The following is a 139,703-nucleotide window of genomic DNA, read 5'->3' as shown; positions in this document are numbered from 1 at the left end:
ACACATTTGGTGTCACAAAGGATTACTGATCTCTCCCAAGAAGTGCATTCCAAGGAGAAATTTCAAGCAGGGGGAACTGAAGGATGGCTGTGAATAAAAGGTGGCATTTTAAGAGAAGAGGCTGCTTCCAAACATGATTTGTTTTGTCCTTTGATGGTTTTTGTTCAGCTAGTTCCACTCCCCTTAAACTTAAACTTATACATGAAACCAGATTCAAATATTAGCTGCAATCTGCTTATAACAAATGTCATAGAATAACAGATTTCTATATTTTTACATAAAGAATAAAAAACTCTTATTGCATCTCCAGCCAAAATACTGGGCGCTTGGGGGAGGGAGGAGAGGGAAAGTAGAGACAAAGTCTGATAGGTTTTCTGAACTGAAATCCTGTAATCAGTTTTGTTCCCCTGAGGTACACAAATATGACTTCTCACTATGAGTCACTGTGTAGAAAAATGAACAGCAGCTTGCAAGCACTGAACATATACTTGCATTATGTAATTACATAATTGGTTTAAGCCATATTCCATGCATGAAGCAGCAACATGTACCTGCTTGCACATAACACCTGTATTTTGCAAAAACCGCCTTCATTACCTGCTCAGATGTGTGCAGAGTTTAGAGCTACTTTCTTTTCCAGAGGTAATGCCTGACAGTAACATTCTCCCCACTGAGGCTTCAAGACACCAGAGCAATGAGAGCACATGAATTCTGGTGGTTTTTTTTCCCCCATAATTCTCTTCTCCAAGCGATTATCTACTGATCTTGGGTCCAACCAGCACTCACAGGCAGTAGCACTGAGAGTGGCACGAAGCCAAAGGGGAATGCACCTGCACTGTTCTCTTATTCTACCATTTATGACAACACTGAAATGCCCCATCTGGAGCAAAGCCTTAGAGTGTTAGATCCCAAACAGGATGCAGTATGAACAAGGAATGCCTGACTGGAGAATATACATTTTAAGAAGGGAAAGCAGTATTGACAGAGATATTTTTGATCTATACCACAATAAATCTAAGGAAAGATGTGGCACTCTGAATTTAATTTTGTTGGTGCAAACAGTTACATGTCTTAGTAGTGGAACAATCACTAGATTTAAAATGGATTTTAGAGGGAACTTTGAACAAAGAAGACTTTGAGTAGTTATCACATAATGAAATATGTTCTAGTGCTGCCTAGAGATATTAAAAAGAAATAAAATGAAATGGTATAAAAAATGAAATGTTTTATGTAAGTTTTCACAAGATCCAGCCTAAAGTGCACAACCACAATTAATAGCCACAACAAGCCAGACTTACTACAAAGAGCCCATTAGATTAGGATAGATTAGGGCTAAAAAATTGTCTTTTTCCAGTCTGTTCCAAACTTTCATCATCAACATCTCTGGAGTATTACAGTTTCCTTTAAAGGAATCATAGCATTTTAAATATGATGCCCTAATTTAGTATGAAACCATTTGGGGAATTCATTAGAGCAAAGACTAAAATTCAGTGAGGACCTTGACCTCAATAGTTTTTCTATTTACATATGTGATGGCAGAAGTTTGTCTTGATAGAAACAGCAAGGACAGCTCCTAATTGATACTTTTTTCCACAATAATTTTTTTTAATTTAGATAGTAAAAAAAAAAAAAATCATGTTAACTCTCTTCCAATTTTTCATCTGAGCTCAATTTTTATAAAAATACAATACTCTATTTCAAAAAATAACACAAGTCCTAAGCATGTGTGTCTGTGGGCTGGCTGCCACTTCCACTGCATTTCCAAGGTACATGAAACAGGGAAGTACAAGCAATATTCTCTGTGATGTTCCCATGCATATAATTCTCACAGGGAGCAGTTGCATGTGCACATAATTCTCCAAATTTGTATTGTGAGAAGTACTGTTGGTAAGGTTAGAATGACTCAACTTATTGCTTATCTGTTTGTAGTCCTTCCTGTAAGTCTCAGGGGCAAATATGCATCAGTAGATTGCATGAAGGACAGACCTAATCTTGTGCCCAAACCATAGTTTGGTGCAGAAAGGAATACTTACTCATTTTACAGTAACTGGCTTCCTATGCAACAATTCATCTATTACACAAAGATTAAATGGTGTGTTTCTGTTGGGTTTTGCTATTTCATTTCTTAAAGCAAAGAATATAACAAATAGTCCTTAACACTGATGAACTATGAGCTCTTTTCTATACTTATTCACTTAAAATTACATCTAAGAGAAATTTCTGAAACTTATTTGGTAATAGATTGGCAATCTACTTATACAAGTTTTATGAAGTCATCTTGTTATTATGAACAGCCTTGTGTGTGATTTTTTTTAAACAATCTGTAAATGACTCTTGGAACATCTGTTTCCATGGTTGTAAATCCCTATAAGAATCAGTACAAACTAATCCTGCTTTCATCAGATATACTCTCTTTTTGTTTCAGAGATTGCTGTGCCCAGAGGGTAAAATGATGGAGCCTCAACACAAAACTCTAGCCCAAGGACACAAGTATTGTATATGCTTTAAAGCAAGCAGGTATCCTTCCCGTACTAAAATACTCTGCACATCCTGCCTCAATTACAGCAAGCTGCCAATCTGCCCTGACATGCTCCAGCAGTTCTGTCTCAGCCTGTTCCTGAACTTGCAAGGGAGCCCTTACAAGACAGTCTTGCAGCTTTCTGTCATGATTTACTGGACAGTGTACCTATAAGAAGCTCATTTACCCAGCTTGTCAAAAAAGTCAGGATTTTGACAGAATTCAGATTACATTCTTTTAATTCTACCTTTGCAGCAAATCTTTCAGTCATATCTTGTTTTTTCTAGCACAACCTCTTTCTTCAGAGGCTGGTTGATCACTGCACTGTTTGCCATCAGCCCAGCACAGTTACCTCAATAGCACTGTGGACCATTGAAAAAGGAACACAAATTCCAGGAGAGAAGTGTTATTTATGCACAGTTTGCAGTAGTGGCACAGACCCCTTCAGTAATTTTGCATTTTACACTAAACAGTGTAAGAAAAATATGATTCTTTTTTCTTGGTCACCTTTTTCAGATTGTTTAGAAGTCACCCACAAAACATTCCCCACATAAGCTTTTACCTCTCCTGTCCGCTTAGCTCTATAAAAGCTCTTGCTTACATGGACACAGATGCCAGAGTAACAAGTTCCTACATTCTTAATAGCATTTTCCAGTCAACAAGTCAACATTTCCTTTGCATAGCAACTTCATTGTCAAAATCTTTGCATCTAAATTGATCTGTTTCCATTCATAACCTTTGTGGTACACAGAACGTCTGCCCATGGAAAAGAACAGAAATGCCAGACAAAGATGGGAAGTGCTGCTTAACACTGTGTCTTTCAAAAAGATATTTGAAATTCTTAGCTTAAAAAGCTTCCTGTGAGATCAAGGATTTGACTCAGCACTCAGATCTGTAAAGTAAAAGCACTTTTAATGGAGAGTCCAGGTGAAATTCAGTCTGTAACACTGTGGTAAAGGTAACAAAACTATGACTCTTTTAAATGCTCACACTTGTGACATGGACTTCCCTTTTGCCATGAAAACAGAAGAGAATTCTACTTACACAATCAGTTTGTCATATCAGTGGCTGCTACCTACGGGTACATGTTGTTCCTCAGGTTTACAATTAACGTCATACAGGCAAGAAATATTAATAGAATATGCTTCATTTACACAATACCTCTAAGGACTATGCTTTTGTTTCTGTCAGTGGTTCTATTACAAGTTGATTCTTGGAGTCAGTTATTTAATTTATTCACATGACACTATATATGCAAATTGTTTGCAAAAATAATTGTTGTAGTAGTTGTAGAAGAAGTAAATGCGTGTGAATGAAGCTGAGTTCTGACAGCAAGTTCACAGGCACTGGGCTGGGAAGGGGAACTACTGGATTCTGAGCTGTTCTCTGCCCCTGCTCCTCTTGTATTCAGAACCCAAAACTGCCCGAAAGCAGACACCCCCCATATCTGCCATGGGATCTGGCTCCACAGGCCTGCCCAGGTATCAGTATTACACACAGCTGACAAACACCCCGATAACAGTTTCTTCTCGTTCAGATGAACAGTATTCCTTACCTGCCTATTTTCTTACCAGACAATGATAGTTAAGAAAGATGATGCTGGGGAGTTTCAGTTTTCAGTCAATGTTACCTAGATAATTTAACTCCTTCATTATTACACAATAGAAGCATCCTCACATAAAAGACTTGTAGCAGCTTGAGAAAATGAGAAGGCAGTGCAAAAATAGACAGGGTAACAAAAGGTACATTATACCCACTGAACAAACAGCCTGAGCAATTCCATGTCTTACCAAGTTTTAGAATATTATTTTCATTATTTCATCCAACCATATTACTGGGGCTGATGAGATGTCTCACTTATCTCCTCATTATCAAGGCTACAAACAGCAGAATGGCTATTTTTCCTTCAGGCATTATTGATCAGCACTGACAGTAACACCCTGCAGGAGAAAAGTTGGGAGTAGCCCAAATGTCAGTCCAGGACACTGGAGTGCAGCAGCAGTATCTTTCCTCTCCTCACAGCCCAAGTGTGGGTCAGTCCTGCCTGCAGAGGTTGCTCAGTGAACTGAACATCCCAAGAGCAGAACATGTAGTGGAGGAGCAGTGCTAGTTCTTGGAATTTAAGGGGTTGCTTAAAACAAAGCAGATATATTTCTGAGACGTGCTTTCACACTGGATTAATGTACTCTGTGGTAAGATCTGAGCTCCCAAAAGACCAGCTACATCTGTCTTGGGCTGGTATAGTAAGTTTATTCCTTCTTAGGAGCAAATTTCTCATATTAAAAAGTAAATTCTGTAATGTGGAGACAGCACAGAATAGAATACAGTTTCACTCTTTCCCCTCTTTATGTCTGCTATCTATCAAAGTGTGTTTTATACTGAGCATTTGACACAACACTGCAGTGACTAGAGAATTAAAAGCTATGTCCTTATTCAGTGTTATTCAGTTTCCCAGAAATGGCTGACCACAGGAGACAAGGCCTTTAGACTGAAATATTGCTGTGTAGAATAAACAAATACTCCACTGAACAGCAGATCTGGTGAAGCCTTCCACTTTTTTATAGATTTAAATCCCTAGTTCTTTTTCTTCCCTGGATTCCCTGTTTAATAGGGATGACCTCTCATTGCACAACTGGTGCTGTTAGTAGAAAAGATCGTTCAACATTATTTACCATTTCCATGCTAAACCATGTTGCCACGTGACCCTGCACATGCAAATCCTGTGTATCTGCAATTTTGACCCAATATCAAATTCTTATCAAAAAAGCAAATTTATAAGGTGAAACACCCTTTCCTCACAGAGTTTTTATAGTTCAGTCTTGGGTCTGTTCTAGTTAGTCTGTGAAAGCAGCTTTGTCCAATGTCTCAGGTGGGAATTTCAGGTGATAAAACACTGAAGCACCAACTTCTTGTTCAAGTTTACTCACAAAATTAGATTTATAATCAATACTACTGTTTCATCCTTTTCCCATCCTTAATAATTTCAAACATTAAATACTTTTATACTCCTTTACAAAGTGCTACAACAGCACTTGAGGCACATAGAGTACTTGCAGTGCTTAATGAGCTTCCATTGACTTCAGCAGCACAACTCTGTGCTTACTAAGAGGGAAGTGACTTAGATGACTGAAATATTATCAAATATTGTTAAATTAATCTCCAGTACGAACCCACTGACTTCTCTGGTGCTACACTGGGCACAAGGCTGGCTCATGTGCTATAGAAAGTGTTGGCACAAACATAACAGAGTTCAGGAAAAGTGTTAGAGGATTTGTGATGAATAGGAGGCTTAAACAGTTTTGAACCAACCACACGAGATTTAACTTTAGACTTATTATTTTTCTATGGTGTAACTTAATGGCAATTCCTCTTAATACTGGATTAAAAAGTTTAAAATAAGCAAGCCATATTCAATACCTCAGGAGGTCTACAGTAATAATACCAACTAAGCCTAATAACCTCCTAAGTCTGTGGGTCTAAGACATTGCCCTGGGTGTTAGGTGATAGCTCAGCCAAATGGGAAAAGTCACATTCAGGCTAATAAACAAATAGTTTTAGCAAATCAAGTTTTAAATGCCTGCCATTAACCAAAAGTAATTATAAATAAATGCTGTAAAGTTTTTATCTAATGATCAATATATTCCCAGAAGGATTCCTGCTTTTTCCCCCATAGGCCAGGTGAGGAAATTGAACAAGGATGTGAACAAGGATGTGTAATACTCAATAATAATGTCATGGGTTTTAGACCTGTCTGGAGACAGAAAGTGTGCAAATGCTGCAGCTGGTGAGAGGAATTGCTGAGAATTATCATTCATGACATTTCAAAGCAAACTACCCCATTTGCAAAGAAGATATGAACCTCTCCCCTCCCTTTTCCTAACACATTCCCCTTTTAAGGTTCAAGGAGGGAAGAATTAAGAGGAGAATGAAGAGGAGAGGGAAGAATTACATTTCAGGAATTAAATTTCAAGATCTGTTAGAGAATTTTGCATCTTCAGTTCTTCAAGCTTTTCACTACTATGCTCTACTCCTTGCAGTTTAGCTAAAGTATTTCAGATTATTCAGGCCATTCAACATCCGAAAATATACTGTGGGACCCTCTTGCTTCTGCTCACAGGCAGATGTATCGAGGTGGCTGTGGAGCAGTACTCAAGCAGGATTATCAAGAATTTGATTTACCATTTATTTTGACATTCTGTTGACACAGCTTACATCTACACCACGGGTTCTATCCCAAATTGCCAGTGAGTTGTGCTGCTCTCATACTTTACTGATTTTATTTTCAAGTGATCTTCCCCCTAACCACTCTGCCTTTGTAGTATGGCAGCGACCAGTAGCCCAGGTAATTTCCATTTCTTTGCTAAAAATCAGCTGCTTCCAAGAAGGGAAAGGACAGCTGTTTAATAGTGGTAACCACTAGAGTTCTGGAAGCCTGACTTTTCCTCCCAGGTACAAACTAGGCTAAAATCAAGCAGGACCAGGACTGCCACCTGCTGTGCAATTTTAATTCTTGTTCTCCATTACAAAAGCAAATAATTTTGTGATGAAAGGTTAACTGCAGAATGCAGAAGTCTAGCCTAATTTCCCTCTTAAAAAAACCCTCTAGAGAAGGAGTTTGACACATATGGCAATGGAGAAAATCCTGTCTTGAAGCAGAGGTGTGTTCACTGGTGCACACTCAGTGTCTCCATGTGAGATCAAAGGGGTAGGTGCCTCACCTGAGAAGGTCACACACATCTGCTCTGTGACATTAGTTCATGGGTGTACTGCCTACATGTCTACAACTCAATGTACTTCAATCTCTATAAAATAAATAGTCTCAAAATACCAACTACTGCTGACATTTTGACTGTTTCACACAGTGAATGTGTAAGAACTGTGTGTCACTCTACAGATAACACAGACTTTGGCTGAATGTTCACCATAATAAATTGCACTCGTCTGCTTAAGGTTTCATTCCTGTTGGTTTGGATTTTGGTTTTTTTGTTTTGTTTTTTCAAAGAAAAGAAGATTTTATATAGATACCAAGTATATTTTAAGTATCCTAGATTCCTTTACATAATTTGCAGATCACAGAATTTCACAGCATTACAGAAATAGGATTATTGTGAACATTTTAAAGAATCTTTTAATGAGAAAACTGTACCTTATTCTGCTCGTGTGGCTGAACCTCTAGAGTTTTCTTTGCTGATCTAGTGGGCATTTGTGCTCTTTGGACTTTATAAACAGCAGCAAACGGATCTGAAAAACAGGAATAACCTGAAATGTTTCAAGCTGGAATATAAGTATTTTTGTTATTTCTTTCCCCTTTTACTGGATAATTTTTTCATTGACATGCTCCTGAGCTATGTGCCCACACTACAGTTTCTGCTTATCCCTCTCTGTTTCTAGTGAAGAAGGCTTTAAGGAAAAAAATTTGGCTGCCTTTTTTCACAGTTAGTCAGAATTTCTTAGCAGAAAAATCTGCTACTGTGACTGTATGATCTGCTGGGTAACACACCTGCACTGAGTTCCATAGCCCTGACCCCCCATCTGGGCAAGAAAAGATTGTGTCAGGGTTGGGATTGTGGAAGAAATCTTCCCAGCAATCAGCCAGGGGAAAAAACAGAAAAGCACCTAGCACTGAAGCATGATGAATGCAATCAGCCAAGCTGTGAAAATGCTCACACGTACACAAGCCCTGAATCCTGATAAATATAGAGAGCTCTGTGGTAAATATTTTTAAGGTTTGCGAAAGAGGCCAAGAGGAGCTGAGCTATCTGGAAAACACAGACCTGAAAAATAAAAACTCTTTTGCCTCCCCCATTCTATTACTGGAAACTGTTAGCAAGCATCCACCGGTGTAGGATGAATAAAGGAACCATTGACTGCATGATTCATCTCATACCAAGATAAGAACATAAGACAAAATAATAAATCTTCATAAGATAGGTATTTTCTTGTTTCCTTCAAACATTGCATTATATTGGCCTACTAAAAAAACCCAACCTTCTTATATTTACACATCATCTCCTTTCCAAAAAATGCAATCCTTACATATTTCAAGAAAACTTAATTCAAGTTATTTATCACTAAATTTCAGTCCTGTGACTGCTGCAGTTTAGAGCTAGTTCGTTCCTACACCATTTCATCAGAGAACTACGAAACCTATTTCACTTTTTCAGATCTAACATGAGAGAACACAATTCCTGCCTTCCTTTCTGCAAATATTGACACCTTTTCCCAACATTTGTTCTATCAAAATGCTTGGTGTGCCTAGGTGTGCCTGAAAAGCCCTCAGTGACCACAAGGCCATCATCCCTTTTGCAGAAACAGGCCCATATTCTTGGTATTTAAAGTAAAACTCCCTTGTACAAGAGCATCACGTGTCATGAAGGTGTGTCATGTATCATTAGAATAGAAATAGTCCAAGTCATAGAATCAGAGAATGGCTTGGGTGGAATCTCGTTCAAACCCCCTGCCACGGGCAGGGACACCTTCCACTATCCCAAGTTGCTCCAAGCCCTATCCAACCTGGCATTGAACACTTCCAGGGATTGGGCATCCACAGCTTCTCTGCGCAACCTGTGACAGAGCCTCACCACCCTCAACAATACAGAATTTCTTCCCAAAATCTAATCTAAGCCAGGCCTCCGTCAGATTAAAGCCATTCCCTCTTGTCCTGTCACTCCATGCCCTTGTCAAGAGTCCGTCTCCAGCTCTCCTGTACCCCCCTTAGGTACTGGAAGGTTCTATAAGGTCTCCCTGGAGTCCTCTCTTCTCCAGTCTGAACAGCCCAAACTCTCAGCATGATAAATAGTAAGTTCTTACTATTTCATTTCTTATGTGTAGAAAAGCAGTCATAACAACATCCTCAAGAAATAAAACAACAAAAATCGTGCTGATACTGAAAACCAAGGGGGGGGGGTATTGTGTTAGTGTATAGAGCCTTAGAATGAGAATTTCAGAGGGTGACCAACCACTAGAGGGCTCGGAGCTCCTTACAGTCTGCTAAACAAAATGGTTAAATAAACCTTTCTCTAACAAAGAGCTTAAACATGACCTCTGTCTCGTGAGAGGCTCCTATTCTGTATGAAATGCATTAACTTGCACAGAAAACATGCGAATATACTCATTTCTCCTGAATAACTTCCTAAAATAATCTCCAAAGCCATGCCTAACCATGATCTTCACCAGGGGCTGCAGGGGAATCTCTGGTCCAGCACCTGGAGCAGTTCCTCCTTCCTCACTGACCTTGGTGTCTGCACAGTTGTTTCTCTCACATATTCTCACTCATTTCTTCTGCTGTGATTGCACGAGGGGTTTTTTTCCCCTTCTTAAATACGTTATCCCAGAGGTGCTGCCACTGTCACTGATGGGCTTGGCCTTGGCCAGCAGCAAGTCCATCCTAAAGCTGGCTGATCTTGGCTCTGTCAGACACAGGGGAAGTTTCTGGCAGCTCCTCACAGAAGCCACCCCTGTAGCCCCCCTGCTACCAAACCCTTGCCACGCAAACCCAGTACAAAGGTATAAGAGCAGCCTTTTGGTATTTTAAAGCATCTAATTTCATGGATTATATTCACAGAAATGCTAAAAGTGTGTGAGTGATATCTGTGCGTGCTAGCAAATGATAGGAGGGTCTAACAGCCCCCATGTTTGGCTCAGAAGTCTTTGTGAAAAATGTACACTGCCTGATCAATCACTGTAAAGCTGAGGTATTGAACACCTCCTCCCCAAATATCACAAGACATAAAAATACACAGTGATAACACAATAATATGAAATAATAGCCTGACCACATACTATTCCTCAATAGAATGAAATGATAGAAATTTCGTATAACTTAAAACAACCAGAGATTACATCATGTCATGGTTCTCTTTCCTACCTTTTGTGCTGTTTCTGATACTGGCATTAAATTTGTTTTACGTTGTGTTAAATATAGTGGTTCCCTGACTTTGAATACCAAATGTCACTGTGGTATTAATAACAAAGGCAAATTCCACACAGAAGGTTAGGGAAGACACAGTGTTCTGAATCTCTCAGGCTGAGGTTTATAGGTAGTGACAGAGCGTCTCATAACCTGAAGTTAGATTTTGGGGTTTAAAACAAAGAATTCAGTCATAACTAAAAGGGTTTTCAGTAAGTCATCATGGATGTCAATGTGCTCAATAAACTGTAGCAAAATAGAACAAAAATAGAAAGCACAGGTTCTTCTCCCTGCATATCTATGTAGCTTTAGAGAAGCACATACCTCCTACATATAGCAATCACAGCTAAAATCAGCTCTGACAAACAATCAGAGAGTGAGGAAAGCACTGTTAATGCTGAGCTTCCAAGAGAAAGGGTTTGGATGGTTCTTTGTGAAATGCCTTTTATTATACTTAGCAATAATATGGGGCTAGCACTGGATATGGAACAAAGCAAATGCCTTGAAAACTAAACAACACAGGACACAAATACAAAAGGGAGCACTCTAAGGCATAAAATGTTTGGCTACTGATGTGTGAAAAGAGCAGTCATCTTTCTGTTAGTTCTCAAGATACTTCAAGTTTTAGGAGAACATCTGGATGGGAATTTTAATTTTCTTAAGAACACATATGTTTTATAACAGATACATTTTTCACACTCAACAAAAATATTTTTCTCTAAGCTTCAAACAATTTCAGAGAATCCCTTTACTCATTTAACATAGGAACTTACGAAGAAATGTATCTTAATTTCTCAGATGCCTCCTCCACCTGTATTGCAGACTGACTGTACTGTTTGAACCTTTCATTTCAACAGAGATAAAGTAATCAATGTGCAGATGAGCTGTTAACTATGATTTTCTTTCTCTCAGAGTAAGCCTTGCTCATTTATAACACTTCTTCATTTTTCCCTGCTTTTACATCCAACTGGTTTTGTGTCTATTAATACTGCAGCATTTTATATAAGGCAAAAACTAAGTCAAATACTGCAAACATGACAGAAATGTGAATCAGTGAGAAGCTGGTTCACACAGTTGTCATCTAAGAAGTTTCTGTTTGTGCTTTATATAATTATTTTCAGTCCATCAGATTAAAAAACATGAAGATGTGATATGCTTCTTAAGCCTCTATTTTGAATGTTTCTAGTTGACATTTACTTATTTTTTCAGTATTGTCTAGCATATGTTCTAGCTAAATTAACTGACAGGGAGAGGGATGATAAATGCAACTGCCTTTCATCCTTCTCTCAAGAAAATTTCTTGAGAGGAAGTCAGCAATTACCTTACCACAAGCCTTTCTTTAAATTCATAAAAAATACATGTGAGCAACTGACTCAACAGAGGGAAGTCAGAAAAGTGATGGAAGAATCTCTGTGAACCTATGATTTGTAGCAAGAAGGAAAAAAATCAATAAAACAGCAAAATAAGTACAAAAAACCCCCTCACCCTGTCCTGAGTGGCTTTGCTATAAATATCTGTAGCCCTCTGAGACCATTGAGCTGCCCTGGGTGGCAGCTGCACAGTGATGATCTCCCCCTTGGGCAGGGACACCTCTCAAGGCTGAGAGAGCCCTTACCCAGCATCTCATACCTGCAGCAAGTACAGACATTTATGTCAGATCTAAAAGTGTGTTGTGTGCCAGTGCCAGGGGTATAAACCTGGCTATGGCTCCATCAGGAGAAGTGGAGCGAGCAGGAGAGTCCAAATTATTGCAGCCTATTTCCCATGTTCACGCTCAGTAAAACAAAGCAAGTAATCAGCCTCCAGCACAGCCAGCAAAGCATTGCTTGCAGTCCCACTGCCCTCCACATGATCCTGTGTTTGATTACTTCCTGAAAAGTGGATAAAAGGAGAAGAATTTTCCTAAGACTATAAAAATATTTCAGGAGTTGGTGGAGCTCAGCCTGGGGTATCACAGTCATCCTAACAGCAAAAACCACACTGAAAATAAGGAGAGAGGAAGCATGTACATGTATACACTTCTGAAGATTTAAGCACAGTAGGGGAGCAATTGTCCTACTTTGTGAAGGGAAAGTACATTTGATTTAATTCCCAGGCTACAAGGAATGAAACAAGAAGGCCAAGTGAAAAGCGGTAGGATGTCAGTAGAAATCCAAAGAGACTTAGGTTTCTATTTTGTACAGAAACAGGCCTTCTGGTTTACCAGTGCTGTTGCTTTCTGTGCACACTACTTGAATATATTCATGCCCATAGTCTGCAAGTGCTGCCCAGAGGCTGTTCCAAGTCTCATTCTGACAGCTCAAAGCGTTATTTCAGACTGCAATACTGTGCCCAGTGCTGTTCTTCAGACAAAAAATTACAAACAAGGAGTCTCAGTCCAGCTTCCATTTTAAACCTATGAGAGTGATACATTTGTTGCTAACTCTGACTCCATTTGTATCTCCAAAGATCAAAGATCCTGCATGTAATGTTCACGCTCTTTTATTAAAAAACGTTATAAATAAACAGCTGTTCTTTACTGGGCCGCCTAATCCCAACTCTTTGCAAAACTTTCCTGTCACCATTCCTGAATTTCCCTTCAGTCCAGGTGCCCTCTTTTCTTCCTATCTTGGGTAGGCAATTCTTACACAAGGCTTTCTTGTCTCTATCTAGAACAAGAACATAGAACTATGATAACTATGATTTTCAAGCCAAGGGACCAAAGCAAACTGTTGTCTCCACTGCAGTCAACCTTGCAAGGCTTATCCCTCCCGGCTGAGTAAGAAATGTCTCATACAGGTGGGAGAAGAAGAGAAGGAATGGGAGAGAGGATAAAATGGAAGAGTTACAGATGTAACGAGGTGGGAAGATTTTCTGGTTCAGTCCTGTCACAGCCTATGTGAAATTAGACAAGACACAATAAGCCTTGTTTCAGGTTTATTCCAAGAAACAGGAATAAAAGCCTTTTCCCTGTGCTTTGAAGAGATGCATCAGCTTCAAAAAGCAATCTGGTGTCAGAGGACAGTGTGGGAAATGTGCTCAGAGATCTGAAAATTGCAGCCAGCGCCAACCATTATCAAGCTGCCAGTCTCTCCCAAATTATTTTTTTAACTTTCCATTAGTACCCACAATATAGCAGAATTTTTTCCCTAAGGCTGTGGTCATCTGTTTTTGCATAATGCATTATGAGATCTAAATAAAGGATTATCATTCATCCTGACACTTCAAACAATCTTGTTTTCCATCAGCTAGAAGACTAATAAACTCCAAATAATTTGAATTTCTTTTATTACTTTGTGCATAAAAGCGCACAATAAATTACAGCTTCACAGTTAAAGTCATTCTGCTGATGTCTTCAACTATATCCACGAGTATTTTACTCACCAGAAACATTTCAGGACTTAAAATACTATTTACTTTGTTGCTGATTTAGCTTGTGGGTTTTTGTTGTTTGGTTGTTGTTTGTTGGGGTTTTTTTTAACAACTCCTATATAGCAAGGGCACAGAGTTTCTAATAAATCTACAGGTTTAACTACATACTGATGTGTACAATCACATTTCTAAAGTACAGCAGCAGAGCTGGATGGTGAGGAAATGTCTCAATTTACATAATTAAATCCAAAGCATTTAAGGACATGCTTAAGCTAAGCACGTGCTTAAATGCTTTTTAAATAAGAATTAAGGTTTTTTAGTCCTTCTGGTTTGAAGTCCAACTTCTGATGCTTGTTGGTGGCATCTACCACATACAAGACTTCAGGCCTTGCCTTTACTTCCAGGCTCACTTAAGATGGAATTTGCAAATGACACATTAGGGAGAGACAAGATGCAGAGTTTTGTTTTAGAGAGGGAGCACGAGCTGCCTTTAGATGTCATACCTTGTCAGGGAGCAGTGACAGAGGGGCAGTGAGGCAGCAAGTAAGGGGCCGAGAGTGACCACACAGGGACAGGGGCAGTGACCTGAACAACAAGGGCACAGTCCTACAGCACCCAGGGAACAGGGCTGGAATGGTGACAGGTGCTGTGAGAGCCCAGGGATCATTAGGGAAATGAGGGGTGACAGGCTGGGTCCAAGGTCAGTCTGGGAAGCCCAGTCAACAAGTGGGGAACAGGGAAGGACAGAGCTGGGAACAGAGGCACTGCCCAGCCTGGGGGAGGACTGGGGCTGCAGGACTACTGGTTGGTGCACTCAGGGCCTGGCATTTCTTCATGGATTAACATTAGATTTCACCATTTTTATATTTAAAGAAGCCACTGACAGAAAAATAAATCTCATGCTAGGTACAAGAGCAAGCCTCAGGCTCTTGTGCAAACATTTTAGTTGCAGGAATTTACTGCTTTCAGGGAGCCATTTCTATTGACATAGGAGATACTTATGTTTACAGTGGATCTTAGTAAGATCCTAAATTATTTAGAGAAAGGATGAGGAGAAATGGTTAATAAACAGAAAAGAGCAATGGCTTAGTGTTCAATCAATACTACAAAATTCTTATTTGCAGATGCTTTTCAATGAAGCTGAAGAAACTGAGGGAGAATGAAGGAACTGTGCCTAGGCCAGTTCAGCTCAAGATCAGAGAACCAGATCTTTTGGATTTGTATTGGATCATAATCTGAACACGAATTATCAATATTGTGCTGGTGCAGAGAAATATCAGTTGTACCAGGATATTCAGTTTTCTAACAACTATGTTCCTTTTACCTAATGAGTGGAAAATCACAGCACGACAAGAAATCAGCAGGTCACCTCACCATTGCCATGACTCAAAGTAGGAACAAATAGATCAACAAAGTGCTCCAGGTTACACCTGCCTCTGGAATCATAATTGTGATGTTAATCAGCTTCCTCATATAGTCAACAACAGAGCCTCAGAAAAACTTATGCTGGCATAAGACAGTGTGAGAGAAAATGAGAAGCAAGGGGAAGAGGAACAGCAGGGATGGTTTATACCAGGTGGCTTATACCAGTATAATGTGCTGAACTATTATGCAATTTGATCTTACTGCATGTCTTCTGTATTGTTGATTTAAAAGCATGTTTCTGAATGGTCAAAAATGTTTCAAAATGGAATTCTGTGTCACCCACCCCCAGCTTTGCATCACCTGCAAAATTAATAAGTGTGTTCTCTGTTCCATTATTTATATTGTTAACAACAAAAAGACCCAGACTGAAGACGGGCTCTAGAAAACCAGCAATATATTCTTTCCTTTTGACAGAAATCTACTGCATGTTATGAAATACTGCTTGCTGTGCAGTAAATTTTGTACATACCTTATAATATGTTTATCCAGGTCATATTTCTCTAACTTTTTAATGAAAATGTCATGTAAGTGTCATAAACATAATCAAACTGACAACAGGCTCTTTCCTATCCACAAGGCCTGTTCCCTACTGGAAGAGAACATCAAGTTATCTAGTGTGATTTATTTTTGACACAGCCAAGTTGGCTGCTATTGTTCCTTGGTTATCATCTAGGTGCTAATAATAGTTTGTGAGGTTACTTGTCCCAGGATTTTTCCATGGATTCAGTTAATTACACTTAAATCAAGCTGTATTTCTCTGGCTCCAACCCCACTTTGATAACAGCAATTTACAGTTACCTCTTCTGTTTTTTTCAGCTTCTCATTCACCTTCTTAATTCAGTCGTTCTTCAGCTGTCTTTTGATTATGATCGCTAGACTCAAACTATTTGAAAATATTCAGTTCATCTGAGTGCTCCTTATCTGTTCTTTACCTACTCTGGGCTGAGAAAATTTTGTTCTCAGTGTCACCAGTCCTAACTATCTGCTTGTACATGGTCTTTTTTGTAAGTCTGATACAACAGGTGCAACAATCCCTTTAGCTTTCTTTATAATTTGTTAACAGATTTTCTTCTCTATTGAGTAAAGGAATAATAATTTCTCTATCTCTTTCTTAGTATGAATATACTTAAGGATAGCTCTTGATAGTTCAATGGTTTTGCAGCACTACCTTTTTTAGTCTTTCTTTTTCTTAATAATTTGACCCATCTTCCTTTGTGTTTTCTTTGTGTGCTTAAAGGTCAAGGGAGACCTCATGATGTGGTCAAGCTAAGCTTACTGTTATTTCTATCTTACTCACAACTGGGATAAATGTGCCTTTCAAATTATTTTCTAAAGCATCATTCCTTTTCTTAACTCATTTCTTTAGACTTCCTTCCTATGAGGTCTTAAGTACTGATTGCTTAAGTCCTTATCTTTCATGACATCTGTTTTTATTTAGCTGTTCTTTTTCCTTCCTCTTCTATGGACAACAAGCTGTCATTTTGCAAATGCTTTTTTTTTGTGAGGAAAATGCTGCCCCGCTTTAACATTCTCATCCAGTTATTCTTCACTGGCAGTCTCCAAAAAAACCCCACAACAACCCCAAACCACCCAACCAAGCCATTATATTCTTGTGGCTAGGCCCTATTCTAAAGAAGTCACATCAGAGATACCAACACCTGACAACGTATTGCTGTTCTAATAAAAGGGGTTTTTCACTTCACCAAAGGAAAGCTCAGGAAAGAAGTCTGAGAAACAGACCACAGACACTGCCAAAGGTGAGAGACTGAATGAAATGCAGAAGTAAGATATAAAACTGCCTGGAATTGCTTCTAGCAGCAGAATGTCTTCTTGTATGTGAACGAGGGAGTAGAAGGAGACAGATCTGTTCCAGGTTGCACATGGCAGCAAATGATCAAATTGGCAGACCCCTGAGAGAAAATACTCTGTGCTTATCTTTGTGAGCAGTAATCCTGTGTTTTAGAAATAGAGGAAGAAAAGAACTGCCAAATATTGGTGACAGTGCTGAGTTGCTTGTTTTGAGTATTCAGGCCTCACAGGCAGATTGGGGCAGGAGGTGTGTGTATATGGCACGTGTGTGTGTATGTGTGTCCAGTTAATGGGGGAGATATTTGCAGGAGGTTTGTGCTGCAGGTTTAGGTGTTTTGATGAATCAGCAATGATTGAGAAAACAGCATTTTGTAGAATTCTTATCAAGCTCCTATTGTGGATAGGAGCCCTTGAAGACCTTGAAAAAGCCTGATGGGACACCTTATTTCCCAAAAAGAGACTAATTGCTTCCACAGCAGAATGGCATTCACATACTGCCTCCAGCTTTACAGACCAGGGGCTGCTGCCCCTCTTTCTACATGGAAATCCCTTTGAGTCAGCCAGTATTGATACCTGACCGTGTTTTTTTCAAACTTATTTCTGGAATTAAGCAAGCTTAACAGTTTGACCTGAAACAGAGCTGTCCTAGCGCTGTCCTGTGGAGAAGGGCAGCCCTGTTGTAATGGTCAGGATGGAAAGATGTGCTGCACACAGGTTATGTGAAATAAAATCTGAAGGACAAGACAGCTCTCAGGGGATGTCCATGGCTCCAATTGCCTCAACAACACCCCCTTAACCCACTACTCCAGCTAGATCTCCACGGACCTTTGCCTTTCAGATACATGTTTACAGTACAACTGCTTCACAAACCCACAAACTAGGAACCAAATCTGGCTTTTGCTCCACAGGGCTCGGTCTGGCACACGTGGAAGTAAATCGTGTAGTCACAAAGACCAGTGGGATCTGTGCTCTGTGTACGGCACGGGGCACACCTGGCTGCAGGTACCCGGGTATGGCACCGGGCACACCTGGCTGCAGGTACCCGGGTATGGCACCGGGCACACCTGGCTGCAGGTACCCGGGTATGGCACCGGGCACACTTGGCTGCACGTACCTGCTGGCGTCCAGACCGGGACTGGGCTGGAGCCCCACTCGGGTTTGGAGCTGGAGCCCCACTCGGATTTGTCCTTTCTTGCGCGGGCCACTGCCATTCCCTGGCCGACCTACACCAGCTGCAATGGCACTTGAAAAACTCGTTTATCGAGTTAAGGCCGCTGCCGAGCGGGTCGGCGAACGGGACCACGGTGACGGGCGTGCAGAGCTGTGCCCGGTCCTTCCCTTCTTCCCGAGGGGGCGAACCGCGGGCAGCTGCGTGGGGCTGACTGCGATAAGGGCGAGGAGGAGGAGGGAGGGGAGCAGCCAGACGAGAGCAGAGGCAACAGGCAGGAGGGAGCCGAGGACGGGGATCGCGCAGCCCGCCGAGGGAGCAGCGGCGGAGGGAGGCGATGGGGAGCGGCGGGAGGCGGGCGCAGCCGGGGCGGAGGGAGGAGCGGGCGGCCGGGCGCAGCCAATTCGGGGGGACACGTCCATTTTTCGGCGTGAGTCAGGCACGTCGGTGGGGTGATGCTGCGGCGCCGGGCAGGGGCCGGGCCAGCCGCGGGTTGCGGCCCGCCCGCTCGGGCCCGGAGTCTCGGCCGTGCCGGCGCTGCCGCCGAGCGGAGCGTTGCTTCCTCCTTCCCGTCCCTTCCCTTCGCCGGGGCCGGCGCCATGGCCGGGGGCGCTGGGCCTGCCGCTCCCTGACACCCGCCTGCCCGCGGAGGTACCGCGGCCGCGCCGCGCCGGGGGATGCGGGGACGGGGGGGACCGGGATTGGGACCGGGCGGAGGGAAGGAGGGAGGGAGGGGGCGGGCAGGTCACAGCGCTGACCGCGGGTAAGGGCAGCCCTGCACGGTGGGGAAGGGGAGAGCGGCGGGGGTGGGCGGTAGAGCCGGGTGGGAAGAGAAGGGGTCCCGGGGCGGGGGGTCTGGAGCTTCGAGGCTCCGGAGCTCACAGGCTCCGTGCAGCTGCGGCCTCTCCCTCCCCGCAGGCTGCTGCGAGCGGGGCTCCTCCGGGCATCGGAAGGGAGAGTGAAGAATTGCCCTTGCCCCGGGCGGAGCTGCCCCGTTCTCCTGGAGCCCGGGAAGGAAGGACTGCAAAGGGAACCTCTGGACATTTCATGTTTCGTCAGCCCGGCAGAATTTTGGCTTTGATTCCGTCTTGCTCGTACCTGTTCCTGGAGAAGAGGCACCGTCCCGCCATGTCTCGCTACAGCCTCCACAACCTCCTGGACTGGATGTATGGGGGGGTGGACCCCAGCTTTGCCGGCAATGGAGGGCCGGAATGCGCTGCCTTTCTCTCGGGGAAGCAGCGCTTGCTGGAGAGTTTGGTCTTCCTCAGCGTAGGCATCGTGGAGATCCTCCTGTCCTTGGGGAAGCTCAGGCATCTGCACCTCAGGGAGCTGGAGAATCTGCTGCAGCAGCCCCAGACTAAGCAGGAGAGCTTGGGCAAGAACGTGCTGCTGGTGCTGCTCTGCCTCATCTTTGGGCTGGAGGTGGGCTTCAAGTTTGCCACCAGGACTGTCATTTACCTCCTGAATCCCTGCCATGTGGTCACCATGATGCAGGTAAGGCTTGTGTAGGGTCACCTGGAAGTTGGCTTTTGTGGTGTACTTGCAAGGCAGTATTTTTCCCATAGTCTGTTTGTGGACCAAAAGTGCATAGCAAAAGTACAAATGCTAAGAATTGATATAAACATTTTAAACTCAATTTTTAGTCAGTTTAAGTGAAATCTCTCAAGTAACCTGAGTCAGATGAAAAGGTGAAATTGTAGCTATGATTAATGTCCTAATCTCCGGTTGAAAATGTAAATAATTAAGGTTTTCTCAGCACTTGCTTTCACCTGATCCTTGTTTCAAGACTAGAAGAGGCTGTTTCCGCTGACAGTAGTGCTCAAATTTGCACCAAACCTAATGAGAACAGGATAATTGCGAAAGCAGCTGTGTAATCTCTGTGCAACTTTTTCAAGCAAGTGACTTCTTTGGGTGTGAATGTATTTTGTGAAGGTGTTGAAGAAATAAATTATTCTTTGTTGGTTTACTTTTCTAATCTTAACACCTGAGGAAGCAGGTGTTACCTGTGTCTCAGACATGGAGTTGAACAAGGTAATATGGCCTAATACCTGTGGATAAATCATGTGTTTTAATGACTTGTTGTTGATGTGTAAAAATGTGCAACTTGTATAGATTTCAAAATAATGGATACATAGAAGGATACATAGATAAACAGTTACTGAACTGGGATATCTAAAGCCTAGAAGCTTGTTTGTTAATACTCCTATAGATGTACTTAACTGTCAGTCCCACTGAGCTTGGTAAGAAGGGTGGGAGACATAAAATTATTACTTTGTTTAATTTTGCTAATGTTGAATCCTCAGCTTAGAAGATTAGAAACAACTTAGAAGAGTGTCAAAAAGGCTTTCATAAAAGCTGGCGTGGTAACAACTGTCTAGGATCAGTAATATTGGATCAGTGCCATTCTTGGTCTCCTACTGCAGGATGCAAAGTGATCTGGGCTGAATCAGATCAAGCCAGCTGTTGGATTCACACCTGGAGAGCATGTCCTAACAGGACGGGAAACATCTTTTCTGGTTGTACCAGAGGTTTGAGGGAGATGGGTATTATTTCAAGAGTGGTACAGCAATATTCAAGACCTGTACAGCAATTAATTTACAGTTCCGGAACTTAATTAGTAGGTTATGTAAATTCCTAGGCCGTGATGCAATGTTTGCTCAGTAGTTTACAGCATAGGACACTTCCTTCCTGTGAAGGGGTAGTGATTGCTGTGCAATCAGTTAGTCAGTATTGGGACTGAAGTTATGGAATGACTATGTAGAAGTAATTAAAATGAAATCATACAGCCACATTCCATTTCTAGTCAATACTCAGTGATAACTGGGAAATTTTCCTAGTAATTCTCCAGAAAGGAGGTGGGGATATGTTAGCAGTAGGATTTGAAAGTTTAGTTGTCTTTATGATAGGATGTTATGATGTTCAGCAAAATGCTTACAGAGCCATGGGGGAGCAAGGATTGTTCACTTCTTTCAATAATGCCTTCCCCAAGGAGATGGAGACTTGAGCCCTGTAGTCAGGCATGGGCTGTTCTGAATCTCTTTTTGACCAATTGCGAAGCTTTTAAAAATAATCCTGTGCTAATTAGTCATTAGAAATGGTGTTCCAGCATTTGTGAAATTGAGAAGGTGGGTATGTCAGCAAAATGCAGAAGTTGGGCCCTTCATTTAGAAACAGGCTTGGGCTTAATGTAGAGGATAAAAATAATGGCAAAACCAACAGCTTTCCACAGAGACACCAGGTTAGACACAGGGATAGTCAATGACTTCCAGCAGCAGACAAGTAATAGATAGGTGTAATCTTGCAAGCATTGATTTTTGGCCTAAATATCTGAAGGGCAACAGGTTGGCAAGGTGAAATATATGACAATATAATTTATCTTTCACTTCTGTTCTTGCAGTAGTTTATACATAACCCTGCTGCCATGTCTAAATAATAGGATGAACAAAGTAGGAGGTGAAGAGATGAAAGGTACTACAACAATCAGGATCACTTCAAAGAGAAGCCAACAGTAGCTGTTGTTAAAGTGCTCTTCTTTCACTCCATTTCTCTTTTCATTTTCTTCAGCTGAGACTTCTTTCACCTCAACAACAAAGGCTCTGGGCTCTGAGCCAAAAATATTCGGAACTAGAAGTTATCCTTCAGATTTTCTCTGCATAAAAGCTAAAGTTCTGCTCTTAAAAGACCTAAGACTGAAATGAGATCAAAATAATATGGGATTTAGATGTGTGGTGCATTTGGGAAGACAAAACTGAGTAATATTAGGGCTACTGGGTTCTACAACTGAGTCTGTTTTGATCAGGTGTCTAATTTCTGCCTATCATGCCAACTTCTGTTCAAATCAAGTCTTTTCATAAGTGGAAAGAATTAGCTTAGATGTGTCATTGTAAGGAGGAAGTGTCAATGAAGTGAACATATTTAACTGCCTGAACAGTTGTTGTGGTTAATCAGCTTCAGAGAATTTGTTGCTGCCCTGTCACCTGGCTGAATTATCTACAAACAGTGATAATCATTTCCAGCCCTGCTCTGGGTTTTGGCTTCTTGCAGAGCTTCTGGAGGAAGAAGGGTGTTTCTTCACTAGTGTCATAAGTGCAGCATCATTGAGAGATAAATATTTCGACTCTTAAAAATACTATATGTATTTTAAAACAAAGATGAATGGAAACTTATTTGGTTTCTCTGCCAGCTGTTGGATGGGGATGGGCTTGGTTTGTGCAGTACAATGCTTAGCTAATGTTTGGTGCATCAAGGGGAGATGTCTATGAAGGAATTCATACTGAACTCTTTCTTCTTGTAAAGAATGGTCTTTGTGAAAATTATTTGAATACTTCTGTTTAAAAAAAAACCAAACCACAAACCACTTGCCTTTTAAGACTGGGGATATAACTGGAGCAAGTGCTGCTGCTGTAAACCTGGCATAAAAGGGTATCCTAAGAGGGAAACATTAAATCCTTAGGGTGTTGCAAACCTATTGGCCTTTGCATAGCAGGAAAAAATTCAGCGTATGTTTAAGGAACCAGGTTTATGTTTTGAAGACACTAATCCTTTCCAGTATTTTAGGGCACGGAATTGTGGTACTGAAATTGTCTGTGTGAAGGAAGTCTTAAATTTCTGATTCAGCAGTGGAAGAGGGAGGGTCCCCTCAAGAGCCAATCACAGCACTGTTGATTTCTTTGCAAGTTTTGTGAAGGAGACTTTTGGCAGCAGCCAGAATGTGCTTGTTGAGAAGTGTCTGCATAAGTGTTGTCTCCCTGTGTAAGAGCATCAGAACACCTACAGAATTGCTTTTGTGAGGTGAAAGGGTTTCATGCCTTGCAGTGTCAAAACCAATGATATCAAACCAATTTTCTTTATCTGTTCTGTATTCTTTAAGCTATAAATTTTTCTAACTCTTCAATCACAACCCTTGTGTTCATGTAGCAGTTCTTCATTTCACATTTAGGGAAGGAGCACTGAAAGCACCAGTGTTTCTCAGTTGCAAACCTCATTTCTTGCAAAAGAGGGCATTTTACCCCCAGGAAGGTGATGGCAGCCTCAGGGGCACAGATAGGAAGTGGCAGATCAGGAGACACTTCTTCACTTCCTTTATGCTGGGTCTGTGATGCTCCAGATTATGAGTGTGGCTTTCAGAGCACCAGGGCGTGCTCGGGTGGTTTAATCTGCCCCTGGTTCTGAGAACTGTCAGCCTTTTCTTAATTGTTACAATTTGGTTTTAAGCAATGATTTTGTTGGGTTTCAAAGACACTGTCAACTGAAGTTTAGAGGCTTTTACTGATACTGTAATTAATGTAGTAATTATTTGGTGAGCTGAGGAAAAGCTTTTCTGTGATAGTTTTAACATAGTATATACTTCGTTTCACCACTGTGTTTATTTTTAGTAAATCCCAGCATATAGTAGAGAAATGGAGAAGGAATGGCAAGGATTCCTATTCAGAAATAATAGACATTTTTAATTTAGTATAGAAAGGATAGCAAATATGTCTTAAGGCTGTGATTCACGGTTTTCTTTGTTTCAGAAGATTATGGTTCAGCCATTTTAATTTAAACAAGATTTGGCCTGTGATGGTTTATCCTGAGCTGAAAATGCGCCTTTTAGTCCAGGTGACAGGGACCACGGGAATGTGTCATGGTGCTGGTCAATGTTTGAGCTGAGGAATTGGAATCTAAAGCTCTTGGTTAAGCCTTTGCTTTGAAGTTGCTAGAATTTGGAAATGCCTCTGTGCTTGAGGGTAGGTAATTCTCTCCTTTATTCTGGATACTTTTAGGAGAAAAGAATATAACAAGCAGGGAACTGATACAGAGTAATCCTGCTCTCTAAACCGGAATAGGAACTGAATGGTTGGAAATTGTAGATGAAAAAGCTTAACTTTCTCCGACCCCAAATATTTACACTGAGGGTTATCATCTAAAGGCCACTAGATGAATGATTAAGTAACCAGATATTGGTTTGTTTTGATGAGATCATCATACATTTAAAGCAAATATAATTCAAAGGACCACATAAGTAGTTCGAGCAACATATTAGAGAGGGACAGACCTCTTTTCTTTTTTCCTCTTCTGTTTAGTTTCTTTTTTTTGAGAACAGAGCTATTTATATTGTTTCAGTGTGTTATAATGTATCACTGTTGGCTGCAATATATTTTTAGGAAGGATTTTTTTTTATCCTATTTGGCAGTTTCACCCACCATTTCATATAGGTTGTTTGCTGGTGACTTAAACTGATGTTTCAGGAGTAGCTGCCTGAAGCCTTTAGGAACCTCAGTGGGGTGGTGGACTAAAACAGCAGCAGTGACCATACTGGACACCTTATAAATTCCAAGGATTGGGATGTCTTTCACCTTCCAGTCTAAGAAACCCTTCTGTGCTGTCTCCTTGCCCTGCTGTAAATGTTTACACTGCCAGTCACAGATGATGAGTTTTACTGCAGGGGTTGTCCATTCCCTGCAGCAATTTGAACCTTGATGTTCACCTGAGCCATGATTTCGAAACCTGCAAAGGGTGTAATGGCACTCATGTTTCTGGTGACACTTCCTCAGGGCTTTAGATTGCTGTGGTGAGGGTTTATGTTTATTCAGATGGCCAAGTAATTAGTGTCAAGCCAATTTAATTGTTTGTACTGTGATACTTTGTTGGTTAGTGAAATGCCAACTTAAATTATCAGGAATGTGGTGTTGTATGCCTTAGTTTTTTGTGGATTGTGTTGCTGTTTCTGTTTCTTTGGCAAAAATCGGCTGTAGTAAGGCTATTAGATATTTATTATTCTGCTGGTTTTAAAGATCACAAATTTCTGTTGTAAAATCCAACAAATTGAGGGATTTTGAACTGCAACAGGAAAAAAGGTATTGGTGATTTGAGGCCGAGTAGAGCAGGACTTTGCTGTGATGATTTTACTTCTGTAGGAAACTGATGCAAAACATCTTGTTGGGGAGGAAGACGTAACAAAAGTGAATGTATATGAAAGTGCATGTAAAAATTTTATTGTGAACTCATGCAAGCTCCCGCAGTGTCACTGACAGATTTCAATGTAATTTAATTTAATTTACACTGAATTTAGATTTTCTTAAGAAATCGGACTTTTGCTTTTTTGATTGTCAGGTTTTGTTAAAGCACTGATTTTAAGAATGGGGAATGAAGTAACCCACTACTAGTGAAGGACTGGTGCATAAAGTGGTGAGGGGAAAAAGGAAAAGTAACTTCAGTGACCTCTGAAATACTAAGATGTGATAACTAAAGCTAATGCACGCATAGAAAGACCTGAGTCATGTTAATAATTAATCTTAAAATATGAGAAATCTAGAAATCTTTTACCTAAGACTCTAAAAGGAAAGAGGGTGAGTATAGGTTTATCAATTAAAAAACTAAGCCTGTGGAAGGGGAGATTAATCTAGAATATCTGTCCTAATGAACATATATAATTTACAATACATTAGATTATAGAGGATGGAAGCTGTTCAACTTGCTACACCTCATCCATCCCTGGGTAGAACTGGGAAGCTGGGAGGTGGAAAGCAGGGACAGGCAGCTTCCTGTGCTGCCAGAGTCTGGTTTATGTAACACAGAAGCTACTTTTATTGAAGTATTTCTTAATGCTCTGCCAGCAGTGTTGCTTTGAATCATGAGTATCCTTCACGTTAGGTTAGCAATTCCACAGGACACATTAATCCCTAAAGCTGTGTGACAGTGAGGCAGCTGTGGTTTTTATGCTAAAATATTAAATACATTCAACTTGCTGCTATTTAGCAACTGGAATGTAACATCTTTTTCAGATGTGGCAGTCTGAGCTTGTCAAACCACAGGTATGATTTTTATTTCAGTTACCTTTCAGAAAGCAAATGATGGCTTATAAGTGGTAGGGCTGAACTGATAGTTTATACAGAAAGAAATACCAAGTCAAAGCTATAAGGTGGAGCTGTTAAACTATTACTTCCTGATAAATGATAGAATGATTGTTTTGAACTTACTTTAACATTAAGTTTCGAGTTAATTAACCAAGACTTTAACATCTCTTAAATTGTCCCTCTGCTTAGATGTTCCTTGTCTTGTGTGGGAAAATGGATGGTTTTTATAAGTACAGTAAAGTACACTTAACCCTACCACTCTTGGGTAAGTATACTTTACTGTATCTTAGCCTTTTAAACATACCTTTTAATCTCTTCTGCTCTGGAGAGTACTTGGATACACCTAAGAGGGTGAAAAGTTTTATTTCAGTGCAGATTGACCAAAGCCTGTCCCTCTCTTGCTTTTTTTTCCTTTTGTTTTAAATTCATTCCAATTTTGGAATAATCTGGTTTCCCTGAATTTTTCACATTGCTCTGAATATTGCCAGTAGAAATTAAAGTCTAACCTCTTGAAGCTTTCATTCTGAAATAGTACACTAAACCAATCAATTTATGATCTGGTTAAGTGATCAGGACTGCAGTGTTTGAAAAGAAAGATGTGTTTCCAGACTGCTGCAAGGAGATACTAAATCAAACAGGCGGCTCAGGGACAGACAAGCTGCGGTTTTGAAAGGTGAATGAAATCCGTGCTGTGTGTGTGAGATGCAGGGGTTTTACTCGTCCTGTGCTTGGCTGTCTTCTGCCAGGAGCTACTCAGACATCTGTAAGTGTTCCCATTGATCCCAGGAGTGCTACTTCGTGTGATGCTGAATCTGGAATGGTTAGAATTCTGTGACTCGTTCTGTTCTTCCCCCCTACCTTTTGAATTGTCTTTTGTCTCTTTAGTTTGTTGATCAAACAAGATGATCTTTGTTATGCATGTTTCTGTCTCAGCAGGGCTAAGGCTGGTGGAAGAAAAGCTTTTCATGACAAGTTTTGACTTTGCTCTCTGCCGCAGTGTACTGACTGAAAATTAGTGCCATTAAAATACTTCTGAGGGGAGCTCTTATGTGTAGTATTTTGTAGAGATTTGGAACGTTCTGGAATAAAAGAAAAGCGGAAATCCAGCCAACTCATAGGACCAAACAAACAAAATCAGTGAGCTCTCCCTATTTAGCTCATGAAGTGAGGCAATAACATTCAATTAATAGGTATTTGAAGAGGTGTTTTTCTTTAGTTCAGAGGCAGTATTGCTGTTCCATTTTGAACAAAAGATTGTACATATCTTTTGAGAATAGCTCTTGAGATTTTTACTAGTCTTGATTTTTGAAATGTTGATTACTAAAACTGCTGGGGAAACGTGGCATGCTAACATGTCAAAGAAACTAGGAAATGTTAGACAAAGGAGAAAATTTGCAGCTGACAGCTGAAGCATTTGAAGATCTGTTCCATAATCCTGAGTTTTAACATAAACATTCTGGTTATGAATTTTCTGCTGTCGTAAAAAATGGAAGTCAGGCTTATTTTGTGAAAGATGCCCCCTAACAGAGGGATTTGCATGCTTAAAAGTGTTAAATATTTATTTTTCCCTCATCAGTTCCTAAAAATGTTTCTTTCAGTAGAGTTGAAGTAAAAATAAGCAGCTGTGAATCTTGTTCTCTCCTTTGCCTGTCTCCATGGTAGTGAAGTGTTTTAAATTGGTATGTCCATCTGAGACTTTGTAGCAGTGCCATCCTTTTTAAATGTGAGCTGGTTTTTACCCTCAGCACTGAGATTCAGTGTACAGACATGTATTGTAGCTTTTGCTCTACCATGGAGTAGTTGGAGCACTCTGCAGTGCATTAGAAAAAGAAATGTCTGGTGTGATTAAGACACATTTCTGGTTTGATTAATTTGTGCATATAAAGAAAAAGCTCAATCTGTAGTTTTCTAGTTTGTTTTTTTTTTTTAAGATGTAGGAAAGAGAAAGAAAAAAATTTATCTTGGAAGAGCAGAATTTGTTTCATGGCAGTATTAACTGTGCTTCAAAAGCAACATATGTCTTGTGTCAGTATATAAAAGGATGATGCTTGTCCTCTAAATTTAGATGGGGCATTTTAGCAAATCAACAGAACTTTATTACATAAAAATTTAGATCAGGTCCTATTTATGGTAGGAGTATGGCCTGAAAAGAAAAACAAACATGCTGCTCCCATTGTATTCAGTTACTTTTGGTGGCTAATAATTGGTGACATTTTTACAGTAGTTTCCAAATACTGAGTGTGACAATGGAAGCATTTAAAGGTGACTGCTAAGCTTACACATAGAGCAGATACTGTGGTAGCCTTATTTTGGGAAGTATTAGGAGGCTTTCAGAGACAGGCATCTTGTGTGGGACCCTCAAGAGCTGGATCTGGCACTGCTGAAGGGAAGGGCAGTGGTGTTGTTGTAAGTGCTGGTCTTTAGCACAGCAAGGACCTTATCAAGATTGGGGGTTGAGGGACCTGCTGTAGAAAATGATTGCTAATACAGTAATCTGCTTTTTGAGAGACCTTTTATAAAGCCAATAACAACAAGCTAGAATTTGACTTGTTTGTTTGGCACTGAACTCTTGGTGCTGCTCATACTGCTTAAATCCTTTTTATGTGGGTGAAGTGAGACCTTTTAATTCTTTTCAAGATTTTTAGTCTTTTCTAGCTCTGCTGTAAAACAGTTCTTCTGGTTAGCAATGATTTGTGACATACAGAACTGGGTAGGAAAGATTTAGAAAATGGAGTCTGAAAGAGGTCATGTCATTAATGTGAATTTATTTCTGACGTTTCAGATTTTTCTTCTCGCCTGTCCCCCATGTCGGACTGCAATGATTCTCTTCAGGTAATACCTCTTCCTTACTACATTTCTGTCTACTTTCATAATGTATTTTAGAAGTTAATCACTGCTTAAGTCATAAAATACTAAGTTTTGTGTCCAGTTGGAAATGCATATTGGTTGGATTGAAAAATGATACATTGAAGGGAGTCAGAGCTTAAAGGGTGAGTGTTGGGCCACATACCCTTGGTGCTTCTCTGTGGTGGGTTTGGCCTCACTTTTGAACATGAATTAGCTCAGTAATAGAGGAGTTAATGCAGATTAATGTATGAGCTGCTGTAATTTGTGTCATGGGCCTTGCACCTTTTTATTATCCTCAGTAAAAATTAGTAACTGGGCCTCATTGGAGGCCATGCATACAGTATGGGGCTAATTTTAAAATTGTGGATAGGAAAGGTCAAATAGTTAATGCAAATTCTTGCTGACCTGGGTATTTCTCAAATCCATGCAATCTTTCCTAAAATACTGCATGTTACTTTAGGAACCACAAGAGTTTCTAATGTGCAGGAGGCTCTAATGGGCTACGGCAGCAGAGTCCAGTGAGCAGCTAAAGGACTGAATTAGTTGTGTTGTGGGGAGGGTCAGGGGACTTCCCAGGCAGAATGGTAGTTGGGAATGGCTGTAATTGCCACCCTGACATTAAATTCAGCTCTTTCTTGTCTAATTGTGGACATTTACTGGAAAAATTATGCTGGGGGAATGCCTCCTACCTTCTCTCTGCAACTTTTCCCCGTTGTTCCTTATTTTTTATGCTGGATTATAGGGATCCTGTGTCAGCATCTCCATCTTGGAGAGTGTGAAGAGTATGTCTGGTGTCCAGGAAATCTTTGCTAAAGGTTATAGAGCAGAGGCCACAATATTTGTTTGTTTGTTTGTTTGTTTGTTTCAGATTGAGTATTTCTATTTTGACACCCTGACAGCATATAAATTATGTGTGAAAGACTGTTTTAAAATTGTAATACCTTCTCCCCCTCGTCCCCCCCTTCAAATTCCTTTTAAATTCCTAACAGTTTATGACAGGCAGTGGTTCAGTGGTTGGTGGCAGTTTATGCTTTACTTAGTATCCAAACTGTTTCAGTCTCCTTTATGTAAGATACAATTTTTCTGTTCCTGTGATGCAACAGTGGTTCAGAAAAAGATGGTTGAAAACTGAATAAAATGCAGTATTATAACACTACTGTCCTACCTCATGCTTTGTTTAGAACTTGTTGTTGCATTTTGATAAATGTAGTTCTTTTATTTAAGGGACTTCTTTCAGATTGCTGAAGCTTTTCTTTGAAGCTATACATTCGTAGGGTTAAGCAGGATAAAAACTGTTATCAAATATGCTATTTTAAGCTCTGGAAGACAAGTGAACAGCAGAATTCCAGCTATCTAGCAGCTTGCATCATGAACAGGATTATGGACTGTCCAGGCTTTCTAGGAATCCAAAGCTTATTATAGAAAGCAGTCCTACTTTAGGAAATTCTACAAATGTGTATTTAAATATATGTTTTTGTCCTGGTTATTGCATTTACCAGTATCTCATTAATTGCATTTAACAATGACTTTATTCAAATTCAAGCCAAAAGAATTTTATGTGTCTTGCTACCTTTTATTGAAGAGCACTTATTTTACTACATAAAATAAGTGAAAGCACTGCATTGGATTTCCATCTGTGAAAAGAGTATCCCATCTTTTTTCTAAGGTTGCAGATGCACATGCTGAACGGGGCCCTGTTGGCATTGCTGTTTCCTGTTGTTAATACCCGCCTGGTGAGTGTACTGTAGTTTTCTTCCTCCTTTTTAATTTATTTCTAAAAGATTTTCTTTGGAAAGATGTCAGAGCTTTGCTTTGTTTGGCCTTTTAAAGTTTATTTTACCAGGCTGTAGGTTCCCGGTACAGGTCATTACAGTGGAGCCAAAATACCAATCCTGGATTTTTGGGGTGTCTGTAACTCGGTGTGAAAAGCCAACACTGCTGCATTCCAAGCATCAGTTCCATCCTGGCCTTAAAGGAGAGGAAACTTTAATGGCTTTGAAAGAGGCTTTCACAGGTTAACCTGGTGGCATGTGGTCAAAATTCAGTTTCAGGCTTTTCAGACTCTGTGTAAATGTAAGATTCCTCTGACCTGGAAAATGCCAAATGTTTTTCTTGGCTGTCAACCCCTCTCTCCCAAGATTAGGCACAGCAGGTTTCTTTTTTCCCATCTAAGTTTTCAAATCTGCTATAAAACTCCAGTCTCCTGGACAAAAAGTTAACCTATTGTTGTGCCTAGTAAGATTCTTAAACCTATTGGCCATATGGCACGTGAATTAATATTATTAACAAAATTGTTGTGGACTTCAGACTCCATTGCAAATCTTGTTATTGGCTCTCCCTTTGCAGATATTAACTGTCTAAATAAGATTAGGTATAAACTTATGCTTATATGCAGTTTGCAATTGTTTTATTAAAACTTGATACTGCTGAAGGGCATCAAATGAATAAAACAAGTGGGATTTTTTCCCGATAAGGATAAATCTTTTTATTTTGTATTTAAAGCCATCTAGTTTTCAAGTAAATATAACCTTAAGCATGACAAAATTATTTTCCTGGGTAACCTTTGAAGGATAAAATGTTGCAGTATTTAATAACTCATTAGCTTTTGTTTTCTCTACCACAATCATAGATGTCACTCATATTAGGGCAGTGGTGATTAAATAAGAAAGATGCAGACTATTCACAAAATTGTCTCCATAATTAGGATTGGAGGAGCCAAAGGACAATGTCCAAGAGCAAATATTTTTGGAGTAAATACAACTTAGGATATTTTTGGCCTAACAGCTTTTCTCTTTTCAATGTTTCTTCTGGCACAAGATAATGTGGGTGATGTTGTAGAGTGCTGCTGTTTTGACCCAGATTCTCTCATGGCAGACAGACGTTCAGCTCCACAACTATCATTGTAGTTGTTTATGCTGACATTGTCCTGAAAGCAGGAAATGTCCTTAGTAGGAATTTCAAAAGAATCTCAATAATTTTGTCTGAGCTGTCTGCTCTGATTTATAGTATCTAAGTGAAAAACTTTTGGTTATCGAGAATTGTCGTGTCTCTATGCAGCAACTTCAGATTTCAGTTTTATGATATTTTATGTCATATTTTTGTGTGTTTCATACAAAAATGTTATATACTTAGATATTTCTGTAAATAGTTGTAATATATAGTGTGTGGCACAAAGAGCATGAAAAATTGGTCATCTAACCCAGCGTGGGGAGGGAGATGGTCTGGGGCAGAGAGAGTTCTGAGGTCAGTGGAGCTGGAGAGCAGGAGATTGGTGCCTCCCATCACTTTGAGGGGTTGTGTCAAATGGATGCATGGCCCTGAGTGCCAAAATGCCTCCCTGGTGCCTTTCAGAATGTAAAATGTGTTTTGTCTTTGTGAATTATTTGATATACAATTGGATGTTGTCTTGTGGTAGGTTTTTCGTTGTCCTCGGCTGACATTGTCCTAAAGCTCCCTCTTCCATGTGATTGTTTGGAATCTTGCAGGCAGCAAATAATGGTGCTGATCTGTAGTCTCTGTTTGGAGACACCTGCTAATTTAGCAAGTTCAGCAGGAGGCATGTGCATAATAGCTGGCAAGTTGTGTATCATTAGGGAGATGAACGCAGTGAGATGCAGGAAAAGATATTAGATGTGCAGTTTTATTTGTGCTTACCAATAATCTGAAAGGGGCAAAAGGCAGGAGATAGAGAATGGAAGAGGATCATTGCTTCACCAGCTGATGGATGATTTAGTGGATATCAGGGTTTTGCTTCCAAGTGTTAACCTGTTCAGTGTAATTTCCAGAACACCTCTTAAAACATTTTGTGGCACAGGCTGTTGGGTCACACGTTTTTGCTACCAATACATTACTGAATGCATTGTAAGTATTCTTTTTGTATAACTACTTCAACATTAAATTATCCTGAAAAATAAATTGGGTTAAGCTTCTGGCATAATTTCATGGTTTCCATTTTCTTGTCATGCATCTGTTAATTTTTTTTTTTTTTTTTAGAACCTCAGTCATTTCAAAATTATTCTTAGATAGTAGTCTATCGACAGTGGAAATGGAGAGTTGAGATATTCACTGTACCTACAGAAGAAAGTTTCTACCTTTTGTTGTTTTAATCTTTCAGTTAAACTGTGCTTGTCAAAAATCATGTTGGACTATAATGGGCACCTGGGATAGTGTTCCAAACAAATGTAGCCTGAAAGATGAGGTCAGTCTATTCTGTTCTTTCCAAGAAAATATTTTCCTGCCTTGGCATGATGTTGAGGTGTCAACAATTAACAGATGCAACCCATGCACCCACTTGTATTTATTTGGCATCTAAATACTCCAGTTATTTGCTACATTATTTATGATGTGCTGATGGAATTAAATTTTGTGCGTTGGAATAGACACTGGATAGAGATAAAACTGTTTCTTATTCAGTCAGCTTGTTCAGTTCTTAGTCAGAACTCGCAGTATTATTTTGTGAGTTCTTATCCTTTCAGAAATAAAGGGTATTTTAATTTTCCCTCATAATTTCATCCCTTTCTCATGATGTGATTAATTCTTGATCAGCATTAATTATTCACTCTAATCAAAGGGTAATCTTTTGTGACTCTTAAGTAAATAGAGAAGAAGATGCTAAGGGGATTGGCTTGTTAGGTTCCCAAGTAGGACCCTAGAAAGGTATAAGAGGATATACAGGAGTAGAATGACTTCTTTTTACTCTGTTTATATTACATGGAACACAGTGTAGGTCCTGATAACCAGGCTATGTGGGTAAATTCATTTAACTGGCACAAAGACTCCAAGTGTTTGGAAAGTAACTGGGTTTGTTTGAGCTTTCATATTGCATTAATCAAATTTTAAAGGAAACTCTTTCTACTGGTTTAAAAGTAGATTGTTGTGGTGTTTTTTTTTTTTTTTTTTTTTTTTTTTTTTTTTTTTTTTTTGCAAGCTGATGTCCTGAAAATGTTGATATAGATAAAGTAAAAAACAGGACATGTCCCAAAGGTGTTGGACTTGTTGTCTCTGCTCACATGGCTGAAATGGTGCAGTTTTAATGTTTCCAGAAGCTGCTATTTTCTATTATTAGAACTGTTTGGCCAGAGAGGTACACATTCAAAATCTGTGTTAGGGGCAGAATCATACTCTGAGCAGGACTTTGAGTATATTCCATGCACACTCCAATCATTGCCTGCTGATTGTTGAAGTAATTCAGTTTTCCTGAAGTGCCTGTGCCTGCCCAGCAAAGTGAACCAGGTCATGGTAGCTCATTAAGTCGTCTCTAAACTGGCTTTATCTAACTGGCACAAGGAAGAACAACGGGAACGGTTGGGGGCTACTGAGAGATTGTGCTTGGGTTGCTGGTAGGTGATAAAGCCAAGGCTGGTGCATCTCTGGGCAGTTGTACATGCTGTGTGCATTAAGTTGGTATGGGTGTGTTATTGATGGTAATGTCTAAGAGGGTGGCTGGTACAGTGCAACATTTGATGTTTGCTGGGCTGTGTGCTGGACGTGCTACAGGAAAGACCAGAACCTGGGAGTTGAATTCTTTCTGTTCCTTTTCTGCCATATTCTGCAGTGATTGTACAGAATGATGGAGGAACTGCTCTTGCACAGTATGGTGCTTGAGCCAAGATACAAATATTTAACAGAGGGAAGAGTACTACTTTCAGAAAACAGCAAAGTGTTAACCTGCTTGCCCACTGAAAACCAGCTGCTGGGTGATCCCCTGTGCTTATCTTCACTTACAGTTTCTCTTTGCATGTAGAAGGTGCCTCTCTGCTATCTGTGAGTGAATCTTTTATTGATAAAACAGTTTATAGACAAGGCATTTAGGTCCAGGTAAGCCAGTTGCTCAGTACAACTTTATAGTTCCTCTGGTGTGGTTTTTTTCATTTTCTGTTTGTTGTAGCCTGGCTGTGCAACTTGAGTGCTTGGTTGTACAGAAACTCTGCAGCTCTACAGCAGGAAATGCACTTGCATGATCAGCCAGGCTTCAGAACAATCCATCTCTTACAGTGGGGAAAAAAGATGTTTGTTTTACACACAAAAAAAATATTGTCAACACTTCTGCAGCATAAACAACTGTTCCTCTGTTCTCAGGAGTGTCCTGAGCGCAGTGTTTGTGTAAGGGACCCTCACAACTCCGAGAGTGGAAGCCCTTTTGGAACCACAGATAACCAGAGAATGCTCCTTGGCAGGAGTGCCTGCCTCACGTTATGGTGTTTATATTCAGGAGCAATTGTTTCTGAAGTGGGAGAGGTGCAGCTTTTTCTCCAATTAGGAAAACTACTTTAGCCCCTTCCCAAATTTTAATTCCCTCGCTTTGCTCTCTGTGCCCTTCGACAAGGGACAGCAGGAAAGGTTCAGGTTCAGGAAACCTCACAACTTCCATGAAGTTCTTGTTTTTGCATACCATTACCTTGCTTGGGTTTATGTTCTGATGCAGAATATTTGGAATAAAATAACCCAACAGATTGTATGGAAAGGTTTGTTAGCCTAGTCTCCCTGGAGCTGGCTGAACACCTTGGAGGTTGCCATCGGGGAACAGACATTCAGCTGGGGGATGCCAGGACTGGCAGAATCTGGCTGTTGGTTTTAGCATCTTTTACATTAAAAATAGGATATAAGAATTGTAGTTGAATTTAAAAGATCACTGTGTTAATTACCAGCTGTTCATTGACTGCTGTTTAGGAAGAAAACCAAACTATGTTTCAACCTCTCTTCTGTTAATGTAGAAATTTCTGTAATATATCTGTTTCAATGCTTCAGTGTCTCAGAACAGCGATAGAAAAGGAAAGCTTTTGTCCCCCTCTCTCCTTCCAACAGACAAGCCACAGTGGTAGGTCCCATGTCTGAATTCACTTTAGCCTGTAGAATGACAGGACAATTGAACCAAAGCTGATGGCTTTGTGTTATTCCTGTGAGATCTCATACCTGTGGTCTTGTTCGGTTTTCTCTTCAGAAAAATAACTGAGCTGAAAAGCCACACTGCTCCACAGTCAGCTGCAGCAAGAAGCTGAATTCTGGGTTTTGAGTGTTTTCTACTACTGTTCAATTTTAAATGTGTTGTTTTAGTGTGATAAACAGATATAGGCAAAGGTACTTAGAGGTGGGAATAACTTTCAAATACTAACTGATAAAGAGCTAGAATTGGTTGGGCCTGGTTTAAGGGGCTCAAACTCAATTATGGTTCAAGTTATTTTTAGCAGAGTATTATCTTAGCACAGCCTGACTTCTCTTCCAGGAAGTTACACTAATTCAACTAAACAAACAAATGACTAACTGTAACTTCCCAAAGTTGTCAGCAGGTGAGAAATACATGATTTACTACTAACTGGTAACTTGTTTATCCACATCTTTCTGCAGCTTCTCTTTAAAACCAATAAAATACTGGTTATTTTTTATTTTATATATGGTCAAGCTTAGCAGTTCCATGCATGCATGCAGATTGCTATAAATCAGGTCTTTTGAGGTTCTTTCTTTTGCAGGTAATTAATATATAAAAGTATAAAAAAATATATATGCAAGACCTCATTTATAGAGTTCTGTCACTCACAAGGTAGCAAGTATCTGTTCTTTCTGGAAAGACTTGTGTTGTATGGGGTGTGCAGAGTTTCTGGTTTGATTACTGGAGGGGTTTGCATTGTTATTGGTAATTTATGCAAGCAAAGAAAGGAAAAAGAACAATCTTATGCTATTCCTTTGGTGTTGTGCTTCTGGCTAACTTTGGGAATTGCCTACTGGAAGTGCTGCTTTCCATTTGTGGTAAGGGGAGTGGAATGGGTACAGTTTCAGGGTACTTTCAAGGCACTGACCATTAATGTCAGCTCTTTGTCAATATGCATAGGTGATAAAATAACTGAGCTCAATGCATTGTCATAGGTCCTAAGGAGAATGATTCCTTGTAACTTGGTTGTTAGTGATGAAAAATATTTACAAATATTTTCCTTTTTCCACAGCTCCCATTTGAAATGGAAATTTATTATATCCAGCATGTGATGCTTTACGTTGTGCCCATCTATCTGCTGCAGAAAGGAGGTATGTTAACAATTTACTCCATATGGACTGGATTGGTCCCATGCAATGAAGAAAATGTGCTTACTGGATACCACCAATTTCATTCTTACCCTTTTTTAAACCAGTTTTCCCTGTTGTTACTTAATAGTTTCTAATGTTCTAATGTTGGAGTTGTAATCCAGGTAACACCAACTTGTGTCAGGCAGTGAAATGGAAATTAAAAAAAATGGGTCTATTACCCAAAGGGATACCAAGGGTGTATTGGTATAATGTGCACTGTCTTTTTGAGTAGCATCTCTGCCACTTTGTAACACTCAAGTTGTTGGGGGGATGTATTTTTAAGACCTTTACCTTCTCAGTGCTGGAACTTAAAATGAGCTGAAAAAAAAAAATCATGATTACATCCCAGTAAATATTAGTTGTCTAGTCAGGCAGGTTACAGAAATTCTGAAGCTCTAATGAAATGCAGTGGCACATATTAGTGACATGAACTAGCTGGCTTGTTATCTCTTCTAACAAGATTTCCATCTTGCATTCACTTATGCCATAATAGTTCGGTAAGTCTGGGAATCCCAAATTGTTCCCCTGGCCAGTGATTTTTCCTCAGAAGGGACTGCAGTATGTATTCAGCTGGTGTGATGCTCTGCTCCCCTCTAGCGTTCACATGCCTTTGGCTGCATTTTCTAGCAGAGCTAAATTGTTTTATTTAGGCAATAAAAGGTAACTCATGGTCCAGGGGTTCAGTCGCCTCTAATGAAAACCCTGATTATGTGATGTGAACCAATGGGATACAGTTTAGAAAATGCTCAGAACAAGCAGAATCAACCTCTTACAACTGATTCAACAGAATGGATTTTATACCAGCAGTGACTTACAATCCTTCAATAACCTCTGTGTTATAGTGCCTGTATTGCATTGTAACCTGCTGAGTGAAACTAAACAAAAATGATTTAAAGGAAAAAGTGAAGTATCATACTAAGAAACTTCATTCTGCTTCTTTCTCTTACCAGAGAGCTATGACAGCCACATTTAATTTTAATCCATCCTTGGTATCCTAAAATTCTGGCAAATAATGCTAAAGTGCAGTGTGGTTGTAGAAGTGGTACAAAATCCCAGTCTTTGCAGGAGAAGTGTGGGGAGCAGGGGGGGAGAAAGTGTAATCAGCCATGGAGTACTCTGTAGGCAGTGACAAACCAAGCTCTTGGGATGTCAGTAAATCACTTGGTGGCCTTGAAGTTCCCATCTGACATCATTTTGACATGTATGTCCTCTGCCTTAAGGTTTGGCTTTGGATGTCACTTGATATGTTCATTTAAGTTTTGGGGTTTTTTTGGTTTGGCTTGGCTTTTTGTTTGTTTTGAAGTAGAGGGTCTTGGGAGGGTTTTTCAGGACCTGGGACTGACAGGACTGTATTTGCAGTTTGAAGCGTTGGGGATTGTCACCCTGGTTCAGTTTTCTAAACTCCTGCCCTGTATTAACTTACGGGTATTTGCTGCCATCTAATGTTGATGTGATGGCATTGAAAATGCCAGAGACCTTGGTTGGCTAAATCTGTCAATTGAGATTGCTCTAGGCTGTGTAACTAACAACTGTTCCATGTCTTATGCACTTGCCTTCTTGTCACCTGACTGACTGTAATTCATTAACATCCATCAACTTCTGCATTAGTTATGGTGCCACAGGTGACCTGATGAATGATTTTTGATGGAAAAAATACTTGGCCTGAAAACATTTGTTAGTGTTTTGTCATTTCACTAGCACCTCTGTTTAAAGTACCTTCTGGGTAGATCACACAGGCCTTTATCCTAAGTATATCTTGTGAAAATTGCTTTTTTTTTGTCACTGACATTGAGCAGCATGCAGCTCAATTTCTGTATTCTAAATAGAAATTTGCAACAGTGAATCTATGGACTGTGGCTGAGAGAAGTAACTGGAGGGTAGAAAACTAGAAAAATGACGAGGAATGGATTGCATATGGAAAAATGTACGACTTCACTTTTACTGGACATCTGGCCTTTATGGGGTCCAAACATTTCTCAGAGGCAGGGTGAGCAGAACACCTGAAGCAGAGTGGATTTGAGGCTCAGTCCGTGCAAAACTGCATGCCCACGTTTGCTGATGTGCTAATCAGGTATCACACCAGTCATGCACACGCATTCGACTCCCTGCTGAAACGTTTCCTTTTTGAAAGGAAATTGGGTGACAGCAAGCAAAGGCTGTCATGATTTATTTTCAGTGTCTTCCTGCTGTTCATTACTGTGGTGCAGACAGGTCATGATGCACTGGCAGCATCACCTTCATGTCCCTCCTGACCCCATAAGTGTGGGGGCTTTACCACACTTAGCAGCACATTGGTGAGAGAGACTTCTAGAACTCAGGCTTCAGTGTAGCACAGTGAACTCACTGAAGCTCAAGGGCATATTCCCTCTTGGGGATTAAGTCTTCTTTCTCTCTTTCTCTCCCCTCTGTACTGAGTGAATGTAAGTTTTCCTACTTCCCTTTCTTAACATATCTTCTTCCCAAGTGCTTATGTGTATACATACATACACATTTGTGCCAGACAAAATAAATGTTTATCCACAGTGGCTTATCTTTCTTGGCTGCACTAAGAGACTCTCATGCAAAATAGATGCAGTGTGGATGTAACAGGCCAGCACAGAAGATCCCTAACTCAAGACAGTTCTTACGTGAAATATGTCTGCAGTTGGCACTTTTATTTTTCTGGATGAATCTCACCTTGTGTCACCTGTGGCTGCTGCCCAAAATTGCAGGATGCATCTGGATAGGCCACAGCATTCCAGAAATAACTGGATGGGCTGAACAGTGACCTGCAGGTCACTGTTTTCACTTGTCCTTAGGAAGTGAGACCCTTGCTTCTCTGTCAAAAAAGTCCAAATGCTTTTGTAGTTTGTGTTGGTTCACTGTCATATCAGGTGAGTGTGGGCACTGGGAAAAGGGAGGTGCCGTGAATGGTCAAGGTGGGAGGCAGAAGACCAGAACCACAGCAGTGCAGATTTAGAGCATGGAACCAACACCTTCATCAAAAAGCTCCTCAGACTGCTTCCTTCTACAACTGAGCTGGTTTTCTGAAGCACATGAGTATGATCTGATAATTTTATTTTGGGGCACTGGGGTACAGACTGTAGAAGGCTGAGGAAGATGGCAGCTGAGGAAGTGTCATGTCTCAAACTGCCACAACTATTGCACCAGTGCATTAACCCGATCCTCTAAGATCCAGGTACTAGTTCAGGACAGCTTAGTTTTTTAACTGTATACTCTTTAGATAATGGAAAAAAAAATCAAATTTGCACTGCATCAGCTTTAGAGACTCTCAGTTCCTGACTGTCTTGGTCCTTAAGCTGGTTTGGTCAGGTTTTCAGATAGATTTGACAAGGTTAGGTGTGCACCTTATTTCAGAACTTCAAATCATATTGAGATTTAATCGAAGTGGAATTGTTATTTCCTTAGAGCAGTGAGCAAATGATGTTAGCCCACAACAGACTGAAATAAGGGTTAATTTATAACAGCTCCCTCTCAGTGGAGCTCAGAGATATTCTGTCTCGTGTTTCGAGATCGCCAGCGTTATTTAGTTGCCTTAGGGACTTCAGCAAGTGGAAGAGGATGTCGGTGTTGAGGTTTTCCAGGATTTTGTTCCCGAACAGCAGCACCTGGAGTTCCGGGATACCCCGGAGTGGTTGCGCTGTGGGGCCGCGGCCGCCAGGGGGAGCTGCGCGAGCCGGGAATTCCCGGTTCCAGCGGGTTTGTCCGCGAGGTGCGGGCCGGGAAGGGATTCGGTGGGGTCGTGGTTTTTTGGGGGGGGAGAAATCCTTTTTCTGGAGTTAAATCTGACAGTAATGGCCTTGCAGATTCTGGACAGTCCTGTGGTCCGGCCCTAAGTGTTTTAAGAGCTGATTTGCTGTGCACAAGTGGACAGACACAGACACCCCAAATAAATTGAGTTGTTTGCTGGGAGTAGAGTCAGAATTTTCTTCTCTTAAGGCAAGTGCTATAACTTTATAACCAACGAAGATCCAGTCTCTCTGATTCAAGTCCTACCGCCCTTTTCTTTGTTGATCTGAGTCTTCAAAAGTGGCATCAAAAGAGAGAAGTTCTTTGGCATTGTCAGAAAATCAGGAGAAGTCGATTTATTTTTTTTTCCTCTTTTTTTCCCCTCTCATGGAGAATGAATGCTTCAGTCACGCTTCAGAAGCTGGGCAGAAGCAGCTCTGTGGGGGCAGTGCAGCGTGTCTGACCTGAGGGGAAGCTGATGTAGAACACAGATACTAAGTACAGGCGAAAGGATCATTTTTCCTGGTGGCTGTAAACTAGGAAAGTGCAATTAAAGCAATGGGGGATCGAAATTTGCGCTCTCCATTGGCTGTTAGGACTTGCTAGAGTGGGGGATTACCATATTTAAAGATTATTTTTTTTTAGCTGTTGCACCCTTTGTTCAGCCACTTTTCTCCTTTGCGACACTCTACCTGTATTTATATATAAAAATATATAAAAATATATATATAAAAAGCTAAGGCTAGATCTACCCTTAGCTTTTTAAAGGAGTTGTAAAGCAGGCTTTATTATATACCTTAGTAGTAATCCAGGAAAAGTATCACTTTATACTTGGATATATTTAGGTAGTAATACATCTAGTTCATCTCCATCCTTGATAATGTAACAGCTCTTTCACTGAACCTCTTAACTGCTTGGAGATCTGTCGACTCTTATGTATTATTCCCCTACTCTCCTGCTGGCAGTTCCATGTTCCCATTCCAGCTTTTGTCTACCTGCTGCACCCCACGTATTAGACATAAATGTCTGGTTTGCTGTCCAGCTGCGCTTGTCCTGTGGCACTTTGAGCAGCAGGGTGGCTGTGTGCTGTCGCTCTGGCTGCAGGCTCAGTCTCCTTTGTAGCTTGATCATTCCAGGACAATCCTGTTTGATGATTTAAGAGACCTGGAGAGGAAGAGAAGGGGACATGTCTGTTCTGTGACCCTCTGAGCTTTATGCACTGGGCAGTTACAGTTCGTTTGAAAAATGAAATCTCTCTCTAGGAGAGGGAGAAATTTAGAGGGGCAGGTACCAGTATCTGGAAGAGCTGCTACTGCCTGAAGGAAGAAGAAGAACTCCTGCTGCTTCTTTATGGAGAATAAAAAGTGGTTCCTGAGTGGAGCAGGTAATATAAGATCCCTGTGTGAGCTGGTTGTGATGAGAGCAGCTGGCACTGAGGGGAAACAGAAACCTCCTGGCATAAGGTAGTATTTTGAAGTCTACACATGGAGTCTGAACAGCTGTAGGGGAAACAGTGGATTTCAGGATCACCCTCTTGAGAACATTTTTTTCCTGTTTTCCTCTGGATAGGAAGTTTGGTCTCTAGGCCAGCTCAATAGGCCAAACAATTAGAATTAACCCTTTGATCAAGGGAAATAAAATGAAAGTAAATTTGCCCTGACATTTTTGTAGGCTTGAAAATGAGAGAACTGTGAGTTTTGGTTTAAGCAGGTGGTCTTGTAATTGTGAGACTACTGAAGGAGAGTGTGCAGTGCTGGAAAACTCATAAAGCTCTATGAAATGTAGTGGGAATGGAAACCAAGACATTAAAGAGATTATTTAAAACCTTACTAAATTAAAAATTTGTACTATATCTAGGTTCTAATTCAAACAGAGGAGTAATTTTCTCCTTCATTATGCTTTCAGAGAATTACAAAGGGAATATCACTTTCTATTAAGTTGCGCTCAAATTTCTACAAGCCTATGTATTGAGAATTTTAGATAAAAATAATGGTTCATAAGAACACTTGAACTAGCACAAGACATTGTGGGGGCAGCAGTATATAAAAGAAATGGAGTCTTTGTTGATTTTTAGATTTTTAAAGCCATGCTTCCATTTCCTCGATGGCAAAGTAAACAACTTGGCATGTTCAAGGTCAACAAAATTTTGTTGCAGAAGCAGACAAAGAATGCCTAACTCTTTGATCTATGTGGAATCCTTCCTATCAATGCTATTGAAGTATTGAAGTTTAATTTAAACTGACATATCCCCTGCCATGCTATTTCAACACAGGAGCAAATATACAGCCTACCAAGATGACCCTGATTTGGAATGGTCTCAACTGTCTGGGCCATGACTCTTTTTGAGAATGAGATTAGTGCCAGACTGGCAGTTGGATTAAATTTTTTAAATGCTTAATGTGTAAGAATTGCCCATGATCCTTAGCAAATAGAGAGTGAAATTCTCTGCTATTACCTGTTAAAATTGATTTCCCACTCAAGCAGCAGAAGCTTTTGCCAAAGCCAACACAGGCCCTTGAAACAACCCCTCAGCTGGGTCTCAGTTTTCCTGTTTGTGTGTCTCTGTTAACAGACTGTGTACTATGGAAAGGAGACCATGCTCTCCATTAAACAGCCATCTGCTGAATAGGACTGTAGAGTAGTAAAATCTATAGTGGTTATTTATCTAATGAGAAAGGTACAGAAAATATCCCAGGTATGAATTTAAAATTAGTTTCCCAAAGCACACTTGGGAATGCAGAGCACTATGAGATGTTTTCCTGTGGAGGTCAGTGTTTCCATTTTGTCCCTTGATGGCCAAATAATGCTGCTGCTGAAAGTCACACCATTATTTTCAGGATTCCAAAGTCTAACAAGGGAGGATTTTTCTGTTACAAAGCAAGCCCAAAAATCTGTAGAGAGCAAGAGTTGCTGATGCATGTTTTGAAGTTTTGCAACAGAGAGAGAATGTAGCAGAGTGAAATTCTTGGCTGAGGGAACCTGAACAGCTCTCTTGAGGGGCCTCTGAAACATGATTCTCTGACTAGATTGAAGCTGGACATGAGAAGTCTGGGTTCAAAACCAAATTATGCCATGGATCCTGTTGTCATCTTGTGCAATTTCCTTGGTCTTTTAATGACTGCTGTCTCACTCCATTCTCACTTCATAGCTGGGTTCACTTGTCTGTTTTGGTGTTCATACCCTACCTGCACTGTAAATCACTTGGATATGGAGGTCTCTGTATTTTAGCTTTCCAACCACCAGGCTTTGTCAAATACTTCTGAAGTAGCACAGGCAAATGCCAACAGATGAGTTCACGTGAAACCTAATTTGGTTTAGTCTGTTCCCAAGAAGCTGCTTTGATACCTTATTTAAATTTTATGTTGTGTTATGTATCTAGGTTAAACATGCACCTAGGACTTCAAAGACAATATAAATAAATTTTGCAAGTCAAACAATGTTTTCTTTACAGCTGAGGAAGGAGCACAAAGAGTTTCTGTAAAGCTTGACCAGGTCACCTAAAGTTGGTACAGCCAAAAATAGAGCCATGATCTCCTGCATTCTGACAGCAAAGCTGGTTCCTCCTTCTCTTGCTCTCTGTAATGAAAAACCATATTCAAGGTGGTGTCACATAGCTGATGTTTTCAGGCCATGGAGTTTAATGAATATCATTGCTATTTAAGTAAAGACTCCTGTACCATTTTCTAAATAGGATGCCAGCTCTAAGCTCACACTTGCATTCCAAGAATTACTGTTGGGAATTTTTTCCCCTCTACCTGTAGAGCTTAAAGCTATTCATGGAGAGTTTGCTTTTACCTTTAGATTTTACAGTTCAGACACTTCTGAACTTCACCTTCCTGCTGGGTAAGCAATCTTACAAGCTGCTTTTTGCTTTCCAAGCAGCTTCTGTGCTCCTGTTTATCATGGATGCACCAAGTCCCAGCTTGCTCGGTGAAACACGGTGTGCAGCCGTACCTTGGCTAATTACAGTAATACAGACTCTCATTAAACCAGGGAGTGACGTGTGGGGTGCAGATGTGCTGCTGTCATTCAAACAGGCAATCAGTGTCTTGCTCTGGGGATTGGCAGCAGAGCACTTGTGTTCTTGTGCAGCTTTAGACAACAGCGTGTGGGTAACTTTGATTTTGTGCCATTCACAAAATGCTATTTAACCGAACTCGTTTCAGGCAGCTACTGCAAAATCAATCTGAACTGGCATGATGGGTACAAACTATGGAGGAAAACTGTGCAGAAAAGAATTTTAAAAGGGCAACAGATTGAGGAGGCATTCCTCTAGAGACTTTAAACATGAAAAGGGATGCACCATTATACGGGGATGTGGTAACAGCAGTTACTTGTATTTATCTACATACATAGGCATATTCACAGCAGCTGTGGTCTGGTGGGTTCTGTGGTCACTGAACTCTGCATGTGGAGTTATTTGAGTTCTCAGTAGCCTTGTACAGCATATGCTGAAGTCTGTAATTACTTCCTGGTAATTACTGAATGTGCCAGCGAAGGCTGGTATCAATATTGCACTCTGTGCTGTAAGCTGTCCTTTGAGTACTGGATACACATCCCAATGTTTAATAATATCTAATGGATCAGAGAGCAGATAAAGGCAGATAAAAATTGCCAGTGTATTTTTATAATCCTCTGGAACTCTTACAGCAGCTGAGCAGTATGACATTGTGCATCTTTCTTTTGTGTTCTGAGGTTGAAGTTATTAAAGTCATAAGGAAAATATTATTTTTTCCACATATCTTACACTAAAACTTTCATGGCTGCTAGTAAGAGTCTTAAGAACTCTCTAAACTGGTTTTGTTCTCGCTGTATGAAATTTGAATATTTAATTCCCAAAATAGTCATGTATCTGTGGGTACTTTTATTAGATCTGATTTCCTTGGTACATTCTAGATCAGGGAACATTGTCTTTTGTCAGTAAATAGACAAGACCTGCTTTCAGGAGGAGAGAGAAAGGTGGAAATAACATGGCATCTGCTATTTCCTTTGAAGGGAAAAAGTATTTTACAGTGTCTGTGATATCTACTGATTACAGTGTAGGTATACTACCACTGCTTGTAGTGTATATCTGAAAATATCTCCACAGCAGTTTTCATTTAAAAGCACAGCCTCTCATTGATGGATTGACTACTTTATACAGCTTTTCTCTTTCTTGGCATTATTGGTGCAAGTTCCTTTTTGATAGTTGTTAAACAACCATAAAATTAGGAAATGGCAATGCTGTGCTCTAATACAGTGCTGTGCAGGACCTGCTGCTGCCTAAATCAGTTCTGTGCACGCTGAAGGCATAGTCCCTGCAAGAAGCAGCTGTTTAAGTATAAATAACCTGATTTTTGAAGACTCATTGTACACTGTGTCTTAAAATCATATAGTACTTCTGTGGTAGAAGGAAGATTGAGGTAAAAATTAATGGTGTTGGTGAAAAATAGGTAAATGTAATGAGATAACATATTGCATATTTTTACTGCTGGACCAGAAGGAGGGAAGAAGCTGTTCAGGATGCTCCAGGTAAGAATTAAAGCTCTCAAATATTAATTACTGTGATGGTATTGAGTAGGTTATCAGCTCAAGCCAGATGCCCTGACATGCACAGAGCAGGAGAGAGAGGATTATTGTTGAGTGTTTGATGGACACAGCAATGCAGCTGAATACTAATGTGTTCCTTTCTTTTCAAGGTATCTACACTCCAGAGCCACTCTGCAACTTCTGGTGGGCTCTTTTATCCACGGGGTTTATGTTTGTGTATCACTTCAGCATCTTGCAGATTCTGGGACTGGTAAGTAAACACAGGTTAATAAATGGGTATTTGCAAGTACATCCAAAGTAACACCATTGACTACTTTGTTTCACAGTGTCCAGATCCACATGGATAAGAACTTGCAATGCAAATTTTTGATAAGGCTGCCTGTATGCAAATTGCATGTTCTAACAAGCATTTGTATCTTGCAAGTATTGGTAAAATATTTCATAGTTTGTTTATGTACCTGCATAAATTCATCTATTAAATGCACAATGAAATTTGGATCTGCTTTATTTCTGGAAGCTGCCCTATTTGTGTCGAGCAAAAGCGTCACCTAAACATTTTTCTGTTATTATGGTAATTTCAAAAATTACCAGTTTAGGTGTCTGAATCGGTGCAAAGCAAAAATATTGTTTAATTTATAAATTTGTTGTCACTTTCTCAGGTTACAGAAGTGAATTTGAACAACATGTTGTGCCCAGCGGTCTCAGATCCTTTTTACGGGCCCTGGTATCGAGTCTGGGCGTGTGGACATCAGACTGTCATGACCATGACCCATGGGAAGCTTGTAATCCTACTGTTTTACAGTGCTGTCCCCATCTTTAAATGTAGCATGGACTTGCTCAGACTCCCAGCTAAGAAAATAGACTGAAATTTCTCCCTGTGGAGTCGTGCAGGAAGCAGAGATACCTGTACTGGAAAACCAGGAGGAGGGATGAGAGGACAACGGCTTTATACTTCTCCCCACAGTTTATTGCCTCAGAAACACCTTTGTAATCAAGTGAGGGGTTTTTTTACCTGCTGTTTCTCACTGCCTATTGCCAATGGCAAAATTAGTGGCCTTATTCTGGGAAAGGTTTGTGTTTTATACATTTTGTATAGATTACAGTAGAATCTTGCTAAGCCACCATTTAAAGTTAGGCCAGGACCTGTCCACATTCCAGCAAAGAGAGTGGCAGTGCTACCTTGTTTTGACTAATTTTCCATTCAATATAAGTACAGTTATATCATGGGATAGGAAATGATGCTGCATTGCAACACTCCAGTGATGTGAACAAACACATGTTGAACCACATCATCCTGGCTTAACTCTTAGAACCTGAATGTTCCAAAACAGCCACAGGAAACAATGTTAATCTCCCAGTTGTAAGTGCAAAGGAGCGAGGTTCTACTGTACTTTTCTTTAAGCTGGTTGAAAATGTTGGGGAACAATAACTCATTCAAACAATGCTTTTTTTGATTTGTTTTTTAAATCAACTACTTAATTCTTAAGCTGCTGTGGATAAATATCCATCTAGTGAAATCCCACCATATCTTGATGCTTTGGAGATGCTTTTATTTGGGTGAATAGAAAAAAATCATGTTGAAATAATTTCAAAAGACCATGTTATGTATAAGCCATGATAAGATATTACATCCACTCTTCTGTCCAGATTTTGAACAAAATGTTTTTTCACTTAGCTTAGACCAGACGAGGAGTGGAGATACAAAATCAATTGTAAAGATCAGAGTTCTCTTTTTTTTTTACTTAGTAGCTTTTGAAACATTCCTGCTCTGTCTACACTGCTCCTCGCTGAGTAGACTGGTTAAAAAAGGAACAAACTGAAACTGTTCTCTCCCTACAGCTCTTTTACATTCTGTGTACTGATTTTAAAATGCAGGTACAAACAGGAATGTCAAATCAGTGCAGGCCTCTACTGAAAAGAACACGTTCCAGTTTACTGGTAAGAATAAATCTTCTGTCAACATGTCTTTTGGAGAACAGGATGTAGATGGGCAGAATGATAAACAGTGAAGTGTGTACCTGTTCAAATTTTGCAAGGCTAGAGGAGAAACTGTTGGGCAGAAAGATGGGAAATCCTGAGTGTGTTCGTCCAGAACTGTGAGTCTGTGTCACAGGCTGTTGGGTTTTGAGGCTGCAGGTTTTTGTTGCACAGAAGTTTGTTGCAATTTATAGATTCATTGTGTTATCAAAGCTGTGACTTGTAAGATAAACCAAAACCACCATACCTCCTTCAGCTGGATCACCTGAAGGGACGTTCTGAAGTTAGGGTACAGTCATTTATACCTCAGCAGGGAAAAGTAAGAACAAGAAGTGGTTGATTTTGGGCTTTTTGTCTGTTTGTTTTCCTTAAAAAAGAAAAATTTTCATTGGCGAAGGAAGAAGTGGCTACTTCAAATATGTTTATTCTGTATGATTAAAAAAAGTACACCTCAATCAGAAATATATTGTCCCACATTCTGATTTACAGACTAGTTTCTGGTTTTCTTCCCTGCCTTGCTCTGTGTGTTTGTATGTGTACATATATATACATATATATATATATACACACACATACAAGAGAATAGATACATGTATGCTTACAATTTGAGAACATGCAGCATATACCTGAACTATCCCTCAGGCCTATACAGCTGGTGTGAGTTACACAGACTATGTGGCTCCTCATGTTTTTAATTAGAATTCAACTCAGAAGATAAGCACCTGATTTAACACAGAGTTCACTGTCAGTCAGTGTTGGTACACGAGGAATTCCACTGTGCACTCTCCCTGCTGCCTCAGGAAAACTGGGAATATCTTCTGAAGCATTTGTGGAGCGGGGCCTAAAGAAAGAATGTGTTGGCATTGAAGGCCTGAATCCATCTGTGGAAGATCACTGGATGAGCTGCTGAAGGGATGGAAGTTCTTGCTGGTTGTTTCAGCAGATTCAGTCCTTTGTGATGGGCATTGCTGGGAGATGCCAATGCTGGATGTTAAAGCCTGTCCCTTATTAATATACTTCATCCCCTGTGCAGTGCTGAGCAAAATACTAATTCTTCCCAACCTGTAGCTACTGTCAACTACCAATCATGGTTTATTTATTTACTTAAGAATTCGGCAAAATGCCTTATGTTGGATTCAGTTCTGTTTAGAAGGAATATTTAGTATTACAATAGAATGATTTTAGCCAAATTTTGCCAAATACTATTTAGCATTATTATTTGCTTAACTTAAAGTTTTTTGTTTTTTAAAAAAAATCTTTCCTGTTTTTTAAAGAATCTTTCCTTTTTTTCCCCTCAGAATATTGTAGTTACTAGAAACATTTCTTTAGGTAGCAGTCTTTTTTTTTTTTTTTTTCTTTTTTAAACTATAGCATTTCCTATTTATAGTCATATGCTTCAGGGCATTCCAAACAAGTATAAAGCAGCTGCTGTTTGCCACCATTGACTGCCTCTGGTCAATTAAAACTGCAGGAGCATTTAAATGAGCTCAGGTGTCTCACTCAGTGCAGGCTCTTTGCTTGGAATGCAAAATTTGCGAGCTCTTCTGGCTTACTTAAAATTCAGTAGGAGGAATGGCAGAGCTGACATGAGGGAAATCCCTGGGCAGTTTGGCTGAAGGGATTCCTGGTGCAGTTGTACCTCTTGCACCACTGGCTGTGACAGCAGAGCCACTGAGTGGTCACTGCTGCCCTCCTTCCCACCCTGGATCAGAGCTGGCTGGTGGTCACTGGGCTGACTTGTGCTTTTCCCTGTTATGCTGGTCCAAAAAAACCTTTAAGATCATCAAGCCAACCATTAACCCAGCACTGCCAAGCCCACCACTAACCCATGTCCCCAAATGCCACATCTACCCATCTTTTAAATACCTCCAGAGATGGTGACTCCACCACTTCCCTCCGAAACCTATTCCAATGCCCGACAACCCTTTTGGTAAAGAAATTTTTCCTAATATCCAATCTAAACCTCCCCTGGTGCAACTCGAGGCTGTTTCCTCTTGTCATGTTGCTTATTTCCCAGGAGAAAAGACTGACCCCCACTTGGCTAGTGACAAAGTCCACCTTGAGCCTCCTCTTCTCCAGGCTGAGCCCACTCAGCTCCCACTCATCAGACTTGTGCTCCAGACCCTTCAGCAGCTCTGTTGCTTTGTTTTGGACGTGCTCCAGAGCCCCAATGTCTTTCCTGTAGTGACAGGCCCAAAAGTCACAATTATTCCCTCCCTCCCTGTGCCCCTTTTTGAAGGCTTTTAAAACTTAATATTTCATGTTTGGTAATGGTGAGCCACCACAAGGAACTGCATCCACAGTTCCTTGAGAGAGAAGGGAGAGCGACGGTGAGGCTCCACTGAAGGGAGGGGCAGGTCAGAATGGGAACAGAAAGGGAAGATGTTTTCTTCTTTTTGAAGAAACCATCATGGAACTTCACATCCTTTACCCTTTATTCCTCATCTATCTCTGGTATCTGTTGGGAATGTGCATCAGCCAGAGCTTGTTTCATGTGCATGCAAGATATGGGGAAGAACGGGAAAGCTTCATCTCTGTAGCAGGTATTTGTTGTTTTCCCTCACAGAGGCTGATTTTTCTTTTCCCCTAAAGGTTTCTTTTATAGGCATACTATACAGGTGTACACTATACAGATGATTTCTTCGGTTGCTTTTATGCTTATTTATGCTGGAAATGAAAGAACAAAACTCTCCTGCTGCTCCTGGGAGCTAACTGCTTTCTCTGCTGGGGTATTACGCACACAATCTATGTCAAGATAACTTGAAGCTGTTGCCCGGTACCTGGTGCTGAGATTTTACAGAGCTGCAGTGCCGTGTACAAGTGAAGGGTTGTCCTGGTCCTCCTGGCCAAATGTGCCCCAGTCCTTTGTGGTGGCACTCACAGTTATGGCAACACTGGCAATAGCTGGGGGCAGGAGTTGGGCTGGACAGCCACACCCGCTATTCCCCACTGCTGAAGCTGAGTGTAAAATCTCACCCCAAAGTGGGCTCATTTACTGTCCAAGAGCAAGTTGGGCACAATCCCAGAAAAAAATCCTTGTGCAGTGCTGTTGCCTGGCCTTCACAGAGACACTGGTATGTATTAAGGGGTCTGAACAGAGCCCTCTAATAGTACTGTAGGCACTTCAAAAGAAACAAGGAGCAAGGAAACTGCTCCTGCTGCCACATTTGTGGCTACATTTCCCTCCAAATGTACCCATAAATGGAGCATTATTAACTTTAATAAACTTGTTTACTGATGGGTTTGTTTATCCAGCCCTCCAAAGCACAGAAGGGAGCCAGTATCATTTCTGCACCCACTACCTTGTGCCACAGCTTTAGCTGTCCAGGACCCCTGCAGTGCTATTTTTCCAAGGACTCAGACACTGAACAGTGTCTGAGCTTTATCTATTCATTTAGTCATTTAGCTTCTTGCTATTTAAGCACCAAAGGAGAATTTGCATCTTGTTTCTTTTGAAGGGTGAAAGTGAACCGTGCATGTATAAACTGATGAAAAGCCAGTCTATGAACACGCACCTGGAGCTGGTTTTGGTTCAGCTTCTTACAGTTCAAAAATGCTGCTTATAGGGAAAGCCTACGTGTGCTTGAGCAGCTGCTGCCTTGCTGAACTTGGGAGACAGGAAAAGTCAGTCCATTTGCAAATCTTGAGGTGAGAGAGTACCTAATTGTAATTTCTCTTCCTGGCCACAATCAGGGTTTTGATATTTGTGTATATTTGATATCATTTTGTAAAGCCCAATTGTATTTTCCTTTCAGAAATGGTATTTGCAACTGTTAAATGACTGTACTTTTATGTCCTAAGTCTTGCATCTAAACCAGAAGCACTTGTTTTTCTATGCATCCATAGCTAATGGAAAATAGAGTTGTGCTGTTTTCTTGTGTTGCAATTGTTTCACTCGAGGTGGATTCTTAGGAATTAAATTAGTCCTAATTGTTAACAAAGCTCTGAAAAGGCCAAAAGCCAGGAAGAGGGCCCAGTCAGCCCAGGTAGGAGGTGCAAGGTTTCTGTAGGCAGACAGGTCAGCTTTGATGCTTTCAGTTTTACGGTGACAAGACTCATAAGGAATCTGTTGATTTTGTGATCTCGTACTCTAAGTGATATTGCTGTAAATCTGTCTTGCAGCTGTTGGTGTAACTTAGTCAAAGCCAAGCTGTTTTATAAATAATTTTATTTTTCTTCAGGGTCAATTTTGTACTTTTTTAAATTATTTCTGCATTTACTGAGTCATTATCCCAATGCTGCAGAGAACGCAGCAGGCAGACCAGTGAGCACTCCCTGCTCTCCCCATCCCCGCTGTGCCAGGGAGCTGGAGCTGGGCTGGACCACAAAGGGGTCTTTGGAAACTTGCAGATCTGGTTACCCCACCCTCTAGTTCCAGCACAGCGTTGTCCAGGCACAGAATGGTTTGGCAAGGGCAAGGGTGGACGTGGATGGGCTCAACTGCCACATATGCTGTTAGTTCTGAATAATTTGTAAGAGTGTTATGAATTTTGTAAACTTTTTAATGTGCTAAACCTTGGTTATGAGGTAACTTTACAAATACGGGGTAATTTGTGTACTTGTTTTTGTATTTTGGTCTGATGATGGGATTTTTTTTTTTTGTTGTTGTGCCCTAAGTACAGATCATTGGGCAAATAGTTGTTAAAACTTTGAATTAAAACAAATAAATGCATTTTAATGGATACTGGACAGTTTTGTTATCATTCTAATTTTGCCAGGCCTGGAGTTTGTCTTGCTTAAGACTTTTTATAATTAGGTAAGAAAACCAAAATTGCCTTTCCACTTCTGTTTGTAACATTAACAGTCAAGAGTCACAGAGGCACTAAATATTAGCCAATTATAACTCAGGACAAAATATGGAGGTTTCTGTCTGAAACAGTCTGTACTGCCTGATGTCATCCATTTGCACACAGCAGTTCCTGGGAGAACAATGGTTACTGGGATTTCTGAAAGTTTTAAGCAGTTCAGTATGACCTGTGCCTGCTACCTGCCAGTCAGCAACAGCCTGAGTTTACTGGCAGAGCTCACTGTGGGACATAAATCCTTTAATCACTGTTTAAATATTTCCTGTCCTTGTCTTTCAGGTAAAGAGCTCAGGAAAGAGTGTTACAGTACCATGAGGCTTCCTCCACTGTTCCTACCCCAGATTTGGCAGTGTCTTGTAGTTCCCATTTCATGGCACTTTAGTAGAAGGTGGGAGAACACGTACAGAAGTTTTCAGCTCAAAACTTTGTTCAGAAAGCTGCTGCAGTACTGTACTTGGACAGCCCCAGACCGGAGGTGATGGCAAAGTAGTTTCAATACACTTCAGAAATGCTTCTGGCTGTAATTGACATTATTGCAATCTAGATAAATGTATGTGTAGCTCAGACAAGCAAGTTATTTCCTTGTGTGAGGTTCCTGGCAAATACTGTTCCTGGAAAAAGAACACACTGGATATGCCCACCTGTATAATTATATATGCATCTTAGAGGTTTTAATTTTTCAGGCAGCTGGGGAACAGAATCAATTATCCAGCTTAATTTCTCTTGAACAGTATAAACCCTGGTATAACAGCTTTAAGTAGAAATCCAGTGTGGTGCTGTACAGCAGCCTGAGATGAACCAAGAAAGCAATTTCCCTTTTCAGGCACTGCTAATTATTCTCAACAGCTCTCTGTAACTAACTGGAAATCAGCCTTTCATTGTTTAGTACCACCAAATACGTAAGAATAAGCAAGTTTCCATCTCTGAACCAGCCTCAATATTACTCTGTTAGTTTGATTTTTTTAATAGCATGATAACAGCAGAGTTGGCTAAAGTACTGAGAAGAGTGGGAAACTCTGGGTAGGAAGTGATAACTAGCTCTACATTTCAATGGCCTGAGGGTTTTAGGAAGGTTTTATGCAGTTCAGACTAATGATACCAAAGCTGTGAGATATAAAACCAGCAATGGAAGCTATTTACTTGGACAGGTTTCCCTTCAGAGTCGAAATTGAGGCTTGGGAGCAAGTGGAGCAATGGCTGCATCAGTCTTCAACATCCAAAGGTTACATAGACCCCACTGGTTTGTTTTCAAAGACTTTGCATCTACAGCCAGCAGAGCTATGAATATTGCATTAGGCACAGGCAAACAAACCCCTTCTAAAATCAGACCTGAGTTCCAGTGAGATGAAATGCTTTGTCTCAGGAATTATCCTACAGAGGACTCAGCAGAAAGTGTCTCTCAGTGCACCAAGAATTTGGCTCAGGGAACAAAGTTCTCCAACGGGGTTTTGCCTCTCTGGGTACTTTGCTTTGCCATCAGCTGGACTGGGGCTTTGGCAGAGATTCTTTGATACACATTTTGCAACAATACTGTGCTGACCAATCTGTCTGTAAGTGGTGTAGGCCATGTACTGGTTACACCAGCACAACTGGTTCTGCGAGCAAATTTTGCTTAAAAAGACTGACACCACTTCCCTGTGTCACAGGAAGAAGCTCAGGCCTGGACAGAATTCCATGTGTAAAGTTCAACATAAAAAGTATAAAACTGAACTAGCAATTGATATAAATACCAATAAATATACTGATATAAATAATAACTGATGTAACTAATATAAATGATTTAACTTGGAGTGTTGAGTGACTCCCTTCTGAATTAGACTGAAAGCTGCAGGTACCTGTCCCCCAGTCTGCTCCTACAGCAGACAAAAGGGAAAGACAGTTAATCCCAGGAAAATATTTCTAACACACCATTAGCCTTTGACATTAACACCAGGTACAAATGCTTAAATAAAAACATTGACCAAGCCACACAATTAAGCAGAGAGACATAAAAAGAAATGGTGATTCTTTTTCCTTATTTTATTGGGTAAATGATTTAAAAGGTAATAACAATAGTGTTAAAACTACTACAATATCTTTCCACAGCCATATCTCACAGACCCACAGATAACCTTCTAGCATTTTTTTTTCTTTTTCCTCATTTTTCTCTTTTTAAGCCGTACTTATATTAAATGCCCATTTCAACAGTTTCTTCACACTAATAGCAATTAAATGTGGAAGGAAGGAGGATCTAGTTATAAAGGAAGGGGGTTCAGGTAATCTGTGATATTATTGTAATCAATCAAGTTGCTAAGGAAGGAAGGAAAAGAGCGAGGCCTTACAAGCTACTCCAGGTAGCTCTAAGCCCCCTGTGTGTCACCATGGCATTGAAGATAACTCAAGATGCTGGTGAACAATTTAAAGTAATTTCTTTTTTTTTTTTTTTGTAACATATAAAACGCTAAAATAACTTAGAAACTAGATCCAAATATCTTGAAAAGAATCAACTTTGATATACAAAAACAGTCATAAGTTGTTACAAAAGTTTCAAACAAAAGTTTGTTTTCTCAGTGCGTTTATGTACCAGCGCAATTACTGGGTCCAGAGCAAAGAAAGAGGTTTTTCTTTTTTATTTTTTTCTTTAACAGTAATAAAAAAATGAGGAAAACATATCTTTGTATATAAAGAATCATTGCTGGTCTTAAGAATAAATGTAACCAGAAACCCTTAAATCTGAGAGGCACACTTTGGGTTTCTCTTTTTTTTTTTTTTTTTTTTTTTTTTTTTTTTTTTTTTTTAACATAAAAGGAAAGTCACCAGTTTATTTAAATGGAGGAGATATTCAGACTCCCCAAATAAACTTAATTAACATCACTAGCAAAAAATCAGTTAGAAACTGTACAAAAATAAAAAAGTTAACACATTTAATCCTGCAGGGGTTTTGTAAGGACTGGAAGGCAGGCTTTAGGAGCAGCATTTGGGCATGGCTGGAGGCTTCTTTGGTTCGATCTAACACACATAAGAGATGTAACCTACTCCAGACAACAATTTTAAAAACCCGCACATTTGAAGACAAGTAGAGGTCCGTATACAAACGCCAGGTGTGCCAGTGGCTGTGCCACCCTCGGCTCCAGAGTGTCTCTGAGGTCAGGACCGGGCTGTGCCCTCCCTGCCGTGGCAGCAGCGCGGGGATGGTGCGGCAGAGCTGCGGCGGCAGCGGGAAGGCCACTTGAAGCATCACTAAGTAACAGCTTCACGTCAAGTCTACGGTTTGGTTGTCGATCTCAGTTTACAGAACAGGGTTTTTAGGAACATTAAGCAAGAGAATGAAAAAAAGCCCCCAACAATCTCCTTAATGGAATAAGGCAAACTGAGTAGTGCTCATTAAAAAAAAATCAGCATTTCAACTTAACAAACAGTGAAATATAAGCTACTTGGTTGTACCTTAACTTCTATAAAGTACCCCAAATGAAAACCAAATCTGTAACTAACCCCAACAATACAACTAAAAGGTACTTAAACATAACTCCAAGGGAATGACATTTGTGAGAGCAATTGTTGATCAGCTTTAAGCAAACAGACCTATTCTGTTCCAGTGCATGTCACAGTGAGCTGCACGTTTGGTACAAAGAAACCCACAATTACACAGAAACAATCTGCAGCAGTTTCAGCACTGTGTGCTGAGGAGGTAGGTGCCCTAGAAACACTGTAGGTAGACTGATTATTCCAATCTTTGAGAAAAATATCATACAATCTGATTGACCACAGACTCTGTAACAGTTTTTTAATTAGTGATACAAAACTCTGGTCCAGAAGGGTCTGGCATGAGCTCGGTTCAAAAGCACACCTTTACGGTTTGTATAACACCCTTTAACTATATTTTTAAGCAACAGCTACTAAGAGATAGACAAAAATGCATTGTGCATTATGCTGTATACAAAAAGGAGACAAAACTATCCTTTTCTCCCCCAAGCCATGGTGGGAAGTATTGCTGACCTTGTCCTTAAAAACCTGCAGGATTGTTTATTCATCAGTATATCATTATTACACTGGTAAGAAATTCTGTATAACATCTGCATATATCGAAGATTTTTTAAAAAATCTGATATGATTTTAGATCCGCATGACCAGTCACGTGACCTTCTTGAGGTTGATTAGCACCTTTCAATACATATATATTTTTATATATAATAGATCTTTTTAAAAAACTTCTAACAATGAGCTCATGCAGAAGCACGAGCGAGCTGTAACGAGATGACAGATAAAGATGGGGTTGGATGACTTTTTTTTTTTTTGCAGCAGAATGATTCAGTTTGTGCTCAGGTTCCCTATAAGGGCAAGAAAAAAAACCAACACAACTCTATCAGGTAGCCACTTGTTCACATTTCCACTTGAAGACTAATTCATCTAAAAGTGATCCCCAAGTAGAAACAAGACAACAGTATCATCCAAAATAGCCTCTGTATAAACATCTACTAATTTTTGCAGCTTCTGGCTGGCATCTCTTGGCTCCTGAAATTTCAGGCCCTCCGCTTATAAATTAAGGCATCGCAACTGAAAATGGTAATATTTGGACATAAATGCTGTGGATGAAGGAATATCAGAGACCTTCTACAAGAACCTCCATAGAAATTAAGTGGCAGAGCTAACCTCGCATAAGGGATGAGCATAATTTATCCTTATCTGGTTTTGAAACCCTATTGAAACATCTTTACAGTTAGTCCAATTTTTTTTATAACAACTGAATTTTAATGGATTTCATCTACTTGAATTTTATATCTCTCTATATTTACAAACATTCATTATTCAAAATAACTGGAATTTCTGCTTACTGTGGTTTACTAACACATATTAGGAAGGTCTTTTCTGTAACAGACGGCCTGTGCTGTCCCCTAGAACACGCACTGAGCTGCAACAGGCAGCAGTGGGAGTTCTGCAGGCACAGGAGGAAGGAGTGAGCTCCTGCCATCGACTGGGCTTGCAAATATACCACACATACCTTTTACTAAATCCTATTTTTACAGCAGGAAAAAGTTCCAATCGGTTTTCTTTCTTCTACTGTGTGGAGGGGTATCAGAATTATTACACAGTACTTACAGCTCTCAAGCACTATTCCTGCAATAGATGAAAACATGTAACATTATGGCATACTTGTCCTGGCTGTCTCACAACAGTCTTTTTTTTCTTTTCTTAAACAATAGTTAACTTGATTGAACTATTCATGACTTGAAAAAAACTCAACAAGTTCAAGTGCAGATGAAAGAACAAAACTGGGATTTCTCTTTTCCGAAATAAGTTCACTATTAAAAAAAAATAATCTCACTTTAAAGAAAAAAAAATGTCCAAAACCCTGATGCCATAGCAGCTTCAACAGGGTTTGCTAGAACATCTGGAGTACTTGCTATATGTTTCCTATGAATTTCATATATAAGTATATAGTTATGTTATAGTCAAAGGCACTAAAATCTAAATCCATTTTCTTCCTAATATGACATCTGCTACTCACCAACCTGTTTTTAGAAAACAAATGTCACTCCTAATTTGAGTCATCAGAAAGGCATCATCTCATTACAAATGCATTATAATGACGAGTCTTGACAGGGCTGAGTTGCCCGTGATTCCCAGCACAGAATGGGAGACAAAGGGATCTGGGAATCTGCTGGATTATGTCATGCCCTACCAATTAGGCCACTTGATTCTGAAAATGCTGCCACGTTGACATCACCTCTCATTGTACACGTAATCGCTTCTCTTCATCCAAAAAAGAGCATTCTGTGTGTCAGCCTTGGCGTTCCGGCTGCATGTGCTGGGTCTGAAGATCATGTACAAAGCTACGTGGAATCTTTACTGTGAGGGTGAGATATTGTACACACGTTATTAAGAATGTTATGAAAATGCAATTCATTGTCTCCTTTAATACCTGAATCTGATATGTTTCATTCCCTGTCACACCTATTAATGCATTAGCCATGAATGCCTTTTTGCTAAGCAAAGCATCCCTAACTGCAATCCTTAAACTCTTCCTTCCATCCACAGTCACAGAAAGCCTTGATTGATATAATTCAATGTTAATGAAGTAGAAATTTAAATTTTCATACAAAACCCAAGGGTATATGCTGCAAAAAAATCTGCAGTGAATAGATAATAAAAAAGTATGGGATCTTTGTAGTAACGCAGTTTTCCCTCCCGTTGCCATGATGAGCTGAACCAACTAAGGAGCCTCAACATGGCAACGGAAACTATCATCATAAAATGGTACAGTAATAGAGATAGCTAGACCAAGAAGGGGCAGGGTCTCCTGGGAAGAGGTCTGCAGAGAGGTCCAGTGACTGGTCATGCGGCTCAGTGTCAGGAATAATGGTTGTATGGTGGAAGGGGGTGCCCAATACCATTCTGGAAGTGATGATGCTGACGATGGGCAAGGTACTCTGTGTAGCTCATCGTCATCTTCTCACTGCGGTACCTGGAAAAGAGCGAAGAAGCCAATTCAGGAACTGTTACCAGGAAGGTGCAAGTAGCACTAGAAATGCTACACCGGTGGTTTGTTTAGAGATAACAACTCCATACTTCTGATACTGGGAGTAGGACTGACTTCAGCTGCACAAGGGCAGGGAGGGAACTGCCACAATGGTCGGGGTCATTCCTGAATCACATCACAAATCACAACGTAAGTGCTCATAAAAAATATTTTAGGCAAACAGAACTGTTAAAAATGGTTGCCTATTGTGTTGCTCGATGTAGAGGGAATAGAAACCTATGACTGTACTAACCACCCTTCCTAAAAACGGAACATGTGCAAACTTCCACTCAACTGGGACCTCTCCTGACTCCCAAGATGGCTGAAAAATAACGGGGAGAGGTCCCACCAGAACACTGGCCAGTTCTATGTAAATAAAAGCAGAATCCAGGCCCTGGCATCAAATAATTTGGATAAACTTGCATCAGTATTGTTTGACAACAAGGAACATGATTTAACCAACAACCACTGGGCCCTGCTGAGGGGATCAGCTGCAGCTGTTCTGGAATCGGTGGGGACGGAACGCAGCACCCAGCGGGAGAGCTGGGCTGGGAGTGGAATCCCCACACTTCAGAACCAACCACGGGACCTCTGCACAGCTCAGCAGATGGAAGAGAATCTGTCCCTCTGCATTCCAGACCCCTACAACTGGCACAAGTCCTTCAGTGCTACTGTTATTTAGTTCTCTCTTTCAAACCGTGGCCATAATTGCTGGGTATTAACTTGAAGTGAAGATAGTGACAGATTAGTTTTGATCAGCCTAAAGCTTTCTTCACACACAGGACATTTACTTTAATTTACAGACTTAAAAAAGAAGTTAGAAGCCCTTATTCCACTCTTCCAGTAGATATTTTTGTGTATGACAATAAGTTATCAGAATGAGGTTCTCAAACAGGTTGTTTAATGCTGGCAAACAGTCACTGTTTTAATACCACTGTCTCTAACCTGTCAGCAGAAGCTGAGGTTTTAGGCAAGTACAACAGACAGTCAAAAACCAAACTTCTTCTGAACATCAAAAATTATAGCTTGTTCATTCCACTTATGAGGCCACTGATTTTAGTAGCAGTTTCATTGTTGTGAACTGAAATACAGCAAACACAGGCTTTCAGTGGTTTCTTTTGGTGGGGGGGGTGTGAGTTTTAGGGTGGTTTTTGTTTGTTTTGTGCTCCCATGCTGTTGCTCCAAACAAAATCACGTAGCAAGAAGAATTATAGAATTTTTGTTTCTAGGAAAAATATATTCCTTATTTACTAAGGTGTAGAGAAATTGTCACTGGTGAACTATAGCACTGTTACTCTTGCCCTCAGCTATCTCCAGATAGCTTCTGTTCTTTCTGAAAAGAAAATAACAAGGTGTGCAGCTGAAATAAATTAAAAGGAAATTGGGGTTCTGCATTTGGAAATGTGGCTGGATTCTGCAAATCCTTCCTCCCTAATTTTAACATAGCATGTTTTCCTTACTCAGAGCTACTCCACAATAATTAGATTCCTACAAGAATCCAGAATTCTGAACAGGCATTGAGACACAAAATCTTTATCTCCCTGAAGAGTACAAATGATCAAGAATTCCTTATAACATAAAATTTTAAAAATTCCTATTTCTCCACAGATAACTAGGTAAGTAAAGTTCAGCAGTCGTTTTACAGTGCAAGCTTATACAAATAAAGAGCTTTAGAGCCATTCTTATAGACATTCAATCCTCCACCCTTCACCACGTAGCTACAATATTACGGGCAGAGTATCTGCTGCTAATTCTAAAAGAGTTTGGCTTCCACAAAGCCCTCAAGACCACATTTTATTAAATTAGCAAAATCAAACTAAACTAGCATGAAATAAAATATTAAATTCTTGTCCTCGCTCCTGAGAATACCCTGACATAGTTTCACTGGTACACTGGCTGTCAAAGCAGTACATGGCTTGCATGTCTCACACCTTAAGATCAGGGAAACCTGTACTCCACAGGGGAATAAAAGAGACTCAAAACTTTCTCTGAGAATCCAGGGGTACCAAAGGGCCTCTGTGACGTACAGCAGCAGCCCCACCACACACCATCTGCCCAAATACAGCCTGACAAGGGCAAGTAATCCCTGTTAACCACAGCCTTGACCACCCACTACAGCCAAGGAACACACTGGGAAAGCACTGCTGGGAACATGCAGAGCTAAAGGAAATCTGCAGGTACCCTGATTTATACGTGCCCTGGTACTGAACAGCTGCCTCTTACTTCTTGCTTAGTGCCACTAATCCCTGTGCCAGGCATAGAGATCCTCCAGAGTCCATACTGCTCTTGTGAAAACAAAGAGATCATTAATGACATATCCAGGAAAGGTTACTGTTACCATCTGCAAGGGGCACTTACCAGGAATGAACACTCACAGCATTACAAAAGAGGACTAAGGTGCGGTATCCCGGTATCCCGGTGCGTACCTGGTTAGCTTTATTGTTTTCCTGAACTCATTAGTAATCGGAGCTTTGTAGCCTCCTTTCCTCAACAAGGAATCTATGGTTTGAATGTGGTCCCATCCTGTTGAATTTTACAGTAGCAAAAATTAGTGAGAAATCCAGCAATAAGAACAGATGTTGCAAAAACACAGAACGGGGTGGGGTGCTGTTAAGGACAGAGGCCCTGCTGACGTTCGGTAGAGACCAGAACGTTCTTCCCTACTTCAGAACAGCTGAAGGAAACACAACATACAGGATTGCTTCACACACACAGTTCACTCTACAAACAAAATGTATTTTTTATATATGATTTTATAGCTGAAATATTCTAAAAGTGAAGCCACTCTACCCAGGTGTCATAGACTGGAGGTGAGAGATAAAATTTAACTTCTCCCAAACGTTCAGGTATGGTCATGTATCACAGTCACTTTAAACACTATAAATGGCTATGGAAAATTAAATTTCGGTATAAAGTAAAATTGAAAAGAATGATTAGTTGAACATGTGCAGAGAATTCCAGAGATCAGAACTTCTTCATAAATATCACTTAGATTTACAGCAATATGTGTAGTTTTAGAACTACATTATAGGTGTCTGGGTAATAGAAGAAGTGATGGATTAAAAATAAAGAATCATTACTGTTCTGAATAAAATCTTTACGCTATTCAAAACTCCTACTTGTTGATTTTAGAAAGCCTAATATTTTAAGTAGCTGTTAGACATGCTGTTTCCAAAAGATGCAATACATTAGTCACACTGTTACATGAGAAAACTCAAAAAATCCCAGTAGTTTTGGGTACATAAAAAATACAAATGGGTAGTTTTGGAGACTTAAAGAGTCAGATTGTAATGTATGGTCTACTAAAATTATTTAGAAATTTAAACACATCCCTCCTCCTGCACACCCTCCCCCCCACTCCCAAATTTTAAAAAAAAGCCTGGAATGACTCTAGACTTTTAAGCAACTATTTGGAAAGAGAATTATCAATTAAAGATGATCCTCAGTAAAGGTATCAGCCAAACCCTTTGAGGACAAATAAATATAAAAATATAAAAAGGAAAGAGAGGGAAAAAAAAAGCAGCAATGCAAAATGTAAAAGATTGAGACAGACTGAAACACACCATCGACCTTTGCATCAGAGCTGCTTGGCCAAAAAGATGGTCCAAAAGATGATTATTCAACAAAATCTACTCTAGCTTTTTAAATTCACAAACTTAAAGCTGTGCCTCTATTAAAAGGGAATTTCACTGCCATTACTTTGGACCTTCAAATTGAAAATAATTCTCTTCCATCCATCAAAAACCCAGGGAAGTCAATGTTTGTAAGAGGAGTTAAGTACTAGCAAAAAGTACCCAACTGAAAAGCAACTTGATCTCTGGGAATTCAGGAATAAATCAGCTGTTAGGATAATTGCCCCGGCATCCCATCACTTAGCACAGCTTCTGCATGTCCCTAATATCACAGACTAACAACTATACAAAAATTGGCAGCTTTTAACAACTGTTAGCCTGGCTGAAAGCACTGTATCACCCCTCCATATTTTATTTTTCCACAGCTATGCTGCATTTATGACTGGCTCAAAAAACAGCTACAGTTTACTGAATCCCCATAGAGGACTGACACAGGCATGTAATTGGCATTTTATATAAGTCTTCTTACAATTAAGTATCGCTCCATCATCTGACATCAGTGCAAGGTCAAATATTGCATTTTAGATTTACAGGTATGTTTAAATTCTTCACCAGATCATATGAAATAAAGTGCAACAATGACCTTGCTCCTTTGCAACCTCCGGTAAGTAGGTGGCCGTGCGCTTTGATCCTTTCTCGTTGATGAATTCTATTCTAATGCCATGTACACCCACCTGCAAGAAATCAGCAGCTTTATTAGTACATCACCAGAAAAAAGGTACAGATTTACAGATTTCTAACATGATAAGACCCAAAACATGAACCTTTCAGTGGTTAATACCATTTTGCAGAGTTTCAGGAGGCAGCACTGCAGCGGGTATGACCTTTTTGGGAGGTGTTCACCTCACAGCCACGTAAGCTCAGCAGTGGCACAGGGATGTTCCTCCACTCCACACCATGGAGCTTCCTTCATTCCTGGGCTGCAGGAAAACCAGCTGAGGTGCAAAAGTCCTTCTGTCTCCAAGTTTACTGTCTCCTCTGACACTGTGAGCAATGCTGCTGCCAATAAAATCACCTGGTCACCAGCTACAATCTGCACACAACTAAAGAGCTGCCATATCTAATGAGGCTTCAGTTAAGAGCATTAATTTAGTTCAAAGCAACAACTGAACGATCACAGATTTGTCACACTATGAACTCAAGCCTGGAGCCTTCAAAATTTCTGCTAACATATGACAAGGAAAAGGAAATATTCCGAAGTATTCAGCTTCAAACTCTTATTTCCATGTTACTAAGTACTGTAGCATGGCAAAATGCCAGCATGGAAACCAACATTACCAATACCAAGGAGCTGGATGGAGATAAAAGTCGAAGTGCCAAAAAAATTTAAAACCAAAATAGAATAAAGGCTGGGCACACCTTTCCAGGGCATTTTTAAGCCCCTCTGTTTCCAAGGTACAATAATTCTGTGGAGAGTACCTGTGCTGGGATCAGGAATGCCATAAAAGATATTCCATTGCCAGAAAGTTTTCAGTTGCTTTTGAATTCTGTGCATAAACACAAAGCATTAGTAGATGGACATTTTTATTTTCATGCCCACACAACCAAGATGTTATTTCCATTTAAATCCAAAGTTCCCAACATTGTATGAGAAAATGAATAGTTGATGTTTAACAGGAATCATGTTATTTGGTGTGGCACTTCCTTGTGAACACAAAATTAAACAAAAAATGCTGTAACAGTTTTTCCAGAGACAACTTATTTCACTCTAACTGCATGGCAGTCAAGAAACAAATAAGGCATATTTACAAAGCTCTACCACTTCTTCAATTATCTTATTTGCTTATATTAAGAGTTTGTTTTTTAATCTTTTCCTTCTTTATATATGATATAAGCATGGAGAAATGGTTGGAAGAGTCTCTTGTGGCTGGTCATGGTCTCAAAGAGTTTCCCCAGGAATTGACCATTGTTTATAAATAGGAAAAATGAAACTTCACAGTGAACTGAACTTGTTAGTCTCAAATTTTAACACGGAATTTCATTACCAAACACTCCTAAACCCCAACTTTCGTAACATGGATATCTAATAGCCAGAGAGATCAAATCTGTATACTCAGATTATGAACCCAAAGGGCCTGAAAGTAAAATAAAACAGTGTTAGAAACTGAAATGAGCCTACTGAGTTTATTCCAAAACCAGTATACTTTTGCAGCTGATGATGTTATTGTTGTCTATGTTCGGTTGCCTAAGCACTAAGATTAAATATTTCCAGGTTTTGCACACCTTCAAATCCTGCAGAATATGAGATTCTAAATGCTACACAAGCCTCTTGCATAACAGCAACTAAGCAGGAGCACTAGTGATGTATTAAGTATGATGCAACATTCAAACTCTATCACTGCTCGGGATGTTCCTCACCAACCATCATCTTAAGGGAGTTTTAGGCCCATGCCTGTAGAAAAAATGGATGTACAGCAGAATGAACAAGGCAAAACAACTGCACCCACAGTTGGGAAAATTTCCTAAGATTCTGTGGAGCATGGATTCCAACTGCATTGCTGAGCAGGACTCTCAGTCCAGTACAAATGGCTCTTCATTGTTCAGCTCCAGTTAAATCAAAACCAGGCTTGAGTTAAATAAATGAAAGCCACACACAAGCGAAATAAGAATGATCCACACTAAGACTGGCATGGGCACAGTTTGGAATTTGTTTTGACTTCGAGAGATCAGTGTTCCCACAGTAATGAAAACTTCTGTGAGATTTCCCAAAACATCCCTGTCTGAGATGGGAAGGTAAGGGCTGGGTCTGTGTTTGGAAGGCATTGACTGTAACCGTCATTCCTCCCAGGACCAGCAAACACCTTCACACACAGCCTTGGGGCTGCTTCCCAAACTAAAAATACTGATACACTACTGGCAACATTTTGTACAACAACAACATCTGTCTGTGCAGTTCAGAAAAACAAACCAATCTTCTGCAGATGGAGTTTGAGTTCTGTCTCATCTGGTACCACTGATTAGGGAAATTACTACCTACAGGTATCCTCCAGAGCTGCACAACCCCCACGCGATTGTGTTTCAGCCTCCCACGTGGGTAGGAATCTATTTAAACTGTTGCTACTGGGAGAGGAAAGTGAGATAAGGAGAGACTTAGAAAGGCAAAAACCAACCTCCTCCAACAGAAATATTTCTATGGGGCTTTAGAACATGAAATACTGTATCCTATAAATCCAGTACTTGTAGTTTTAAACTTTCTGGCCTGTTGTGTAAGTGGTCAGAGGCTACCTAAAATTAGGTCCACTGACAATTATAATTCAAGCTAATAGACTAAAACAAAACCTAAGGATTGCTTTAAACTTCACTTCTGAAGTGACCTTAACAGAAATTCAGGCTTTGTTGCGTATTTAAACACATTCATATTCATTTTTACATATCAAATTCTAATGAATTCCTCAATTACATACACCATTGGATGGGAGAAAACAGGCACACATCACATTTATTGTTTTGCCAAGTCCTCTGGCACTTGCTAAATTACTGCCCTCTGTATCTATATCTAAGAAAAAATTGTTCCAAAACCCACTTTGAAATCAAAGTTCAAGAAACTCTCCTGCTAAATACTGTTCCATCCCAAAGTTCCAAACACAGTTCAGTAATCTGTTCCCCTTGGACTGACTCTCCAACCATCCTGAGAGGAAGAAATAACATTATTCTCATTAGACTGTCCATGGGGAATTTGGATAAGCACCTAAACATCAGACCTTGTGTATTTACATACAGGGGACCACTGAATATTGTCCTAAGAAAATAAAACATTGAGATCAAGACTCCTTCTCTGTTCTAAGGAACAGAAGCTACAAGAGCTGTTGGTGTCGCTGCACTTGCAGGCAGGAAAGGTTTTCCACAACTTTTAAATGTACCTACTTTGTCAACACTGAAAAGCTACCTTTCAGTCAACATTATTGGCTACAACTATTGAAGTTAATATTTAAACCAGTGCACACAGGCTAAAGGCCTTTTGTATTAACACAGCCAGCATGTACAGTTCTGCAGATTTTACTTTACTGAAGACCAGTAATTTCAGGGCAAAGACCTCTTTCAGTGTATTTTAAGGAAGAGTCACTGGTCAATTGTAGTTATTTATTACCCTGTTGGAATTGCAGGAATGATTTCCAAAAAGTTTTTTATCATAATTACATACAATTGTAATGTTTTAGGATCTTTTAATAAAAGATGAGAAGATGGTCTGAATTAGCAAGGCAGGTTTTACTGTCTAGCAACACCTTCCCCACTCCAGATTCTTAATTAAATTAGTGAAAAAAATTTAAAAGCATTCATTTGCTATAACATGAAGTAGAGAGGGAGTAGTTACTTTGCTTTTCTCCTCTGTATCTCTAGAAAAAAGGCAGCAGTGGATGCATTAAACCATTTCCCATTGTAACATACCCTGCAGCTGTACCTTCCCAAGGAGGCAGAGCCTGTGGCACCACGGCTGGAACTGCACCTGATCCCACCTTACACACACCATTCCTGGGATCTGAATCCCCTCACAGGCCCTTCCCAGCATCAGCTTATTTGCCCAAATTGCAGACTAACAAGCTTCAAAAACCAAACAGAAGCTCTTTCTAAAGGACCTGATGTCATGATACTTCACAGTAACCTATTCAGACTCTTCTACATCCCTCTTTTTGGGGTGCTGCTAACTACATATGCAGTTCCCACTGCAATGTATATCTGCAGTAACAACCAACAGCAAAACTGGAAGTATCCTGAGGCAGGAATTCAAATTTCTGCAGCAAAGAAAAGACCTGGTGGAAGGACAGAACAAAGATGAGCACAAGGAGAATGGCAATATGGATAAAGCTGAGTTTCTGTAGGGAAAGAACGACTGCAATCAATAGCATATGTGTTTAAAAATAACTGGTCTTTATGATTTCTCTTATAAGTAGTTCTTTGCTGTCTGATCTTTAATAAAGGAGCAGTACTAACACAAAATAAAACATGAGTTTCTCATGTTGTCTGTTTCTCTGAGGTGGAAAGGCTGTGCAACTCCCCAGCAGCAACTGGACCACAGTGATATCTCAGGGGTTCTGTTGAACAGAAATGAAGTTGCTACACTTCCAGTGTTCCTTTCAAAACCCTACATCTATTCAGCAACTGAAGGGCATTGCAATTCAGAAAAGGTCCCATGCAAACAAGAATGCTAAATTATACTTTAGGAAGCATCCTCATGACCATGGCACTGAAGGTGCCTTTAAAGGTGTGTACTTTCTCCTGATTGCTTTTATAAAAGGTGAAAGTGGTAGCAATTTGAAAAATCTTGTGGGAGCTAATGGCAGCAAATTCATACATATCTCCTGTTTACTTGACTGAAGTTTGTGATGGAAAAGGATCTTGCATCATTATTTACAACTGAAGTATTCATTTATTTAGTTTGGGAAGGTAATTTCTTAATCAGAGAAAAGAAGATCTACGACTCTCCTTCAGGATACTGGAGACACTCCTGAGATGTGTCTTCAGATGACCTTGTCTCTAAGTCCCTAGAGCACTGTGAGTTGCCTGAACTGGAAATTTTGAAATATTGTGGCCTCTGTCAGCAAACTGCTGAACTGGCTCCCACAAGATCATCAGTAGAACACCTACGGATACAGGGTCTTCTAACCAGGTTGATGTTTTTCAGGATGATCTCAGCATTACAAGAGATGAAAGATGCAGAATCTCTTTACATCATACTCTAGACATCCTGAAATGTCCTTTTGCCATTAATATTACATAACTGCAGCTCTCTTAAAAGAAACATGGGTGACATGAGCCATCTCACTGACAGGCACACAGCGATGAGTCATTCTTTTAAGGACTAGCAATTACAATTTTTTTCCCCCTCATATTTATATATCACCTCCCTGCCCCCCAGGTCCTTTTGCATGAAAACCTACTTTGTGATCATTTCTTAGAACTCAAAGGAATTTGCTAAAAGTTTTAAAACCCTATAATTAAAAAAACTTAAATGAAATAGGAGACAGCAACTAAGCAAATGCATAACACAAGGACTATTATATTTTTGACCCCTCCATTCTTCCCTCGTAAGTCAGAGCTTTTACAACAAGAATTGTGAAAATCCGTAAAATCATCCAGAACTCAGCAAGGCTAGAGTTCTGCATTAAGCTTGATTACACTGCTGTTAACAAGTCTCACAGATTCTGCAGTAAAGTACAGAAAGGACATAAAAAGTAAAAGTTTCCTTTGTTTAACACAGTATTCGTTATGAACCAGCAGCCTCCCAAGGAACAAAGTTAAAACCAGTCTTTCCAAGGGAGAGTGGATTTTTGAACCCAGGCTTTGGTTTCAGCTTTTCTTTAAGGATGAGTATTTGGGTCATCTTATAAATGTATTACTGAGATGATAAAACAGCATTTAATAGTATTTCTAAGCTACTACATGCACCGACCTAAATACTATTTCATTATGCACTTCACATGTTGAGAGCGTGTTCATAGTCTGATTTTTTATGAATTATAATAAATGAAATTAAATTAAAAACATCACAATGATTGCTACCAAAACTCAACCTAGTGAAGGAGAAAAATTCCACCATTTTGATTTCTAGCTTGGTTTAGTATTAAGTCACTACAGTTTGATTACTTGAAAATACTGTTTAAAGTACGTGAACAGCTCAGTGACAAGGCAGACAACTTCTCTGAAAAAATACCTTATTGAGAATGCACACACAGTTTCAGCTAAGATTTATTCTTGGTCTGACATTACACAAAAAAATGAGTATTTCTGATTATGGAGAAAATGCTGATAAACCCCCAAGAAAACCTGGATTCACCCAACTCAGAATTACATACTGGAAGGTAAGAAGCCTTCACCATTATGAGGTGAATAGGAAACACATTTTTGTTAATTTTCAGCTACTGTTAAATTCATAATGCTGAGGTTACTGCTGGATACCTTCTTTCTGAGACAGCAAAGCCTTTTAGTGTTTTAACAACAAATACAGTTTCTATTCAATATATGTTTTTATGTGTAAATACAACAGAAAACCTCTTTTTCTCTCAAAAAATTCTAAATATTTAATAGGGCTAAATTATTATTAAAGGGAAACACTGTAGCTTTTGTAGTGTCTCTGGCATTATAGCACATCTGCTATCGTATGACAGATTTTTTTTTTTGATGTCCACTCAAATACAGACTCAAAGAGCAACACAACACGATGACTGAGATGAGAAGTTCATCTTGAGTCTAGAGGCTTGTTTTTTCAAGTGTCTAATGCCAAATAATTTGGGGAAAAGCAGAATACTACAGACTAACACTTCCGTCAGCACACTCAGCCATACATACGTCAGCATCTGCTTCTCAGTCTCTTTGATGCTGCTGTTCCCAGGGAATGCATGCAGGTTTCCTAGAACCTGGCAATTAAAACAGATTCAGCTCCATGCGTAAGAGCAAAGAAAACCAGGAGCAGTGATTTATTTGGCCTCATTGTACACAGGCTTTGTGGGGTCTGTGCAGGCCACTCACTCCAAAAGCAAATAAAGTTTTGGGAAAGACAAATATCTTGCTCCTACAAGCTAAATAAGGCAGCTTGTTCCGGGATTCCAGTTTTTTGCAGTGTTTGTTTCCAGAAGCATACATCGGATTATTCACTTCCATGCTGGAACATCCCCTTTCCAGAGTCCATGGACTGATCTACCACATTTCTGTGTTTGCTATGCTGCAAACAAGGCCTCAGGACACCTTTGCTCAGACAAGACTTTGCTTGATGGAGTCTTAGACACTAAGACCACTCTGAGTGTCTAAGTGGGTAAACCCACAACTTTATTCCATTTTCATGGCTCACACTTTTAAGGTGATGACAGTTCTATCAAAAAGGAACTCTTGAATCTATGCACATAACCATGTGTATAGAGTGCAACACAGTGACAGCTGCACTAATATATGCAGATCATTTAAACAGTGTGACTTTGGCTACAGATGTTCATGGTATCAAAATCATTTTCTTAAAAGACAGCTGACATTCTTACCTCCCAATCCAGGTAGTCACATACATCTTCAAAGTTAGTGAGTAGAGACACTGAGCAGAAAAGCCGTGGCAGCTCATCCCTCGTCATTGGGGGGAAACGACTATCTTTAAGGGCACTGTTGAAGACAAAACAGAATTTCAAAGGATTTTTTTTTTTTTTTAATTTCAAGGATCTAATGAATCATCTGAAGAGTATAAAGGACAAAAAAAAAATCCTGATGAAATGATGACCGGTTTGATAATCCAGTCACCAGTGTAACACATGGATCAATATTTCCAACTTTTTCCTTAGGCATTTGTTTCAGATCTTGGCTGGCCACAGTCAGGTGTTCTGAGGGTCATTCCTTCCTGAGCTGGTTTTGCTACTGTGACAATCTTATTAATGAAGCAGCAGAAAGCTTTTGGAAAAAGTTACAAAACCAATAGCTCTTCCACTTGCAACTTGTAAATCCCTTTCAAAAAGGATTAAACTTCACAACATGAAGTGGAAGGGGAAATTCTATAGTCTGCAGTGATCAAACACTTAATACAGTAATCAAATTGTAGAACTTAATTATTCAGTGAAAAAAATACAAACAAATAATATTCATGGTTACTAGCAAAGGTGAATATAAAATTCAAGGGTGAATATAAAAACATTCAAGGGCTCTACAGACCTGTAAACCTACAGGACTTGAGGAGGTTCTGCAAAGCAGATGTCATGATTAGTAACAAGGAAGCTGCAAACAGCTAATCCACGGGCTGACATACCATTCTACAGACAAACACACCCAGTGGGGTAAAATCCCCTCCCGAGAGGAGCTATCTGTGCACAGTCCAGCACGCTGGAAACACACAGCAGTTAACAGAGAGCAAGCAGTACCACGAGTGAGAACATTTGTAAAAACCTACTTGCATAAGTTTGGTTAAGAACCAGTTAAATTGGCAAAGGGAAGGTTAAAGTGAGGATGGCAGCTCAATTTTTTATTCTCTTAAGCTTTGAAGTATGACGTGAATACAAACGTGCTCATCTCCAACAAAATCAGTGATCTACTAACTGAGCTTTTTGGTGAGTAAAGAGAATTTAAGAGACTTACTGAAGCACTACCAAACTCTTCACGTGTCTCATTGTTTCACCCAACATTCAGATCGTTCTTAATTGTTTTACTTGGCCTACAGCCAGTGGTTGCCATTAGCTGATATAATTACAGCCACAGCCATGGAGTTAGAATATGGCTGAAGTCTCTGCATCAGAAATCACTGTTTTGTATAAAAGTAATATAACTTTATTAAAGCAGACTAAGTAAGGACACATGAGAAAAAACCCAACATGTAAGGCTTAACTAAAAGAAATCACCCTAAGTATAACCACAAATAGCTTTCCATCAAGAATTAATACCATACACTGAAGAGTTAAAATAGGACCTATATTTTTGTGGGTTGGGGGAAGGCAGACTTCTTGTTGCAGACACGCTACAATTACAAAACAGAACATAGTATTGAAATTTAGACTAGAAGCCTTTCTCCAAGCTTTGGTATTTTTACATTACATAATAGGTCAAAAATTTAGATTTCCATTATGAAGGCAAATTAATTATATAATTCAATAACAGCAGGCCTAGGCTACCCATTATTTAGAAATAATTTTAGGCAACTCCAGCTGAAATTGCCATAGATGTGAGAGATGATGTTGGGACAAGTAACTACCCAAGATAAATTCTGTTGCCATTTACATAGCATACACAGGTCTACACATACCTGTGAAGAACTGGGAACATTAAAGAGATCTAAAGCCTAATGTCTGTAATATTTAACTAATGACTTCTAATGAAAATGTATCAAAAGGCAGGAAATCTCCAAGATTTTGTCAATGGGGTTTGCAAAGCTAGCTTTGTAACTGCTGGAACCAGGCAGAGTTACCATCCTCTGCTTTCTAGTGCTTGGAGCAACAGAGATAACTCCTACAGCCACTGCCAAACAGCAACATCCAAAAATACCAACAGCTAATTCAGCTTTCTTATCCCTCCACATAGCAGGGGGAATAAACATACAGATATAAAGGGAGGACACTTGGAACACAGGGACAGCTTGAACCAGAAGTCCATCTACCCCAGTATTAAGTAATAACCAAAAGCAGTAAGCAAAATGAATGAATGTAAGAACATGGTCACATTAAAGGTGCAGGGATACCTTCCTGGAACACTCCCCAGGAATCCAGCTGTTACAGCTTAAAATACTTGAGTCAGAAATGGTATCTGCACTTAAAACCTTTCTTGGGTGTATTTGGTAAGTGTATGTGGTAAGTGTATGTATACATGCTTTTAACATTTTACCCACACCTTTTACTAAAAAATTATGTTCAGAAACCCCAATCCACTTCAAATCCATTGCTACTACAAGTTTGTTTATATGCAGATGTCTCACCCTCCTGAGGTCTGCTGCACCTCTCTCATATAACCAATCTATTAAAACACTCAGTATACTGAGATGCAACCAAACAGACAAACATTATTTCATCAAACAACAATTCTGTTATCAAATACATTCAGGTAACAACTGTATGCGTGGACATTGCCAATATTTGTTTAAATCCGCTTTTCATAATTTATGCAACAATCTTACCATGCAAAATTTCCCATATTGTAATAATTTGCAACCTTCAAAACACTTTTCCCCACACACACAATTTGATAGCAGGGGTTTATCACTGAATTCCAATTCCTAAGGCTGCCAAAATCCACTGTGAATGTCAACTTTCTGAGGCAAAGGTTGTCTGCTGTGGGTGTAAACCTGATACCCACAATGTTAGCAGTGAACATCTCAGGCAAATTTCCACTCACTGAGGATCTGCTGCACTGGCATTACCAGATGATAAGCTATCTGTAATTTAACATTCTTCAAGTTGTGCAGAAACAAACCTCATCCCATGCTCGTGTAACCCATATCTCAGGCAGTCCACTCAAATCCTGAGCTAATAATCTGAAACAAGATTAGAGAAATGATGGCAAATTTAAATATTAATAAAAAGCTGAGATATGAAACCTTCACCTGAACACAGTGGGAGCAGAAAGGCACACAGAGGCATAAAAGCCTCAGGCACATAGAGCAAACCAAGTGGTTCAGTTCTGGTGGAAGCAGCACCACTCACTGAACATTGCACACTTATCAGCAGGCTCAGCTGGCCTGTTCCATTCTTCAGTAACGCGACAACTGGCACAAATACCTTGTTTTCACGTAACCACCTCGGGACAACTAAAATATTGTTTATCAAATGACAGAGCCATTTCAACTATACCTAGTTCCTGCTGAACTGCCAGGTGTTATTTTATCTGTACAGCTTGCTGGAAAATTCCTCCTTGACACCTCCGTGACTACAGACACCCCTGCACAGATCCTGATCCTGTCTCAGCACTCCTGCTGCTGAAGGTAAGTGAGACATCTGGCAGAACAAGACTAGAGATTTGAGTAACAGTCTCTGACACCACTGTGACTGCTCTATACAGAATATTACTGCTATTCTATTCCTCCTTTCCCCGTCTCCACACCCCATATTACAAGTTCTGCCCTTTTTGTTGTTTAAAACCAAGGTCTACCTGGGGAAATCTGTGTTGACAAATAATTAGAAATTGGAACAAAACATACTGAAGGGAAATACCAACAGGAGAGCATTTATTTGTACCAGCTACCTACACATGAAATACTGTCTGCTAACAAAATTTATCACACTAAAACTATATCAGATGCCAGTTTTAGAAAAACTACATTAAAACTTAATAGCCCTTCCCTAATGAGTTTGGGCGTCACTTTAAAAGCTGAGAACTGTTTAAGTGCTCTGTATGACAGTTAGAGTATCAGTCATCTTCTCAGTCATTCTTTTCTTACTACTAGGGTTGAAACTCTGAAGTAAGTTCCAGATACCTTTTGCAAACCTAAGAGCAGACCAGCTTTGTATCATCTCTTTGCAGATTAACTGCTTTCATTATTGCCTTTTTTCAATGCTTGGTTAGCAGGAGACATATGGCATTAGAGATGCTTCCCTTCAGAATTCAGCCATTGTCCTTGACCTTAAACTTCATCTCTGTGGGCAGCAAATCAATCACCATCTATGACTGTTCTAATGGTGCCAGTGGAACAAGTGGATGGTGCCCAGTAGAGTTCCTCAGGGGCAGCTGTCCATGCTGTACAAACCTAAGCCCTCAACGCTTCCCAGAGTGGCATCACTCTCAGAAATGTCAGCAGATCTCAACACTTACTTATCAAGGATAAAAATCTTTGTATGAGCTCTTACTTTTGCAGTTCCAGGAAGAAAGAATAACAGTTTGTAGAGGCAGCAGTTTGGCACGTACCACACACCTCATACACTCTACAGACCTCTACAGATGTAAATTCAGACTCAGGCCTCCCTTGGCATGTCCCTGTGCCTCTTGGTGACCAACTCTCAGCAAGCAGAAAACAAGACAAGGTAATGTACACTTGCTTTCCTCAAAAGCTTGTTACTGGTCTGAGCTCAGAATGAAAAGTTACTGTATACCCATGTGTCAGCACTCTCAATTAGCACAGGAAACTTAGTTCTGTACTTTTGTAGCATTAAAATGTGATTTTGCAGTCTTATTTAATGCTGTGTTTTTCTGTCAATTCTTCTGTTAGGAAAAGGAGTGAAATCTGGCATATTAGATACCAAGTTTAAAAAATATTAACTCCACATTTGTTAAGTTAAACTCAGAATTAAGAAAGGGTAAATGCAAATAATTAGTAAAAGAAGTCGGAAAAATCAGGCAGAGTTCAAAACTACTTTTTTAAAAAAACCCCTAATTTCAAAAGCATTTTCTGAGCCATCTGTTCTTTATTCCTTCATGCCCAGAACTAATTTACATATATTACTGCTGACTAAATGAAAGTACATGGTAGTGACGAGTTGAAAAAGGGCAGTGCCAAGCATGGGGAATTCTAGTTGGCCAATAACAGGGCATCAGTTTTTCCACATGGAGTTCTGCTCCATGTTAAAAGTGAAGCAGGCGAAGTCAGAATTGAATCCTGTTCAAACAAACCTATTTTTAGACACAAAATGCATGCACACACATGCATGGCCTTTCCAGTTAAATATTTATGCAGTCTTGGGTGTCCTACTAAAATCAAGTAATTGCCAGTTAAGAAAAAACCCAAAACAAAGTGTTACTCAACTATCAGTTTTCCTTCAGCTGAGCTGTACTTTACAAATCTCAGCTTTTCTTCAAATGAAGCTTATTTGGCCGTAGGAAATGTTTTTCAATAATTTCATTTTCCACGTACCACTCCCCCTGTATTTGGGATATAGAAAAGCTTGCAAACACTTTAAAGACATCGAATATTTAAATAAAAGGAAATTGTTTAAAGTATTTCGAGTTACTGTGACAACCAGCATGTTTAGCTAAAAAAAAAAATTATATTCCTTATATATTTATGTTCCTTAAGACTACATCTTGTTTTTTATAAAATACCACCAGAGAAGTTCTTGGAATAACCTGAAATAACAGTATGAGCAGGTGAATCAAAATGCAATACAACGTTGTATTGTCCATAATTTCTGCAGGCTATAAAAATGCTTTTTAAAAAAAGTCAGCTTCAGTCTTTAAGAACCTATGGTTCCTAAATGGGATGTGGCAGACGGGTAACAAACAGCAGGACACAAATGGGGGAAATAAGAAATAGCAATGGAGTTACATTACTCTGTTTAGAAGTGCCTCAAATTCTTTGTGATTGAATTTAAAAGATCCTTCGAAAAGGTCTGATAGCATACAAGCATCAAAATAGCAAAGGAGGATTTCAGTGTAAATGAATGAAGGCACTAGATAAATTGAATTCCTAGTATTTTGCTGATTTTTATTTAATGACAAATATTAACCATGAAAACAATCACTAAAGCTCTTTTTTGGGGACAGTCACATCTACAGACCTACACAGGACAGAGAGTTTAGGCAAAATCTGATACAGTTTTGTACATTGCTGGAAATTACTTCAGAGGCTTAAACATGACACAGGAGAAGGAGATGCAAAGGAAGCTGTCAAACACTGGCCATGATATAAGGAATACTCACTTTTATAGGAAGTGTGAATGAGGGAGAGACATTAAGTGACTCACACAATTTTTGAGGCTTACACGGTGAGTCAGTGACAGAATCAAGAATAGAATCCAAGATCCCCGACTCCTAAAAATCTCTCTGTGACAGCCTCTTTCACAATCTGCTCAGCCTACCATGTAGAAACGTAGCTCCCACGAGATTAATCAAAATAGAACCGATAAATTTAATCCAATTTAAAAAAATTACTTTTCCAGTATTTTTTCAGTTCACTCTACTATAGTCAATTTTCTCTTAAACAGTTTCTGATATTGAACACAGCTAAACCAAACCGTAAGGTTTTGGCATCCAAACAATTCTTCAAACAACATCAGTAGAGTTATGAAAAATAAGCTAAAGATCTTATTTTATTAACTATTACCTTCTTCTGATAAACAGTACATTGGCACTACTTTCAGATGGTAGGAAAAGGACTTAAATTCTACCTGCTCTTCATTTAGCTCAGGAAGTATAACCCTGAGATTCTGGATTCTTTCACTGAGAGAGCTACGGTTAGTAGAATTACCTCTGAAGATGTATTTAACAAAGAAATGGCCCTCTGTCAATGAACTGAGCTCAAAGGGCCCAGATATTGTTCTTCAATTAATTCAAAACATCCTGAAATTAATGAGTGGCAAACTCACTGGATTTTAGGGAACAGTGAAGAAATTACAGCAACAAGAGACACTGGGTGCCAGGGTATCAGAGAGAAAAAAACCCCAACCATTTATTGTTTCTTCCATTGGTGGGTTACTGAGCAATGAAGTTAGTTCAGATTTTTACTTTTTCATTCAGTAACTTCAACAGGAAGAAATTAAGGAATGCTTAAACAGACCACCAGTATTTTCCTAATGAAAATCAGCTCTCATAGCTCAGTTTGGCAGAGGCCAGAGAAAACTAACAGCTTCCAAGTCACGACATGCAATTAATTTTTAAGCCAGAAAAACAGGGCAGAGCGTGCTCTACTTCAGAAAGTGAAATTACTATGAATAAAATTCTCCTAGCTGTCAGCATAAGAGATCAGACAGCCCAACACAACCCACAGGTCAGCCTTCTCTCAATTTTATTTATGACCAGCAGAGTTTTGCCAACTTAAATGGAGATTTCAAGCAGTGATTTATATGCAACATCAAATCGGTTGAATGCAAGGAAGAAGAATTTATTTATATTGTCGTCTTTTTTTGGGGTCAGACTGGAAAAATTTCCAGGAAACAAAACAACTGTGAATGACGTGCTTTTCCTGAACCCTCCCTTACATTTGGGAGACAGAAAGGGAAAGAACAACATTTATACTTCCTGCACATTACGTTACTAAGTGGCAGTCGCAGCGTAAAAAAAGAAATACACACTTGTTGTGTGGCACAGAAACACATCTCTCAAGTTCTCAGCTGGTTTTACAAGCACAGTGCAGGTAATGGCAACATATTCCAGGTGGGAAAATAAAATATTGGTCTGGCATTTGGGCTCTTGGATAACTTTTTTCTACTCCACAAGAGTGAAGTATGCCAGAAAGTCTCTCTTCTCCTAATCTGTGTGAATTCAGACATCTAATTAATTTAATAGGAAGAATTAATAACCTGCTACTCTCTTCTAGATAGTTATTTTAGCCTGGAAAATGATATCATCCTCTAAAAAACAAATCAGAGTACGTACATAAATTAAGTGCAAAGAAAAGATTATCAGAAAAGGCAACCTCCATTCCTTCACTACATAAGACAATTAAGTCTCTATTTTAGGCATCCAGAGGTTCCTAAAATAAACTCTCTATGTCCTCCTTATTTAATGGCTTCGATCATATTCTTAAGAGTATTTTGGTGTGTGCACACGTGTATTGTGCAATCCACACCCACAATTAAAAATCAAACCACACTGGTACTGCTGATAAGATTCTGGGACCTTGTTTTTCCACAAACAAGTTCACCAGTTGTTTAAATCAACAGAAGAGGTCCTTACAGAATATTTCCAGGGGTACTGAATATTTCCAGACAAATGCTTATTTTACCCTTGATTTCTTCCTCTGGCTCGGATCGAGTCCACAGCACACACAGAAGGACCAACATGGTCTGAGAAGCTGCCCAGGGACTCTGCAGTCACTGTGAGCACTTGTTAAGACACAGACCTTACATGCACCTGCCCAGTGACCACTGGCTGAAAACTCCTGGAGGTTTAACTACTGCTGGTTCTTCAGCTGGGTCTGTCAGCCTTCTGTTCCAGGTGAAAACCATCAAACTCCTCACTGACTCACCATTACAAAATTTCTTTTAAGAAAAGAAAGCTCATATGCATGAAGCTGTAAAAGCTAAAATTCAGAACGTTTTAGCACAAAGAGAAACAAAGATGATTTTTTCTACTGCTCCGACAATTACCCAGAGAACTATTCCATGACACTTTGGATTCTTCCAAATAAACCCAGTCCATCATTTTGCCAGACTGATGTTATGTGTGGACATAATCCCTGAAATGAATTTCTTTTTCTTACTGCCAGAATGTATGAAGAAAACAACAAAGGCTTCTATAGAGAGGTCCTTAAAGTTTAAGAGGATTCTGTGTATGTGCTGTTATGGACTTTAGCTGGAGAAGTATGATCATAAAAGTCATAGCTCCTGTAACCTGCTCCCATCAAAACGTTCAGTTAGAACTAAAAAGGTTCACAGAGTAATATTGTAGGTTCCTAATTACATTTGTAAGAGTCAAGCTCCTATGGCTTTAACTTCCTTACTGTTTCCTGAAAGCAAAAATTTTACACTACATTGCTTTTGTGGTTCTAAAGGACTTAACTTTTCTCCTTTAATGTGAAGAAAGCCCAAATAAGGTAAGGACTCTGCATTTTTCTCATAGTTTTTGCCCAGCAGGGTGCGGGGAAATCATTCTGCATTACTACACAATATGCCCTGTTACACCGGAAAAAAATTAAAATCTTAAATTAACTTCAGTAACAGTTCAGAGGTACACCCTGATGCACGTGGGCTAAACCCAGTCTTCCCATCACACAGGGGAGTCAGTGACAGGAGAGCTCAGAGCAAACCACAGCCCAAAGTGTGTGATTACTGTGCATTTGCCTGAGTGTAGGAAGAGAACTGTAACTGCTTGTTCCATACACTCCATACTGCTCAAACCGAACCAAGGCAGTCAGGAATATCCAAGCACCACAGTTGTCTGCACTGGGAATTGCTCAGCATGGACCCTGAAGAGTATTTTCTGACTACAGGGGAACATCAGTTCAGCAGCTGTACACAGGAGTTTGCAGGTGGCAGCTTCTTTTCTGTATTGTCCCTCACCTCACCCTGCATCTGTCATCATGCTGAGATAAATGAGGACAATGGTATTCAAAAAGGCGTGAAAATCTGTGTCATATACATTCAGGAAGCTGAAAGGTGTCAATTGCCATGGAAATGTCCTGGTTTGCTACATAAAAAAAACAAAACAATCTCCCAACATAATGCAGTAAGCCTGTCACAGTGATTCCAGATGCTAATTTAAAAACTGAGTAACAGAACTGACCAGGGTTCAGCGTGTAGGTTTTTGTTTGGCGAACACATGATAACAGACTAGTCAGAAAACTCTAATTGAGCTCCAACTGGACTAAATTATAATGTCACTAAAAGGCTCTCCAGCAGATGGCAAAGTTTAGATAATTAAAAAAATGAACTGCTCAATTACACTTAGAACTATACAGCTTGAGAGACATTAATCACCCAAATCCCCAGAAGCATAAAAAGAGTCTCTAGAATTCTTTACATCTCCAGCATGTCTCTCAATATTGATCTAAGATCACCATTTTATTTCAAAATAGATACTGAAGTCAAGACAAAAATCTTTAAGACCACATTATTGCTGAATTCAACTCTCATTCAAGCAATTCACAAAATATTGCTCCCCCTCTAAAGCTACGTTCAAGTCATAACTTTAAAAAAGAACAAATTAACATCAAGTATTTTTAATTTATTATGAACTTTAAAAAGCCTCATCTTAAGCACATATGGAAAAATATGTTTCTAAACATCTCAGCAAAGCAATTACATATAAATACATGAAGATAGTTCAAACATTTACATCTTCCATTTCCTGCAGCCTGTAAAAAGTTTATTATGCTGTTGAAATTTTAGAACAGAAGAGTACTTCATTTTCTTGGCATTTTTTTGTCACCAGAAATACTATAAACTCTATTTTTACATAAAAGTACGATGCAGTTGAATTTTTATTACTTGTCAAAGATTCACTTTACAAACAATTAAGTAAGTTGCTGGGGATGGAGTGTTACTATTAAGCTCGGTTTTGGTGCTGTCTGCCACAAACACAGAAACTGTGGTTTTTGATCAGGACTTTTAAACCACAGTGATGGATAAATTGAATATATATAATCAGGTTAAGCATGAGGTAAGTGAAAGACATGGTAGATTATGCAGTAACTCAATTGAGAAGGAAAAAAAAAAAATCCCAGAATCACAGGATGGTTTTAGCTGGAGAGGACCCTAAAGATCATCGAGTTCCAATCACCTGCCACCAGACCAGGTTGTTCAATTGTATTCACTTACTTGGGGTGTTGCATGAAAAAAGGTTAAGACAAGAAAACATGTTGAAATATGAAGGTACTGGTCTGAGAAATTAAATGAGAGGTGACAGAATCCAGCTTGAAATTCTTTAACAAGTACATAAACTGAGAACAGCCCAAGGTCCACACTGCCTTACCAACTGGAATATGACCACTCAAAATACAGGACATAGAATAATATCCTGGCTTGTTGCCAAGATATGTGTTTTATCAATATCACAACTAAGCTTGGATTATGTTTAAACCAACTGGTTTTTAGCTAAGTGCAATCTCACACACATCCTGTGAGTTCATCTGCAGATCTGAGTGCTGCCAGTGTAAAGGCTGGTATATGAGCTCATGGTATCTTACTAATTCTCAGTGTTTTTATAAATATAGTAAAAAAGACAGGCACAAGATGAATCCCTTGTGGCACATCACATGTAACAAGACCTCAGGGAAAGAAATGGTCCCTCCTTATTTCATGAGAATTTTGGTTTCTAGGCACTTGCTCCTGCTACCATGAAACCATTCTAGAATGCAGCTATCAGAACTGCTGCATCAACAAAATGTAATCCTTATTTAAGGGAACAAACAAGACTTTTCAACATTTTGTTCTGTTCATTTTGTTTCTGTGCAGGTTTTTACTTCATACATGAATATCATTAACAGATTAAGCTATGATTGTTCATTACCTCTACAAATACCCAATTAAAAAACAGAGTATGTTTTACATGCATAAACACATTCTATTCAGCTGGAAGCTTTGCTTCCTGCATTTCCTTCCCTTTATCCTCCACACACAAAGAAGTTGTCTGTAAGCCACCTTCTTGTTCTCCTGTTAGCAACTCTGCCACTTCTCTCTCATGAGAGCAGGTCACCATTTCATCCCTTTATCCCTTCCAGTTTTCTGTCACAATTCTGTCTACTTGGGGTGGCACATTTAGTGCCACCTGCAACCTACTCAGCTTACAGAAGTGCCTGGATGGGGCATTCACAAATCACTCTTTCTAAGGTCAAGATGCCCAAGCAACAGAACCTTTGCAAGCTCAGCTAAACAGTACACTCAGTTCCAAGTCTGCCAACTGTCTCTCTGTATATGTTTTCCCCTCTAAACCAGGTTTTGAGCAGCAAATAAAAAGAGCTCAAGTGGAATGAAAAGGAAGTTCTGAAATGAAGAAAAGGCAAAAGGTCCACGTTAGGCTACATCTGTCTATAGCCTCAAAACCCATAACTTAAGGATTCAAGGAATGCATTTATCTCAACGGCACTGCATACATTTGAAAAATGTGCTTACTAAATCAATATTTTACATCATATCTTCTTAGAGAAACTACAGGCCAAATTCTTCTGCCTTTGAAGATAGTAGGAGTTTTGCCATTCACTGCAGTAAAGCCTAAACCAGGAAAAGACTGTTCTCTGCTTGTGTCAACTCAGCTTTTAACTACCACTACCATCTTGCATTGCTACATATGTTTAACCAAGGGAATTACATCAAGAGCAACTGAAGACCGATTATTCGGTGTTAAATGAGGATACAATGTGGAGACACACACAAAACTGGTTTATTCGTAATCATACCCACTAGAGGCATTCAGCACATCTATCTAGAGTGGTTAATATTTAAATGGAAATAGATTTCATCATCTTTTCTAAAAAGCAGTTCAGAAGCGTTTCACCTCCCGAATGTCAGGAATGCTTTAGTCAGACACAGTTTTGTGAAATCATATGTAACAGCTCTTAGAAATCTACATGTTCAAAAAAAAAATAAGTCATGCATTGTAGACTTCCCCAAACCTGAAGAGGGTTTTCTGAGCAGCAAACCAGAAAGTCACCCTTTCAGTAATTGAAAAAGCAGAGCACACAAAGAGGGGTGGCTCTGGCGAATGAGGCTGCATGTGGTGCAGAGACCTCCACAGACAAAGCACAGCTGCTGCTCTTTGCAATGAGGGATTAGCAGTCTAGGTCAAAGGAAAAAAGCCTCTCTGTAGCTAAGTGAGCAAACTGCAGAATGCATCCTCAGCACAGATGAGAAAGGGCCAGCTAACCAGCTTGCAAATTGTGTAGAAGCTTCTGGGAACGGCAACAAAACCAGAAACAATTTCTTGACAGAGCACATAAAATATTTGTGGTGAAAAGCGGTGATGCCCTGCTGGAGAACTGAGGTTGCAACGACCTCTCAGTTCCTTTAAAATTACATTTCCCCTTTCCCTTCTTTGTGTACATGTGAATAACAAGCACTTCTTCTTCATGGCAAAACCAATGCTACCTGTGGGGCTTTAACAACAGCCTGGAAGTAACTGGCCCGGAGACAACAGAAAAAGCTCTTTTTAATTCCATAAGAACTGAAGCTGTTAAATGCATACATATGCACACAGAACTTTTTTTCTTACACACATATCTCTTTCAGCTTTCATACAACTGAGTCACATTATATTTTGGCTTTACACTGACACTTCTGTTAAATTGGACAGAAGCCAATATTTGAAGAAAAATAATTACTTAACCTTTTTATTACATACTAAATATATTTTTATTCTAAATCATTCACTTTAGCAACACCAAATGAAAAAACGAACAGTCTTCTAAACTAAGAAACACTGTTTGAATGTACCAGTGTGAATGTATTTCTAATCTGGCTTTTATTTCTCAATAAGCACTGAAAACATTAGATACCAGCCTAATTGTGAGTAAAGTGGTGAATTAATTGCATGTTACAGGAAGCTTGGGACCTATTTCAGTTTGTGGTATTCTAGAAGTATAAGTCATCAAAATTACCTGAAGTATGAGAAAGTTGTGCTGTTCAAAAAACTAAGAGCTTTTCTGCTTTTCCCTCATCAAATCAAAACAAATTAAAGCTAAGGAAATTTTAATCAACTGAAAAATTCACCGAAAACAAAAAAAATCACATTTCCTTGCTGATAAAAGTTTGCTATACCTGATCTCATATTCTGACTTACACAACTGCTAGCAAATGCCATTATCACAAAGGCCCTTTTCAATGAAGCTGGGGTTGCAGCTTCTGACAGATGGGAAGTTCCCAGGAGCTGTGCCCAGGCTCAGCTGAGCACTCCTTAACATCTGGACCAGTTCCCCAAGTTCTTGTGGGAGTTATTTATACACTGCACTTCTCCAACCTGAGAGACTGCTTGCCTGACAATTGACCCTTTAATTCAAGTAATCTGCACTAAGAAATAAAGATTATACCATTGCATCTGAACAGTGAACCTAAATTTAAGCATGTGAGCTGACACTTCGTAGCCTGTGTATTATTTTTAAGACACAGGCACATGTCACCACTCCCCCACAGTGAATATCCCTGCTTGAGGAACTGAGTGTTTTCAGTCCTACTGAAATTGGTACTGATGGCCAAAAAAAGCTCTCCTCCACCACAGTCAAAAGCTATTCTTTGTGTGTAAGTTACAACTATATTTAGAAAAGCTTAATTAAAGTTTTGAAAAGTCACATAAAAGCAGGAATCTCTAAGGTTAGAAATATTTTTTGGTTCTAAACAATTATTACTAAGCAACTGTTTATTTACATACTTTCACAGCAGTAGATGCTTTGTAAAACTGCATCAATACACCGTTATTTACACAGCCAAAAAAAAAAATAAAGTCAAAGTACATTCAATTTCTGTTTCTAAAATAAAGGCCATCACCAATATACACGTTTGGAGTGCATATAGCAGTGCACACATTTTTATAAGCAGTGCAGCTGAAAATGCCAGAATCCAAAAAGAGCGTCAGCAATCCAATGGGAAGAGACAAAACTGGACTGCTCCTGTAACTAACATTAAATTTTAAAATAATGCTAAAAAAGAAAAACCCTGTTATTTTCAAGTAAATATATCTTGTTCTCTACAATGCAGCAGATGAACAGTAAAACTTAAGTCATTTGTCAATGATGAACTTCAAGACAGTCAACTTTTCTCCCTGTCATCTCTTCCTTCCAGCTCCGAGATCACTTGCTTACCAATACACACACGATACAAGTTGAAACAGTGCAGTGGTTGGGCCTGGAAGACCTTAGGACTACATCAGAAGTGTGTTTAAGTTTAGATGCCTTCAGACATTCTTCAGGGTTTTATATGGCTGCTTGTGTCCCAGCAATGGATTTGCTATTTCTTCTTCCAAGAGCTTTTCTACCATCTTGACTGCACAGCTCTGTAAAGGACACAATTCTCTCTTTCTGGCATCAACAAGAATGGTTTTTAGAAATAGGTATCTGTTGGTACTATTTAAAAATACCAGAAAACTCTGCTAGAGTTTACAAGAGCATTTTAATTCTCATTACTCTGGTCTTTGGAAAGGGGTAAAATACAATTTCAAAAGCTTCAAACCTTTGTGTTAAAGTGAACAGGGATAAGAAGGGCTTTTGGAGCCCAGTTTACCACACCCGGTTCATGCTATTTCTTCTTTATACAGTCTTAAAAGGAAGCATCAGAAAACACCTAAATGGAGGAGGTGCTGACAGACTCAAAACTTTAATTGAGACTCCTTTCCCACAGTGCCTCCCACACAAAGCTGCAGAGTTTAAAGATTTTAACAGCTTAAAAGCATGAGACAATTCTTTTTCCTGTGACCTTGCCTAATCTCTGCTAACTAGTATTAAAACATCAGATTTCAGCAAAAATTAGTTCCTTGAGCCAAAGTTTACTTCTACTGGGCAAGGTATCTAATATATATCTAATATACCACAGCTGCACCTCAATTTCCAGAGTCTTAGGACGACTCACATTTAGTATTTGTAAGCACTGGCCAGTCTGTGCAGTGTATGTTTTACTGCCTTCACAATAAAGTTATGGAAAATGACCCTTACTCTGTATTAAAAATTAACATCTACTGCTAAGCTGAGAAGAGCCAGAGAGAAAAACTTGACCAGAAGCAGGTAAGTTCTATGTTGACTTCTTCCATTCTGTCCTGTTTCCAAATGCACAAATCCTTTCCTTACAGTTCAAGTGCTCTGAGAAACACTTCACTTGTGCCTCTGTCTGCTGGGAGCACACAGGCCTGTCCTGTATTCTTCAGCTCTGGGCCATAACTCAGCATGTCTTTGTAGTGCTTAAGAAATCAGTTAAGTCATTGAAAGTCTCAAAAGCAAATTCCATTCTAAAAGATTTTCAGGCAATGTTTTGAAGAAGCTCCCATTAAGAGTCTCATACAAAAAGATGAAAAAGTTGACCAAAACCCATGGAAATACCAACAACTATCCATGCTAGTAATGGAAAAGTTATGGCAACACAGAGCTTTGCTAGGATAGCCAGGCTGGCCAGTTCCCCTGCCTCCACCCTCCCTCCCAAACACTTCTGTCAACTAATATTCAAAGACAAATATAAATCTGACTTAAAACCAAACTAGTGTTTCAACTCAACTAGAACTCTGACTTTGAACTTGCAGGGTGTGCATCATTTTCTTCACATAATAGGAGACTGTGTGGGAAGAACACGAAATGCAAGATCATCGTGGGAAAGACGGGAGTCACAAATGACACGGCTCCTCCCCGACACCCATCTGGAAAGTCTGAGTAACTGCTGGATATCCCCAGTTACTCACATTCAATCAAATTTCAGGTACATCTCATTTATTCAAAATACCACAAGTTACATCAACTGATGCAAGTTACCCTGCTTAAGCATGTCTTTTTCTAAGCATGCACTTTATAAGAAGCACATTTTGAAAAATCACAATTTTTAATGCACGTGTTTTAAAATAAGATGATGAAAGAAGTATTTCAAATCTTGATAGTTTCCTTAGTTACACCAAATTCTATTGCTGAAACTTTAAACTTATGACAGTCTCAATAAAATCCCCTGTAAACTTCACGGAGCCACTTTACATAGATAGAGCAATTTTTTAATACTTTTTAATTATAAATTCCATTTTTTCTTGATTTCCAGCTACCTTCCATAAAAAGTCAACTCAGAGTAGGTTTACTTCACAAAACGCAGCAATGCATTCCCCTGTGTCAAAGAATTCATATTCTATAATTCAGTTTCCCCAGTGAAACAGTAAAGTAGTTATCAATATTTGATAAGCCTGGATCTATCGAAAAAGCTTTGGTAGGGCATCATTATGCTCTCCTCCTTTCATAAGGATAATAATCTAAGGACTGTCCTTCCATTTGTGGTGTTTTCTTTTGCTTTCTTTCATGAAGTGTTGCTAAGGAAACAGACTATCATCTACTACTAGGTCCAAGGGTCTAGCAAGGTTTTTCTCAGGAATAATAGACCAACAATTACAAAACCTGTATCCCTTTTGTTTAGGTTTTTTTGGTTTTGTTTTTTCTAATAAAGAAAAAAATTAGGGCAGAATTATCGCATCCCCAACACACATAATGTGCAAGAGACATATATTCCCTAAGGCATACTCTTCTCTCCTAAACAACATGATTTTCATTTCATAACTAAATAAGGAGAAACATTTAACCCATCATTAAAGAAAAAATTTGCGGTTTTTTCCCAGTTCTAGAGCCAGTATGGTATTTAAGCTTTGCCCTTTGAGAAAAGGCAGCAGACAGTTCTGTTAAGCAACAGTTCCCTGAAAAAACGACCTGGCACTGTGTGCACAAAATCATTGCAGACCTATTTACTGAACTGACTCACACAGAGTAACTAAGGCTGGCTCAATAAATTCAGATTTATATACTTCATTTAGAGTTTCCAGTATTGTGAGTTTACACCACAAACCATTTTATCACTAAACATATATTCTACTATAACAGATGCGAGGATTTACCCAAATTAAAGTGGTCGTTATTTGTAAAGTCGATGTCCACAAGCAAAGTCAAAGCAACTGGCTTTTTTTTTGGCTTAGATAAAACTTAGAAATATGAACAGCTCCGAGTTTCAGTGAAGTCTCATCTACATACAGATGACATGGCAGGCAAAGCCATGAGCCAGTACAAAATGCCCATGTACTGAAGTCATTTTGCCTCAGTTTCATTAGAAGCCATCAGTCAGTGTTTTAAGATCGGGTGCCTTATTTTTATATTTTACCAGAAGCATTTTGGAAAACAGAAAGGGGTTCTAAGACACTATATTATTAATACCTCTGGAAGTCAACACCATGGTCAACACTATATATACCTATATACATCTTCTAATTTGTAAAGCAAAGTTTACTGCTGAACTGCCTTAATACACTTTGGCCCAGTTCTGACTCACGATTCATATGTGCCGTGTATTATATGTACCATATACGAATATACCTGTATATAATAAACCCATTAAGTGCTTATATTTTTCCAAATCTCTTTCAAATGTGGCTTTGGTTCAGACACCTGTTTCTTTTGCTAAGGAGCCTTAGTGATTGGAAACTGCTATGAAGGAATGAGAAACAACCATTCCCTCTGCTGCTGACTGTCCTGTGAGCAGGATCTGTCTTATAATGGTCACTGGGAGATGCCCACGTCATGGCAACATTCTCAACTACCAATCTCCACAGGAATGCAGGATGCTCTGAACTCACTCCTAACTGCAAACACTCTAGGACAGAACCTTGTTGCCCAGTAAGGGAATATGATGGCATAAGTGAGGGTTGTTTAGTCTGGGAGTGTTGAGCCTGGAGCAAAGGAAGCTCAGGGGAGACCTTACTGCTCTCCACCTGCAAGGAGGCTGCAGCCATGTGGGGGTCAGTCTCTTAGTTTCCAACATGACAGTGTAAGCTTCACCTCACAATTATCAGGCATTTTTCACTGATGACCATCAGACAGTGTACGAATAGAATAATAAAAAAAAGCCAACTTTTGGCAGAGGTTCACTATAAATCAGAGCCAAAAATAAGACAGGTTGCAAAGTATTATCAATGGACAACAAGCAGAATATGCAACAGAAGCAACAATATGCTCTGAAATATTACGTGAAATGATACTTGCAGGAATTAATTCAATCTATGACTTCTGTGAATAGTGAAGGTCACGACAGCTTCAAAAACACATAATTCCCCCAGCACCACAGTTCAAAAAATTGCAGTCAGACAGATGAGTACATCTTGCCCTGGATCAGTGGCAATGATTGTCTACACCCACAGCAACAGTGCCTGATGGTAAAAGCTTTGGGAAGTTAGCACTGAGCTGCAGGGGCTGATTACAGGGTTAAACAAGTACTAACCTCAGCTAAACACAAGAGGGAAGTTGTCCTGTCTACACAAATACTTGCCTCTAGTCTTCAGCAAATAAGACCAATGTCAATATTAATGTGATCAGTCATTAAATATTTTTCAATTTTACCCCTTAAATTAGCTTGCCATACTGTTGTCTTGCAGTTGGATGGTTAACTCTGGAACAGGAGGAAAGGGTCAGTGTTTTTCATAGAGAAGGCAGGCAACATTGCAGCAGCATGGACTGAGACTCTTGAAATTGCTGACAAAGACAGAGCAGTACTTGATGCCAGTGGTAGCCAAATCCTCATATGGAATGTACACCCAAATTCAGTTATGAGAAAGTTGGCTTGCAGGTTTCATTTCCTTCAATCTTGTGATTCTCATCCCAAGCTTCTCTTTGTTTTCTTTTCTTGACCAACCACATCTAGGCTGAATGTCTGAGAGCAGTCATATTTCCCTCAGGTGGAGTGGTAAGTAGAACATACAACAAAAAGACTGATTACATCAGGTAGTCAGTACAGGTCTATGCTAGTTAAAGGAGAATGGCTTACATATTATTTTAAGATTTAAATCCAGTTTTCAGCCATTAGCCTAATACACTTCTGCCTTGGACTGCTCCAATTTTTCTTCACTACTTTCTCCTATGACAGGAGGCTCTGTTGTGTAACATCTCCCTTTATCTGCCTCTTCTCTACTATTTCCCTCCCCAAATAGATATTCCAGCCTTGACAGCATAAACCAGCACAGTTAAAACTTATACACCTAGACTTGCTACATCCATTAGTCATAAAATATGACTTTAAATTCTACGAAATAGGTAGAAAACCAAAACTAAAATGAACAAATGAAAGCATTTCATTCAGTTTCTCAAATGTATGAGAGCAGGAGTTTAAAACTTCAGTGCCAAAACCTAAGTCTTACTGCTGTACAGAATACATGAAAAAGTAATTTATCAACCTGTTATGAATTTCTGTGGTAACCTGCTTCCAAGTTCAGTGTATTTTCTTGAAGAAGCTGTAAAACATAAGGTATTTTCATAATCTGGATTGGTTTATTTTTATGCATTCAGGCGGGATATTCAATTAACACAGTCTAAAAGACTATTTTGCCCATGGTAAAATTTTCTACATTCTAAATGCAATATTCAACACTGTGTAACATTTGGACATGGTTAGATTGTTACCCAACTAATCTCGTAGTAAAAGCAAATAAAAATCACTACATCAAAATCTATTTTTTCATGAAGTTATGCAGAAAATTTTATAATACATGCCCTTTCCCCTGTGTTTCACTGATATAACTGCGGAGGAAATCAAATTCTAACATGTAGATTTTATTAGGATACAGCATTAGTGTTTTTACTGTGGGTATTCTCATCCCTCCTCACAACTTAGGCAGATGCATCCAATTAATGATGAATCATTCCACATAAATTTCCTGTTTATAACATACTGGCAATACCACATGACAACGTACAGAGTGTAAAATGGTTACACATCATCACCATTTTTGTTTACAGACCCCAAAAAGTGTAGGGCAGGGGTGTCCCAAGAAAGAAATTGTTCACTTCAGATTCCTCGAGGAATTATCTTTGTGCTACTTTGAAGAAACTACACTACTGTATGCAGATAGAGATGTGTATGCTATACACTGTATACAATACACAACCAGAGACCACTACTAGAAATAAAGAAAAATTCATTTATTGTGATCCTAAGGACTATTCAGCATATTTGTAATAAAATTATGTGTGAAGGAAATTGCGGATATTTTGATCGCTAAGCGCCAGGGCATTTATGAACAGTTGTTCTTCTGTACTGTTTTACTCACTGAAAGCTGGGCCACAATTCCACAGGAGGTGCTGAAAAAGATAAGAATGAACTAGACAAACAACCTAGTTCTGTTTATCCATGCTGTATCTTCAAAATAACCAAAGAAAAGTGCCTCCCAGTGTCAAAGGAAAATAAAGGCAGCAGAATATCTGCTGTATCCTCAACTGAAAATTTTGGTCAAGTTCCACTTTCTGAAGTAGAAGTCCATTCTCATTCTACCTACTTTGTTGATTAATTTCTGCCTTGAAGAAGTTTTCCTCTTTCAGGAATTTTCATGTCTTCTGCAGGAGCCTATTGCTCACATACTCCAGGATCAAGCTATAATGTCCTAGTTTCTGATCCCTCCTAAGGAGGCCTGTCAAGCTCCGAACTCTGAAAGCTCACAGATGTTCCAAAGGTGCTTCTGTTATTCCTCAAATGTTCTGTGGTTGAAACAACCAACATTATGAAGGAAGCTGATCACAGGTAAGCCACTCTTTCATTTTTTAAATAATGACTGATAGAAGGGAACACCTTTTCCATACTTACAGATATGAACTTTACATTTCAGTGGTCATACGTGAAGTTTAGTTGTTTGCTTTTGTTTCAAAAAACAACATGGAATGTTTTGGGTGCCATAGAAAGGGTTCCTCATAAAAGGTAACAAAATCCAATATGTCACGAATATAGTATTTAATTTTAAGACAACCTATGTTCTCATGAAGATTTTTGAAAAACAGGTTGGTATATAGTTCCATTTTTTTCTCATCTTGAAAGTTACCAAACTATTTGTACTCCGAATAGCCTAGGATAAACTTCCACAGCACGTGGCCATCCTTTAAATATTGCACTGAAAATATTTCAGTTCCCTTTAATTTCTATCACTTTTCATGTATTTTGAATTCGGTTTTCAGAGTCAGAATGCAGTGACAGGAATCTTAGGAGCATTTTTAAAGATATTTAAGAGTACAGCCCTGTCTGAATTGTGAGAATGTTAAAGTCTATGAGGAACAAAGACTATTTTTTTGGCTATCACCTTCTTCCTAGTCTTAGGGGGAAATTTTCTGTACAAGCTCATTGTTCTTGATCAGGCACTGTAAAGGGGACATCTAAATGAAATGCTCTCCAGTGCAGGGGGCAAGCTGTCCTTCATTTAGTCTGGCTCACTAATGGTTAAGATTTTAAGACTTTTAACTTTCAGCAAAGAAATTGCTTTGAATTTTATTAAGAGATTTTCTCATTGACCATTTTGATTGCTGAGATTTTAAAGGACACAAGCAGAAACATTCCAGAACACATAATAAATAAACTGAACACAATAAAGGTAACTAGGTCTTTCAGAAGTCTGCAAGGACTCCAGGAGATGAGCAGTTGATTTCTTCAAGCTGAGCAGAGAAGCATGAAATGAACTTCAAGTTGCAACTAACTAAGGAGACAAGTAAGAAAGAACATGTCCCATTTTAATATTACTTAATACTAGGATTGACAAGGCATTTTAACAGCAAAGAAGAAGATCCTGTAATGGAGGAAAGCCTCAAATCTAGAGTGATCTGGAAGCACTAATTATTTTAAGTGATGACAATTTTAGAGGTCTACACATGCCAGAATGTAGCTTCTATTTTAAAGCACTATGAAGTCTATTTTAACTGAGAGGAACAAAATTCCATTGATTCTTTAGAGAATAAACTTAAGAAAACTCTTAGAAAAACACGAGTAGAAAGCTTGCTACTAGCTCTAGTGATAAACTTATTAGTTTTCACTCTATGCAAAGGAAATGGAACAATATTAAGGTGAATGAATTTAGGTGTAGATCAAAAAATGAAGGATTATGCTGCCAGGGAGTGAAGGATTATCATCACTTACCTCCCTCATCCAGAAGCTTCCCACTCAGGGGCTGGGATGTATCTGAAGAGTAACATGTAATGGAAATTTGTAGCATTAAATTAACTGCAGCTGATTGGAAGCACCTGATGGAGAAGAGGTGAGAATACCTGCTGTTTTAGAAGCGTGAATAGGATAATCCCCAAATCTGACTTTCTGGTCTTCTGCCCTGACATTAACTATTAAGGTTAAAATTTGTCTGAACACTGGAAAAAATACTATAATAGTCAGTTACAATAAGTTACTAGAGAGTAGTTTCCAGACCAATAAAAAGAAAATAGGCTCAACTTATGGTTTTTAACTGAGAGCATAGCCTCATGGCACCAGTACTCAACCAACCAGGCAATACACTTAGCATCAAAAGGACACACAGGTTTTCGTTGATCAGTACACGACACAGCCAAAAAACCCAAAGCACACCTATCATCTCCTCAACAGACTAGTTAAATACATAAGTCAAGGCTCCAGAAAACAAAATCTTACCTAGTAAGTGTGTACTCCCTGAGTCCTGAATGCAGGTTCATGGCGGAAAAAGTACCTATGCATCCACGCAATCGTTTATCTCGACCGATCTTCCACGTTACAAACAGTGGGCTGTTTGAGGGAGGAAAAAAGAGACATGATCACAGAAGCAATTGTGACAGTTGGTGTGAAATTTCAGCAACAGTGCCCTTCCATTTCAGGCAACGGGGGGCCAAATCTCTAAAACAACTCTATTATATCATGTGATATAATAGAAAATAAGATTACTGGAATAGTTTACGGACAGAATGAAAGCTCTTGGTAACAGATCTGATACGCTCAGTGTCCCTCATTAACCTTCTCCTGTGAATGGGAAAAGCCTTGCCTTAAGAGACCTGTACATCAGGAACCCTTTATGGAAGGGAAAAATACCCCTGTCACACTAGCCCATCCGTCCTCCTGAACACAAATACTTTGGTCCTTAACACTGCTGGCAAGAAACAGAAATCCTTGAAAGACAAGAAAACTTAGGAACACTCTTTAAAAAATGGCCTGAGGAAAGCGAATTTTTTCTACAAATCCCAAGTTAGTATTTAAAAATGACCAGGAGTGGAGCAAAATCTCTTAGTGAGTTGAACATGTCTCAGTTATAACTCTTGCTATGAAGACTATAGCCCCACTGCACTAAAGCTGACAGAAACAAGGTGCACCTCTGACATTCTGAGCACCTGTGACCACCACATACACACTTAAGGATGCATAGCTGACTTCTTGCCAAAGCCATTTGAAGAGGCACTGCTCTTCAGCATCATACACATGTACACCCCTTTTGGTTTTCTTTATAGCTGTTTCCTGCACAGTCTCCTTACTACAGCCCAGAGCCATCGCTGTGAAGACCAAGAGGTCTAACACGAGGTAACCCACCTCGGGGTAGCAGCTGAGAAGCAGGAGACAAAGCAAACACAAATATCACACGGGTGCCCTGAAGGAAGGGAGCAGATACAGAAGCATAAATGGAGTCACAAATTCACAAATTCACAAAAGTCAAGTTGGCTGCATCAAAAAGTAAGAATCATCTTCTGTTACATCTATCAGCTGCAAATAATGAGTAGATTTACAACAGTGCACTGTAAGATTAACAGTGCTGCAGGGAAAGACAACCTTTGCTAACTGCCTTGTCCGACACCTCATCTGAAGGATCAGTAAAAATATATTCTGCAAGTTCCTCTGCTTTGTGAAACACAACCTCCCTTTCCAGCTATGCTGAGATTTTAAAAACATACCAAGGCTAGGAGCTTTATTATATGAGTAGATCAGTCACTGCACAATTGCACAGCATAACAGAGCTGGGTGAAATTGTACTGGGAGTGCGTGAAGTATTGGACTCTCCAGGAGAAGCCGCTATCCCTTTTATCCTTCCATTCCATTCACTTTGTCTGGTGTGGCACAAGATATTCATCATGTGATGGCAGAAAAAGAAATGTCCCTCAGTCCCTACAGCACCAATGCAGTTGCATCCAGTCCTCTCCTAACCTTCTAAAACCTGTTGCTATTACCTGCTGGTACAGAAACTTCCTCCTTACTCAATTAAGCTGGACAAGTTCCCTTCTTTCAATGATGATGAATAAAAGAGGAAGCTGAAGTCATAGTTTTCTTTTGGATTTCCTTTTATTTCTTTTTGACTGCCACCCCCTCTCTTTTTTAAAGTTGTTTAATAAATACTGAAGACCATAAAGCCATTACCTAACATTTAGCAGAATGTGGGCTATTACATTATTCTCCAAAAGTGGCATTTTACTACCATTTTCAAGAAAGGTATCCTAGTTGCCCTTAATGGCATCAGCAAAATTATTAGATTGCAATGGCACTGAAGACACTCACTCCCCTTGCACAGAAACAAGCATGAATAAGATTCAAACTGGACTTTAGGATTATTTTCTTGACCTTTACCTTTGGATTATGAGATTTATTAGCTGTAATACACTTAGTGGAAGGCTGTAATTCAGGGAAACCTATACACATTTACTTTCTTGTCAAAACTGAATTCCTTCTGGGATGCAGCATTACTGCTGCTTTAAAAGGACAACAGAAGACCAGAGACCACCACTGAATGTCAAATAGTACTGAAACATTTGCATATACTTTAAAGGTCCATGTCAATGAGTAGCAACAGAAAACACAAAGGTTATATGCATACACTTTTGTAATAGTGGTATGTTCAGACTAAGGTGGGTAAATGAACCACCACTGGCAGCCATACATTCCATACACCAAGAACTCTGACTAAAGCTGTTTTTCCAACCTTTCAACTTCTGTATTGCTCCCCAGGAGCCACTAAAGGTATCAGCATGTCTACACAGAAGATCTAAGCCTACTGAACAGAATTAATTACCATCACAGATGTCTTCAAAGTGTAATGTGGACCAAAGGTTCAGAACAGTCACTGACTGACTTAAATCTTCAAGATTCAAGAAGGTACCTTCAGGGCTCCTGCTACCATAAGAAATAATTATGTTATATAATTCTGTTCATAAATGATCCACATTCTACGTGTGAAAAGTAGAAATAATGGGAACAAAATCCCCAAAACGGAAAATCGGAAAGTTGCCTTAAAATTCTGAAGTTCAGAATCTCTGCAACCGTTTTTATTTCCTGCCAAAATGGTTTCCCAGTCAGCTTGTACCTAGCTATTCTTGTGCCAACATTGTCCTTTAGTTTAAATAGTTCTTTCCCTTCCTGGTGATTATTCCCACAGTATTTATAGAAAGAATTCATATGCCTCTTCAGACTTCACTTTGCTGAGCTGAATGGGTTGTGCTCATTCACTTTCCTCTCAAAGGGGACCTTTCCATTCTGACCATCACATCTCATCTCTACACTTTTTTGGTTTAAATCTGCCTTCTTGAACACCCACGTCCAGAACTGGAGGCAGAATTACACAGGAGGGTCTTGCACCTGCACTGATGGTTCCATTCTTGAACTAGAAACACCAAATTCTACATTTTAGTATTCTTATAGCGTAATGTCAAGTCCAAGCCTTTACAGAGCATTTCTAGTCTTACACTAAACAAAGACCATAGGAAACCTGCTCAAACAAGCTAGACAAGCTATGCAGAGAAAAGAATCTTTTTCTTTCTACTGATGCTCTTTTACTTTTTACTGGTATCCTTGGTTTCAGCTGCTTGCCTATCTTCCTCAAGTCCGCAGTGCTTTTCTTGTTTTAAAGCCAGTAACACACAAATAAACTTGCTATCTAACTTAACTGCAAATCTGAAGCTAAGGTGCCAAACTCCACAGATACTGATGTCAAAAACATGTAAGGAAATTGGTACATTTTCAACCTGAAAAAGTTCTTATTTTCATCCGTTTTTCTTAAAATAAAAAGGAGGGGTTTTCCTTTTTGTTTCACACAACTGAACAAGCTACTGTTCCTAAATTCTAGAGATTCTAACATTTATATTTTTTAATTTAAAGCTTACTCTGCCTTGTTTGGGATCATGCTACACCATCACATAATACTGTTTCCAACTAGAAAAAAAATGAGAAGTTTATCATGAGAACAGTATGCTGGGATCCCTCACACATGCAATGCCAGCCGTGTTCAGGAGCAGAGAAAGCAGCCTCCCCGCTGACTGATGCATTCTAAACTTTGGGACACTCCAGGCTGTGGCATTCCCAGTTATCACAATTCACTGAGCTTACTCTGTATAAGAGAACATAGCTCAATAATGAGGGATGTGAGCACTTGCCCAGAGAGCTTTATCGAGGGCATCTGCCCAGATGTTCTGAGGCACAGGAGGTGGGCAGGGATGTTGAAAGGAACTGGTTTGTGGTGAAAGGGGAAACTTGATGGATGATCTTATGGAGCTGGTCAACAACAACAAAAGTCTGGTGAGTCTCTTTCTGCAACAGTCATCATACAAGTACACAACGTGGTGTGAGGACATTTTAGCTTATGAGATCTATTCTGGAAAGAGTCTGGTAAGACACAAGAAAGTCAAGAGTTCATGAATCTCCAAGGAGGAATAAGGGAGAATAGCAATAGCCCTCCATCCCCATTTATAAAGACAGAGTTTGATAAATGTAGACAATAAACAGATAAGATTTTCTAGAAGACAAGAGAAGCAAGTAAACGAAGAAGTCAGTAGCTTCTCACAGGAGCTCCAAGCTCCTTCCTCAAAGGAAACGGGCACATGTGCAAAAAAGACCAACAATCACAGCAATAGATCCACTAGGCACAATGAAGACAATCAATGTGCAACATGACACGGGATTATTAATGAGTATAAAGGGAAAAAATGCTATAATTTATGATAAGAAAGAGAAAGACAAGGGAATTGTTGGCCAGCTACTTAGCTCAGAGACTACAGGGAACATCCAGCAACAGAAGATGCTAAGAAACCCAAACTGTAAAGGGTTCAATTTAAAACATCCTAATGCTAAGAATCATGAATGTTGGGATTGACTGCCTGGGAAGATGTACAGCTGCCATCAGCAGTGTATCCTCAAAGGCCTCCAAAAACAGGCCAGTGTCAGGAATGCTGTAAACTTATTAACCCTTTAACAAGAGATGAGACCAAACAGCTCCTGATGTTCACTGCAGGATCTCTTTGATTTTGTATAATGCAACATAAGAGAACAAAGAGAACAATTCACACCTGAAACTGTGTGTTAAACTGTGGGAGAGAAAATGGTCATTAAAAACCTCCAGGATTAAAAAAAAGTTAAAAAATCTGAAAACCCCACGTTCATCTGACACTTCTGCACGTTTCCTTCTACGCAGCAGAATTATGGGATTGAATAGAGAAAGAGAGATATGTAGTATTGACCACATTTGAAGGACCAGAAAACATTATTTATTGCTTCACGGACTATAAGACTGAGTAGCTTCAGTGAGGTTCTAGGTGCTATTCAACATTTTCTGATTCAAGAATAGAAACCACTTTCTTCATCTCAAGTTCAAAGTGGGCTCTGAAGTGAAAATTTAGAGAAGCCCAAGGATGATATTTTTCCTATTCTGAAAGCCAATATAAAGAGTCTTCTGGGCTAGATGCAAACAAAAAGTTAGTTTTCCCACTACAGTGCCATTTAACACATACTTTGCCAGGAGTTAATAAAAGCACAACTTGCTTGACTAGTTTTACACAATTGAAAAAAAGAATTAGCTACTGAGTAAAGTGTCTTAAATCCATTTCCCTGCCTGTGTCCAACTGTGCATATATACACAAGAAACCCCAACTTACTAGGATAATGTCATCCAGCAAAATCCATAAAGATTGTAACAAATCAACTATAAATGTCCCCAAACAGGATGAAGTGGATTCTGTGATAACATTCTTCTTCCATGGGGGAAACATGCTGAGATTCTTAAAAACAGTCTATACTGCACTACGCCTTCAACATGTTTAGTCAGTGAAGAAGGTTCATTATGGCCAATATGTGGTAATTCAAAAACAATCACTACAACCTACTGCCTTCAGAAGCTGGAAGATCTGCAGTTTTTGAATTAAAATACTATATAATTACTGAAAATGTTATTAATTACTTCTGAGGGTGCAGCATATTCTTTCAGTCACTCTCAGGACTAAATGATCAAATGAGCAACTCTTCCAACTACTGTATTTCAGAAACAAACATTCAGAGATTTCTGTCATTAGGCATATAACACACTTAGTATGTTCAGTGGCTTTTCTGAAATCATCACATGCCCTAGAGGGATCAGGCTCAAACCTGAGCTGCTAGGTGTGAATTTGTTAGCAAGTTCTGCTTACCTAAGCAGCTAATCTTAAGGAAGGTCAGAAAGCAGCTACTATTTTAAGAATACCTAGTTTAAACAACAGTATAATCAGGGTTAAAAATAAAAGGACTGCTGACTGGTAGGTCATTGTCTGAAGTGAACCTACAACACTTTAATTAAGATCACATTCAAAATGCCTTTTAAAAATGGACATAAATTCACAAACAGAGCCAGATGATGAGTCTGCTTCTTCAGCTGCAGCAGAGCTGCTGTTCTTGTACACTGTATTAGTGGAGCTCAGGCAGCATAGGCAGCATTCCAGAAAAGAGAAGGTACAAGTAACAATTTTTAAGGGGATGACAAGAAATTTTAGGTATGCTCGGACAGTACCGACAAAAATGTCAAAACAAACGACAAAGAGTTGTTGTTTTGTACCTTCTACCTCCAACTCCCAAAAGACAATCAATCAACTTCATGAAACAAATTGAATTTCTATGACATATGTTCCAAAGTTTGCTGTTCACTTTGCTAAAATAAATATTGACATGTAACAAAATCCAGAACGCCTCAGAAATCACACACGTTGGTTATGTAGGCTTATTTAGCATTGCTAAAAAAGGATTTGAGTATTTACAGTTCCTCAGACGCACTTTCAAGAAACAACCTTTGAAATCATTATATTCTCCACAGAGATATTCTTCAGGGCAGTACAGGTGGCAAAGTAAAAGCACTTAGTCTGCAGCACTTACAGGTCACAATGCACCTGGAAATTCCTCAGGATTGCATCTTCCTTACAGATGAACTAATTACTCGCTTCATTGCCCAGGGTTACTGATGAATTTTTAGGCCTATATATCTCAGTTTTAAGGGGAGACACTTGAATTTGCCTCTCAACTGGAATGTTTCTTCCCCAAATTCCCAAAATTACAACTTCAGCTGGGTATAAATTGAGTCTGTAGAATGGACTGATGTGTCAGGGTGCCTGCACAGACACGCAGCTGAGTATGCACACGCTAACCAAGAGGACACACCGGTTCAGCAGCTCGTACTGCTTCAAACTACAGCCACAGCTCCTGTCTACCACAAACTCCAAGTCATCAAGCTGTTTTATAACTTAATCAGTAGGTATCAGGTTTATACATCTGGATAATCTGGTGCTAAATCATTAGGTTAATTGAAGTCATCTAGAATTGAGTATCTTCAGAGCATCAGCCCCTGGGGTTGTACATTAGTCACTAAAGCCATCTGCATCTTCAAGATATCAAGATCAAGCTGAAGTAAAGATCCAACACAGATCCTATGTAGTTAGGCCAGAGAGAATATAGGCATGGCTCTGTTTTTTAATTTAGAAGGGTTTTTTTAAAATAATAATAAAAAAGAAAATTAAAAAAATCAAGCCTTAAAAATATTTCTAACCCATACAGCTGTGAAGAAAGCTTTCCAAGTATGACCCAAGAATTAGCCAATGCAATATCACAAGGTTATTCCAGCACCTTGGCTGCAGATCTTAGCAACAGCAGTGTTAGCACAGCCTTTATGTTTACTATTTCTTGTCACAATCATCCATGCAACGGGGAAACCATTAGTCATTTCAAACTGAAAATACTCTTTGCAATGATGAAGAACAGTGGCATGAAGCCGTCACCCACACAAAACAGGGAGGGGAGGATGCGATTTGAGAGTAGATAAGAGGAAGAAAAAAGCAAGAAGGAATAAAATGGAAAATTCATAACTCCTTCAAAAGACTGTGGAAGTGAAGGAACAGTGGGGAAAGAGAAGAGTTTTTTCACCTTCCTCCGAATGCCAAGTAGAATGTGTCTGTTAGTCTTAAATAATAAAAGATATCAAGGAAGAATGGAACTACCAGAATGAGACGAGGGGTTACATTCTCCTTAAGACACAGCACTTGTGATGCCAAGGCTCCTCACCAGAGTATTATCACAGTATTTTCTGTGATCATGCACACCATGATCCCTTGCTCTTCCATATTTACCTCTGACTTTAGTCAGTTTAGCCTTCTATCTTGTAAACTTCTGCTAATCCTATCCAAGTCCTGACCAGCAGGGCAAACACACAAACCTACTCCTCAAAACCAACCACTCATCTCTATTTCAACACCATCAATTACTAAAGACAATAAATTACCAGCTATGCTTTCCTAAAAAAGGCTTGTTGCTTTATACGTAATTCTTTTTGTTAAAGGAGCCTACAAGTCTCTCAGCACAGGTCTAGAGGGAGCAACACAGCTTGAAGACAGACATCCCTGAGCTACCTGAGGCGAGCATGTTTATCTGAGCAGCACAGTGCCATATGTGTGGGAGCAGATAGGATGGCTCTGCACTTGGCCTAGACAATTCTGGCTCTTATTAAGCACTCGATGGGGAACTGCTGAACTGTACACAGTGTTGTGACAGAGCCATCAGCACACAACACTCCTCTGATCAGCACGACCAGCCTCACACAATTTGAGATGTGGCAAGGTACTGCAAAGTGTGTACTCCTGTCTCCATCACACTCTGAACTCCTTACATTTCAAAATTCATTCTTCTGCCCATTGTGCTTGTTTCTGTATTTCATGTGTTTTGGGGCCCCTGGTGGTCTAGTGGTTAGGGTGCAGGACCCGGGTTCGATTCCCAGTCCCCCGGGCAGATGGAGCTCGTCAGCCTTGTAAGGCAATCCATCTAAGAGAAGGTCACTCTAAACAAACCTACATCCTGAGACCCTCACTGCCACTGTCCAAGCTTGCTCGGCCCCGGCAGATGAACCTCAGGATTAAAGGGTGGGCTTAGTTCAGCGCACGCTGGGTCTCACCTAAAAAATCCACTGCGCAGGCTCGAAGGGTTAATGACCTTTCCCAAATCTTTGCTCACGAAGACTGGCCATTATTATTATTATTATTATCCTTTGTTTCCATTCCCTCAATCCTTTCATCTCCTCTTCCTTTTCTGTCCTCCCTCTACCTTCCTCACACTATCTCCCTTTGTAACCAACTTGTAAAAAAGGGGGGGGAGAAAAAATAATGTAATATTCAAGTCATTGCATTCCACGTGCCCATTACAAGTCAGTGAGGGTTGAAGACTTTCTCCCTAAATGAATCTCTATTTGCTTTCATGAAGTCTGGAACCATCATTTTGATTAAAACTTTTGGAGCCTTCAGCATTTCCCCAAAAAAATGACAAAAATTACGAGAAAGTGGATTTTGACATGCAAAGTTTAAAGTTTTTTGGAACTTCTCTTATCATAATAATGCTTAATCTTTCAAGACAGTACAGATGCTTATTAAATGCATCCAGAGTAAGGACTGTAATTCCAGATAAAATTCTGCTCTAATGTCAAAAGCACCCAAGAACAAGTGTCATCATATTCTAGGTTATTAAGACACTATAATTTTTAACGTTTAATAAAATCATATAACAATATATATACATTATAAAACTCTTCACATTTATGCTGACCTACTTAAGCAATTCTTTTTCCCCAGTTGCACAATTATGAACCAGAGCAGAAAAATCAGACTTTATGAAGTTAATAAATCAATTCAGTGTCATTACAAACTGCTAATGTTATTACTTCAGAATATGCAGTCACCTGATTATGACTTTCTATGGGGCATATTTAAATGTTCTGAACAAATATACATTTGTTTTCCTGATACCTCTATTATTAGTCATCCATTGGACTTCTTCTAATCAAATCAAACTAACTTCAGATTATACATTGAAACTAGTGGTTTGTTAACAAAAACTATTCACAAAGCAAAGTTGGTATTTTCTCCTTGGATATTTCTACCTTTCTCATTGCCCAGAAGACATTACACTATTTTATGTTCCCTTTGGTAGCTGTCAATTGAAACACCAGGAAAATACTGCATTTGAGCCAATAAATAATTTGCATCAAGTAACTCTGGCTGCATTTTAAGTGTTTCGAACCAGACAGGTCCCACCCAAAGTCACCTCCACACCCAATTTTCAAAGAAAGGGAGCAACTTCAAACCACATGCGGCTCCCATATCTGAAAATGAGCTCAAAACACATGTAGGCCATGTCCAAACGTAGCCACATTACTAAACTAACAAGCCTTTAAATTAACAAGGACTGGCCCTACTTATCCTCCCAAAGCAACACTATGGAATCTCCTCTTGGGGAGGAGCAATAGTCCTGAATTAGAGATAGCCATGTTACAGAAAAACATTTTAAAGGGTGCAGTATAGTCACCCTAAAAACATATCATTGGAAGCTTTGCAAGTCAAAGTTGAAACAATTTCAATACCATCGAAGATCTCATGTATAGTTTATGATACAAACTGGAAATGAGATAAAATATTTCCAGTGAAAGTACTTTGGTAATTTTTTTGCAATTAATGCTTTGAAAGGATTCAGCAGAAACCTTTCCTAAAATTCCATGAGTGTATCCAAACCAAAACGTTTTAAGAACATCACAGCTAAAATGTTTTAGAAAGCTGTATAAGGTCCCCAGAACTTCTACCCATAAAAGAACAGTGAAGAGAGTGTTAAAGAGATGTGATAAGAACAGCTGCAGCTCCTAGATGTGCCTGTCCTTAGAAGTCACTAGCAAGGATGCAGCAAACATTAGTTTTGAGGCGCTGGTATAACGTTTCCCCTTCTATCACCAGCAGAATGACTCAGGCATAAAATTAGTTTTGAAATTTGATAGAGAAAAAGCATTCTTCAGGCACTAAAAGTCTGGAAGCTTTCCGCCACAGCATCATTTCCATTCTTTGAAGAGAGCAAACAATTCCATGTTCACAAGTAGTTGCTGCATATTTACTACAAACCAAGAGCCAGAGAATATTGTTTTGCATAGATTTCAGACAGCAGCTTAACAAAGTACTCCTACCTTTAGAGTATACACATACTACCTTAAAAGAGAGTCTGTTCTCAGTGCCAATGAAGATACTAAATTTTTCCTTCTGATTACTTGACAGTTTTATCCAAACTGCCTGTGACCATTAGCAACGGGGATGCTGGATTTTTATAAACTTTTTTTTTTTTTTGTTCTGCTGCAATATTACCTAAAGCAGTAAGTCAAGCCATCAGTAAAAGCCATGAGTTGCAGTTATCAAAAGGTCACACCAAATTTTATTAGAGCTATAACTGAGACTCTCCTGGTACAGACGAATCATAACTTATTTTTTAATGAATTTCAGTTAACTGTGAGACACGTTCTTTCAAAATATTAGATCAACGAGTAGAAGCAGGCAATGCAATGTATGCAATTTGTTCTGGAAAATAACTCTGTTAATTAAGTTCAGACACTTTATACTACAAGACACTAGGCATACAGTCATAAAGGCATCCATTTGGACCTTTAAAATGCTTTCTGTTAGTTGCCAAATGCACAGTGCATGCTGAGACATAAGCACCTAAGGGCACAGCATAAACAGATGAACAAAAATTTTATGCCAATAACTTATAATTTGCCAAGCCTGTGAGAAATTAACACACAGGAGTTCTCTGCTTAAGTGGAACTTAGTTCAAAGGAATGAGAAATATTTAAAGAAACCTAAGGAAAAAACCTGGAACTACATGGGATTTTTTAATAGTAGTAATATGTTACAAAACTTATATGCCAAGCTGTCCACTGACAGGAGAGACTGCAATTCATCCAAACATTCAAAATCATTCCTTTAACAATCATTGCTTCTTCTCATTTTAAACTACATATTCTAAAGGTCCACTGCATAACAGTAGCTTGCAAGAGACTTGAAACACTAGAAATCATTCAACAAGATACATTAGAGTATATTTTCAAATTTTTAGAATTTTAAAAATGCTTAACTTTGAAAATCTAGTAAACATTCAATTATTTTGGAAGTGGTTAAGAAGCTCATGATAATGTTGCAAGAGGAGCCATAAAACAAGGCTCAGCAGAATCTGAATTTACCCTCTAATTCAGACTTCACTAACTCAACAGCTGGAATAAATTAATCTTTTGGATCACCAGAATTACTATTAAATCAATGCACTCTAGACTGCACTATTTGTATAGAACTTAGACATGTAATTTAACCAGTGAGACAAGGGTTCAAAGACAGACTAAATACAGTGCTGGAATTAGAGTCAAATGGAATTTATATTTTTGATACAGGAAAGACATAAGACAGCACTTTTAAGATGGACAAAAATGCTTCAAAATCACAGAGTTCTCAAAGGTTTGAAAGTAATGTCTGCTATTCATTCTGGATGCTTGTAAGACAGACATCTGTCAGTCAGCACAGGTATAGAACACAGGGATATCATACCTTCAAATGAATTCAATGATCTCTCTTTGTCCTCCCACCCCTTAAATAACAAATGACTGCATTGAGGGTTGAGTAACAGTGAAGTTCAGAGTTCCTGATTAAATAAAAACAGCCTCACCCAACCTCCCATCCCCTGACAGCCTCCTCTCTTGTTCTTCAACAGACGTGTGACTGGGGAACGGATCTGGTGAAAAGTATCTCTCTCCTTTTTGCCAGTTTAATGTAGACCAAGTTTGATTCTCTGCTCTGTGTCACTGTGCAGGAGCACACACAGGGACATCAGCTCAAAAAGCGAAGAGGTAAAAGGTGCAGCAGTGAAAAAGGGTAAGGATGATCACTGCTTATATCTGCCCTCACAAGAAGAAACAACACGCAGTGCTGCTTAAACAACAAGGAACAGCAGTAAGAGTATTAAAGAAAGGTCATTACTTTCATTAGAACAGTCTATACTGCTGGAAAAAGCAGAGGAGCTTTCAGACACATTGCTGCTTTAGCAGATTAGGCAAAGCACAAGACAGAACAAAACTGCTCCTGAGGTAAACATAACCAGGCTAACCTTGAACAAGAACACACTTGGGGACCAAAGGAGTGTGTTGGTGACAGGGCAGATGACTGGTCACTGATCCCTTTGGGAGAGGAACACACTGCAGCCAGTGACACAGGGATGCAGTAACACAGAGCCAGTGTATCTGGTTGAGGCCTCATTTTCAGAACACAGCAGCTGTGCCTCAGTTACTCTCAGACATCAAGATAACAAAGCATCATTTTCAGAGCAAGTACACAGGTTACTACATGCTGTCACCAGCCATACACTTAGACAACCCATAAACACAAAGACACTAGCTGTAGCATAGGAAGTGAAAGAAGCATCTTCACAGGCTTTCCCTGTTATATTCTTCCAATAACATCTGCCATTGGCCATCCCTGGGAGACAACATAGAGGGCTAAGTGGATCCTCACTGGCAATACCAGCTCTTTCATGGTCTCTTACCAAACACAAGTTCACACAGACACACAGCTGTTGTCTGCAATACAGTAATTTCGCTTCCAAAAAATGCACTTTTTCTATTTGAAGACTGCCAAGTTTAGGGTTATGCCTTCATTATGAAGAAACAAATCTAAAAACTTTCAAAAACTCCATTGCTTCCTATGAACCTCACTGCAGTTTTATACTCAATAATTAGCAATGCCACTGAAAAAGGCGCTCTCATGTAGTCTGCTTGTTTTTTCTCCTATGCTTCATCATGTCTTTTGCCATCTCTAGCTTCCACGTGGACATAAGTTGGGTCAGAGCTAATCTCTTTGAAATAATCCACCCTCTGCATCCTGTCAAACCAGGAATCCTCCTTGCAGGAGACAGAACTAAGAGTGGGAAGAAGCAGGTGGGGTTATCGGATGACTTCACCAGACACGCAGCTCACTGTATTTGTGACATCTGACAATCAGCTGGCACAATGCCCAGCAGATGCAGAGGCAGCAACCTCTCAGGGCTTCTCCACTGACTACTTGGTGATTCAGCAAAAAAAAACCCAAAACCACAAAAACAAAAGAATCAAAAACCAAAACAAAACCAAAACCCAACCAAACAACACAGCAGTCCACTGAACTGACACTAGTAACAGTAGCATATGGAATCACAGGATGGATTCTCTAGTGAGTAAGGTGAGGTCGATGGACAGAAGAGTTACATTCAGGATTTCCACGGCTTTACTTTCTCAAGTGCTGCCAGATCCACATGCGAGGCCTGAGAGGGAGGCTGAGATGGGAAGTCAGTGATACAGAGGGAAAGGATTTAGGCATGATGGGAACAGGAAGAACTTATTAGGCATGCACATAAGTCATGCCAGAGTCAGACAGACTGGCATGACTAGTAAGAGTTTTGGAACTAACAAACGTTTCTCTACACTACTGCTGGGAATTTCAGAAGTAACACATGGGAAGCCAAACGCTTGGCCTCACCTGACACCCTGGAAGTAACAAGCATCTCCAAGACCTGGTAGAAGGAGGACAAATCAATACACTGTAATGTTGAGAGCTTACCAGCTTAGTCAGCAATTCCAGTGGGAATGACAAACAACAGGCAGCTGGGGAATGGCACTGTGTGCAAAAGATATACAAATATTTAATGCCATAAAGCATTACAGGAGAAGAGAAGCCCAATGAACTTCCGGTAGAAGTCACACAATGAAGTAAAAAAGATGCATCAACTGCACTACCAGTTTAGGGAGGTTATAAAGTTTAAGAAAGGTAGTAACAATGGGCAACTGAAATCTCCTGATATAACGTGAACCCTGTGACTCATCAGAATGGCATACAGAGATTTATTTTTTTTTCCCAAGTAATGACTTCTGCCTTGAAAATTAGTGCTAGGATCTACTTGAAAAGATGCCATTTTTGGTTTGGTTTTGAGTGGTACACAGGACCTGGCTAAAGGACACTGATAGGAAAGCTGCTTTATAAGTGTCTGCAATGCAATTATATTTCAACATCGCAGCTGAATACAGTGGGACATAAAATTATTCAGCACATGGATAATTAATTTTAAGGGCACAGTGTAAAAAAAAAAAAAAAAAGTATTCTTCCCAAACCTATTTCCTCTCAAAAACAACCCAAACAACAAACCAACCTAAACATACACAATCCTAAGAAGGGCAGGGGAGTGGAGGGCGGAGGAAGCAACAAAAGCAGACAAGACTGTATTAAAAGATCAGGTAAAATATCATCACAGTTAGAAAAGAAAACAAAAGCAGTCCAAGGGACACATCAGCCCCAGCAACAAAAGCCTACATCCTGCATGACTGAATAGGGAAGTTAGGGAGCAAATCTGAGAGATCAGCTTTTAAAAACAGAAAGCTTGCCTAATGAGAACAGAAGAGATTATAAAACAGATGGTAGGTCAAAAGTAAACAGTAAATAAAGAACTTAATATGTTTGGGTAGCACCTTGCAAAGTTATTCAACTACATCAAAAGCAGGAAACCAACTAGAAAAACCAGACCAAGATGAAAAAGGGACACAGCACCAATGCAGAGAAGCTCAGTGGAACACTGTTGCCAGTCTTTACTGGTGAAACAACTGGGGAGACACTCACACCTTATCTTTATGGTATACAGGTCAGAGGGACAAAGTCAACTTGAACTAAGTACAGAGGAATCATGAGGCTGAATGGACAAGTCAGACATGGTTCACCTGGGCCAGCACAGACCTGCACAGGACAGCTCCAAACCTGACACTGAAGAACTGCTGGGCAACAGGTTGCCAGTGTAACTCCAGGGCACATTAAAGACCCTAAAGGGACTGGTACTACAGAAAACCAAATGCAATTTCCATCCCTGCAAAGTGGCAGTGGATCTGACTGCTGTACACAGATAACCAGTCTGTTGCAAAGAGCATGCACACCTTCTGTGAGAGAAAATCCTACCAAGACCACAACACTTCCCCTCCCTCATGCTGGTGCCAACTTACAAATCCCTCTGAATTTGGGGACTGAGCTGTTGGACCCATTGGATATCTGGGCTGAACACCATATAATCTTGTGGAAGTGATCACTCAGGATTATTCAGGAAAAAAAATTTGTAAATGTAATCTTCAGCCACCCAAAAGAGGCTCAAGACTTTCTGTGACAACCTGCACATGCTTCTGCTACATATTGCAGGCTCCTTCACCACCTCAAAATCACAATGCAAAGGTTTGTTGTACGTTGCAATGTTTGCAACTACGTGCTTAAAAGCACTGTGATGCACCCAGATGAACTCAACGAGGGGAAAAAAAAAATCCCATAACCCTGTTTAGCCTTATATAGCAGCCTGTAAGCTTTGTTCTGATGACTGGGGAATTGGATGTAGGGCAAACAATTGGCAATGCTGCTAACAGCAGATTCACGAAAGAAAGTCTGTCATTATGTGATTACTTTTTCTTCCATAGCTTCTGGATGTACTTGTAGGCACTGATCTACCTGCTGATGGTGCTAAAAGCTGAAAAAAGTCACTGAGGTGAGTCTGGCAGGCGAAAAAAAAAAATCAGGTTGAAGCTCAAGTATTTCTCTCTACTGTCATTAATAATGACTGGTTGCAAGGGTCCCATCTCTCCCCAGACCACATGGGAAGATCCAATCTCTTAAGCCAGCTCTGGCATTTAGCGTGCTAAAAGACTCAGCAAAAAAAGTCTTAAAACTCAGCAAAAAAAATAACCTAACAAAAAGCAGCAGAGTATCTGCTGCTGACTTATCAAGCAGAAACAGCACCGCCAGCATACACTGATCAATGCAAGTAGTACAAGTGAGGGTGTGGGGCACATATACGAGGATGTTTTGTTTGCCATGGACATGCAGTCTCATCCAAAAGTTGCATTTAACTCACATTACTTCCCCAAACAAGCAGAGTACAGTCACAGCATTCATTATGCCTGCAATAGGTTTGGTATGTGAGTGAAGTCAGGTTGTGAAACTGCACTCCAGTTCTCTAATGTCATTCAAGTGGCTTGCAGGACACAAATATGCTGCATAAGATAGTCAGCTATTCAACACTAACAATACTAAAGCATAACAAAATGCTGGAAGGCCTAGAATTAATCTCAAGCAAATCGACTACAATGTTTCCAAACAAAGCTTAAACATTTCTTTCTAAAACTAAATATTCTCTCAAACGCCACATGAGACCCAAACAGTTTCATAACTATGTATAGAACACCTTCAATAAGATCCCTTCAAATGTCAAAACTGAATTTCAAAAACCATCTCAGACTGGAAACTCTGGAAAATAACCAGGGTGAATTTTAATTTTGATGCATTAAAATCTAGGTGTTCATGCTTTGTTTCGTTTTTTCTTCACTAGATATCATTCTATGAAAGCAAAAAGCTAACTACGTCTTCCAATTAACCTTGAAAACTACCCATTTCTGAAGCTAACGCAAAATTACAACTGCATTGCACACCAGCAAAATTATATATATAGCCTTTCCAAAGTAGTACCAGGAGTTCTCTGAAAATACTGTATCCTACAACTATGTCACAAAAATATACAGTATAAATGTGCTGGTTTTGTTCAAGATACTTATTTGATATACTACCCCAAAAACTCCAACAGCTCACCGTCTATGAGCAGATCCCACATAACCATAACTGACATAAATCACTGACCTAAAGAGGAATATTATTTTATTGCTATTAGATCTGTACATTAGTTAATCAATGAACTTTCTAAAGGTCAAACCAATGAAGATGCATCTTTATTCCAAAAGATTCAACCTTCCCACTCCTACATATTTTTAAAATCAACACACATAATGGCACATGGCTTTTAAAGGACTACCAAAAAGGCTGTAAATCCCTTGAAAACAACCGAGAGGTCCAAGTTGTTCCTTTTTGGATTTCTCACTGCAACACTTCAAGGTGCCAGGTCTCCTATTTTCGCCCCTTCCAAGGCAGAAGAATTCAACTGCTGTCTCACTCCCCGACCAGACTCGAAGCTGCAACTTCTGTTTACCAGATCTGACAGCTGGAGGTTGGCACCCATTTTTCTTTCAGTAAACTGGGACAGGTCGGTCTACACTGTGATCAGCAAACTTTACTGAAAACTAAAGGATGGATTTACACACTTGACCTTGCTCAGGTAGAGCCACTGGCACAGCATCCACCCCATCAACAGCACTCAGCTCTGTGCCAGACCACACATGAGGTGCTGGCATGTTCCACCTCATGGTGAGAGGTCAAACTCTTCCCTTTGACCATCATCTCCAGTTTTACCTCCTTTAAGCTGCCACTCCCTCAACTGCATCCAAGCCCAAAACACAGGTAGCAGTGGTCATCCTTCACCTGATGGGAGAAACCTCAACTGAGATGAGGGGGAACAGAAGGGACCACCATATAAAAACACTGATAAACAATAACCATATTACCAGCTGCAGAAGCAAGGATCACCTACTATATCACTTTGCTGGTTTGCTGTTTTTGTTTAAAAAAACTGAAACAAAACGACACAAACAACTCAGCAAAACTCAGGTTTGCTTTAAAAGTTGTTCACGTACCACAATTTCAAAACCTATCAATTTGAAGTCTTCCGACATTTCAAGGTAAGCACAGAAACCCCAACTCTCTGAGACACCCTGTTACTCCCTTTCATAGGAACTGTGCTCCTAAACTGCTCCTTCCCTTTGCTGTCATGAATTGCTGTGTATAAAAAAAATCCATTTTATTAGTTGGCTGAAGTCAAGTAGTAAAGCCTCCCGTATCACTACTTCAAAAAAAATTACTGCTTAACAAATACTTTGTTTGCCATTTGAATCACCATTTCCTTGAGTTTTATTTTGGCAACGTTTCTTATTAACAGCAAAGATAGTGTGTTCAGAAAAGCAATATCCCTGTTCGACATGAATAGTTACTGAGTTATGGTTCGGTTCCAATCCAGTGAAATGTTATTTATACACACAACATTCTCCAAATTCATTACCTCCACACAGCTCCGTTATTGACCAGCGTTTGCCTCTATTCATCTCCACCTCAAGAAAGTCATAAATCTTACTCAAACCAAAAAGAGTGGAAAGAATGGTAAAAGTTTCTCTGTCAAAGCAAAACAATTAATTAGAGAACCCCCCACACTTACTAAGTTAGCAATCCTGCAAGACCTAACCAGGTCAGACAGCACCAACGTGGGCATCTCCGAACTCACACTGCAACAAGTAATCTGGTAAAAAGTAAATAACTTTCTACCAGAAACTACCTACAGAGAGTTCATCTAACAGTCCTTAGAGATAATAAACTTCATCTGTCGTGACTATTCTCCAATAATAATCTTTCTTATGAAAGAAAAGCATCAGTGTCCCTCTCAGCTATTGTTCTGATCCTCTAAAGCAGCCCAGCTCTTCTCATCTTCCTTTGCAAGCTGATCTCACACTTCCAAGCACTCTGGCTGCCCTGCTCTACAAACACAAAATGTCTTTCTCCCGAGAGCAGCAGAACCATAAAATTTTACAAGTAAGCTCTCAGCCACTCTCTTGTAAAATTGTATTTAATACTTTTCTGTTCTTACTGAGAATTACTCTTTAAAATAGCCACTTGCCCTTTACATATCTATAGCATAATGAAGGCTAAGTAATAACTGACAGTCAACTGGTAATACCAGGAAACCATTAAGGAGAGAAACAAAAACTCCTAACTTACAGAATCAGTTTTTATTTACTCCTGAAGTACATGAAATTGCTCTATAAAATATTGATTGCTGTCTCAGTTCTAACAGCATAGCCCCTGAAGTATTTCAATCATTCCTGCATAGTAGGAATGATTGGATAGTTGGATCTTCTTTCCAACTTTGCCTCACTAAAATTTCATTATAATCTACCCACTGCTGTGGAGTGGGTGGGGTGTTGGGGAGCGTTACTGGTAAAAGACACCACTTCTGGCTCCAGACATCCAAACTGCAATTTCCGGAAGACTAGAAAAATACTTAGGGAAGTATCATCATATCATCATTGCTTGTACCTTTCTTGCCACCCTACCTTCTCTTTCTGGTCATCTCCACTTCCAACACTTGGTAAATCAAGAGACCTCGTCTCTCTACAGAACCACAGTTCTGTAGCAGGGCAGGGAATATGTAACCATAACCCCCTCTCAGTTCTAAAGTGTCCATAAAAAAAATGGTGTTCGTGTGACTCAAACAGAAACACTTACGAGAAACATCTTCTAGAGCAGAAACACTTATGCAATGAGATTTTTGTAAGGTCTTGTCTTCAACTTGCACTAGCAAACTTAAAACTGTCTAAACCATTCTGAAAGAAAGGATTCACTGAACAGTAGCCTAAAAATATGAAGGAGGATACCGTGACTATGAGAACCCAAACTGAAAAAAAACCTATTCTGGAAAAAAAAAAAATCATTGAAAATTCTGTGACTTAACTGAGAAGCAACAATAGCCTTTAAAGGATTCAAGCTTATGTGAATACAACTGTGATTCATTTCAGATATAATGGATTGGTTTAAAAAAAGGAGGAAAAAAAAATAAAAAAAAGGGAAGTGTATGCCTCCCAGTTGCCAATTTAGGCAAAAATATCCTGAGCTGAGTCTGGAGAGCTTCCTGGCAGGGTAATCCAGTCAAGGGAAAGAACAATCGCAACAAGAGCCAATTTCTCTCACTACTAACTTGACAAAGAAAAGGAGGTTGAGGTGCCTTATTTTTTTTCAGTAAGAACATAAGGTACAGAGATTGAGGATCTCATCCATGCTTGTCCACCATAATCACATGGTCAGGAACAAAACAAAAGTCTTCCAAACCTCACTGCAGTGATTCATCCTTCAAGTCCCACTTGACTCCTCTAATAACTTGCATACAGAGAAGTTGGACAGAACCTGCAAAACCCCAGAAACACTCAGAAGTCCAACAGCCATTCAAGTTTTTTATGTAAGATTGTCTCTTTCTTTTTTGACTACTCCAATCAAACATAGAGGCCTTATCTGTCGAACCATCTGAACACTGCTGATCTCTCTGCAATGGCCTCTTCCAAGAAATTTCTGGCATCTCCAAAACCCTAAAATTTAGTGCCAAGATGTCAGAGACCACTCTGAACTGCCCTAGTTTTCTCCTCTAAAGCAATTTCCATTAAACATTCTACATAAAACAACAATCAAGAAAGCATATTATGCTTATGTTGCCTAATTTTTTGATGTATGTCTGTGATCCACACAATTAGAGGACTACCAGTCAGAGAAAGTAAGAATCTCTCATTGTAGCAGCAGAGTGCTCATTACCTTCCTCTATCTTCATCTACCTTGTCTAGTGTAAATACCTTCAGCTCAGGACAAGTAAGACTCATCTGCTGCTGACATCTTGATACACTTAAAAAAGAAGAAAACATATTTAAATTAGCAGAATGGCATAGGGTAGTAGGTAGTCTTTGAGTAGGTTATTCCAAGCCATCAACATTACATATATAAAGAAACTTAACATTCTCGAAATCGTCCAAAAGGAAAAAAGGAAAATAAAAACCACCAAAAAAAGCTGCCAGCACCAAATAACCCTAAGGACAGATTTCATATTCTCCCAAAAAGAGATACTGCTTGGAGCTACTTTTTGCAGTGGCTTAGATTTCTATGTTAAAAGCCCAAGCTGTCCAAGCACAGCAAACTGCAATAATTCACCCCTGCTGTAAAAAGAGACTGCAATTTTAAGGGTACACAGGAATACTTGTTCCACTTCAATCTTTTTCCTGTGAATTAAGGAAAAGGTAATTTCTCTTCTATTTATGTTTCTTTGTAACACTTCATTTTTAATGCTTGGTTTTATCCAGCATTCCTTCCAAATGAACAGCACCAATCTTTCTTCCTTGCATGTTTAGCCCCAGTATTTTACAGGAATTCTGATATTATGGTGATATTGTCTTATCCCACATAAAATTTTTGATTTCTGCCATGTGCCTCTTCTCTACCTCATCAATTTTAGTTGAACTGAACCAGAACCAGAACCCTGCTCCTTATTTCTTAAGGAAGAGTGAGTCTAATTACTACAACTTCACATTCTATCAGAATCTTAATAGGGATTGGTTTTAATATTACATTTCCATTTGGATGTTCATTTGCTTCTTCAGAGTTTGGGTAAGTGCTTGTACAACACTGCACAGAAAGAACTTGCCTTCTACTGCTTGGTCTGCAGTTTTTCTTCTGGGCCAGTGCCTTGCTGAAGCTTTGTTCCCCTCATGCTTAAGAGATAGTTCATTTGCAACTACTCACCTCCCTTCAGGCACTGCAGCACTCTTTGAAGAGGGCTTCTTCCTTCACTATACCTTCTCTGTGGGTTTTTCAACCACTTGCTCTGCCTCCAGCACTCTCTCTGCAGAAACACTACTTAGAGAAGGTTGGTGCAACACTTTCATTGCCTGTTTAATGTGACGGTCAAAGTACTGAGGACTACAAAAATATTTTTTCCTCCTTATAAAGCTTACAAGGGATGTCTATCTAGCACACCATCTTCCCCAAAAGTCAATCTTTTAGCGTGTTTATTTATACAGAAAAGAACTGCCTTGCAAACTTGCCATTCATTGGCAGCTAAACTTATCCTTGTACTCACTGAGTAAGAAAAACTGGGTGTGGCAGTCAATCCTTATAGTCTTTCGGTCTCCTGGAAAAAGGAGCTGGAAGCAACCAGATTTACTTACTTGGCCCACACTGCTGTCCATCAGTGGAGGATCACTTTGCTTTTCCTTAATACACCTGAAACTCATGAACTCTCGAGCTTCACCCACACAATTCCTATCTCTGTACTAAGTGCCACATGGAAAACAAGGGAAGTGTTTTATGCCTGTGGCTCATCTACTACAATTACTACAGCCCCTTTTGGCAAGGCCCAACCTTGCCAAAAATGCCACAGAGTTCAAGCTAAAGGAAAGAAAGGTAAAAAATTACATTTTATATACCATTAAGGATCGTGAGAACTTTTATAAGACAGAAAGACAAGTGCTCTGGGAAGACGTACAGATCTCTGTGTGGCTGCTGTCCCAGTGACCTTGCCACAACTCCGCGGAGCTGTTCTGCATTCCGTAAGATGTCATTCGCCTGAAATTAGCACTTTAACAACCCTGGCTGCAATACTCAGTGTGGCAAAGCAATATCCACGTACTCACAACAAGCACTGCCTTCCAGGAAGCTATCAAAGCCCAGTCAGACTGTAAAAACGTAAGGCATATCCTGTAAGGCCTAGACACAATCTGTTAGGGGACAGCAGTTCTGAAGACGTGACAAATGCAAAAAAAAAAAAAAAAAAAAAAAATCTCACTAAAGACATGTTTCTGGCCAATGAAGCAGGGAGGTATGCTACTTAAGTAATGGAGCCTTTACATTGATCCCTTTTGCCAACACCCTGGTTAGGAAAACAAAGGGCTTTTTAAAAGGTTATAAAAGTAGCCCAGGAAAGATGCCGACTGTTGTTTACGATGCTGGACTGATAAACACCACAGCTTTTGGTCAGTCAGCATATACCACAGCACTATCAAACAGTAAGGAAATGCAGCACTGGACTAACTTAAAAGCCACATTCCATTTGAGGGCTATTGCACTCCCCAACATGCTTTGTTATCAAGGACATGTTTTTGAGACTGTGTTGATTAACTGCAGTAGAGCTGCCCCATCCTGTTATTTAAATGTAAACTCTGCAATGCTAAACTGCATACCAATATAATACCCCACTCCATAGGAGCATAAACATCAAAAAAAGGTCAAGTATTTTCACAATGCTTTGCTAATGAGGGTCAGGGCCTGACTGGACTTGTTTTGGCCTCCAGCCTAGCAACAGTTTCTGTATTGGCCAAACTCTGATTAGTGTACTATTATTTTTAAATAATTTGCATATTTCCTGCCTTCCATGGAAACTCTTGCCACATAATCCACCAGTATATGGCTCAAACAACTAACACTTCTTCTGAAGACAATAATTTGATGCTATGGAAAACCCGCAGTTAACTGTAAACAAGTACTTAATGTAAAAACAGACAGATTGACATACTGAGCTTGTTCCACTAATTATTGCAGGAGTCTTGGAGAACCAAAAACTTTGGACTAGATAAATGTATTTCATTCATTGAGTGGTCACAGTCTAGCTCTGTAAACTAAGCAAACTGAGTTAGCAGGGTTCCAAACTTGTTTCCTGGTTACCTCTTAACTGTCAACAACAAAACGTGCCAACATTAAATTTCTCAGTTTAGTATTCAATTCTAGATACCATTACAATTATAAAGGTGTCCTAAGAGACAACATCCTTCAACTCACAGCTAAAGAGGAGGCAGAACTGCACACTCTTTGAGCAACTCAAAATATTGGCATTCTTAAATCATTAACCCCTCAACAATTTCTAGCAATGAATATTAAAGTTAGTGCACATGTGAAGTAAGCCAAATCTAGACACAAAACATTTTTCTCACAGGCAGACAGGTTAAAGTCAAAAACAATGCCAAAATTTGCATGGAAATCTTTATTGGGAAGATAAAGTACAAGATAGAGTAAAAGGAAATATGACAAACTAGACGAATGTAATTAAACCAAAGGCAGCAATAAAAATGAATGACCAGACTGATGGCACAGGGAGAGGCAGTTACTGACTCCTTCTCACCCTACAAGGGGTATGAGAACAATTACCTTCCGCAGAACCAGTACTGCAGAGAATCAGAGCATTTATTATAACTTTGTGGTGACTGCTTTTAGCTGAACAAACAAAACCAGCGTCCATCCTTAAGACTGTTAGTAATGCAATCTCCTGGACTAACAGAAACTACCTCATTTAGACATAAGAACAGACAACTAAAATAAGCTTATTAAGGAAAAAGCCCTGAAATTACAGTTAACCTAATTTGGAGTTTAACACGGCATTACTTTCTCCATTCAGCAATCATATCAGAAGATGAACGTACTGGCAAAGGCAAGTTCTTTCTGAAGCTATGCAACTTTATCCCTTTTCCCTCTCTGCTGCACCAAGATACATTCACCAGTCCTGCTTTCAAATATGCTGGGAATTCCCTGCTGAGCACTGCCAACCCCAGCCAAAATACACATTTTCTACTGCACTGTATTTTAAAAGCGCCTACCACAGAATGCCACTCTGAAAAAAACACCACTTCATATTCCAACATTTAACATTCAACAGTAAAGACCCTGTTAAGCCAGAAGAAAATACTAAAGCTTATACAAATGTACATAATGTACACATGAAATCCAGAATAAAGTCAGACACAGAGACATGAAAGAACACTTCCCTGTCTGTGTGTTTCCTTGCTCTGTTTTTTGTTTTGCGACTGGTGTTGATCTTTAGCCATGACCAAGCAATCATTATAGCTGTTGTGTAATGTTCAAGTGTGACAATAAATACAAATTATTGCACACAACAGTGTAAGTCTCCACCGCCACACAACCAACTCCTGCAGAGAAACAACAAAATTTCAAACTTCTGGCATCAAGACTAGTAATGTCAATAGGTACAGCTCAATTTTGAGTAGGAACTGCAGAGGAAGTTGAGAACATTGTTGGGTTTTTAAAGACGATACGAAATTCATACTTTGGTAAGCTTCCAGGCAAAGTTTCACAAAAATGCTTGTAAAGAAACATACAGTAAAGCAAGCAAGGAGTCAAGCAAAAGGTTCCAACTTTAAACATTACAGTAAATTGTAGAGACTAAAACAGGAAGTCGGGCAGCAGCCAAGAAACAAGAAATTGAGAAAAGCATGAAATCCTATCAACTCCAAGCCATAACATTTTTATTTACACGTACGTGTAAGCAGATGTACACATCTACAGAGAAGCCTAATCTTTCTTCAATGCTTAAATGAAAGCAACAGACAACTAATACTGTGGAAAAAAAAATCAGCTTTGGGCTGTACAGGAAGATTTTAAGCTATTTCTGTCTAAACTACCAGCAATTCGCTACCACTATTACCAACATATTATCAAGACACAGTAAGTAACGAAAAAAATTGGGTGGTTAGTAACAAATCCTAGAACCATTTCTCTACTACAGGGTCAAGTTACACTCACTTTGAGCAGAATCACAACTTCCTTTGAAAGTGTCAAAACTAACAGGCACAAGACTAGCTAACTGTATTTTTAAACTGCATTGAATTGAAATGTTTCCAAACTCAAATAACAAAATATTAAGCTAGTGTAGAACTGCTACCCCATATCGTTCCAGATTATGTAAATTAACAGATCTCAGACCTGAAAACACGATTAAATACAAAGGTCAGGGACATGATCATGGCAGCATATCTGTATCTCTGTCCTGTAGCCAAACAAACAGTTGCTGCAAAATACTACAAGTCATCAAGAAAGAAAGGAATAGGTAAATTTCCAAGCTAAGTCTTTAAGAAAACTGGCTGTCACCTAGAAAATATTTTAATCCAGAGGCCTTCAATCACAGAAAATGGTCAAGCCATGCAGATTATTCCTGTGACAAGGAACGTGGTAGCCAGCAACACTTCCACACGTGCACAGGGCTGTCAGCTTCCCTGGAGCACCAGATCCACCACAGGAATGCAGGCCAGCTACAGACACCACCTCATGCCTCTGGCACATCCCCCTGCCAGACTAGAGGGATATGAGCAAGCCATCATCCAGGCATTTGATGTAAGGCACTAGTGGTAAACATCTTTCCCAAGAGCTGCTCAGCCAGATGGGGAGCAGGGCACAGGCCACATTAGCTATTCCAGCTGCAAACTCTTGTTCTTGGCTGCCAAGTACCAGATGACAGGAGCAGAACAAACTTCAAATTGCATCAAGTACAGGTGGTCACCACTAAATCAATCCTGTTCACTAGCAGGCAACCTTCAGCAAGGGACTATAAAAAGCAAACAACTGGCAAAAGAGCCTGCTGGATTGCCAGACAATGTCTTCCCCACAGAGATGTTGACACTAAAGCAGGCAAGCTGAAGCACTTGAGGCAGAACACTGTGCAGGATCAAAAACTCAGATAGGTGATTTCTGTGTGCCAAGGGAAATCTTTACAGTGAGCAGAGATGTGAGATTCTTTAAGAAAAAAGTCCTCCTCATTCCCCACAGCACAGCTTCAACTGAACTCCTCTTCACACACTTACCCTTCCCATCTTGTCACAACTTTTTTGCACTTCCACTCAAACACTTTCCTACTAAAAGAAAAACAATAGTGAGCCCCTTCACACTGGGGGCAGTCCTTTTCCACCTCCACAGTGGAAGGCAGGACATGATATTGTTTCCACTGATCATGGTGGCACAGGGTGTATTGCACAAGACCAAATAAGAAAGCAAATAAATACATGCAAGTTACTTGTCAGAAAGGTAAGAAACATAGGAAAATTAGGCTCCTCAGTTTTCCTTCTCCCTAAATGAGTGGGTTAAAATGTTTTTACAACTCTTCCTCTTACAATTAATTTCTGTGGATACTTCTAGAAAATCTGCTCCTGAACAACTGCAGTGTTCAGTAACTTTACTCATTAAACGGAGTTTCAAAAACAGTATCTAAATGACACTTTGTCTGGATCAGCAATTTTCAAATTTTCTATCAGTGTCCACACTTCCAGGATAATTCTTCATCCCTTTGGCACATGTAGTTTGAGAGCCATCACACTGGTAGAAGCAAAGCATATGCCCTTCAGAACATACCCCATGAAGAAGGGAAAGGGTGCCTTAGAGAGCAACTCAAAGTGAAGTTAAATTACAGGCAGGAGAAAGTTCTTCAATTAAAGAGTGACAGAACAAAATGTCAGCAGATCAATGGAGTCTATAAGAGGAGAGAAACCCCATGGCTGGAAGGACTTGCTGAGCCTACTCTCATCAGAAAACTGCTGGAGAGATTCAGTATCTTCCAGCTATCTTCTTTTGACTCCATGAGTCACCCTCTCCAACCCAACAGCTCCCTCGCAATACCCGCGACCAACACCCCATTCTCTGTGCTTTAGGAACTGCAGGGATAGGAAAATGCCAACTACTTCATCCATGTATGGGCTGTCTGAAGTCCAAAACCTGCACTCTCTCAAAACAGGCATCTCCACTTGTTCCTAATAACTGCCTTGGATTTCCTGCCCTGACGCTGTCCTCATCTTGGCATCAAAAAGTTAGAAAAATCTGGAGGTGTCACAAGCGGGTTTTGTTCTAAAGACAACACGCCAGAACCCCTTGTCCAAGTGATTCAGCCACCTGCTTTTCTTTGATCGTGCCCAGTTTCATTGTTCAAAGACCTACAAGGAACATGAGTCATGTCTGTGTCAAGATACCTGCTCATAGGTCTTTCATCCTCCCTGTAATTAATGTAATTAAAAAAGAAATTCTAAAATTCACATACAAACCCTTATTTTAGACTACTACTCTTAGAACAGATGTTTCAGTCTATGGGCAAAACTTCCTTTTAAAAGCATTCCAGGCAGAAAGCTACAATATACATTCACTAAAAAATGCCAGTTTTCATTCAGGTTTTTTTTTTGCTGTACAGGATGAAGCTCAGCTTCAAAGTCAACATCCTATCTTTGTGAGCTACCCAGTTATCGATAAGACTGCCTGCAAATCTTATGAATGCTAGAAATCATGCTGCCTCTGAACACTTAGCAAGAGCAATTTATTCACCGACCTAGAATTTTACATGCAATACTGAACAACTTTTTCAAAGTTGCTTCCCCAACTGCACAAACATAATCAGCTCACAAGGCTGCTGAAAGCAGCAGTTCTGCCATCTGTCTGCTTATTCCCACCTCACACTTGTGCGGGCACAAGTGTTTGTGAAGCCATGCAACGATCTAGAGAGAACCAAACTCTGAAAAGTAACCAGGGAAAAATATAAAATTATCATCAGATCAACCGTGCATGCTGGCACAGGCATGGGAATAAGAAAAAATGACATTACTAATTTTAAATGGCAGTGCCATTTTCAGAAGTCCATTGATGCAGCAACTTTTCACCAAGTCTAGTAACTAAATCTTAAGAACACTGAAGCACACATATGAATTTCAGAAAAATTCAAACAATTTTACTTGATTTGCTATTGTGTTCTTGTTAAAGTAAGAAGTCGGAGGAAAAAAGTGATCTGTTGCTTACTAAGAAGAAAAAAAGTGCTTAATGGAAAACATTTCTGTGTTGAGATCTTCACCCCTGCCTCAGTTTCCTCCACTAATAAAACAGAGACAGTAGCACTAATCTGTTCAACTAAACATTCTGCAATACAAATAAACAACATAACATCAAGGTAATATTGTTACAGAGAGACACAGACAGAATTCAACTCTCTTACAGCAACAAAAGAGTGAAACAGCACAAAGCTGATGTTGCAACCTATAGTGGTCTGGGATGGAGAACAGACACAGGACAATGCACAGCAAAATGGCTACTCAGAGCAGCAGTTCCTAAACAGTTGGTATCTACAAAAGGACAGACATGGATTTGCAAAAGACCTGGGTAAAGAAACTCACAGTGGAGTCTCCCTGCCCTCCTTTCATTATTGGTACTCTGATGAAATCACATGGGAGTTATGAAGAGCATATAGGGAAGACTTGCTGGGGTGGCAGGTTAAGTAGGAATCCACAGAGCTGGGTTGTCATGACAGCAGCTGAAAGTATGCAAGAGATGTATAGATCCTGGGTGTTAGAACAGCAAGGACTACAAATAAGATCATTAATACATCACATTTTTAAACACCAAGAAGCATACACTACATCTCATTAATGAAACACAGACTACATGATAACCATTTGCATTGGTGAGGGTGCACAAGGGTCTAGGATATACACAAAACATTGTATTCATAAAGTACTGATAAAGCACAGGTTCTCACAGACTCAGTAGTCATGCTATACATAAGAGGAAAGAAGTGACATGCACTTTGGTGGACCAATGCACTTGAGTCTCAGCTGGAGCATGGAAACTCACCACATGAGCTCCATCCCATTTAAAAGCAAAGTAAAACAGTGGAAACTCAATTTCCACAACCCTTTAGGTTAACTTTGCACTCAAACGGACTTGGAACATGCAGCGACTCAGTAACTCATCCCAGCTGAGAGGAAGTAACTTCCTGTCAGAGAGAAGTTACTCCCTGAAGTGTCTGAACTCTGTCTGCAGCAGCACGCCCGGCTCCCCGGCGCAGGCAGGCTGCAGGTGCTGACATGCCGGGCACCGCCATCCTGGCGGGTCACCTCCGAAGGCAGTGGGGCACAAACACTGAACAAGAGTGGCCAGGGATGGGAATGAAACAGGCCCTTGGTGGACACTCTTGCAAGGAAGCCTGGGAGGCAGAGGGAGAATGGGAGTAACAGGTGTTTATGTGATCTACTCAAAACTCCGGGAATTTGATGTGGTGGATTACTCAGGGACTCACGGATGTCTAACATTGGGTGATCTTCAGGAGTCGCTACAAAGCAAGGACTCTGCACGGTCTGAGACCAAAGTAGCCTTTACGAGTGCCTGGCACAGGGAATGTACAAGTACACCAGTGCTCACAAATCCGGGATTCGCACGACAGGGCTCTTACACTGTACTCACCATCCAGCACTGGTGAAGGAGAGGCCCGCACTCATGCAGAACACATGGACAGTGAGAGGCTGACTAGTGAAGGGGTCCCAGTAAGGACTAGGGGTGAAATAGGCGGGGAGCGAGCGACTCGGGCGCTACTGAACAGAGCCCGGGAGCGGGGAGCGGGCGCTGCCCGCGGGACGCGGCGGCCGGAGGTGGCCGCGGAGCCCGGAGCGCGGCACAAAGGCGGCTGCTCGGAGCAGGGCGCTGCCGGGTCAGGGATCACGGGTGGGAGATGCCACCAGCGCGCCGGGCCGAGAGGGGCCGGGCAGGGGTCACGGAGCGGGCGGGCAGCGCGGAGCTCCCCGGGGCGAGCCGGGCGCGGGAGGGCAGCGCGGCTCCGGGGAGCGGGGGCGCCCGCGGGCCGGGCCGCGGGACAGGCGCGGGGCCAGGCGAGGACAGCGGCCGGGCGGCAGCAGCGGGGAAGGTGCCGGGCGGGAGGCGGGAGCCGGCGGGGAGGGAGGGAGGGAGGGGAGGGCGCCCGGCCGGGGGGAGCCGGGCGGGACGGGCGCGCACGAGGCGCCCACGCGGGCGGTCGCGGCGATACTCACTATGGGTCGTTGGTGAAGCGGGGGCTCCGCGGGGGCTGGTATCCGTACAGGTGACAGTAGAGCACATCGAAGCAGAAGCAGCACATCTCGGCCGACACCACCATCTTCCTGCAGCCGGGCCCGCCGGAGCCGGGGGAGGCGAGCAGCGAGGCGGACGGCGGGGAGAGGCCGGCGGGGCCCCCGCCGCAGCTGGGCGGCAGCGGCGGGGACAGGGCGCAGCCGGCGGCGCCCCCCGCCAGCCCCCCGAGGCCGTTCAGGCGGGGGCCCCCCGGCGGGGGCAGCGCCCCCGGCTCGCCCCCCGCCGCCGCCGCCCCGCCGCAGTGGGAGCCGCCGCCGCCGCCGCCGCCGCCGCCCGGGCCGGCCGAGCCCGAGGGAGGGGAGCTGGAGAGTTTCTGCTTCTTCACCCCGCAGCAACCCGCCGCCATCTTGGAGCCGTCTCCCCCCACGCAGCGCTTCCGACCCATGGCGGGGGGGCCGGCCGGCCGGCCGGGGGACGTGCGGCGGCCCGCTCCGCCTCCTGCCGCGCCCGCTCCGCCTGCACGGGGAGGGGGCGGGAGAGGGAGCGATGAATGAGGAGCGGGAGGGAGAGGAGGGTGGGGGGAGAGACAGAGAGAACTGCGTTAGAGCGACCCGGTGAGCGGCCCCGGCGGGCAGGGCCGGGGTGGAGGGGGCAGCGCGGCCCGCAGGTGTGGCGGCCTTTCCCCTCCCCTCCACACGCCGAGCCGCCCCTCTCGCCTTCCCCCCCCCCGCGCTTTATCTCCTCCTTCTGCCAGGGAAGTGGAGCAACTCCACCTCGCGTGCTAAAAAAAAAAAATAAAAAAAAAAATAAACCCACAAACCCGAGCTCTGCAGGCGCCGCACGGCAGGAGCAAAGCCCTTGAGATGGTTAAAAACACCCCGCTAAATAATTCAAGTGACCTGAGATGCCTTTCTCTGGGGAAAAGGAGGGGGGGGCTGTGTTGGAGCCGGCAGGCTGGGAGCCTGCAGAGAGTGCTTGGATGCACCTATTAAACATGCAATCGTGATGGCTAAAAGCCACGGGCTTTATGTATATATTATATTTTATATAGATATATATGTTTTTTTAATTACAGCTTTGGCAATTGCTTCACAACCAATAAATAGCAGCTCAGAGTGCAGGCCCGCAGCTACAGAGCCAGCAGCCCCGACCCGCTGAGACCATGGCCCTGGGTGCCTGCAGCCCGGGAGAGACCTCTAGGGAAAGGAAATCCAGGGAAAAAAAGATGTGAGTTCCTGCTGTCCTCCAGACATCTAAAATTAAGCTTAACAAGCTACAAGGGTGGCAGGGGAAATGTGTTTTATATTACTGTTTTACATTAGCCTCATATATAGATATATCTCAATTTATGGAGAGGCTTGCAAAGAGCTGTAAAGTACTTCAAAATCTGTCTGTATGTATATTTAGAAAATAACACCTCACCCGTCAGTGTTATGCAGCCATCTCTGGCATGGGATGTAACAGCTGTTTAACATAGAATAGCAACACTACAGTATCGAAGAAGACAGGGGGCAAGGACTGCCACATCGAGTTAAAATAATATCACAAGTTTAGAGAGACGCAGCCGTTACCCAAGCTAGAATGCAGTATAGAAAAAGTTTTCAGTCACAGACTACTTAGAGACTCAGTTTTACATTTCTTGTTGGAAATGGTTTATCCAATATCCTCATGATCTTAATTTTGGCTGGATCTTAAATTATGGATTTGAAGAGAAAATCCCCAATCACTAGAGGGCTAATACTAATGGGTTAAAAAGCCCTTTGAGCCTTTCTGTCCAAATACTGGCCTAAACTCCTCTTGCTTTGACTGTGAATCATAGCCTGAGGTGAAACAGCTGCAGGGAATACAGCAAACAGAAAGGAGAAGAATTAGATGGTGTGAATCAGTCTTTTCCATTTTTAAATGTAATGTTTATGTTTGGAGCTGGAGAATACTTGAGAAGAGAACCCCGTTCTCCTCTCTCAAACAACTTGCAAGTTTCTTTCAAAACAAAGGCAGTGTTTTCTCCTTAGGGATTCATTTGTTTAAAATCAGTTAGCAGTGACACCTTCTGTTGCTTTTGGGAAAACAGTTTCTCCAGGTATTGAATTATTTTTCTAATTTTTTTAACATCCAACATTATTTAACACTAATATTTATAAATATATTAAGTAATTGCAAAAGCCTGTGATACACACACAAATATAAATCGTTCACTCCACAGGGACAGATATTTGGAAGGTTCAGTGTAAGTCTCAGAGCTAGGACTGATATCCTTATGCAATATCAAGACTATTGATAATGCATAGGGATAACTTTTTGATTAAATATTGTATTGTAATGGTCCTTGAATGAAAGGCTAAACTACGTGTTGCTTATCTACTAAAAACACCTTGCTTTTTCCACTCCTGCAGATGTTCTTTGTTGTATTTGCCTGTAGTTGTGCTCCTATTTTACCTCAGTACATACATTCAAGCATACCAAATCTCCATGTAAAGACAACAATAAATATACAAACACAACTGTGGAAATTAGTGGAGTCAGAAACACACAATTGTATTATCAAATATCTGGAAGTGGAGAGAACTGCAGACTCACAAAACATTTTTTGTAGCTCAATGAAAAATTTCCATTTATATTTGAAGGAGTGTTTATTCTTTGGATAAGATTGTTTCAGTTCACTGCAACATGTGTTTCATTGGCCCTTTGCATCAGTTAAGTCTTGAGTACGTTTACATTTCTTATTACAAGGAACCCTGAATATGTTCAGTTCTTCTGAACTTCTACAGTACTTCTATACTTTGCTAACTTCAGCACATTCTCTCCTGTTAGTTGATGACTTTTTGGTTGTCTCATATGCAGTCAAATATACTGAGTGAATTCCGTACAAAACCCAAACTCTTTAGCAGTACAAGCAGAGTCAGAATGGAAGTGCAATTAGGTCAGTTTAATTTAGGTGGGATCTAGCTCTCCTTTATGACTCCAGCTGTTTAGCAATATTGCTCACCTCGTGTTCTAAAGCCCCAGTGATTTCAGTATTGTCACTTATTACAAATAAGAGATTAAAATTAATGTTTTAATTAAAAATCACAACCATTATTCTTGAAAAGAGCTGTCAAAGAAATTATTCTAAGGAAAACAGAGTTATTTGTAGAAAGATATTTCTCAGCGACCCAAACCTGCTCTGAAGGATTGCCCTTCTTAAACAAGAAAATCAGAATGACTAGTATCTAGGGGAAATGATATCCTAACACACATCATCCAATTCTTTTTGAATCCAAGGTAAAATTTGCACTGACTGTAGTAGAAGTCATATTGTTCTCAAGTGGCCCAAAAGATGATTTATGTTCTCAGTATCCTTCAATCTAGTTAAAAGACAAATCAACCAGAACAAGGAAACTATGATCCAAAATTGGGCTCCATCGGTAAGCGGGAGTGATATAATCCTTGCCTTATTAGTACCAATTCTTTTAATAGGCACTGTGACAGGTGAGGGATTTAAAAGGGTACTTAAAATAGCACATTTAGGCTCTGGTTCCACGTGCATTTCTGCAGGACTAGTAATGTTGGTTTAAGCAGCTCTACCTCAGCTAATTGTTCTCCTTCCTGCCCCACCCATTCTGTTGTGTTCATGCAGCTGTTTGTGCAGATGTGAGGCAGAAGATCAAGTTGGAAAACACTCTTTTCCCTCAATTATTTTTCAGCCAAATCAGTTCTCAAGTCTGGTTTATCAGAGGGCTGCACAAAAGTCTGTGTTGGCCTGTTGGAGTGGCTACACAAAATTGTGAATTAATGGCCTTGGGCAGTTTAAACAGTGCTTCTGAAAAATTAGAAGATGCAGCCTAAAGCTACATTGCACATATTTTTGTGGAAACTGTCAGAAATAACAGAAGTGTTTGAATTTTAAATAATAGGTGAAGAAAACCAGTTGAGGAAAGATAAAGGGCCTTGAACAGGAAGGGAATTAGTTTATGCTTGAGACTGTAGAAAAATCAGAGCCAGGCAATGAAAGAAAAGGAAACAGAAGGCCCTCTTTTCAAAATATATAATATTCCACTTTCTTAGAACTAAAGAGAACGTTATACCACAAAAAATTCTATAAAACAACCCTCAACAACTTCAAAACTTGAGCTATGTAAACAGCATGTCTGTGGAGTTAGTTATTATTCTAGAAAAGAGTCTATACTTACATATTCCAAAATGCAAAGGTTAAATTCTGTCTTTGTATCTTTCCATCATAATGAGCTTTTTTTGGATGGGCCTGCCATAAAACTGGAAGATTTACATGCTGAAAATTCCTTTGGTCTGAGGAGTTTTCACCCATTGTGGAGCCAGTCTAGGCAACTCTTCCCTTGCCCTGCAGCCTACAAGGCTTTGCGAGTGTAGCTGGGACGAAAGTGGGTTTGCTTGTATTACTTTCTCACATTATTCCCAAACTGTTCTATCACGCTCTTGAGACTCATGTGAGTTTTCCTTAGTATATTCTGCTTAGACAGAGTAGTTGCTGTTCTTCAGTACACTCCCTGTCTCAGCTGTCCCCAGGAGAAATTAGATGCAGCACTGAATCTAGGCCAGAAAATGTGCACAAAATCCAATAAGTTAATGAAAGTTAACTTGCACATGTCTGAGAACAGCAATTGTTCCTACCAGTTAGAGGCCATATCCTGCTATTGTTCCATATATCAAACCCCTATTGAAGTCTCTGCTAAAAAACCTTGTACAAAAATCATCTCAGGATGTGATACCAGCCAGCAGACAAAAAGTCCTCACATGTTGTGTTACTGGAATCCTGGCCCTGTTTCATATTATGAGCTGTGTTATAATTTTACCATACTGTGAATCCAATCTGTGTTATTTTAAAATTAATATTGTTTTACAGACATTTTTCACTCTTACACAAACTTAGGGTTTGGTCCTGTTGCACTGCAAAACTGGGCATTAGTTTGTTAAAAAAACCACACCAGAACACCCCAAACAATCAAACAAAAGCTCCCACTAAATGAACCTCCCAAAGCAAACAAACAAGAAAAGCAAAAAATCACCACACGTTCTAAAATGTTATTTATGAAAGTAAATAACCTAGGACTGGGCAGTTTTTGAACTAGAGATAAAAACATTAAATGTGTCAATGGAATCAGAAAAGTTATTAAATTAAAAACTTAAGGTTCAAAGAGCTTGTAATAAATGAAAGGTGAGAGTTGTAGTAGCATTTTAATAGAATTCTTCTCAGTTAATTCTGTGATCTGGAATGCTCCTCAGATATTATGTTAATGCAATATCCTATCCTTTTTGAATGTATTTTTCCATTGTACAGTGGTAAAAGAAGATGTAGCTTACATAGCTGTATTGTCAGTATAAATTCGCCATGGCTTCATTGAGGTCAGTGGAGGTACAGTATTTTGTGCTAGCTGATACATTAATAATAAGCCTTAGGACATATTTTTTGACTTGGCTGTTTGTAGTTGGTCTCCTTCACAAAATATTTTCCACCACTGCAGAGAACCATATGTATTAATAGCATTTCTCACTTCTAAAGATTCAGAGCTTTAAGTGTTTTCAGTTAATTAGAAAAATACATGGGTGAATTCAGTGCAGTCATACAGACCCCCCCAATGAACCCTGGCAACAGTCAAATGCAACACAAAAATTGAGGTGTATTAGGAAGAAAATGTAATCATTAATTTTCAAATGAGTGAGTGAATTAGGAAGATAGAATGCGTGGTGATTTTTTGCTAAGAATTAAAATCTGGTCAGGACACCACAATTACACACCTGTTTATTCCTAAGAATTGCACTAGACCTTTAACCATCCCAAGCGGCCCACACTTGATTTAATATCTCATATAAAAACATCAAAATGAAACTTTCCTATCAATTTAGTTCATGCAAGGAGCAGGAATTTCAGAAAAGAGGGGAATTTTAACAACACTAATTGATTGTTTACTATGTTAATTGATAAGAATGACAGAAGTGCTTCCGTGTAAGGAAGACAACAGGCATACATTTTGATGTTCTTTTTGATGTGAGACTGTGTTGAGCTTCCTTTTTCAGATGTTATTTAATTTTCTTGTGAAATGATTTGGTTTCTTCTTTTGCAATCTTTTTGCACGTGTTATCTAGCTTTTGGTCTGAAGGAGTTCTGCCTCCATTCTTCTAATGGCCAGTTCTTAGCTCAGGTTCATGCTCCCTTGCTCTACTATTTTGCACTGCTCAGATAGCATTGAAGCTGTCATCTCTCTGTTCCTTTCAGAGAAATGAGATATACTGTTCTTTTCTCCAGAGACTGAAGAACTTTTTTCTTTAATCTTTGTGAGCAGTAAAAACTCTGTGAATCCTTCTGCCTGCCCTTTACCATTCTAACTTCTATAATAGAATCTGTGAATCTTAAGATGGCCAAGAACTGCTTCCACTGTTCCAGGTGGGAACATCTAATCACTTGATATTGAAAGGTTTTAGTCTCACCTAATGAAATACTTTGGCTATTGTTTTGAAAGAATGTTTGTTAGCTACAGTAGACTATTTCAGCTTCTAAAAATATGCATGGCACTCATAAGTATTTCTCCTTCTTCAGTATTGTAACATATTGCTATTTATTGATTGTATTTTTTTCCTTTTTCCCTAGAAGTATCAGCATTCTTTATACTCCATGCCCAAATTGCTTAACCTTATATCTTCCAGCGCTTCTGATCTGTACATGTCACCCTGAATGAAATGTTGATCCTCCTTTCTGTGACTGGTTTAATAAAATCACTATTTATGTCACTTTGGTGCACTTATCTTCCTCTTTTCTGCAGATAAATGCCATTTTTTTTTGCCATAAAGGTGCTGGCCCTCCAGCCTATCAACTTGTAACTGCTAAAAGCACTAAATACATTGTCTTAAAAGAGACTTGAGATATAAATAGAATGTTAGTTAACAGCAGGTGTTACCCTCCGTGGCAAAAAGCCAGCAGGGCTCTAGTAAAACCCTTCTCATTGCAGTTGTTACTTTCATCATTGGCAGTTTGTGAGTGCAGCCCCAGCAGGGCCTGATGCTCACAGTACTTTGGAGTCACCTCTCACCCTCACCCCTCTCTGCTTTCACATATTCAGTCCTGCAAATTCTTCTTCTTTTTCTCTTTTGAGTGCGGTAGGAAAAGTCAAACAACTCATGAGCACCGAATCCATAACTCTTTCTTGTGTCTTTATGGCTTTAGAATAGACTAGCAAGCCTGAACCCCAGCTCCTGCAAGTTTCTGAATGAAGTTGAACCTGTAGGAACTGGTAGCATTCGGTACCTCACTTATTCAGTTACACATTCATTAGTTTTACTGCTTCCTTTCGGAAGAATTCCTGTTCTCCAATGTAATATTTTCTGATGTACTTTCTATTGCAAAAGTCAGTTCTCCTTTCAGACCTGTGTAAATCAAATCACTCCAATGAGGTCAATAGAATTTCACCGTTACAGAATGATGAGTTCAAACCCAGGCCATTTAAACCTGTGGGTTCCCTTGTAAATTGATGAATGATTTGTCAGTTCCCAGGTCTCCTGAGCTATCCTCTGCTTTCAAGGAAAGTGGTATTTATATAGATCCACATCCATCCCACACAAATTTCATTAAACAAAACTTTATGTCTTCTCATTCTTATCTCCCACATTTGTATTCTCACTCTAGGGAAGGGCCTTCAGGCTGCCTGCTGGGGGTGATAATTTCTGTCACAGTTGTTTAATGTATAAAATAAGAACATTATATTCATTTTGAATACAAAGCAGCTGATAAACATGAAGCTTCAACAAGGTTTCACCAGTTCTTGGCATAGTAGGCATTACTCCTCTGTGCACTCTTCCTTTCATTCACTATTTCTGATATTCCTTTTTTCACGTTATCCATATAATTCAGTCTGCCATTATGGCAAGTAAAAGCAGACGTTTTGTTTTTAATATGATCATTATTTAAATGTATTTTAAAGAGTAAAATAAATAGTATTTCTTCAATTGTGAACTAAGTCATAGCATTCAGGAAGCACTGTTCCTTATGACATTTTCCTGCTAACCATATATAAGGTGAAATTACAGTTTTTAACATCTAGAAATATCTGTGATCATCAAGACTCATATCTAAGCTTTGGTTTGCATGTTTGTTTTTCTCAATGGTTTCTTCGTGGTCAATATTCTAATAACTTACTGACTGCCAGAGATTGCACAGGGGTAATATGTTTTGATTTAAATACTGTGCATTTGATTTGAGAAAATTACTATTTCCATCCTTAACACTAAAAACATATCCTTGATGCTTCAAATGAAAAAAAGAACTTCCCTGCTTGTGTATTTTAAAGTAAATCTATAAATATATTAATCTAGTGGCTCCAATTATAAATAGAATTCTGGGTTTGTAACCATCTTTTAAAATGCTTCTCTATAATAACTCATTCATTTTGGCTAGCATTTCTAAAGAGCATTTCAAGACTGGGGCTACCTCATGGCGTACTTGCAGAGAACCCTAGCACAGCACATGAGACCTAAGGAAATGTTGCTGAATTATTTCATGGGTATCCATTCATGGGCTAGGTTCTTACAGCTAACATTCAATTTAGATCAGGGATTTAGAAGAAATTTTAAAATAATTTAATAAAAAATCCCATGTATTTAACTCTCTAAAAAAAATCATACCAGCGTCTGAATTTTCTGCTTTTCCATTGCCTACTTGGTGTTTGTTTTCACAGGTCAAAGTCCCACTGCCCAGTGTCATCATATTCAAGTTCTGCAGTGACCTGTAAGTCTCTCACCTCTAAATTTTCTATTGCAATAGAACAGCTGCCTGAAAACTGTTGTGTTCACCTCATGAATACTGAAACATGTCTTTCATTGAACTGTCTTTAAATGTTGTATAGCAGGGTAGAGTTTGTCTTGTTTATGTTGAATGCATGTAGTTCAAGCATGTATGCTTATACTATAATACAGATACATTTTTAAATCTAGCTTATGATAATCTAATTCATTGCATTTTAAATGGAAGACTCACAGCTTATCAAATCTACTTCTGCTTCTGAAAGTACCCTTACTCTAAACCTTGTTCTTTAAACTGCTTAAATCAGAACTGAAAGTTATCAAAGAAAAATATTACATTTGCCCTTTGATGAACAATTACCAAGCATTACATGTTCAGAGTAAAAAATGGATAACATTTTATTTTATGAGTCCACTAACTAATAGTGAATTAGAATAAAACTCCCGTGGGAACACATTTGACATTCACATGAATAACAGATGAGTTCATTATGATCCCCAGCTTATAAAAAGAATGGCAAATGAATTCATAATTATTAAGCATTTAAAAATAACACATTTCACCCAAAGATACAATTCTGCATTAAATACCCAGCTATAGTTCAGCTGCAGGGCTCTGAAGAACCTGAACTGAAATGGTAGCACAAATGATTTGGTCATTCACCACATTCTTTAACTGCTTGGTAGCCAAAGAAATGAAGATTTATATGCTATTTAATGCCTTTGAATTAATTCTGAAATTTTGAGATTAATCTTGCTTCCAAAGCAGAGAATACAGATTAGATACATGGTGCATGAAAGGATTATGCTGGGTCTATGTATAAAGAGGAGGATTACAGCACATATGGCTACTGACATGTACTCATGTTATAAGTGCCTGTGGGCATCTCATTTGAAATATATATTAGAGTTGAATTTTGTAGGGTTTTTTTGTTGATAGATATGTGGTTGTATATATGACAAATACCATTCAGGACAGTTATTTTGCTAGAAGTGACATTCTCAAATACTTGCCAAGCTGTCACATTAGCATACTGCTCTCAGCCAGGCAGGAGACAGCTCTTCCATGAATTGAACTTCTGCCCTGTGATGACTTTAATAGCACAGGGGTCCCAAAGGTTGCCTTGTCTGCCAGGCAGACAGAGAAGTAAGAGATGCTGAGAACAAAGTTCTGAAAACAGCACAGAGGACTTGCAGAAGAGGAGAAGGGAGATGAGTAAAATCCTGTTCTTTGAACTACTTGCACCAAGGACATAAACAGAAAAGGGATCAGAAGCAGATCAAATTAAGACTGTTCTAAATGCTGTTAGCACTAGACAGGGGCAAAATTCTTGTGTCCCCAAATCTTACATAGATCTTGATAGCCTTGATGGAGATGGAGGGAAGAAGATTGTTATTTTCTATACACATTCTGACCCCATAGGTAGCCCTCCTTGGTTATCCAAGGAATAGAGAAATAATGCCATGTGTTACTTCTGTATTCCTTTTCCCAGTATAGAGGTAAGGAGGTGTGTGAAAGACCTTGTGCACATGTAGATTTTAAAATCACATTGTTAGTACATTTTCCCAAGTTCCCTTCTCCTTAGAAGCAGCCCAGGCTCTAACACAGCTGTGTTGCCATCAACTGTGTTATCATGCTGATAATCAGGAGGGGAAAAAAGCCACATCAAATGTATTCATATTTATTTCACTCAGAGGTCTGAAGCTGCAGCCTGTCATCAGGTGGACTCCATGAGAGACCTGGGCTGTGGACTTGAGAAAAAGGACTGTAAAACCAAAAAATGCAGAGCAGGGAGGAAGTACAGAGGGAAGGGTCTCAAGATTGTGGAGGGTGAGGGATGTGCTGTACAATCATGAAAAGGGTCATGAAGACTAGAAACATATTAACCAAAACAGAATTCTGTAGCAGAATTGTACACCTTTCTAGTCCAATTATTTAGTTGTCACTACTAGGGAAAAATTAACCAAAATGTCAGAAAAGCCACGTGTACTATACAGTGTTTGTGGAGAAGTTTGTGTAATTATTTGAGAGACTGTTAAATGAAGATAAAATGATGTCTTTCTGCTTTGGAACAAGAATCACCACATGAGCTTTAGAAGTTGCATAGTTGTCAATGAAAGAATGTGCTTTATACACTGCTGAATTACATTGCTTTTAATTTTAATAGTCTATTGGAACTATCTCATTTAACTTCTGACTTGATCTGGGTGGGTATAGTTTGGATGGATATCCAGACAACAAAGGCTGAGCTGATGCTTCAAAGAAAGGTGAAAAATACCCACACCTAAATCCAACAGATAAAAACTGAATGTGTATCAGGGAAACTAATTGTGCATCAGGTAAACTACCTCATTCCTTAGGCCTGTGGATTGCTGGGTGAAGTATGTGGTTTGATTACAATTATTGCCTTAATGCAGAGTTTCAATTCTTATGGGTCCCATGAGGACAATGCGGGAAACCTGTTCTGTCTGTGATGTATGAAGTGAGGGCTATGAACCCTTGGATTCACAGATTCCAAGACTAAGGAGATGATAATAGCCATGCATGCTAAGTGTGCTGCATACAGCTTTTTTCCCTTGGAAGATAAATTTGAGTTTGGAGGTTCTGTTTTGTTTTGGTTTTTTTCAAAGCTGATACACTATGAATTCATTACTTACAAAACTTTTGAAGTTTCTATTTTAAAACATTTAACATCTGTCAGAAAGATGTTTGTTTGTACACCATTTAATATTACAATGTATCTGTGGTTGTCAATATTTGAGGTAATTGTTATTATAAACAAGGCCACAATAAGAGAAATGCTGTGATAGCTCTCCAGCTGATGACAAGGAAAAATGTATGTACTTTTTACTTCTGAAAATCTGATGGCATTACCTCACTATAACCCCTTTGAAGTTAAGACATCAGAAGACATTTAAAAATGTTGGATAAATCACCCAAGTCAATGTCACGTCATGAGTGTTCCAACCATATCCTCCCTCACGAGGCCACTGCTGCTCATTATCCAACATCAATGTGCAAAAAATTATCATGAGAAACATTACCAGGTAGGTTTCTGTTCATTGCCAACACATGAGATTGCAAGTAAGTTATTCCAGTGTTTGCTCGTAATTTGCTTGGTAAAAGCTGTAAATTAGATACTTCTGCCAAAATCAGAAAACTGTGCTCACTAAGATTCTTTTTTGAAAATTAGGAAAGGAAAAGTGGTAGAAATTATTTAATACTAGGAATGGGTGAGTCCTGACTAAGAGAATCAGAGGGACAGCCACCTCCGAGAGGGAAGGGCAAATCCATACAAGATTTACCTTATTTTTCAAAGGAAACAGGTACAGTTGTGAGAAAATTTGAATAATTTGTAAGGATTAAAGTCTAAGATTCAGAATGTGCTTACAATAAGACAAGTCTCAATCTGAATCACCTCAATTTGTGATAAGCTGTCTTGGAGCAAATAGCAAAACATGTTTGTTCTAAATCTTATGAAACAATAATTATAGTAAGTAAAGGCAATTGGCAGTGATTGAAATACTAATGACACATTGCATTTCAAACATTTGTTTAAAGTGACCTCAGCCTGTTATTTTACTGCTAGAGAACAAACCTCTCTCAAACTACATTTGTCTACTGCTGAGTGCTCTGATAGAATGCACTACCCAAATTAAGTGTAATTGCTAATAATTTATTAACCAGAAGGTTTGCTATTATCAGCTTTGTTTATGTAAAATGGAGATTAAAAAATAGTTCTCTTTCTTGCAAACTGCTGTGCAAAATTTCATCTGATCTTATTAGATGTTATTATCCCATAGGAATGATGGGGAGGTCTCTTAAAATAGGTGGTATTTTTACTTAGAAAATTTAAAAGAAGAAAAAAGATAAAAAGCTGCACATCATAAAGTTCAAGCTACTCGATGGCCTCTGAATGGAAGTCCTTCCTTGTCCACAGTGTTGTCCTTTCTCAGTGCTAGGGAATGCATGACATGCCACTGACAGCCAACAGAAAAGATGTAGAGAATCCAGTTAGTTCCTTACCTTCTGTAATTTGGAAGTTACATTCCCTAGATGGTTAAAATTCAGCTATATACACCATGACATTTGTTAACATACAAATGCATTTAAGTTTCTTATTTGTGACCTTGCACATCACTGCATGTTCACCAGTGGTACACAAAAATGTAGTTTTGTGTTAGTTCATAATGAATTTGTTCTTACTTGCAAGTGCTGGAAATGTGGCACAATATTTTAATTTCAAACACCGGAAGAGAATTTTTAAATCCAAGTAATTTATTTTAGCAGGCTGCTCGGAAACATTTACTCTATTTTTTTATTCTAAAAGCTAGGATTTATTTATTGCATATTTTACTGATTTTCTTTCTCTGCCCATGAAAATTAAATGCAGAGGTTTAATGTTTTAGATGCTTCTGCATGTTAAAAACTCAGTAAATATAGCACCTTTTTCAGAGAAAAAAAGTCTTGAGGAAATAGCCATTCCTCTTCCAGAGGTAATTTCACAGTTGTGGAGTTTTGGCTTTGTTTTCCTGTTGTTATTCTGCAGAGATAATTGGTTGGGGGGTTATCCAAGGCTTTCTCAAAGGTTGTGCACTTGGGATTGAGGTCTCAAGCATTGAAGAGTGTATTTGCTCCTGTGCCAGAGCCAGACCAAAGAAGGAGGGAGAAGGATCCCAGGTGTCCATAGTTCAACCAGCCTGATCTCAGCACAGATTAGAGATGTTTAGAGGCAGCATGTGACTGAAGAATGGGGCATGGGATCCATCATAACCATCCCATTTTTCCATCAGTATGCTGGGACAAGAGTGGAGTGGTAGATGCAGGAGCCAAACCCAGCAGTCTCCGGAATTGCTGTGGTGATCTGCAAGTGAAGTCTGCTTTGTGCTGCTGGAGCCCCGCAAACTGTGTCCGTGTGGTGCCCACCTGAGCAGGGCTCTGGGAACTCGGCCGGGGAAACCCTTCCCGCAGGCCGTGCCAAGGGCTGCAGGAGGGCACAGCCCCACCTGCTGCTGAGCTCGTTTTAGTGCCAAACACTGGCGGGGGCTGGTACCGAGCAGCGCTGCCCGGCTGGGCCTGGGCACACTTCGCTGCATAACTTCGAGTTGACTGGAGAGATAAAAATAATCCCTGACATAAATCAACTTCATTCTGCCTCAGGACATAATTTAAATACCTTCTCCTGGGTGTTCTTCCCTCTATAAAAGCAGCAAGTTCACTCTCCAGCCTTCACACTCTACTTCTGGAAAATATTTAATGAGGGACTCTGCCACGGTGAGGAGGCACTTGCTGCTGGAGGCTACAAGGAATATCAGCTAGGGACACAGTGGTGGGAAATGGAAAGGTATTTTAGAAAGGCTCTTGAGTATTTCCTTTCCCAAGATTGTAAGGCCAAAATGTTGCTTGACTTTATTCTATGAATAGAGGTGGACAAAAATTTTGAATGATTTTTAAATTCGTAGAATAAAAGAAGTTTGAAAGGACTGGGACCATTTTTGAGATTAGGTTGAACTAAAATAGTTTCAACTGAAATAATAGGAAAAATGAAACATTTCCTTGGTTTTTAAAGGAAATATTTTAACATGCTTAAAATAAAATTGTTCATATTTTGAAATTGAAATACTATTTTCCATTTCAAATTATAAAAGTAAAAAATGAGGTTTTTTAAAAAGGTAATGAATAATATTATTTTAAATTATAATATTCAGACTTACTCCAAATGGAAATTACTATTAGTAAGAAAAAAGGTATTGTGTGAGCTCTGTTTGAACTGAGGTTTGTACTTGCTTCTTTCCGACTTTTTGATTTGGTCATTGAACTGGAGAAAACTTCACTTGTTTGGTTCTGTTTGTGAAATCTTCACGAGACACTGCCCTGAGAGTTTTCAGGTGCCCTGTGTGTTCTCAGGTGACTGTGAGTGTGTAGGGCTGTAGTTCCTCCCTGCTCTGTACCAGTGCTAGACCTGGAGCCTCGCTGCGTGCTCTGCCCGTGCTGTGCTGCGATCCTTTGGGGCTCAGATGTCATGTGTAGGGATTTGTGATTTCAGCAGGCTGCACATGGAAAGCAGGATCTCTTAGTTCTGCTGGGACTGTGGGATACCTGCCTAAGGTACCCTTAGCTCAGCATACACTGGGCAAAAGACACTTTATTGGTCTCAGATCTTTCCCTTCTACTTTGTGTTCCTATTCTTTTCTTTTGTGTTCCTTGTTCTCTTGTCAGCCACCATTTCATTTCGAATAGACACGACATGTAAAATTTTCCTGTAAAGTTACAGAGCAGGTGATGAGAACCCCAGGTGTCCCATAAGAGTCTCATGCCCTCAGCAACTCAAAGGCAGAATATTCTCATCTGGGGTTCTTCTCCCATTGTCTGTTTTGACCCTATGTGACTGACTTAGGAGGATGCTTAAGGGTTTCAGAAGGTGTTTTGCTCAGTCATCATTGTCAGTCTAACACTGTTGACCTTTAGAAGCTCAGAAAGCTGCT

General features: G+C 39.8%; 2 protein-coding genes across 3 annotated transcripts; one reads left to right on the top strand and one right to left on the bottom strand.

The window, feature by feature from the left end:
* The first annotated feature begins 18,777 nt into the window (after window positions 1-18,777).
* Window positions 18,778-52,834, top strand: TMEM164 (transmembrane protein 164). The gene is made up of 8 exons (XM_017815914.1): window positions 18,778-18,831; window positions 19,099-19,674; window positions 28,798-28,847; window positions 30,529-30,595; window positions 36,800-36,878; window positions 46,325-46,425; window positions 46,835-48,113; window positions 50,745-52,834. The coding sequence occupies exons 2-7, from the start codon at window positions 19,228-19,230 to the stop codon at window positions 47,039-47,041; spliced, it is 951 nt and encodes a 316-aa protein (XP_017671403.1). The 5' UTR covers window positions 18,778-18,831; window positions 19,099-19,227; the 3' UTR covers window positions 47,042-48,113; window positions 50,745-52,834.
* Window positions 52,835-54,958: 2,124 nt separating this feature from the next.
* Window positions 54,959-124,917, bottom strand: AMMECR1 (Alport syndrome, mental retardation, midface hypoplasia and elliptocytosis chromosomal region gene 1). Of its 2 annotated transcripts, XM_017815796.1 has the most exons (6): window positions 124,454-124,917; window positions 93,934-94,044; window positions 71,053-71,167; window positions 63,669-63,759; window positions 61,880-61,976; window positions 54,959-59,399 (listed from the first exon to the last, which is right to left on the bottom strand). In XM_017815796.1, the coding sequence occupies exons 1-6, from the start codon at window positions 124,915-124,917 to the stop codon at window positions 59,285-59,287; spliced, it is 993 nt and encodes a 330-aa protein (XP_017671285.1). In that variant the 3' UTR covers window positions 54,959-59,284. The 2 variants fall into 2 exon arrangements, with proteins under 2 accessions (XP_017671285.1, XP_017671294.1); XM_017815805.1 differs by lacking the exon at window positions 93,934-94,044.
* Between the last annotated feature and the right edge of the window lie 14,786 nt (window positions 124,918-139,703).

Source organism: Lepidothrix coronata, unplaced genomic scaffold (genome assembly GCF_001604755.1).
Source record: "Lepidothrix coronata isolate B3197 unplaced genomic scaffold, Lepidothrix_coronata-1.0 Scaffold2, whole genome shotgun sequence".
NCBI lineage: Eukaryota > Metazoa > Chordata > Aves > Passeriformes > Pipridae > Lepidothrix > Lepidothrix coronata.
Note: the sequence above shows the minus strand (reverse complement) of the source record. Positions and strands in the feature narration are given on the sequence as shown.

Coding starts and splice junctions, on each gene's coding strand:
- TMEM164 (XM_017815914.1), top strand. CDS start 19,228: ATGTTTCGTCAGCCCGGCAGAATTTTGGCTTTGATTCCGTCTTGCTCG. Junction 28,848..30,528: donor ACTGCAATGATTCTCTTCAG/GTAATACCTCTT, acceptor CTTTTTTCTAAG/GTTGCAGATGCACATGCTGA. Junction 46,426..46,834: donor TCTTGCAGATTCTGGGACTG/GTAAGTAAACAC, acceptor TCACTTTCTCAG/GTTACAGAAGTGAATTTGAA.
- AMMECR1 (XM_017815796.1), bottom strand. CDS start 124,917: ATGGGTCGGAAGCGCTGCGTGGGGGGAGACGGCTCCAAGATGGCGGCG. Junction 71,168..93,933: donor AGGGAGTACACACTTACTAG/GTAAGATTTTGT, acceptor TGTCTTCAACAG/TGCCCTTAAAGATAGTCGTT. Junction 59,400..61,879: donor AAAACAATAAAGCTAACCAG/GTACGCACCGGG, acceptor GCTCTTTTCCAG/GTACCGCAGTGAGAAGATGA.